This window comes from Dasypus novemcinctus, chromosome 3 (assembly GCF_030445035.2).
Source record: "Dasypus novemcinctus isolate mDasNov1 chromosome 3, mDasNov1.1.hap2, whole genome shotgun sequence".
In the NCBI taxonomy this organism is placed as follows: Eukaryota; Metazoa; Chordata; class Mammalia; order Cingulata; family Dasypodidae; genus Dasypus; species Dasypus novemcinctus.
The window spans coordinates 184374729-184518907 of NC_080675.1; the positions used below are offsets into that span (position 1 = coordinate 184374729).

The 144179-nt window shown below is 45.0% G+C and overlaps 3 protein-coding genes and 1 non-coding gene across 4 annotated transcripts in view; 3 read left to right on the forward strand and 1 right to left on the reverse strand.

Annotated features, from left to right (window-relative positions):
- Window positions 1-1925: 1925 nt before the first annotated feature.
- On the reverse strand, window positions 1926-21998 carry MPHOSPH10 (M-phase phosphoprotein 10). Its single transcript, XM_004482623.4, has 11 exons — window positions 21536-21998; window positions 19114-19786; window positions 18065-18216; window positions 17364-17541; window positions 16176-16317; window positions 14862-14929; window positions 13947-14084; window positions 9057-9167; window positions 6559-6666; window positions 2629-2859; window positions 1926-2162 (listed from the first exon to the last, which is right to left on the reverse strand). The coding sequence occupies exons 1-11, from the start codon at window positions 21622-21624 to the stop codon at window positions 2013-2015; spliced, it is 2040 nt and encodes a 679-aa protein (XP_004482680.2). The 5' UTR covers window positions 21625-21998; the 3' UTR covers window positions 1926-2012.
- Window positions 21999-22113: 115 nt separating this feature from the next.
- MCEE (methylmalonyl-CoA epimerase) lies at window positions 22114-62415 on the forward strand. The gene is made up of 3 exons (XM_004482622.3): window positions 22114-22237; window positions 31924-32261; window positions 61960-62415. The coding sequence occupies exons 1-3, from the start codon at window positions 22201-22203 to the stop codon at window positions 62110-62112; spliced, it is 528 nt and encodes a 175-aa protein (XP_004482679.1). The 5' UTR covers window positions 22114-22200; the 3' UTR covers window positions 62113-62415.
- LOC111761700 (small nucleolar RNA U13) lies at window positions 39740-39838 on the forward strand. Its single transcript, XR_002794981.1, has one exon. It is a non-coding gene; the product is annotated as a small nucleolar RNA U13 (small nucleolar RNA).
- Window positions 62416-129861: 67446 nt separating the features above from the next.
- APBA2 (amyloid beta precursor protein binding family A member 2) overlaps window positions 129862-144179 on the forward strand; it is a 211756-nt gene continuing 197438 nt past the window's right edge. Inside the window, exon 1 of the mRNA XM_058294834.2 lies at window positions 129862-129920. The gene's annotated coding sequence lies outside the window, so the exon portion shown is untranslated. The remainder of the gene's footprint in view (window positions 129921-144179) is intronic.

Genomic DNA, 144179 nt, shown 5'->3' on the forward strand with positions numbered 1-144179 from the left:
TGCTGACAGATACAATGGAGGGAGCAGATGTGTGACCCGCCTACCACGTGGGAAGCCCTGGGTTTGGTTTCTGGTGCCTCCTGAAAAAGCAGAAACAAACAAGCAAAAATAATAAATAATAAATAAGCTGATGTAGTTCAAGGTTGCGTGCTGCCCATATAAGGTCCTGGGTTCAATCCCTGGTTCTGGATACCTGATAGGTCAAAAAAAAAAGGAAGTGCTGATTTATACAATGCTTTAAAAACAATTTGCCATTCCCTTTTGGACTTGAATAGGTTACGGTGTTCTACCCAGCAATTCCATGCTGAAGTACATTAGTCTACAAACTGATTGCTAACACTGTGCAACAGGTCATTCAAAAATACCTTATGTATACTAGTGCTACACTGGTAACAAGCATCAAGAGAACAGGTGAATAACTATTACGTCATAGTGAACACGAGGGTCAGCTACAGACAGCTTTACAGATGATTTAAACAACATATTGCCTGGGGACATGCATATGTGAAAAAAATACAGATGCAAGGGAATAACAAACACATTTACCACGGCTACCTCTTTACCATGACCGGAAGGAGTATGCAGAGAATTGTTTTCAGGCAAATGGTGGTTTCACAGGAGTTTTATGCTTCTAATTGAAAAATTAAGTATTCTATTAGAATGGACACTTCATAAGGGTAAGAATGTATACGTTTTGTTCAGTTACAGAGCAAGTATTTGGAATAAATATAATCTTTAATATACAGCAAATATTACACTTTAAAAAGTGAATGGATTGATACAGCTAACCTAAATGGGAGAGAATTTTAAAAAAAGAAGTATGAAGAAAAAGTTGGAACATAGATAAAATGAATCATTACAGGATCAAACATCCTGATTCGGACAAATTAATGTGAAAGAGATAATCCAGGGGAAGAGAATTAAGCCAGCATTGAGTGGGGACTGGCAAACTGTCAGAACTTAAGAGGAGCAAAATGACCAGTGATAGGACCATATGCTTACTCAAACCACTAAGGAAAAATGTGCACTAAAGTTAAAGACCAGGAGGTTACTCAAACTCCTTTAAAAGAAAAAGGTACAATTGTAAAGAGAACTCCTATCTTGCATAAAACTTGAGACAGACGACAACTCAGTGCCGTTGGTGCCTTATCCAAGCCCCACACGCTGTTCTACCCTGAGCTCTGCCAGCTTCTGTGCTAACAAACAGAAATGCAGCTTGCAAACCTCCAGACTCTGCTTGGCCACCGTGACTGTCCCTTGAAGATGAAAAACCAATTGCTTCAGACGAATCATAGTAATAGTAAAGTAACACAATCAGTTCATATTCTTTGCTTGTCTGGTATAAGGCTCAAGGCATTTCCATCGAAGCAGCATTTGAAATCCTATCAGACAAGAGGCAATTTTCCCTGGATGGAGAAGTTACAACGAGCACCTAGCTGGGAAGCTTCTACACTGCCAGTCTCCACTTCCAGTCGTGGTTACCTCATCCCCTTCCAGATGACACCTTGTCCTCTGTGCACCTGACTGAGGATGATACGCTATACCCTCTACTACGCCTGTGCACAGGAGACATGAGATCATCCTCCGAAGAGAGAAGTCGTGAAGTACATGCAGGAAAATCCTACTGGCTTTGTGAAGAGATGTCAGGGCAACAGGAGCTCCCGCGTGAGGATCTCTGCTGCAGAAAGCTGGCTGTGACTGGGACGGCTGGAAGAGTGACTTGAAGCCGCAGGCCGCCGGCTCGTGGGCCGGGGTGCACCAGCTGGATGGAGGTGTCCTGGTGATCGGCACAGGCAGCTCCAGGGCAGGGAAGGGTCTCGGGGGCTGGGCCGGCATCTCACCCAGAGAAAGCAAGGCCTGGCTGTGCAACTAGTTTAGAACTTCTCTTTTCAAACCCTGGAAAATGCAAATATCTGCCACTGATGCACAGGAAAGTTCTCATTTTATTTTAAAACAGAACGACCAAAAAATATAAGATTATCCATTAATATTTATATTAGATATAAAATATATTACAGCTTTAATTTATGAATGGAAATATCCTGTTTTTTCTTCTTCTTCTTTTCTATTTTCTTTGCATCACTGATTTGCATTTTCACTTGATCTTGTAATTTAGAAAAGAATGCTTGAGATGACTTTAAAGCCTTGTCTTTACCTTCATCCTACAATTAAAAAGATATACATAACATGCTATCAATTATCAAATGGGTTAATAAGTGAAAAAAACCCAAAATGTAATAGCAAATACTGATTACAACAATGTATAAAAACACAAAAATTAGAAAGAACTAGAAAAAATTAACAAATCAGTTAGCATAGTGGTACTCCTTGGGGTATCTTTTCCCCACTGATGTTTCCCAAATATGCTCTAGCGCTCTGATGTTCTTATGACGTGAAGGGTCAGGACAAGGGATCTGCTGCCAGCACCAGGTGACTGTGCAGAGCCTGCAGGGAAAGCCTGAGCAGGTGTAAGGCTGCTCAGGGAGGATGAACTACTCCAGCCAGTCGACACCATGCCCACGCCCCGCGCCTCTTCAACCCGCAGGGGGGGCCCAGGCAGTCCAGGCACAGACAACCCGCTTCGTTCCCCATAAGTCCCCTTCCCCGGTTCTCTTCACCATTCCTTACCTTTAACAAGGAGGCTTTGCCTGCTTTGGTCAGTTGCTTTAATTTCTGTGATGCAACTGCTTTGCTGTATTTCCCTGCCTCATCAGGATTGCTCTTCTGCAGCAGTTTTCTCCGTTTTTCCTTCTCCTTTATTTTCATATGCTTTTGATATTTCTTTTTCCTTCGCTCTCGCTTCTTGTCGGTGGCTGTTTTCTCCCCAGCCGTTTTTATATCTCCAGCTTTATTTTTTTCCTATTAAAAAATAACCACCAGATATTACTACTGACCTTACAGGATAAAAAGGATTAAGAGGATACCATGAACAATTACATTCCAACAAATTAGATAACCTAGAAAAAACGGACAAATTCCTAGAAACACAAAATTACATAGACTCAAGAAGAAACAGAAGATCTCAACAGACCAATAACAAGGAAAGAAATTGAATCAATAATTAGAAATCTTCTAATAAGGGAAAGTCTAGGACCAGATAGCTTCACTGGTGAACTCCACCAAACATTCAAAGAATAATTAACACTAATACTTCTCAAACTCTCCCAAGAAAACACTTCCAAACTCATTCTTGGAGGCCAGCATCACCCTAATACTAAAGACAAATAAAAATACCACAAGTAAAGAAAATTTTACCAACATCCCTTAGGAATATAAATACAAAAATCCTCAACAAACTACTAGCAAGTTGAATCCAAAGGCAACTTAAAAGGATTCTACACCATGATCAAATGGAATTTATACCAGGAATGCAAAGGTTCAACATAAGAACATCATCATTGTATTATACCACCTTGATAGAACCAAGGAGAAAAACCACACGATCATCTCTGTTAATGCAGAAAAGGCAGTGGACAAAATACAGCACCCCTTCTTCATAAAAAAAACATTCAGAGGGGAAGCGGCTGTGGCTCCATCAGTTGGGTTCCTATTTACCATACAGGAGGTCCTGGGTTCACATCCCGGGACCTCCTTGTGAAGGCAGGCTCACCCACACGCTGCAGAGAGCTGACTCAGCAAGGTAATGCAACAAAAAGGGAAACAAGCAAAAAAGGCAGAAGAGCTCAGCAATAGACACAGAGAGCAGACAACAAGCAAGCCGCAAGGTGGGGGGGAATAAAATACAAACACAGAAGAACGCACACTGAATGGACACAGACAATAGACAGCACACAAAAAGTCGTGGAGAGGGGCGAGTTCAGGGGAGCGAATGTGGCTCAAGCGGTTGAGCTCCCACCTCCCACACGAGAGGGCCAAGGTTCAGTTTCCAGTGCCTCCGGAAAAAACAAAAACAAGCAACAAACAAAACAAACAAAAAAACAACTTAGGGAAGCTGATGTGGTTCAGTGGTTCAGCACTGGCATACCAGGTCCTGGGTTTAATCCCCTTGCCCAGGTACCTCAAAAAAACAACAAAACAAAAAAATTCAGAAAACTAGTATTACAAAGGAACTTTCTAAACATGATAAAGTGCATATATATAAAAAAAACCTACAGCTAATATCATACTCAATGGGGAAAGACTGCAAGCTTTTCTCCAAGACAAGCAGGCCCAATTTCACCATGGCTGTAGAACACTGTAAAGGAAGTTCTAGCCAGGGCAATTAGGCAATGACTTTTACGTAAATCTCCAACCTCACTAACAAAAATGTTTTAAATTAATTAAAGAAAAGGAATGAAGTACTAATATATGCTACTGTGTGGATGAAACTAGACAACATCATGCTGAGTGAAATAAGACCAAAAGGCAGACATTATATGATTCCACTTATATGAAACAACTAGAACTTGCACATTTGTAGACAGAAAGTAGAGCACAGGTTACTAGATGCAGGTAGGGACAGGATGAACAGGGCGTTAATACACAAAGGGTAAACAGAAATGTTTTGGTAATGGAAGATGGTGAGTGAAGTAGCGTAACACTGTGAATGTGATTTTTTCCATGGAGTTGTATTCTTAGGAGTGGCTGTATTTTACAGTTTCTGCAATGAACGAAAAAGGAGGTGTGGGAGACCAAAAAGACACTGACAATTAAACACAATACATGATCCTGGACTGGACCTCATAATGGAGGAGAAAGAGCCACTGCGCTCTAAAACCTGGGCTACTCTGAGGCCAGCCCCTGGTGCTGCGCAAATCACAGGTTTGTTGCCGCAATTACAAGGTCCTGCCCGAGCTGGGGAGGATGCCCGATCCAAGCCGGCAGTCTGGGCACACGCCATAAACTGTGATGCAAATGCAAGCTTGCTGTGTCACTGGACCTGACCCTCGAGGTTTGCAATCGGCCTGTGGAGAAACCCGGAAATGACCAGGGGCATGTCACTACCACGCTCTTCCTAGCAAGTCTATCCTCCCTCCATGTAACAACCTCGACCCAGGCTGGAATTCTGAAGTTCTTCCCAGCTTGGCCCAAGGAAATGGAGAAGGCAGAATATAGCTCCAGCTAGAGTTTGGGAGTTGGTTTGGGGTATGCAAAATACTGACTTTGAACAGGTGAAGCATCTTATCATTAAAATGATGGCTTTCCCTAGTTAATGGACTGTTGTATGGAAAAAGTTCAACCTAGACTTAGGCCATCTCCAGGTTACAAGATGCTGAGTGGGTAGGTTAGAGAAAATCTCTTTTTTGCTAGTTGGTTGTGGCACTGACCGTTCCAGTATTCATGCCCAGGACCATTCAGTCAAGTGTGTCTCTGTCGACTGGGAGTCAGTTGTCCTGCCTGTCTCAGAAATGGCTTTTCTTTGGCCTCCCGATGACTTTCTTGTGTGGTTCAGAATGAAGTCTTTTTCAGTAGCCTCACTGTCATACACATACCAGATGGTTTAACTATCAGAAGAATGTGTTTTCCCTATTTGGTCATAAATGCAGTTATATTCTTTAGATGGCACATTATTTTCCAGTATTTTAACATATACTTACATAAAATGACCATAGAGGGGAATGTATTTCAGTCCTTTAGATTTATTGCATTTTAAGAAACCAAAATACACCCTTAATTTTTTTTTATTACCAAAAGAAACTCAGTTATATAAGTTGTAGTTCTTCATTGTTGGGTTGATATCCTAAAATCTGGACAAACTGATTGATGTAATACAACTACATTTTAAAGGTTTAAAAAAAAAAAAAAAGACAGCTTTCAAAAACAAAACACAAGATCACACTAACTAACTTATAAAAGGGTATATGGACAGAGAGCCGGGTGTGAGTGCTCAGTACCGGAGCAGCAGCCCCCTGCAGAGCTCAGACTCCAGCACAGCCTCCAACCCTCCAGCTCCCAGCTGCCAATGACAGCCAGTGGGATGGACAGAGGGAAGTAGACAGCTACCCAGCGCACACATCTCCTTTCTCTTTTCTCCTCAGAGCTGCAGCCTGTCCTGCCAGGGCAGGTACCTGCACTGAGGTGGCAGAGGCCTGAAAGAGGGAGCAGAGGGGGGATAGCAAAGCAAAGCAGGAGGGAAAAGAAAGAGGCCCTGATAAGCTGGCAGGAAGATGAGGTCTGGCAGAGGCCATCATTACCACGAAGGCATGACCTCAGAGGCCCCCACACCAGGGACTGCCTGCGCCACATAGAGCCAATTACACTACTGTTATGTATTAAATGGAAAAAATAAGGAGAAATGCTGATAATAGAGTATTGCTAGTATATAAAATAATGTTTTAAGCCTCTAAGATCACTTCAATTATTCAAATAAGATAATTATAAGATGATGATTCTTATGATATTTATAACCCACTTTTTACAATAGTTCTCATACCTGCACATCATAATGCCTAAAAATAAGAGGCTGGTGTTGATTATTATATTAAAATGTTACCAAATTACTAGTTTGATGGCACTTAGAAACTGCTGATGTACTCAGTAATAAAAACTATGAAAGGAGATCTGGCTATACACAACTAATTTATAAAGAGATGTTTAGTTTTAACAATGGCCTCTTACCTTAATTTCCTCTGGAGCCAGGAGGGCCGCATCACTAACGCTTACTGGAGCCACTTCCTCCATGGTTATAGCCGGCAGATTCGACACAACTTTAATCTCTGGTACAGGCTAGAAAGGAGATAGCACGTTTAACAGGATGTCAGAAGTAGCTCTAAAATATTTGAATTGTGAACCTATAAAATAAATCTATGGAAAGGAAAAATGCAAGGATGCAAGGAAAAATGGTTATGGGATTAAGAGGTAAAATATAAACTTCTTGACAAACACATTTTCTCAATTCCCATCTACTGAAAACATCTTTGTAAACATAATTGTGAAATGATACTGAATTAAAATCAAAGAACTAAAACAGTTATCACACTAAATCTAACTTCTCAATTAAAGAGAAAAGAATGCAACTGCTAACTGAAGAGTCATTTGTTTTGATTTTTTATCATTTTCTCTTTCTGAAAGATGTAAGAAATTAAAAAATTGAAAGCTTTCTTTGAAACACAGAAGTGCCTGAGCCCGATGATGAAAGAGGCCCACTATTCCAAGGCCTTCACGCTTCCTTCTTGCATGCCTCATGGGGCACCAGGGAACAGGTAAGGCAGAAAGAAGGGCATCTGACCGCATGGTCAGCCAGTGCGGGGAGGCTCAGGTGAGTGGGGCAGGCCTGGAAAGGAGCCTCTGGCTCCTTCACACACTTCTCCTGAGCTCAGCCCTGAGCTCACATCAGTTAACTCAGTAGATGTCGGCCCCAGAGACCTTCAAGAAGAACAAAACCAGAAACACAAACACCTGCCAGCATCCTGGACCCAGAAATAAAGCGTGAGAGAAATCATTTCTTCCACTGGACCACTGGTTCAGTTGTTTGTTAGGAACACTGTGATCCAGGCTACAGTTTAAAGAGAAACATGGAGGACGTGGAGAAAGAGCAAAAAGCAAGAACAAAATGGCAGTCAAGTGTCTGCAGAGACAGTCACGAAATACCAAGCAAACACCCCAGAGTACAGTTAAGGGCCCTAGATTAGCAGTCCTGTGTTCAAGAGGGAAAAAATATAAGATGCTTTTCATGTGCACACAAAATATTCCGTGCTTGGGTTACAATCACAGTAGTGACACAGCAGTGAGCAAAACAGAGAGGGTCTGTGCCGGCTGAGGAGGTGAGCAGAGAAGAACAATCATAAACCACTGAAGACTACAAGAGTGCTCTGTGCTAGGAAGGAAGGTGCAGGAGGCTGGGTGGGTAGTGGAAGTCACCCAACAAGGCAGGTTAGCCTGTGACCGAGAGGCAAGAAGGAGCCAGCCACGGGGGGTTCTCAGAAGAGCAGCCTAATAAGCAGGAGGTGCACACAGGAGAAGGGCCGCAGTGAAGGGAGGAACTCAGCAAGTTTCAAAGCCCCAGGAGACAACTGGTGGCACGCGATGGGACCAGAGGGGTGGGACCAACCGCACAGGCGCTGAAAGCCATGGGTGGGGGCTGGGTCTTGTTCTGACGGTGATGAGATGCCACTGAAAGGTTCTCATCCTTCCCATCAAAGTTTCACAATGAGCGCTGCTCACTAAGAGGGGTTCGGGCACTGCACTCTTCTCCTGATCTTTTATTTTACATGGCCTCACCCTAGGCATTTTCAGAATCTAAAGATGGGTCCTGCCATTAAAACCTTACTGTCATGCAATTGTACCTCAATAAAACATCAAAAAAGCAAGAAAACAGGCCAAATACTCCCATAAGAAATACTCCCATAAGAAAAACTGCCTAACCAGAGTCAGAAAGGACCTTGGAGATGACTTCTACTGCCCACTCACCTGCCACTCTACTGTAGCAAAGAAATGGGAAGTGATTTGCCTAAACCACAAAGCGAGACAGTGGCAGAATTAGACTCAAGTTTTCTGACTCCTAGAGAGCCCTCGTTTCAAGACAGCTCTGTGCCAGACAATGTAAGAGGAAATACCAAAGACGGCACAACCCGTGTTTGGTGGGTTCACAGATGACAGTGAGCAGGAAAGGGAGCTGCAAGGGGCTGGCAGGACTGCGTCAAGTACAGGTGGAGTCAAAAAGGCAAAGAAGGAGAGCATTTGAGAGGTCTGGCCAGGGGGCATCATGTAGTGGAGAGGGCGGGGGTGAGAGTCAGTTCTGACCCTTCCCCCTCCCTAGCCTCAGTTTCTTCATCCAAGAAAAGGAAATAACAGCATCCGCCCCACTGTTTGTGAATTAGGAGGTAAAGTACTTAAAGGACCTAACGTACAGCGCCTGGCACAGAGCAGGCACTCGATGGCAGGTACCGACACCTACACAAAGCTTCACACCCATCGCCTTCAGAAAACGCAATCGAAGACGGAGCAAGGATAGGGGTGGGGAAAGAACGGGACCTGCTGGCTACAGCCACGGTCTGCGGGCCTCACTGCAGGTCAGTAGCTGCCAGTCAGAGCTACCAGGGGCCAAACACAATCCCCTCCTCTGGGAGGCCCTGCTCCAAGAGGAATTAATGTCACATCTTGACGTGAACACTTACAGGTTTAGGTATGAAATGGAAGTTTGAGAGGGCATCCAGCTTTAAGAAGAGAGAATCCATCATCTTCTGAATTTCTACGTGCTCTGGATTTTCTTCTTCTGCCGTCTTTTGCTTAGGAAGTAAGTTCAACAACATCAGGCTAAACAACATAAATACGTCACAGAACAAAACACCAAATACCACTAAGAGGATTCTAACTTCTTATGACTAAGGCTTAGCCTCAAAGAACTGCTCCACAAACAAAATTAGTTATCAATACCTGGTGATGTCAGCTCCTCTAACATCCAGCATTTACTATTTATTCGTTCCTCATTTACTTCTGTCAAGAACTAAGGCATCCAGGTCAGCGAACAAGGAAGTGAGGATGGTCAACCACCACACCAAGGAACCCAGAGAGTCTATAGCTGCAAGCAGGAGAATCCCATCCATCAGCCATGTGGGATCTAAGTCCCCCTCAATTACACGTGGAGTGGGTATCACCATCCCAGACTCCTCAGGATTGGGGAATAAAATATAGACCAGAGTGGACTTAACGGGTATTCTACTATAGAATTATTGTGACTCTAGCAATGGAAGAAATTAAATCACTGATATGGAGACAGTGGCCACTGGAGTTGCTGAGGACAGGGAGAGGGAAAAGATGTATAATACGGGGGCATTTTCAGGACTTGGAGTTGTCCTGAAAGATACTGCAAGGACAGATGCAGGACATTACATATCCTGCCATAACCCACTGAATGGACCAGGGGAGTGTGAGAACTACAATGTAAACTATAATCCATGCAGTGCAGCAGTGCTCCAAAATGTATTCATCAAATGCAATGAATGTGCCACAATGATGAAAGAAGTTGTTGATGTGGGAAAAGTGGGGGGTGTGGGAAGTGAAGCATATGGGAATCTCCTATATCTTTTAATGTAACATTTTCTATGCCCTATGTATCTTTTAAAAGTAAATTTAAAAAATACTAAAAAGACTTTACTAAGATTTAAAAAAAAGACAGGAAAAAATGTTTAAAAAAATTTTAACAAATGTTTACATGCACATTTATACATCGAAATGTATATGCTTTGGGACTATATAATAGTAAAACTTCATATGAAATATGATTATGGATAATATAGCATATATAGAATATTTTTACAAAATGTAAATACAAATAAATGAGAGGGAAACAGAATAGCAGCTATGTACAGTAGAGGAAACAGATTGAGGTAATGAGGTATTTTTTGTGTTTTTAAATTATTGTTATTGGAATAATGAAAGTGTTCTAATAATGATTGAAGTGATGAATGCATAACTATATGATTATACCAAATACAAGGGATTCTATACTTTGGGTGGATTTACGCTTTATTAATATGTATCAATTGGGAATTTGCTGACAGTGGCCATGGGAGTTGCTGAGGGCAGGCAGAGGGAAGAAGAGATGTGATATGGGGGCATTTTCAGGAGTTGGAGTTGTCCTGAATGATATTGCAGGGACGGATGCAGGACATCATATTTCCTGCCATAACCCACCACATGGACTGGGAGAGAGTACAAACTACCACGTAAACTATAATCCATGTTGTGCAGCAGTGCTCCAAAATGTACTCATCAAATGCAATGAATGTGCCACACCGATGAAAGAAGTTGGTAAAGTGGGAGGAGTGGGGGGTGGGGAGTGGGGGTAGATAGGATCCTCTTATAATTTTTAAGGTAACATTTTGTATGATCTATGTATCTGTAAAAAAAAATTTTTAAATAAAAAAATTAAAAAGTGGAATATGCAAAAAAAATCAATAAATTTGATTTGTTAAAAATACATGATTTATACTCCAAAGAAAATTTGATTTCTTTGAATGAAATATCATGCAGTTACCAAAAAAAAACAAAAAACAAAAAAACTAAGGCATTAATGCAGACTTGGTAAAATTACCCAAATATCCATTTGGATTGTGAGGGCTCCTTTCTCTTGTTTAAATGAAATTCATTTAAGGTCCATTCTGATTAAATCACACATCCCACTAAGAAGAGAAAAGGTGAATTTCATACTTGTGTTTCACCCCTCCCTAAAATGCCTATTCTAAAAACATGAGGCCTGTGGGAACAAGAGGCCACCAGCACCCTCGCCTCCCTTACCCCTAGGACACTGTCTCCAAGGTCAGCCACCGGTGTCCTGCTGTCCTGCCCTTCTCACTACTGCTTACTCACTATGGCAACTTAACTCACATTTTCTTACCCTAAACCTGTCTTTTGGCCTCACCCTAAGTAACAGTATTTGTGAAAGCATACGTTTCATGCGTAATGTTTTCCTAAAACATATTAAATATACAACTCTAAGTAAAGTTTATTAGTGTGTTGTCTAAAATCATTGTGCTGCTTAACTCTAGTATGGAAGAAACTTTGGGAAATACTAACCATCCATCCCCAGCCTATAAATCCTAGAGAAAATGGAATGGGTCGAGAATTAGCTAGGGAATTTAGACTGACTATATGACAGGCTTCTGATAGCCCAGGTTTTGGTTTTTTTTTTTAATATTTAGAAGTCTGTCCATTATCAAAAATCTCTGAACTGGCTATTGATACTTTTTTCAATTTTATTGATACATATTTATAAAGTATACAATCCATCCAAAGTGTACAATCAGTGGTATTTGGGTATAATCACAAAGTTGTGCACTCATCACTTCAATTATTAGAGCATTTGTTATTATTCTAATAAGAATAATAAAAAAAACAAAAAAGCTCTACCCTTTAATAATCCCCCCTCAATCTATGCTTCCCCTGCCGTACACAGCTGCTACCCTGTTTCCGTCTAATTTCCTAGTATTTATATTATGTATAGATGGAGTCAAACAATATGTAGTATCTTTTGTCTAGTTTCTTTCACTTAGTCTGGCTACTGAGTTCTAAGAAATACAGTAATATGTACATGGGTGGTATAAGCTGCCACACTACATACAGAATTTTTACATCTCATGGTTACCAAATACGTCTGTATCTATTGAACTGCCTCAAAGTAGCCAGATGATGTTTGATCAACATGGCGACTGCACACATTTCCTTCAACTACTGCCTTGGATTGCAAGGCAGGCAGAATGGATCTTAATTCAAGTCTCCCCAGTTCTTCAATTTCACAGTAGCCCCAGAGGACTGCCTGCTCTTGTTGCCAGAGTGGCATTAATTAACAAAATACAAAAGCTGATACATTTAAATGGTTTTTGCAGAATAAAAGTGTCGTCTCATCCCCAAGCAACTACTTTTTTTTTTTTTAAAGATTTATTTCTCTCCCCTTACCCCCCCACCCCAGTTGTCTGTTCTCTGTGTCTATTTACTGCGTCTTCTTTGTCCGCTTCTGTTGTTGTTAGCGGCACAGGAATCTGTGTTTCTTTTTGCTGCGTCATCTTGTTGTGTCATTTCTCTGTGTGTGCGGCGCCATTCTTGGGCAGGCTGCACTTTCTTTCGCGCTGGGCGGCTCTCCTTATGGGGCACGCTCCTTGCACGTGGGGCTCCCCTACGCGGGGACACCCCTGCACGGCATGGCACTCCTCGCGAGCATCAGCACTGTGAGTGGGCCAGCTCCACACAGGTCAAGGAGGCCCGGGGTTTGAACCACAAACCTCCCATGTGGTAGACGGACGCCCTAACCACTGGGCCAAGTCCGCCGCTCCCCAAGCAACTACTCATCACATTTCCAATAAATTAAATATCGAGAAATAATTCAGGGAAGTGGATTTGGCCCAATGGATAGGGCGTCTGCCTACCACATGGGAGGTCCAAGGTTCAAAACCCAGGGCCTCCTGACCCATGTGATGAGCTGGCCCACACAGTGCTGATGCGCGGGAGTGCCATGCCACACAGGGGTGTCTCCCGTGTAGGGGAGCCCCACACGCAAGGAGTATGCTCTGTAAGTAGACCCACCCAGCGTGAAAAAAGTGCAGCCTGCCCAGGAATGGCGCTGCATACACGGAGAGCTGATCCAGCAAGATGACATACACCAAAAAACCAAGACACAGATTCCCCATGCCACTGACAAGGATACAAGCGGACACAGAACACACAGTGAATGGACATAGAAAGCAGACTACTGTGGGGGTGGGTAAGGGGAGAGAAATTTAAAAAAAAAAAAAAGGCAGATTCCATGTGCCGCTGACAAGAATACATGCAGACACAGAACAACACACAATGAATGGACACAGCAAGCAGACAACCGGGAGGTGGGGCGGGGAAGGGGAGGAAATAAAAAATAAATCTTAAAAAAAAAAAAAGAAAGAAAGAATTCAATTATTACTTCTTGGCCACCTCCAGGGAATATGACCTTATCCTACAAATAGAATATCCTGATTTTTTTTTGAGGCACTGGGCCTGGGGAATGAACCTGGGACCTTATACATGGGAAGCCAGCGCTCAACCACTGAGCCACATCAGCTTCCCTGAGCTGGTTTGTCTGTTTTGCCCATTGTTTTTGTTTTGTTTTCAGGAGGCACGAAGAACCAAACGTGAGACCTCCCACGTGGGAGGTGGGTGCACAGCTGCTTGAGTCACATTTGCCCCCTGATATTTTTTAGAAGTAAAAGAAAAAAAACACCAAACATAAAATTCAGAATGATTCACAAATACTTTTACGAACATATCAAATCATCATGGAGAAATACTTTTTAAGTTGTGGTGTTAATATAATAATCACTGCAAAATTAGTAACTAGCTGTAGATTTATGACGTGACCAACAGCTAGCTGCAAAACCACCCCCAGGCCCTCAGATTCAGGGGGAATATTGCAACCCGTTCCTGGCACACTGGTCTCACACGTGCATGAGGAAGAGTCAAGAAGCCTAGGTTTCATGAATTTCAGTAGCCATGAAAAGGATTATTCTCTACTTCTCTTCCTTTAATAATGGCTTCCTTACCTGGTTGAGTTTGACATATTCCTGTTCGTATATTTCAGCAAGGCTCATTTTACTCTTCTCGTGATCTAACGTCAGACGCTTTTTATATTCATATGCATCCTCCTTAGGTTTTTCTTTACGGACGACATCATCCCAAGCCTGTAAAGGGTGGGCAGAACATTAACAAAATTTACAATTTATTTCTAGACTGACCTAAAAAACCTTCCTCTGGAATATTATCATTCCAGAGTAAGGGAATTAGAGTGAAAAGGTGGCAATTTTCAACCTTTGAAATGACTACTGAATTCACAAAGAATAAGCATTATGAAATGCAAACAGGCATTATTAAAATTTACTTTTTGTTATAAACTCATCTTTCTACCTGGTTATAAGCTTTAATTTCACATCTTCCCCTCATGGCTTATTTAAAAGGCAAGACTTGATTTGTCTTGTTTTACTTCAAATTTCAACAAACCCTGCATATAGTACCCACCCTACAAACACTTTCTATCAAATATCACTCAACTCTTACTGTACAAGTCACATACCTGTGTTTCATTCTAAGTTTACAAAATAAGATTATTTCTTAAAGCTTTTTAGTTTTTAAACATATTGAAAAAAAAAAGTACTTTATTTGCCAGACCAAACACTATGCCTAGACCAAGGTGAGACCATGTCAAGCCAACCAGCTGCCACGTCCTCCACCTCTTGGAAGATCAGTGAGAAGTGGGAAGAGAACGGCACTGGCTTCTCGCCAAGCAGAAGGGCACTGGTGGAGAAGAGCAGTGCCCTACAAGGAGTTGGGGATGCCCTCTGTTCAGACTTGAGGCTTTTAAATAAACTCATACAAACCAAGTTTTCTACTCTTCATGTGATCTCATTATTTCTAAAAATTTCCGTGCATTTTAAGCTAAGTTAAATTTAATTCTTACTGACCTGATCTCGTATCCTCTGCTTAATGATATCTTCTAGTTGAAGGGTAGTTTCCTCTGTGATCACAGGTGCTGTAGGAATTAAAACATGCATAGGTGGAGATGAACTAGAAGAGTGGCTCTCAAAGAGGCACCCTTGGACTAGCAGCATCATCAACAGCTGGCAATTTTTAGAAATGCAAATTCCCGGCCTCACCCCCAACCAATTGCATCGGAAAAGTGGGGAGGCGAAGGGCAGTAGTCTAGGTTTAACAAGACCTTCTGCTGCATGGACAAGTTTAAAAGCCACAAAATTCAGAACATCTATAGTAGCCAGTGTAACACTTTCAAACCATGCACCTGGGGACTCTCTGCCTCTATTCCAGTTTCTCTTCCACTGAAATAAAATGGACACCCATTTTGGCTTAGCAGATAAAAAGAAAAGAACTCAATTTAAAATCCAGGGTTTCTGGGAAGCAGATTTGGCTCAACTGATAGAGCGTCTGCCTACCACATGGGAGGTCCAAGGTTCAAAATCAGGGCCTCCTGACCCGTGTGATGAGCTGGACCACGCATAGTGCTGATGCACACAAGGAATGCCATGCCACACAGGGGTGTTAGGGGTGCCCCACACACAAGGAGTGCGCCTTGTAAGGAGAGCTGCTAAAAAAGAATGTGCAGCCTGCCCAGGAGTGGTGCTGCACACACGGAGAGCTGACACAGCAAGATGATGCAACAAAAAAGAGACACAGATTCCTGGTGCCACTGACAAGAATACAAGCAGACACAGAAGAACTCACAGTGAATGGACACAGAGAGCAGACTGGGGGGGAGAAGGGGAGAGAAATAAATAATCAATCTTTAAAAAATAAATAAAATCCAGGGTTTCACAATTTTACCAGGGGACACTGCCAGCAGGCAAGCCTTGTAAACAGACTGCTATATGAAAACTGATTCTGGACTATACATTACATATTAGTGTAGCAAGAGTAAATGACTGGAATGTATTAACGGTAGTACTGTTACAGACAAATAATATCTGGTTCCTAGAAGAGATATGTGAAAGTATTTAAACAATTCAGGGAAAAAATTTGTGCACACAAATATACACAGGCACAAAAAGAGAGAGAAGGCAAATAAGGCAAAATGTTAATTGGTGAATCCAGCTGAATGGCATATAGATTGTCACTGAACTTTTACTCCAATCTGCTGTCTATTAGCAACTTTTTAAGTTAAAAAGTATAAGACAAAGAAATAACACTTCAAATCTTTCTATGAAACAGAGCCAGAGGAGAAGCACAGAGACAAACAATTATAAAAGTTGAGGGCACACACATACCCATGCGGACGGCGTGATCAAAGTGCAGGGTCTCTTCTAGAAGGCTGTTTTCTGGTCTCTTTTGTGCTGTCACTTCACCTTGAAGCTGCCAAGGTTTTTTTTCCAACAATTCTTTTTCTAAGGATGCAATTTTTTCATTCATCTAAGAAAGAGACAAAAGGAATTATTACACAGCTAGGAAACAAAATCATATTTACAGCTGTGAAACAGCAGCCAACTGTCCGCCAGAGCACCTGAGATAGACATCTGGGAGGCTCACGCGATGGCCGATCAGGAGAGAAAGCAGGTGGCAAGACACCAGGGACAGAGAAAAGAGAGAGCTTTAAAAGATGGGCCATACACTAAAAGTCCCAAGCAGGGAAATGCAGGAACTGATTCTGGCAAGTTAGATGCTTTTCACACAGGCATCATTAAATAGGGTGCTTGAGAAAGAGAGGAAAGAGGAGGAAAGGATCTTTTGGTTTTTGTCTTTTAAAAAGAAGGATGGGGAAGTGGATTTGGCCCAGTGAATAGGGCGTCCGTCTACCACATGGGAGGTCCATGGTTCAAACCCCGGGCCTCCTTGACCTGGGTGGAGCTGGCCCACGTGCAGTCCTGATGCGTGCAAGGAGTGCCCTGCCACGCAGGGGTACCCCCCACATACAGGAGCCCCACGCTCAAGGAGTACGCCCAGTAAGGAGAGCCGCCCAGCACGAAAGAAAGAGCAGCCTGCCCAGGAACGGCGCCACACACATGGAGAGCTGACTCAGCAAGATGACGCAAAAAAGAAACACATATTCCCATGCTGCTGACAACAGAAGCAGACAAAGAACACGCAGCAAATGGACACAGAGAAAAGACAACTGGGAGGGGGGAAGGGAGAGAAATAAATTAAAATAAATCTTTAAAAATAAATAAATAAATAAAATAAAGTCCATTAAGTACCCTTGTATTACAATTAGCCCAGGGCTTCCTTGACAAAACAACTGGGCACCATTACCTAGCCAGGTTGACACATTAGCTTAACCATCACAGTCTACCCTTTAAAAAAAATAAATAAAAAGAAGGATGAATTAACAGTTCCACTAAGAAAAACAGTATAGATTAGTTAGTAATCTGTGAAAGTGGCGATTAGTTAGTAATTTATGAGTCTTTACCCACAGCCTTGTTAAGGATATAAAAAAATTTCCTTAAATGCTGAATAGTCACCTTTTCTTGTCTTTTTTCAAAAGATGATTTAACTTCATCAGAATCTCTCTTTACATTTAGGGTATTTCCATCTTTAGCTTCTCCATCTTCTTCATCATCTGGCAAAGCAAAGGTCACTCTCTTCAAACCTTCATGTTTTTTACTGCCTTCACTTTCTTCAAGGTCATCATCTTCATCTCTGTATCAAAGAAAAATTTACAAAAGGAAATAAATTCCCTTTCATTAAGATAACAAGCAAATAAAAAAACAAATTTTCCAATCTTTTGCATACTTAATGCAACCAAACACAAGTTTGAGAACTTCTAAAATCATTGAGTTATTACAGAATAACAGAATCATTTAAGTGAAATGCTATATAAGAAACAGAATGGAAAGTGTCTAATGGGTAGATAATGAATTGTTCCTCAATCTATTTAAAATACAAACTTATCTCAGAAAAATAATATCAGGGAATTTTAATAACAGAGACAACAAATCAAAGCTCCTTGTAAGAAAGTTTAATTGTTACTTTAAGGGAGATTTTTCTTCATTAGATGATTTCTAATGTTTCTTTAAATTTAGAGATTTTCTTCTGGCTATCTTGAGATTATTCAATTTTAGGGACTCTAACTTCTGAAGACAAACATATTTGACGACTATGAGGACAAAACAAGGCTGGGCTGCTCCAACTTACAATGGAAAGCATGATCCGAAATACTCACGATTCAGAAATGCCTTCTTCTTCTTCTTCTTCTTCTTCAGCAACCTCTTCTTCATTTGAACTCAGCTCATCACGGTCACCTGCTACATCTTCGTCACTTTCAATTGGATCAAAGAAATCTTTGTATTTCAAGTTTCTGGAACTTTTAACTAACTAAAATAAAAAGATTTTTAAAACTTAATTAAGGTTAGAAAAACACATTAAAATGTGCGTGTGTTATCTGTGTGTAGTAAACATTTAGGGCTCTCTGACTTTAACACAAGCCAAAAACAAGGAAAAACTGGCAACTAATAACACTACCATAAAACCCTAAGAATATGTGTTGCATAAGACAGAACATAATATTACCAATTTCTAAATCTAACTACAAATATTTCCAAAATAGCTCCAACCAAACTTAAGTATACAATCGCCTTCCTTTGTTTTGTGAAAACATGTTTGAGGGAAATTCTGAATATTGCTAACATGTGTAATTATGATTCTTAACCTACAATACAAGAGAAGTATTTTGTGGTTAAAAAAACAATAGTTTAGGGAAACGGACTTTGGCCCAGTGGTTAGGGCGTCCGTCTACCACATGGGAGGTCCGCGGTTCAAACCCTGGGCCTCCTTGACCCATGTGGAGCTGGCCCACGTGCAGTGCTGATGCGCGCAAGGAGTGCCCTGCCACGCAGGGGTGTCCGCCGCGTAGGGGAGCCCCACGCGCAAGGAGTGCACCCATAAGGAGAGCCGCCCAGCGCGAAGGAGGGAGCAGCCTGCCAAGGAATGGCGCCGCCCACACTTCCCGTGCTGCTGACGACAACAGAAGCGGACAAAGAAACAAGACGCAGCAAAAAGACACAGAAAAAAAAAACAAAAAAAAAACAATAGTTTCACTTTAATTATTCCAGTCAATTTTTCTTTTAATTGATCTAAATATTTCACTTATGCCCCAGTAAATGTCAAGGTGCTTTACACCTCTCCTTCTAGAGAAAATGAAAAAACCTAATTTGAGGAGGAAAACAATACACACACTCTCAATCTCCTCCTTCTGCCTTCCCAAGACTTTACCTTAAGTTGTTTATTTCCAAACAGTTCTTCCTCATCTTCATCTGAATCAACATCTTCAAAAAAATTAACGTCTTCCTCCTCATCATCTTCTTTTTGGTCCTCTTTTTCTACTTTTTCTAAAAAGGTCTCCATTTCAGATAGTTTGAAGAATTTATCATCTACTATGGACTTTTCTCTTGGTTTCCCGAGTACTTTGATTTGCATCTTGCTCTGCTGTTCCAGTTTGCTGATATCAAAGTCACGGTCAGAATCCTCATCGCTGCAAGCCGGGCTTATCCTCACATCGAATTTGCTTGAGTTTTTAGCTCTCTCATCTCCTTTAAGATCATCACCACCAAGCTCCAACACTTCTTCCTCCTCCAAGTCTTGTTCTAGGTCCTCTTGGCCATCAGCATCCATCTCTGAGCCATCCTCTTCACACTCCTCTTCATTTTCAGGGAGAAGACTGATATCTTTTTCTTTAACAGTTTCACTAACAGCACCCTGGAAGTACTGCAAAATTGGTTTGTTTTGCAGTTCCAGTTGTTGCCAAATCTGCTCATCATCAAAACTGTCTATCACTAATTTTTTTAAACAGCTTCCTTGGATCCCATCACTATTCTCTAGTATTTTATGAAAATCATAAAGTACTTTTGTTAAAGAAGTGAAATTTGATGCCAATCCATCTTGAATCCTATAAGGAGGGAAAAGTTTAATGAGATTTGAAATTATAATTTCACACTTTGAAAGAAGAAAAAAATTTTAAAGCCTGTTTTGCAAAGTAAAACATAAATAAAATGTCAATTTTAAGTATAGATTCTGACTCCCAATAGTGTATTATCTTACTGATGAGTCACAGTGATAAAACTATTTACTAAATATCCATGAAACTGCTGTGCAGATTTTAGGAGGAATACCATTACAGATCTACCCGTTTAGAGACATATAGTGACTCTTAGCCTTAAACTCTTAACTTTGCAACACTACATGCTGCTTTTTCACTCGATCAACGGTCAACACTTGCTTTAGCTGTAGTGGTTAGGGAAAACCTATCTGGGGATGTGACATCTGAATCAAAACTTATAGATGAGGAGGAAACAGCCTTGCAAAGATCTGGACATTTCCCGGCAGAAGAAACAACAAAAACAAAGTTCCTGAGAAGTGACTGGCTTGTAAGTTCTAGGAACAGAAAGGTCAGCATGGTTGGAGAGGTAAGTGAGAGCCAAATGATGAAGGACTCAGAGGCAAGAGTTTGCCATTTTATGTACAATGAGAAGCCACCAGAATTAAGCAAGGAGTAAAATGATATGATTCAGTTTTGGAATGGTAGTCTATCCAGGAAACAAAATGAAGGTAGGGAGATCAGCAGGTCCAAATGAGGGTGGCTTGTGTTGTAGTTAGAGCAGTGGAGATGGTGAGAAGTAACTGGATGCAAGATAAGAGTTTGGAGATAGAACTGACAGTTTCCTAATGACTTTGACATAGAATTGAGAAAAAGGAAGACATCAACTAAGGAGACTGGTTGTTTGCTAGAACTGTAAAGATAGAAGTGTCCTTTACAGAAAAAGAGAAGGCTGGAAGCTGGGGAAGAAATTTAAGGGCAGAGAGGGAAAAATGAAATTGAGATGCTGAGAGTATGTGACTGTAATTGCTGTGAGTCTGGAGCTCAAGGGATTAGTCAGCATTTGAAATACAAATCTGAGCATCCTAATTTCACAGATCACATTCGAAATTCTTCAACCAAATACATACAGAAAGCTTGTAGTGGGAAAAGAGATGAAAATCACAATTCTAGATCTCAAGGGCCCTGTCGTGGCGGTGGACAGACAACAGACAAGTTAACACTTTCAATAAAGTGTGATTGCCAAGCACTGGGCGCTTTGGGAGCACGTGGGAAGAAAAACAACCAACCTAGGCAGGTGTGAATGGAGGTGTGTGTGGGGGGGTAGATTTTAAGGGACTTTCATTTTGATAAATATAATAAAAAGTAGCTCCTGGGTTTTTTCAGAACACGAAAGTTAAATTCTCCAAACTAGCATAGATTTACGTAACAAACATCCTCTTCGGAAAGTCCATACCTGGACGTTCGACCCCAAAAAGTCAGTTAAACCTCTACTTAAACACATCTAGCCCAATTAAAAATAAAGTCCTGCTTACATTTGACCCACTTCTAGCTTTTCTTGCTGCTGCAGCACCCGGGGGTCCCGAATAAAATGCTATAAATTGCAACTACAATTTGTCTTTTGCCAGTTTGTTTTCAATAAGCCACCTGATATCTCACTTTATAGCTTTCGATGGCTTTAAATTTTTGAATAACTTAGGGGAGGGCTCGTTTTATCTGAAATCTGAAGAGGCGTGATCTACACTTGCCCCTTGACTTTCCCCGTACTCCAGAGTTTGGCGGGGAGAAGCTGCGGCCAGCGCCCGGGCTCCGCGCACTTACGTGAGAAACCTCTCGGGCTGGCGGGTGGCTTTCCCGACCTCCTTCAGACACCGCTCCAGGGTTCGTCGACGCCAGGCGCGAGGCGCCATCGCTTTCCGCAGCTCCCCGCTCTGCGCCGCACGCGAGGGGAGACAGCCGCCCGGAAAGCGCCGCAAAGATCCGCCGGGCGGAAGCCAGAGCCAGGAGACCGAGGTTCCGCGGTGAGCGGGTGGACCCACCCCCAGCCAGAGCCAATCGCAGGCCGGCGCTAGGGGACGGGGCAAAAGGGGAGGGGTCTAAAATAGCAGCTGGCAGCCCCAGCGCCTTTCGCCAAACTTCCAGTTTAATATTCTCTAGGGGCTCACAAGGCGGGACGAGATCTCGCTGCAGGCTTCCACTTCTCCGACGCAGGAGAGGGCTTTCCTGGAACACAGGACTGAAGAAAGACGAGCAGCCTTTATCACGCCCCCTGGACGCCTCTGTCTCCGCCCCTCGCCCGTCCCGCCCCCGGCCCCTGTCCCCGCCCCTCGCCGCGGCGCCCCGCCCCCTGGCACCTGCCCCGCCCCTCGCTGCGTCGCTGCGTCGCTGAGTCGCTGCGTCGCTCCGTCCCCCGCCGCGGCGCCCCGCCCCCTGGGCCTGCCTGGCCGTGCAGCGGCGTCAGGCTTTCGCGCATCCGGGCTCCCAAGATGGTTCGCGCGCTCAGGGTGGCGGCGGGCGCCCTCGGTGAGTGCGACCCCAGGGGGCGGGAGGCGCGGGCCGACGCGGCCGCGGACTGCACCCGGGGCTGCGGGTAACGCCGGGGCTTTGCCTCCTGCGCGGGCGGCGCGCCCGGCGGGGTCTCCAGGCCGAGGTAACCGCCCTGGGGGCTGGGAGACCCCGCGTCCCCGCGGGCGTTCAGCGTGCTTCGCCTTTCCTCACTCGTGGGCGTGCGTTGTAGTTTATTCGTGCGCAGAATAATCGCAGTGGCCCTTTACGGAGATGAAAACAGTGCGATTCTGCTGTCGCTTGCGAGGTGCACGCCAGGACGCTAACCTGGAGTGTTGAATGCCTCCCAGCGGAGGCAAGCCCAAATACAGACAGCGCGCGTCCGGGTGAAGGTCAGAGGAGTTTTAGCGAACTTCATTAAGTAGCTGTGAAGAATCATGTGTCACGAATACCTCTTTATTCCATGTTTCTCATCCCAGGTTGCTTACTCTGGAGGATTTCACCCACAGACTTTACTGCTGGGATCATCCTTTCTTTTCGTTTCCTTTTTTTTTTTTTTTTAAACCTTCATGTAAAATGGCCTGATTATTGAATCTCACGGATATCACTCTATTTATTTTTGTACTGTCTCTAGAACATACGCTTTAGTGACCAAATAAAGTCACTTGGAAGTGATGTTTCCTTTGCCATACCAATTTATATTTCTAAAGATGAGATAAACTTATATATAAAGATTTTTTTTCCAGTTTTTTGAAGCATAGAGGGGATTTTGTTTTCTACTGAAAAAAGAGAACTGGTCATTCTAGTAATCTGTGTCCTCTTCTCACAATCAGAACCAAATGGTAAGGAAATGACATTGACTTGAGGCTTCCAATAACATAAGTTGTTTGGGTTTCCTTTGAAGTGCTGAAAGTTTTAGAAATGTTCCTAAAGCAAACTGGCATAGAACATAAAACTTCACCGTCACTTGGATGTGCTCTCCTTTATTCCTTTGGCACATCTGTGATATGTTCCCTTGTGGATAATGGGACTCCTGCCAAGGAACCTTCAGCTCCCACATTTCTTGTAGAGGTGACACTGTTGAGTGGGTCCGAAACACCTAAAGTCAGTATTTGACATATCCTTAAAAGTTGACAATGCTAGCTAGCAACTTACCAATGTACACATTACCCTAAAGCCCATTGACCCTATCCAAAGTTTTTGTTTTATGTTTTAAATATAGATACACTAATTAAGCTTTCATGGCAAATTGCACATGCATTAGAAATTCAAGGGAAGAAGGGAAGAGCAGTTTGACTGATGACTTAGTCAGCATTTTTAAAATTCACTGTCATTATGCCCTTAATGAGGTAATTTCTTGTCCCGGCAGATACTTTGCATGCCATTCAACTAGTAAACAATCACTGCATGTCACTAACAATACATTGGCCATCTAATCTTCACAACAAACCAACATAGTAGATATTTAGTGGGTAGTACCAGTTTTGTGTAAAAGCTGAAATAAAATCCAACAGAACAGGAAATACCAGCACACATAACATTTGAATATGTAATAAGGATTAAGTGTTCTTTTTCTGAAATTTAGTTTAGTTGAACATGCATGTGGTGTGTACTTGGATTTCATGATAATACAGTGAGTCCACAGAACTGGGCTATCTCAATCTATTAATAATGAGATCCTTTGGGTATTTCAGTAATAAGTATAGACTGGGGCATAGCAGAAGACTGTCTTCAGCTGAATTTTGCCTTCTACTGATATATTTTCTGACTTAACGTTGTGTGACTTTGATTTCCACATTATCAAATGTTTCAATTAAGGGGAATTAATTTAGCTGAAACTTTGTGATACTAGGAACTCTTTAAACTGTTCTCATTAAGATCCAACAGCATCGTTTAAAATATTTTTCTTTCTCTATTACATAGATTTTTATTAAGTGATGGGGTTTCATAAGATTATGCTTAGACCTCAGACATGAGAGAAACTCTGATGAGGAAACAGTGATACACAGGACATCGTGTGGTCATGCCTTTAATTAACTTATTCACAGAATTTGAGGCAAAAAAAAATGCCCTTTGAGTGGGAAAGAAATTGCATGCTCTCAGGATTAAGTGTAGGAGGTTCTACTGTCACATACAAATGTGCCCTTTGCAAAAATGCAGAGGATAGCAGGTAATTCTTAATGATATGCAGCTATCCTGTAAGTATTGCCAGTAAATATAAACCTTAGTGATAAATGTCTTTCTTCTGAATCTAACTGAAGCTCAGAATTAGCTTATTTCCAAATGCTTCTTTAAATGGATGGAGCAAAGTGATCAACTTTGACATCCTTTTTTCCGTTTAGCTCCACTGATTTAATTTTTTAAAACTTTTTTGAAGTACATCATTGACACATGAACATATATAAACAATAAATGTATTTTAAAAGTTGTGAACTTACAAAACAAACATGTATTACATCATGCAGAGCTCTCATACATCACCCCACCACCACCACCTTGCATTGTGGTGAAATATTTGTTAAAAACTATGAAAGAGCTTCATCAAAATATTACTACCTATCTCACATTTGATATATTTTTCCCTCAACCCAGCCAGTTAATGATACCCTGTATTAGTATTATATATTTGTTATAGTTCATGAGAGAACATTCTTTTATTTGTCCTGTTAACCATAATCCCATCTTCTACCACTTGATTCCCTGTGTTATACAGTCCCATACCTTCTACAGTCCATTCACAGTACATACTCAGTGGCTCTCATTTCATCACTGAGTTGTGCTTGTCATCACCTCAGTCAATTTTAGAACATTTTCACTACAAAAGGAAGATCCCACACCCCCAATACCCTCTATAGTTGTCTCTTAGAATTGAGGTAATATTTTCTTTGCCACTGCTGTGAAAACATTACAGTATTACTCTTATCTGTGCTCATAGGTTACATTTATTTTACTTTTCCCGTGTATCACCATATTCTTAACACGCTGGGAAAAAAGAACATTCCCATATATATATATTTTTTAAGATTTTATTTATTTCTCTCCCCTTCCCCGCCCCTCCCCCCGCCCCAGTTGTTTCTTCTCTGTGTCTGTTTGCTGTGTGTTCTTTGTCCGCTTCTGTTGTTGTCAGCAGCACGGGAATCTGTGTTTCTTTTTGTTGTGTCATCTTGTGTCAGCTCTCCCTGTGTGCGGCACCATTCCTGAGCAGGCTGCACTTTCTTTCGCGCTGGGCGGCTCTCCTTACAGGGCGCACTCCTGCACGTGGGACTCCCCTATGCAGGGACACCACTGCGTGACAGGCACTCCTTGCGCGCATCAGCACTGCGCATGAGCCAGCTCCACATGGGTCAAGGAGACCCTGGTTTTTAACCGGGGACCTCCCATGTGGTAGGTGGACGCCCTAACCACTGGGCCAAGTCCGCTTACCCCTATACTTTTAACCACAATCTACATCCATCATTGAAATCACTGTTATACAGTCCCTAGATTATTCTCTAGCTTCCTTTCAATTGACATCTGTGTTCACAAACTACCCCTTTCAGCCACAACCTTATTTGTAAATCAGCAGTGTTGTACTCATTGTACCATTACATTAACTCTGTTCATTTCCACACTTTTACAATAAACCTTATTGAAAGTTCTGCATACATTAAGCATCAGCTCCCATTCTCAACCCACATTCTATCTCCTAGTAACCTATACTCAAGTTTACCGCCATGAGTTTACTTATTTTATTTAGTTCATATTAGTGAGATGATTCATTATTTGTCCTTTGGTGTCTGGCTTATTTCACTCAACATAATGTCCTCAAGGTTCATCCATGTTGTCATATGTGCCTGATTTCATTTCTTCTTATAAGTGAATAGTATCCTATTGTTTATGTATGCCACATTGTGTTTATCCATGCGTCAGTTGATGTACACTTGGGCTTGTTCCATCTTTTAGCAATTGTGAATAATGGAGTTATGAACATCAATGTGCAAATGTCAGTTCATGTCCCTGCTTTCAGTTCTTTAATATACTTCTAATAATGGGATTGCTGGATTCTACAGCAGTTCTATATTCAGCTTCTTGAGGAACTGCCAAACTGTCTTCCACAGAAGCTGCACTGTTCTACATTTCCACCAACAGTGAAGGAGTGCTTCTAGTCTCCACACCCTTTCCAGCACTTGTGGTTTTGTGTTATTGTTTTGTTTTTAATAATGGTCATTTTGTAAGGTGTGAAATGGTATCTCATTGTAGTTCTCATCTGCATTTCCTTAATAGCTAGTGATGTTGAATATTTTTTCATGTGTTTTTTGGCCGTTTGTATTTCCTTTGGAAAAGTGTTTGTTCAAGTTGTTTGCCTATGTTTTAATTGGTTGCTTGTCTTTTTATTGTTGAGTTGTGTGATCTCTTTATATAACATGGAGATCAATCCTTGTCAGATATTTTCTCCCATTGAGTAAGCTGCCTTTTTACTTTCTTGACAAAATCTTTTGAAGAACAATAGCATTGTAGCAGTTTGATATGGTTATGAATTCCAAAAATAAATGTTGGATTATGCTTGTAATCTGATTTGTGCCTGGGCATGATTGAGTTATGATTAGGGCATTGAGTCCCCACCCGTTGGTGGGTAGGGGCTCACAGATAAAAGACATGGCAAAGAACAGAGTTGAGGGTTTCTGATGTTGGAATTTTGAGGTTGGAGTTTGATGCTGAAGACTTAAGCTGGAGCCCGGGCACATCAGCGTGCAGAGGACAGAGAAGGCAGCCCCAGGAACAAAGGAACCTTGAACACAAAGAAAAGCAAGCCCCAGGAACATAGGAACCCAGGAAGCCTGAACCCTCACAGATGTCGGCAGCCATCTGGCTCCAAACAGACTTTGGTGAGGGAAGTAACTTATGCTTTATGGCCTGGTATCTGTAAGCTCCTACCCCAAGTAAATACCCTTAATAAAAACCAACCAATTTCTGCTATTTTGCATCAGCACCCCTTTGGCTGATTAATACAAGCATTTAATTTGGAGGATGTCCCATTTATCTATTTTTCTTTTGTTGCTTGTGCTTTGGGTATAAAGTTTAAGAAACTACCACCTACCACAAGATTTTGAAGATATTTCCCTACACTTTCTTTTTTTTTTTTTTTTTTTTAATTTATTTAATTCCCCTCCCCTCCCCCGGTTGTCTGTTTTCTGTGTCTTTTTGCTGCGTCTTGTTTCTTTGTCCGCTTCCGTTGTCGTCAGCTGCACGGGAAGTGTGGGCGGCGCCATTCCTGGGCGGGCTGCTCTGCTCCCTCCTTCGTGCTGGGCGGCTCTCCTTACTCCTTGGGGCTCCTCTACGCGGGGGACACCCCTGTAGCACGGCACTCCTTGCGCGCATCAGCACTGCGCATGGGCCAGCTCCACACGGGTCAAGGAGGCCTGGGGCTTGAACCGTGGACCTCCCATGTGGTAGACGGACGCCCTAACCACTGGGCCAAAGTCCGTTTCCCTCCCTACACTTTCTTCTAAGAGTTTTATGGTTTTAGCTTTTATGTTAAGGTCCTTGATCTACTTTTTTATAAATATACCTTTTTATTTTTTAAAAGAAAGGTTACTTAAAGGTTACATAAAAATTTAGGGGATTCACATATGCCCTGCTCCTTCGCCCTCCCATATTTTCCCACATTAGCAACATCTTCATTAGTATGGTACATTTGTCACAATTGATGAACACAATTGATGGAACACATTGCCTCTAAGCAATGATTATAGTTTACATTGTAGTTTACACTCTTCTCTCCCACACATTTTTGCAAGTTATTACATGACATATGTTGGCCTGTATCTGCCATTGAAATGTCATTCAGGATAATTCCCGAGTTCCCAAAAAGCCCCCAAATCACACCTATTTTTCCCTATCCCTCCCCTCAGATCCTCCAGTGGCCATTGCTTCCACATCCATGATGAAAATTCTTCCTTTGCTAGGAGGCCCTTGATCCATTTTGGGTTAATTTTTGTGTAAGGTATTAACTGGTATCCTATTTCTTTTTTTTTTTATTTATTTAAATTTTTTATTTTTTTGAACTTTATTTTGTGCATTTAATAATTGATAATATAAACAATAATGAAAAAATAAAAAGAAAACAGTTGAATAAAAATATACTTTTCTCCATCTTTTGTTTGGATATGGATTTCGAGTTCCCCCAGCACCAATTGTTGAATAGACTGCTCTGGCCCAGCTGGGTGAGCTTGACAGCTTTGTCCAAAAATCTCTTGACCAGAGATGTGAGAGTCTGTTTCTCAGTTCTCAGTTCAGTTCTATCACTCAGTATGTCTATCTTTATGCCAGTACCATGCTGTTTTTTTGTTTTTTCTTTTACCACTGTAGCTAAGTAATATACTTTAAAGTCAGGAAGTAAGAGTCCTCCAACTTCATCCTTCTTTTTAAAGATATTTTTGGCTATTCAAGGCCCCTTTCCCTTCCAGATACATTTGATAATTGGCTTTTCCATTTCTGTAAAAAAGACTTGGAAATTTTGTTTGGACTGCATTGAATCTGTAAACCAGTTTTAGTGGAATTGACATCGTAATGATATTTAGTCTTACAGTCCATGAACACAGAATGTCCTAATATTTATTTAGGTCTTTGTTGGTTTATTTTAGCAATGTTTTGTAGTTTTCTAAATACTAGTCCTTTATTTCCTTAGTTAAGCTTACTCCTAAAGATTTGATTCTTTTGCTTGCTATTATAAATGGATTTTTCTTTCGACTTCTTCCTCAGATTGTTCATCAGGAGTATATAGAAATGCTACTGTTTTTTGCATATTAATCTTGTATCCTGCCACTTTACTGAACTCAGTCTATTAGTTCTAGTAGCTTTGTTGTGGATTTTCTAGATATGGGGTCATGTCAGTGAATAGCAAAAGTGAAAGTTTTCCTTCTTCCTTTCTTATCTGGGTGACTTTTTTTTTCTTTGTCTTGCCTAATTACTCCATCCAGAACTTCTAACATAGTTTTGTAACATAGTATAACAGTGGAGACAGTGGGCACCCTCCTTCCTGATCTTAGCAAGAAAGCTTTCAGTGTTTCACCATTGAGTACAATGCTAGCTGTGGGTTTTTAATATATGCACTTCACCATATTGAGAAAGCTTCCTTCTTTTCCTATCTTTTAGACTTTTTTTTATCAAGAAAGGATGCTATATTTTGTCAGATGCCTTTTCTTCCATTGAGAGGATCATGTGGTTTTTCTTCTTCAATTTATTTATGTGGTTTAATGAACTAATTGATTTTCTTGTGTTGAACCACCCTTGTATACCTGGAATAAAACCCACTTCATTGTGGTGTATAATTCTTTTAATATGTTTTGGATTCAGTTTGCATGTATTTTGTTGAGGATTTTTCATCTATATTCATTAGAGAAATTGGTCTGTAATGTTCTTTTTTGGTAGTACTTTTATCTGGTTTTGGTATTAGGGTGCTGTTGGCTTCATAGAGTGAGTTTGGTAGCATTCCTTCCTGTTCAGTTTTTTTAAAGTGCCTGAGCAAGATCGGTATTAGATCTTCTTTGAGTGATTGGTAGAATTCACCTGTGAAGCTGTCTGGTCCTGGGCTTTTCCTCTTAGGGAGGATTTTGGTGACTTTTTCAGTCTCTTGAGTTGTGATTTGTTTGTTGAGGTCTTCTGTTTCTTCTAGGGTCAGTGTAGGTTGTTCATGTATTTCTAGGAATTTGTCCACTTTGTGTTTTCTCTAGTTTGTTGGTGTACGGTTGTTCATAGTGTCCTCTGCCTACAATCTAATTTATTGTAGGAATCCAATTCCTACAATAAACCTCACAATGTTTACATTGTATATATATATATTTGCACATATGTTTACTTGGTTCTGTTTCCCTGGAGAATACTGACTAATATACTTGCCAGTTTAGATTTTTTTTTTTCCAATTTAGAATCATGCCATTGTTCATAGTATCCTCTTATGATGTCTCTTATTTTTGTGAAGTCAGTGGTAATGTTCCCCTCTCATTTCTGATTTTATTTTCATCTTCTGTTTTTTTCTTTGTTAGTCTAGATAAGTATTTTTCAATTTGTTGATCTTTTCAATTTCATTTATTTTTGCTCTGATCTTTGTTTTTTCTTTCCTTTGGTTTGGTTTGGGAATAATCTGCTGTTCTTTTTCTAGTTCTCCAGGTGTGCAGTTAGGGCTTTAGTTTTAGCTCTTTTTTCAATGTTATCATTGAGGAATATAAATTTCCCTCTCATCACTGCCTTTGCTGTATCCCATAGGTTTTGATATGTTGGGCTCTCTTTTTCATTCATCTCAAGATATTTACTGATTTCTTTTGAAATTTCTACTTTGACCCTCTCGTAATTTAAGAGTGTGTGGTTTAATCTCCATATATTTGTGAATTTCCCTTTTTCCATCTGTTACTGATTTCCAGCTTCATTCCATTATGATCAGGGAAAGGGCTATTTATAATTTCAGTCTTTTTAAAATTTATTGAGACCTTTCTTGTGACTCAACATATGGTCTATCCTGGAGAAGGATCCATGAGCACTTGAGAAGAATATATCCTGCTGTTTTGAAGTGAAATACTCTGTAAATGTCTATTAGGTCTAGTTCATTTATCATATAATTCAGGCTCTCTTTCCTTATTTATCCTCTGTCCAGATGTTCTATCCAATGCTGAGAGTTGTGTATTAATGTCTCCAACTATTATTGTAGAGATGCCTGTTTCTCCCTTCAGGTTTGCCAGTGTGTGCCTCATGTATCCTGGGGCACTCAGGTTAGGAGGATAAATAATTCATTATAGTTATTCCTTGGTGAATTGCTACTTTTATTAATATATTATGATCTTCTTCATCTCTTATAACAGTTTTGCATTTAAAATCTATTTTGTCCGATATTATTATTGCTACTCCAGATACCTTCTGATTACTGTTTACATGGAATATCTTTTTCCAACCTTACAATCTGATTGTATCCTTAATGTCTGAGGTGAGTCTCTTGTAGACAGCATATAGATGACTCATTTTTTCAATCCGTTTTGTCTATTGGGGAATTCAGTCCATTAACATCCAGTGTTATTACTGTAAATGCATTACTTCATCCATTTTGTCCTTTGTTTTTCTGTTGTCATATCTTACTATTGTCTGCCTTTTTACCCTTTAAGTTACCCTTCTGATAATCTTCATTTCTACACTCTTCTCCAAGTCTCTTACCCTTGTCTTTTCCTTTCAGACTGCAGCACTCCCTTTAGTATCTCTCCGCCCTCGGCCGCACCCGCCTGTTCCCAGGGAGGAAGACGTTTGCTGCCCTCCCGGTTGGCTGCAGGGAGCTGGGGTTTCACCCAGGCTGCCCGCCCTGAGGGGGGCGGGTAACTCACGGTTTTCATTTCAGCCTCTTGGTTTCTCTGTGCCTCGCCCCCCTGAGGGATAAACAGCTCTCTCCTGGTCCCCAGACCCCCAGAGCAGCTCCCTCGGGCAGCTTTTCCCCTTCCTCCTTGTTTTTGTGAGAGAGTTGAGCCCTGCCTACCTTCTCAGATGCCATCTTTCAGAAGTCTGTCTCCCCTGACTGAATTTTGAAAATGAGAAAGAATAGGTGTGTTAGTAATTAAGGAAAGAGTGCTCTTTTCTACAAAACAGTGATAAAACCTAATTTTTACATGTATTATTTGTTTAAGGATTTTGTTGTTATAAGTACAGCAGTTTTCAGAAGAATGATGTCAGTGCTGTTTCTTTTTCAGGGTTTTTTTCCGGACTCCTAACTCCAGTTCTGACAGTACGGCCATTTTCTGTGTCACTGCCGTCGCAGGAGGTGGCCGGCCCTGCGTGGAACCTGGGCCGGCTCAATCATGTGGCCATAGCCGTGCCTGACCTGGAAAGGGCCATGGCATTTTACAGGGACATGCTGGGGGCGCAGGTGAGCCACACGGTGCCCGTTCCTGAGCACGGAGTGTCTGTTGCTTTTGTCAACCTGGGAAATACCAAGATGGAGCTGCTTCATCCCTTGGGAGATAACAGTCCAATTACAGGCTTTCTGCAGAAAAACAAGTTTGGAGGAATGCATCACGTCTGCATTGAGGTATTTTAATGCTTCATGTTTTAAATCTATCTTTAGAAGAATATCTTCTACACAATGTATTGTCACTCTCACTGGGAACTTTTATTATGTTCTCTAAGGGGAATTATTATATTGGTCCTGCTCAAAGATGGATCTATAGATATGTTCTCTTTCCCTCTAGAAAACTAAATCTTAATATTAATTTTAAAAAATTGAAGTCTGAGTTCAACAGCCACTATCGAGGCCACTCAACTTGGCAGAAATATAGATTGTCTTTCCTCTAGTGTTTGTTGATCATATTATCACCTTCCATATAATAGGAGTGCAACTGCTTTCATTACCACATGGTAATTAGGAGACTCAGATGAGGAAAGAATTTATAAAGTAAAAATTTTTATATATCTGTATCACTGCTTTTTTTCCTTAAAACTTTAATAACTTTTTCCTTATTATAAAAGCAATACATTTTTATTTAGTGACTTTTTTTCAAGGTCTGAATTGTATCTGCTAACAATCCTGGGGAAAAAGACATTAGATAAGGCTCTCATTAGAGAGCTTTTGTCTGTAGGTGGGTATGTTCAGATAACTGCCTTCTGGAACATCAGCAATACCAATTATACTGCAACTTAATTTAATTTGATAGAAGGAAGGACATAATTCATAGTTAGGCCTCAGTCCTAATCCAAGAGAGCTGGTTGATGCTGGAGCAGTTGGCTCAGTTATTATTGCAGGCATGTATTGGTACCTACAAAGCGTACTCCACTGAGTACTGGGATTAAGGAGTGAGCAGGCATGGACTGTGCCCACCGTGAGGAGGAGCAGATGTTGAATGGGCACATGGAGTGTACTGCGATAAGGAGAAGTGATAAGGTGTGTTCTTGGAGCACGAAGGACGGAGAGGGTGCTTGCTCCATGCGGGTGGAGGGCGTGGGAAAGCATCACAGGGTGGGAGTCGTAAGACTGGGAAGGGGCCCAGAGGACAAGAGGTGAAAGGTATTCCAGACAGAGGAATAGCGTGTGGAAAGGCCTAGAGTTACAACTGCCATTTTATTTATTTATTTATCCCCATCCCCCTCTACTGCCACCTTGTTGTTTGCACTTGCTGTGTCTGTTCGTCTTCCTTGTTTCTTTAGGAGGCAACTGAACCCGGGACCTCCAGTGTGGGAGGGCGGTGCCTAATTGCTCGAGCCACCTCTGTTCCCTACTTTTGTCTCTCATTATGGTTTTCTTCTTGTATCTCTTGTTGCATCATCTTGTATCAGCTGGCCGCACCTGCCCATCGTGTCAGCTTGCTGTCTTTAGGAGGCACCAGGAACCGAACCACGGACTTCCCATGTGGTAGGCAGGAGTGCAGTCACTTGAGCCACATCCGCTTCCCTATAACTAACATTTTTTGAATCCTCTGGTAGTATACTAAGTACTCTATGGGTGTTATTTTCTTGGATTCTCATAGCTACTTTTAAGGTGCTATTAGCCCCATTTCATAGGTGAGGAAACGGAGACCAAACATAATTAACGTGCCCATTACCACATGAATAGTTAAGTGGCAGGGCCAAGGTTCAAACTCAGAGTTCTGGTTCCAGGGTCCGCACGCTAAGCCACGGGCTGGATTGCTGTCATTGCTTTGACTGAGTTAGAATTTTTTTTTTTGTCTTTATTTATTTTTTAATGTTACATTAAAAAAATATGAGGTCCCCATATACCCCCCACCCCCCTCACCCCACTCCTCCCCCCATAACAACCTCCTCCATCATCATGAGACATTTATTGCACTTGGTGACTACATCTCTGAGCACTGCTGCACCTTATAGTCAATGGTCCACACCATAGTCCACACTCTCCCACAGTCCACCCAGTAGACCATGGGAGGACATACAATGTCCGGTAACTGTCCCTGCAGCACCACCCAGGACAACTGAGTTAGAATTTTAGGTAAGAGAGCTACTGGATGTTAGGCCAACTAGCTAAACAGGGCTGGATATTTAGCCTTTTTCCTTTAGATTACGGAGAATGCCTAGGTATATAGATAGTCCTAGGAGGTTACTTCTGTCTGCAAGTCTTTCATCAGTGGACTTGGGGGTTTTTCTAAGACCACCCCCCCAGGATGGGAAGTGGAATTATCTGTCTTTGAATCCACTCCTCTCTCCCACACTGCACTGTCCGTGTTCTACTTCAAGAGAGTCCATGCCTTCAAAGGAAGCCAGCTATGTGGGATTGAAGTTCAGTTAAGTAAAGAACTATAAGTTCAGGGATGTTACAGCTAATTCAAATGTAGAGATTAAAAGGGGAAAATGAAATTGTTTATGGATATAACTGTAAATTGAAAATATGTGGTAGCTGAAGGTATGCAGAGAGGTTAGTATGGCAACCCCATGTCCATCCTCCACCAAAAAATATGGTGGCTTAATTGTGATAGGTGATAGACAGATAGGTAGCCATATGATAGATGGACAGATGGATGAATAGACAGATGATAGATGGATAGATAGGTAGGTAGGTAGATGATAGACAGACGGACAGGTAGTTTTCCCTCTTCTCAGTCTAGACATGAGCTGTCCCTGGCTGATGGGGCAGCCCTGTTACCCATAACCCATGGCTTACAGGGTTGCTCCAGGCATTACTGTTTGTTGACCAGAAGGATGGGAAGTGAGAGAGAAATTGCAGGGCATATAAGAGAGTTGATAAACATCACCTATACCAAAACCTGCTTCTTTAGCGTTTTCCACTTGTTTTAGGGATAGGCATATGCAGAAATGTATTTTCTAAAAATGCTTACAATTCTTCTGTTGCTCTATGATTCATTGCCATTTATTTTTAAATGCCATTCCTTCTTTTAAAATGCTAACTCTACCCGTCAAAGAATTGGTGAGCTTAGTAAATTGCATTTGTTCATAAAAGTCTTTCCCCTCTGAAACTGTCACAAGGTTGCTTTATATATTTATGCATGCAGGGAATTGGAGCCTAAGCAGGCTGAGGACAGCGTCCACATTTGGGGTGCTAGGGGACAGTATGGAGTGTAAGAGCCTCGGTGTCGTGAGGAGAGGGCCTCATCAGTGCTGTCGTGTGTGTAGGGGGTACCCAGCAAAAACACCTGCAGTGAAGGTACCTGTTTGGGTAACTGTAAATGCCAGTATTGTTGTAGTGTATTGTGTGCTGTGTAACTCCACTGCTTACTTCCTACAGGTGCTAAAATGCAAATGCATAAAAAGTAATGATAAATCTGTGGTTTTGGACATTGAATGTAAAGATATAAGCGGTAACAAGTACAAATAAAAAAGGGGGGAGGTGGCGGACTTGGCCCAGTGGTTAGTCTGCCACATGGGAGGTCTGCGGTTCAAATCCCGGGCCTCCTTGACCCGTTTGGAGCTGGCCCACGCATAGTGCTGATGCGCACAAGGAGTGCCGTGCCACGCAGGGGTGTCCCCGCGTATGGGAGCCCCATGCGCAAGGAGCACACCCCATAAGGAGAGCCGCCCAGCGTGAAAGAAAGTGCAGCCTGCCCAGGAATGGTGCCGCACACATGGAGAGCTGACACAGCAAGATGCTGCAGCGAAAAGAAACACAGATTCCCGTGCCGCTGACAACAACAGAAGCAGACAAAGAAGACGCAGCAAATAGACACAGAGAACAGACAACCAGGGTGGGGGAGAGGGGAGAGAAATAAATAAATCTTTAAAAAAAAAAAAAAAGATGCTATCCTCAGCTTTAAAAAAAAAAGAAAAAAGGAGGGAGGCAGAGGGTTATAGGGAAAGTCTCTGTGTATGCTAGTGAAGTTAAGTCACTAAATTGATCCAAATCAATTGTTAAATTTTAACACCATGGTAACTTCAAGGAAAAGAGATGAAAAATACATCAAGATATAAAAGAGAAGGGTTGCAATATGGCACAGAACAAAAAGTAAAAAATATGAAAGTAGTAATTAACAGAAGAATTGAGGGACAAAAAAGGAATGACTTACAAAAACTAAACAGGAAAATGGCAGAAAAAAGTCATGGATTGTCAGTAGTGACTTTACATGTTAGCAGATTACACTCCACCCAAAGGCAGATGGGCAGAATGAATAAGAGCGAATGACCCAACTACTGCACGAGGCCTTGCATTCAGAGATATAAACAGGTTGATAGTGAAAGCATAGCAAAAATACACGGTGCAAGCCAGACCGAAAGAGAGCTGGGGTAGCTATACTAATATCAGATAAAACAGACTAAATCAAAACAGTTATGGAGACAAAGATGGTTATTATATTCTGATAAAGGAGACAACTCAACAAAAATATGTAACAATTAAAAATATATATGCACCTAATAGCAGAGCCCCAAATATATGAACAATACTGACTGACTTGAAGGGAGACACTGACGATTCCACATTAATGCTTGGGGACTATAATACCCACTATCCGTAATGAATAGAAGATCCAGTCAGACAATCAAGAAGGAAATACAAGACTTGAACAACTCTCTACACTAACAAGACCTGACAGACATGCATGGGACAATTCACCCAACAAAGGCAGAATACACATTCTTTATGGGTACACATGGCTCATTCTCAGGAAAGACCATGTATTAGGTCACAATGCAACTTTCAGTAAATTCAAAAATATTGGAAGCATACGATCCAAGTCTCCAAGCACAACAGAACTAACCACACAAGCTAAATGTGGAACTACACTACACAAACATGCATGCAAAGGGAAAGGTAAACCATGGGCTGGAGTTAGCCGTTCAAGTATGAAAATTTGCTGTCATCAATTATAGCATGTTCCACACCAATGCAAGTTGGTAATCATAGGTGGTATGTGGGACTCCTGGATTTTATGCATGATCCTTCTATAAACCTACAACTTCTCTAATAAAGAGGGGGTGGAAATCTTTGGCAAGCACTGATTCTACTTTTTCTAGAATGCCACATAAGTGGAATCATGTAACGTGATAGAATGTAGCTTTTTCTTTATTGTTCTTCAGATTTTTCTATCTTAAATTGGTTTTTTTTTCTTCTTTTTTTTCTTTCACACCATTTACTTGTAAGAAAACAGGTTAGTCACCCTGCGGAATGTTACACAATCCGGATTTTACTGATTTTTATCTCCATGTTGCTGTTTAACCTATTCCTGCTATAAAGGCTGTATTAGATTCAGGTTAAGCTTTTTTTTTTTTTTTTTAACAAAAATCTCTCTTCAGGGTTATTGATCAGAAATTCGGGAGCTCTCACAGTCATGGGAAATGTTGGGATATGGGTCCCACGGGAGTGGAGAGACCTTGGTGAACACCCGAGGCATTCCGTTGCTAGCCCAGGAAAGGCTGGGCCCTGCAGGTAAAGTCGTCGCTCGGAATTAGGACAAACCTCATGTAAATCTGTCTTGATAAAAGTTCAGGCCAGTCATCCGGATCACCATCAGTTTTAACAGTCTGCCCTTTAAAACTCTTGAGCACATAATACTATCCAGAACCTTGTTATTCACAATGTTTAGCATACAGTAAATTGCTAAATATGCAAGAAGCAGGGAGAAATATGACCAGTAAACAAGAGATAAACCAGTCAATGGGATAATCCAGATATCAGAAATAATCCAGGTATTGTGGTCAGCAAACTGAGACTTTGAAATAATTATGATTTATGTGGTGAAGAAAATAGGACTTGGGGGTGGGAGGATGGACAGCACAGGTGAAGTAGTAATATTTCAGCTAAGAATCTATGAAAAGAAATTGAATTAACATTGTAGAATGGTAAAATAGGGTATCTGTAATAATTTTGGGGGGAATGTGACAGCAGACTGGACACAAGAAAAAAGAGGATTATTAAACTCAAAGACAGAACAATAGAAAATATGCCAACTAAAGCAGAGTAAGAAGAAAAAATATGGAAGAAAATAAACCAGAATCGAGCATGAGAGAGATGTAGTCCATGGTCAGAAGTTCTAGCACAGAATAGTTGGCATCCAAGAAAGAGAGGATTGAGGAAATAGAACAGAAGAGCAATAATTGAAGAAATAGTAGATGGCCACATTACAAATGCAATGTGAAATATTTAAGATGCTCAGCAAACCAAGCGGAGCAAATGCAAATAAAACCACATCTGAAAACCAAAGATGAAGAGAAAACCTTAAAAGTAATTAGACACAGGTTAGTCCAGGTTATGGTGTCCATTTGTTTGGTTAAACAAGCTCTGGCCTGACTGTTACTCTGAGGATGTTTTGTGGATTTAAATAATCAGTAGTTGATTGCAGGTAAGGCTGATTACATCCACAGTCAGCGAAGATTGCTTTTAACAACAGAGAAGTCTTGTCCCGTCAAGTGAAGCCCTTACAAGGAGAACAGATGGTGTCGGCAGTCGGAAGGAAGCGTTTCCGTGTCTGCGTCAGCCAGAGTTGATCAGAAACCTTCCTTGGAGCCCCCAGCTTGCGGCCTGCCCTGTGGAATTTCAACTGCCCCACCCCCCCAGTCACAAGAGCCAATTCCTAGAATAAAGCCGTATTTGCAGTATTATACTCCATCGCCAGAACCCTGATGGATTTGGTACTGGGATTGATTCTAGAGGAACCGAATCTTAAGGGTGAGATTTCTCAGTTCTGGGGTTTTGGGATTATTTCCCTATTCTGATAAGATTCAAAGGTAGTAATGACTATTTCCAGTGATCAAGATGGCACTGATAGCCGATGGTATGAATTGGCAATAGAGATAAACAAAATATCACCTTGGATACTTTGGAAATGAGTAGAAAAGGTGAAAGCACAACGTAGTGTTTGTAACTAGTAGAGCTATTATATGGGTGTGACAGTGGCTGAAAGGGAAAGTCTGAGGTCATGTATGTTACTAAACAGTAAGCTAAAAAAATATAACTAGACTGTATAGCATAGCAAAACCTCATGAAATATGAATGTGGGTAATATTGCATATATAAGACTTTTTCTTTGAAACTGAACAAATATTATATATGTCAATGTTACAAGATGTTAATATCAGGCAAAAAACACATTAGCTAAGTGAAAGAAACCAGATACAAAGTACAACATATTATTCGAATATACATTTATATGAGGTGTAAATATAAATCAGTTTATAAAGATGGAATTAAATTAGTGGTTATGCAGGGCAGGGGAAGGATAGAAGGATTGAGGGATGACTGTGAAGGGGTGTGGAGTTTTTCTTTTTTGAGGAGTGAAATTGTTCTAAATATTTTTGTGGAAATGAATGCACAACACTGATTATACTAAAAGCCATTGATTGTTCACTTTGGATAGATTGTATGGTATGTGAATATATCGCAATAAAACTGCTTTCTTTAAAAAAAAGAGCCATTGATTGTACACATTCAGTGGATTGTATGACTATCAATAAAACTGCTTTTTAGAAGAAGATGGCACTGATAGCCCATGGCATGAGTAGAGATAAAATATCACCTTTGGATACTGCTGCTCAAATGCTTGTAAGAGGCAAGGCTCTAGGTGAGAGTGTTTCTAACACCTTCACAGTTTGGTGCAGTTAAAAGGCATAATGATCCTTTCGTGGGTCATCACGTGACAGATGGGCGTGGGCACATTTGTGTGAGACATGCCTCTCAAACCTTTACGACATCTGCACATTTCCTGTCTGACATGGAAAACAGAAAAGGTATGATGATGTTGCTGGTTGTTCTGAAGTATGCTGAATGCAGTTGGCAAAGAAGGGGATGCGCTCAAGGCTTCAAATTCCCAGCTTAAGTGCTGCGGTAAGGACGTGACAGTTTCAGTATATGACCTGAAAGAAACTTATTTTGTGTAGCTGCAGAATTTCTGAAAACCAGAATAGAAGACATTTATTTAGATCTTCTTTAGTTTCTTTTAGTAATGTTTTGTTTTCTGAATACAGGTCTTTATTTCCTTAGTTAAGTTTGTTCCTAAATATTTCATTGCTTTAGTTGCTTTATAAATGGAATTTTTTTTCTGAATTCCTCCTTAGATTGCTCATTGGTAGTGTTTAGAAACGTTACTGATTTTTGCATACTAGCCTTCTATTCCACCACTTTGCTGAGCTTATCTTTTAGTTCTAGTAGCTTTGTTGTGGATTTTTCAGGATTTTCTAGATAGGATCATATCAGTGAATAGTGACAGTTTTACTTCTTTCCTATTTGGATGCCTTTTATTTCTTTGTATAGCTTAATTGCTCTAGTTAGAACTCTGGCACGATATTGAGTAACAGTGGTGACAGTGGGCATCCTTGTCTTGTTCCTGATCTCAGTGGGAAATCTTTCTTTGACCATTGAGTACAATGCTAGCTGTAAGTTTTTCATATATGTGCTTTACCATATTGAGAAAACTTCCTTCTATTCCTATCCTTTCGAGTGTTTTTATCAAGAAAGGATGCTGTATTTTGTCAAATGCTTTTTCTGCATCAGTCAGGAGGCTCATGTGATTTTTCTTCTTCAATTTATTAATGTGGTTTAATGAACTAATTGTGTTCAACCACCCTTGCATACCTGGAATAAAACCCATTTGATTGTGGCATATGATTCTTCTAATGTGCTTTGGATTCAGTTTACATGTATTTTGTTGAGGATTTTTCATCTATATTCATTAGAGAAATTGGTCTGTAATGTTCTTTTTTGGTAGTATTTTTATCTGGTTTTGGTATTAGGGTGCTGTTGGCTTCATAGAGTGAGTTTGGTAGCATTCCTTCCTGTTCAGTTTTTTTAAAGTGCCTGAGCAAGATCGGTATTAGATCTTTGAATGATTGGTAGAATTCACCTGTGAAGCTGTCTGATCCTGGGCTTTTCCTCTTAAGGAGGATTTTGATGACTGTTTCAATCTCTTGACTTGTGATTTGTTTGTTGAGGTCTTCTGTTTCTTCTAGGGTCAGTGTAGGTTGTTCATTTATTTCTAGGAATTTGTCCATTTTGTCTACATTGCCTAGTTGGTGTACAGTTGTTCATAGTATCCTCTGCCTACAATCCATTCCTACAGTAAATCTCATAATGATTGCGTACTCTCTATATATACACACACACACACATTATCTCCTGTTGGTTCTGTTTCCCTGGAGAACCCTAATAAACTTGCCTATTTGTTTATTTCGCCCCACCCCCTTGTTGTTTTTCACTTGCTGTGTCTGTTCATTTTCCTTGTTTTCCTTTGAGGCACTGGGAGCCAAACCCGGGACCTCCAATGTGGGAGGGAGGTGCCTAATCACTTGAGCCACATCTGCTCCCTGTTTTGTTGTGTCTCTCATTATGTTTTTCCTCCCCATGTCTCTTGTTCATCATCTTGTTGTGTCAGCAGTCATCTTAAGTGCAGGGTTCAAGTTCAAGAAATTCTAACGTGGCACAGTATGGGTCTATTTGAGTTTATCCTGTTTAGACTTCATTGAGCACCTTGGATGTATACATGCATGTTTTTTTTGTTGTTGTTGTTAAATTTGGGAAGTTCTATCATCATTTCTTTGAATGTTCTCTCGCTCCCTTTCTCTCCCTTCTCTTTCTGGTACCCCCACAAGACATGTATTTGTACACTTGGTGGAGCCCCACAGATTCTTCATGGTCTGTTCACTCTTTTCCAGTCTTTACTCTCTCTGCTCCTCAGACTGGATTATTTCAATTTTCTAATCTTCAAGTTCACTAATTCTTCTGCTAGCTCAAATTTGCTGGTTGAAACTCTGTAGAGAATTTTTAACTTCTGTTAATGTGATCTTCTGCTGTTTGGTGATTGCATAAGCAGATATCCTTGTTTGCAGGAAACGTACCTGGAATGTATATGTTCAAGGAATATAAAATGTTCTGAAATTTTCAGAAGATGGATGGATGGAGGGTGGGAGGGAAAAAATAGCAAAATGTTAAAATTGGTTGATGTGGCAGTTTGAGATTACTTATGAATCCTAAAAAGAGAAAGACTATGTTTGTAAACTAATCTATTCAGGGTATGATGTGATTATACTGGATTCAGTTGAGGGGCTCTTGATGAAGGTACCTGTTAAGATTAGGGCTCTGATTCGACCACAGTAGGGTGTGCCTCAGGTTGAGTCCCTGCCCGCTTGGTGGGCTGATATAAACGGGCACTCACTCAAGAAGGCACACAGAAGAGGAAAGACCCTTGTCATTTTTTATCCCAAAGGTTCGGGGAGAGATGAGTCATTTGCCTGACTTTGGGAAGAGAGGCAAGACTGATATATAAAATCCAAAAAAAACACGTGAGCCCTATGCCAGGAGAGAGAAGAAGCCCTGAGAGGCGAGCCCTCACCAGGAGAGAGAGGACCGGAAGCCTAGAGGAAAGGCGAGGCCAGGCAGAGGCCAGCGGCCAGCTCATTGCAACACAGGGAGCTGACTTGGTGAGAAAGCAATCTAATGTACCCAGAGGAACAGAGCAATTACAAACACAATCCAGTATCTAATTTTGGAATTCATAAATGATATTGCTACACAGAGCTGCAGTAATCTAAACTGTGTGGTAGCAGCACAGATGTTCAGAACAATGAGATTGACTGGGAATTTAGAAACAAATCCTCACAGTTATGACCAACCAGTTTTTGACAAGAGTGCCAAATCTCCTTAGGGGAAAAGAGTGGTCTCTTCAGCAAGTGGCGCTTCAAGAGCTGAGAGCCATGTGCAAAAGAGTGAAAGTGGACCTACATCATATGCCACAGTTACCTCAAAAGAACTCAAAGACCTAAATATTAAAACCAAAACTAAAAAAACTCCTGGAAGAAAACATAGGGAAGCATCTTCAGGCCCTTGTGTTGGGCAGTGATTTCTTAGATGTTACACAAAAACAAAAGCAAGTGAAGGAAAAAAAAGTTTTCAAGGTTGTTGAAAAAAGTTTCATCCACGTTGTCACAAGAACAGAACTTCCTTTTTAATGCAGAATAATATTCCACTGCACATATATGCCACATTTTATTTATCCATTCATCAGTTGATGAACACTTGGATTGCTTCCATCCTTTAGCTATTGTGAATAATGCTGCTAAGAACGTCAGTGTGTAAATATCTGTTCAAGTCCCTGCTTTTAATTCTTTTGGATGTGTAACAGAAATGGAATTGCTGGGTGTGGTAGTTTGGTATTTATGAATCCCAATAGTAGATATTGAATTGTGTTTGTAAACTGGCCTGTTCCTCCGGGTATATTAGATTGTATTAGTTTCAGAGGTTTCACTTTTCCTTTATTAAATCAAGATTAGGCCTTTTATTGATGACATCGTTAGGGCGGCTCGGTTTGAGTCCCTGCTCCCTGCCCCCATGTATAAACGGATGCTCAATCAAAGAAAAGGAAGAAAATACAGGGAGAAGGAGAACACAGAGTTTTATTTTGACTCTGGAGCCCTGGGGAGAGAGACGAGCTGTTCACCTGATAGTTCACAGCTTGCCTTGTGGAGAGAGAAGAGCAGCTGAGCCTGGAAAGAGGTGAGCCCCCGGAAGAGAGACGAGCCTCATGCCAGCCTACAGCCGAGGTGGGAAGGAGCTGACCGCGGAGCCCGGCAGCCATCTTGCTCCAACACGGGCAACAGGCTTGGATGAGGGAAGTAACTTAAGCTCTGTGGCCTTGTGAGGGTAAGTTTCTACCCCAAATAAACACCCTTTACAAAAGTCAACAGATTTCTGGGACTTTGTGTCAGCACCCCTTTGGCTGACTGATAGACTGGGTCACATGCTAATTCTTTACTTAACATTTTGAGGAACTGCCGAACTCTTCCACAGTGGCTGCTCCATTTTACATTCCCACCAAAAATATACGAGTGTTCCTATTTCTCCAAATTCTCATTCACTCTAACACTCACCCCCCATTTTAATAATAAACAGCTGTTCTAGGTAATAGGTGTGAAATGGTATCTCACTGTGGCTTTGATGTGCATTTCCCTGACGGCTAATGACCTGCATCCTTTCACATGTTATTGGCTATTTGTGTATCTGTCCTCTTTTGAGAAATGACTAGTCAAGTCTTTTGCCCATTTTTAATTGGTTTCTTTGTCGTTTTATTATTGAGTTTTAAATTTTGATGAGGTCCTATCTAGTGTTTGATTTTGATGTCAAGGGTCTGCTAGAGTTGAGGAGTGCTTTCATTTCCTGCCTGCTAGAAGAAATGCCATACAATGGATTGGTTTAACAGGACTCTGCTGGCTCAGGGTTTCAGAGCCAGAAGGCCCTTCCTCCTGGGGTTGGTGTCTGGCTGGCTGAAGTACTTGGGCTCGGCTCTTTGGTCAAGTGCATTGTACAAGGTGGCACCTTCTATGTCTTCTCTCCACATTCCGTTGACTTCCAGCTCCTGGCTCCTCCCCATGCTTTCTCTTTCTGCTTTTCTTATAAGGACTTGAACCTTATTGGATTAAGGCCCCCCATTCAGTTTGAGCACCCATTAACTAATAACGTCTTCAAAGGTTCTATTTACGAATGGGCTCACACCCACAGGACCAGGGATGGGACCTGAACATGCCTCCTGGGGGACATGATTCAGTACTCAACAAGGAGTGTTCCCACTTTTTCTCTGTATAATTGGGAGTACTTGTTCCTAGACTGTTTAATAGATCTTGGTATTGAAGCTTTCTCTCCTGCGGGTTTTGTTAGGAAGACTTCAAACTACTGATTCATTTTCCTTAAAATTTAGAGTTTTCAATATATTTTTTTCTGTTTGAGTTCATTTTAAGAAGTTATATTTTCTCTAGGAATTTGTTCATGTCACATACTTTCAAATCCTTTGATAGAATATTGTTTTATAATATCTTTATCATTTTTTGTTTGTAGCATCTGTAATGATGTGCCTTTTCTCATTCGACATAATATATCTGTCCTTTCTTCTTGTTCCATCTTACCATATATTTGTCAATTTTATTAGCCTTTTTTGAAAGGATCATCTTTTACATTATTACTGTATTTCTCTATTTCATTAGTTTCTATCTTTATTCTTTTCTTTCTACCTTTTTGGGATTTTATTGTTTTTTTCTTAGAATGGAGATGGATGCTTAACTCACTGGTTTTTTGGATTTCTTCTTTTCTAACAAACGTGTATTATTACATATTCTCCCTAAGTCTTCCTTTAGCTACACCTCCAACATTTTCCTATTTAGAATTTTCACTGTGGTTCAATTAAAAATATTTTCGTGACTGCTGTTATTTTTTTCCTTGGCCTATGGATAATTTTGAAGTATAGTTCTCTTTTTTTAGTTTTTATTTTTTCCAAGATGCTTAGATTACATAAATGTTACTTAAAAAGTGTAGTGGGCTTAGATTCTATGTGGATGCTGGATGCAATCCTCCTGCTTTCAGCTGTAGGCACTCTTGGCTCCATGGTGTGGTGGTTGACCTTCTTCACCTCCATGTTAGCTGAGTGGGTTAAGTCCAATAAACCAGAGTGTAGGAGTTGCAAGTCTGTTAAGGCTCAGGGCCTGGCTATCACATGGTCAGTCCAGAGATTCAGGTCCCCTGGGTATACATTAAACCCCAGCACCAACTACAGTTCCGATAAAAGTAACAGGAGAGGCTTGTGAACAAAGATCGCATCTGAGTCCAGCTCTATCACACAGAAACACAAACTCCAAAGTAGGGCCAACTGACATGGCACTGAACTCCATCTGCCATGACCATAGAACCTGTGGGTCTCTGTAGCCTCAGAAGAACCAATACCCGGGGTTGTATCTACTTTATCTGTCTCTGGGTCTCTGCTGAGGTGTGCATAAGGGCAACCCCTCTGATAACCTCCCGGCTCTTTTTGGAGACTCATAGCCATATAAACTCATTTGTCCTTTCCATTTCCCCCTTGATTCAGGACATAACCATTCCAAGGTCCACAGGATGGAGGAATAGAGTATGGATTAGAGTGGACTTACTGATAATCTAGTCATGAACTATTGTGATTAGTAATCAAAGAAAATGTGGCATTGGTGTGGAGAAAGTGGCCATGGTGGCTGCTGGGGGTAGGGATTGGGAGGAAGAGATGAGATATGGAGGTGTTTTCGGGACTTGGAGTTGTCCTGGGTGGTGCTGCAGGGACAGTTACCAGACATTGTATATGTCCTCCCATGGCCCACTGGGTGGAACATGGGAGAGTGTGGGCTGTGATGTGTACCATTGACCATAAGGTGCAGTGGTGTTCAGAGATGTATTCACCAAATGCAATGAATGTCTCATGATGATGGAGGAGATTGTTGTTATGGGGGGAGTAGTGGGGTGAGGGGGGTGGGGGGTATATGGAGACCTCATATTTTTTTAATGTAATATTAAAAAAATAAAGAAAAAAAATTTTAAAAAGTATAGGCGATTCCCACATGCTCCACTCCATGTTTCTCCCACACTTTTCCACATTAGCAATATCCCTCATTAGTGTGGTACATTCATTGCAATTGATAAACACATTTTGGAACATTGTCGTGGATAACAGTTTTTAATGCAATTTACACTCTCTCCCACCCAATTCTGTAGGTTATGGTGAGATATATAATGGCCTCTCTCTGTCTTTGCAATCATTCAGGACAATTCCCAAGTCCTGAGAATGCCCCTGTATCACATCTCTTTTTCCCTCTCCCTGCCCTAGAACCTCCAGTGGCTACTGCCTCCACATCCAGACGTAATTTCTTCCATTGATAGACTCACAGTAAGTCAGTAGTTGAATGTCCCCCAATCCTGAGGATTCTGGAATGGTAATGTCCATTCCACCTCTAATTGAGAGGGGGCTTCGATCCCGTATGGTCAATGGATGGGACTCTTGCTTGTACTTGTAGACTCTCTTGGTTCCTTGGTATGGTGGTTGTCCATCATCACCTCCTTGTTAGTTGTCCTGGGTGAGACCAATGAACTAAAGAATAGGTGTTGCAAGTCCGTTGAGATTCAGGGCCCGGAGGTACTGGACAGCCAAAAGATTTAAGTCTCTTGGATGTACACCTTCCAACTCTAGTACTAATTATAGATTCAGATAGAAGGACAGAAGAATCATGTCTAGGAAACCACAACTGAGTCCAACTCTGTCACACTGGGGGGTGTAAATTCCAAAGTAGGACCCACTGGCAAGGCACCTAACTCCTGAGCTATTGCCTTGACTATAGTGACTGGATGTCTCCAGAGCCCTCAGGAGCCCTGCTATTTGGGGTGGTATCTACTTTGGCAGTCAGTGAGATTCTGCTGAGATGTGCATAAGCTCTGAAATGACCTCCCAACTCACTCTGAAGTCTCTTAGCCATATAAACCCATTTATCTTTACCTTTTCCCCCTTTTGGTCAGGGTCTTTTTGCAGTTGCATTGCTTGTTGGTGCTTGGTAGTAATCCCTTGGAGACTCATCCCTGGGAGTCATGTCCCACACTGGGGGAAAGGTAATGTATTTATATGCTGAGTTTGGCTTAGAGAGAGGCCACATTTGAGCAACAAGGAGGCTCTCAGGTAAGTCTTAGGCACCCTAAAATACTAGTCTATTTCAGTTTCAGGAGTAAAGATTCATAAGCACAGTCATCAATATCAAGGGTCTGTCATTCGTACTCGGAATCCTTGCTGTCCCATTGGAGAATGTGGCAGAGCTCCCCAGGATGGGAATTCGATATTCTTTTGGTTATTCTGTGCATCTCCACCCACCGAGACAATGTAAACCATTGACCATGGTTAGTAGCTATGTTTCAATATTTGTACATTGGTTGTAACAAACGTACCATCCACATATACAATGTTATTAATAGCAGAAGGGGGAAGGGAGGGAAGATGTTGAGTATATGGGGTCTCCTGTATTCAGTATATGACTTTTCTGTAACCTAAAACTTCTTTGGAGAGAAAATGAAAAAAGTAAGACACTGGCAGAATAAATGGAAGAAAATATCACTGGTTAGCACTATATATGCAGGACAACAGATCTTACAGTGATGAAAGGAAAAATGTCAAAAAAACTTTGTATATATTTTTTCATTCTTTTGTATCGCAAATATTTATTTGTCTTTTCAAGTTATTTTTGAATTTTATTTCTTATTTTTAAAACTATTGTTATTTCATTTTCTTATTAATTGTATTTGGCTGTTTTATTGACTTCATTTTTTAAAAGGTTGTGGATCACAGAAGGGTTACATCTATGGTGGGGGAGGATCATTGGTGTGGGGGATACATGGGGGATACATGGGAGGAGGTTCACCTGGGCACACATATGAGGTGTATAAATGTGTTCAAATTTTCATGAAGTATAGTTCTTGTTTTCTAAACATTTGGGGGTTTCTAAATATCCATTTGTTGTTGCTTTCTAGCTTAAAGGCATTGTGATAAAAGAATATAATCTGTATGATGTTAGTCCTTTGGAATTTTCAGGAATTGTTTTATGGCCAATATATAATCAGTTTTTGTAAATGTGTGTCTGAAAGTAATTCTGTAGATATTATATATTGTCTATATATCCATAAAATAGACTAGTTAATGTGTTTTTCACAGGTTATCTATTATTTCTAATTTTTTTGTGTTCCTTTCTATCAGTTACTGAAAAAGGCTATTAAAATAGCCTATTGTGTAAGAGGATTTGTCTTCTTTTTCCATGTACCTCTCTAAATTTTTGCTGGATATACTTTGATACTTGTTTATTAACATCATGTGACTTTAGAATTGTTGTATCATCCTAGTGAATTGGTCTTTTTATCCTTTTATAAAAACATCTCTGGTAACCTTATGACTTTTAAAGCATTTTATTAAACAAATCTATTTTATTGATAAATAATCAAGCATGCAATTTATCCAAAGTTGTACAAATCAGTGGTATTTGGTAAATCATGTAATAATGCACATAGCTGTACATTCATCACTTCAGGCATTATTACAGCATTTTCATTATTTCAATAATTAAAAAACAAACAGAAGAACAAACAAAATTCTTCACCTCTTAATCTCGGTACGCTTCCCCGGCCATGCATAGTTGCTATTTCTGGCTTTTTTTGCACATTTATTTATTTTTAAGCAGTTTTATTAAGATATGTTCATAAACCATATGATCTATCCAAAGAATGTCATCAATGGCTTTTCATATAATCACCATGTTATGCATTCATCACCACAGAAGATTTTAGAACAATTTCTTTAAAAAGAAAAACTCCACACCCCTTAGCATACGTGGTGATTACATAACCACGAATCTAGTTTTATGTTTATAAACTGATTTATATTTACATTTTATATGAGTGGAATCATACAATATGTAGTACTTTGTGTCTGGTTTCTTTCACTTGACATCGTGGGTTTTCCTCTGATAGTGACCTCTTGTAGTATTAACATACATTAGTTTGGTTTCTAAGGAAAATGGTGCATTTCCATACTTTTACATTAAACCTAATTAAAACTTCTACATACATTAAACTTCAGTAGTCTATCTCAGTCCTCCTCTTATCTCCTTTAAGAATCCACCACCTACCACCAGGGCTTGAAGGTATTTTCCTACAATTTTTTCTAGAAGCTTTATGGTTCTTGCTTTTATATTTTGGTTTTTGATCCATTTTGAGTTAATTTTTGGATATCTTTTGGCTGTGGATATCCAGTTCTTTCAGCACCATTTGTTGAATGGACTGTTCTGCCTGAGCTCTGTGGGTTTGACAGACTTGTCAAAAATCACTTGATCATACATGTGAGGGTATGTATCTGAACCATGAATTTGGTTCCATTGGTCTATGTGTCTGTCTTTATGCCAGTTCCATGCTGTTTTTACTACTATAGCTAGGTAATATAATTTAAAGTCTGGAGATGAGGGTTAGCTCTTCCTTTTTAAGATATTTCTGGCTATTCAAGACCCCTTACCCTTTCAAATAAATTTTATAATCGTGTTTTCAATGACAAAAAAAAACGCTGGTAGAATTTTTATCAGGATTGCATCAAATCTATATCAGTTGGAGTGGAATTGACGTCTTTATTTTTTTTTAAGATTTTTTATTTTTTTTATTTATTTCTCTCCCCTTCCCCCCCACCTGTTGTCTGCTCTCTGTGTCCATTCGCTGTATGTTCTTCTGTGTCCACTTGGATTCTTGTCAGCGGCACCAGGAATCTGTATCTCTTTTTGTTCGTCATCTTGCTGCGTCAGCTCTCTGTGTGTGCGGTGACACTCCTGGGCAGGCTGTGCTTTTTTCACGCTGGGTGGCTCTCCTTACGGGGTGTGCTCCTTGCACGTAGGGCTCCCCTACAAAGGAGACACCCCTGCGTGGCATGGCACTCCTTGCATGCATCAGCACTGTGTGTGGGCCAGCTCATCACATGGGTCAGGAGGCTCTGGGTTTAAACCCTGGACCTCCCATGTGGTAGGTGGATACTCTATCTGTTGAACCAAATTTGCTTCCCAATACCATGCTGTTTTGACCACTGTAGCTTTGTAATATGTTTCACAGTCAGGCAGAGAAATTCCTCCCATATCACTCTACTTTTTTAGAGTGCTTTTGGCTATTTGGGTGTACTTTCCCTTCAAAATGAATTTGGTAAGTTGTCTTTGCTATTTCTGTAAAGTAGACTATTTTTGACTGGTATTGCATTGAATTTATACATCAGTTTGGGTAGGATCGACATCTTCACAGTGTTTGCTCTTCCAGTGCAGGAACACGAAATGTCTTCCCTCTGTTCAGGTCTGCACTGATTTCTTTAGTGTTGTTTTATAGTTTTCTGCATATAGGTCCTGTAATTTTTTTTTTTTTTTTTTTTTACTTTTCATGCATTTGCATTTTATTTTATTTTATTTTATTTTTTGCATATGTATGTGTGCCTTTTTTTTATTCATTTTTTAAAAAAATATTACATTAAAAAAATACGTGGGAAACGGACTTTGGCCCAGTGGTTAGGGCGTCCGTCTACCATATGGGAGGTCCGCGGTTCAAACCCCGGGCCTCCTTGACCCGTGTGGAGCTGGCCATGCACAGCTCTGATGCACGCAAGGAGTGCCGTGCCACGCAAGGGTGTCCCCCGCGTGGGAGAGCCCCATGCGCAAGGAGTGCGCCCGTGAAGAAAGCCGCCCAGCGTGAAAAGAAAGAGCAGCCTGCCCAGGAATGGCGCCGCCCACACTTCCCGTGCCGCTGACGACAACAGAAACGGACAAAGAAACAAGACACAGCAAATAGACACCAAGAACAGACAACCAGGGGAGGGGGGGGAATTAAATAAATAAATAAATCTTTAAAAAAAAAAAAAGACGAGGTCCCATTCAACCCCACCACCCCCACCCCCCACTCCCCCCACTGCAACACTCTCTCCCATCATCATGACATATCCATTGCACCTAGTAAGTACATCTCTGGGCATTGCTGCACCCCATAGTCAATGGTCCACATCATAGCCCACACTCTCCCACCACGTTCCATCCAGTGGGCCCCGGGGGGGTCTACAATGTCCCGTAGTTGTCCGTGAAGCACCACCCAGGACAACTCCAAGTCCCGAAAACGCCTCCCCATCTCATCTCTTCCTCCCATTCCCCGCACCCAGCAGCCACCATGGCCACCCTTCCCACACTAATGCCACATTTTCTCTGTGGACATTGGATTGGTTGTGTCCATTGCACATCTATGTCAAGTGGGGGCTTAGATTCCACATGGATACTGGATGCAATCCTCCTGCTTTCAGTTGTAGGCACTCTAGGCTCCATGGTGTGGTGGTTGACCTTCGTCAACTCCATGTTAACTGAGTAGGGTAAGTCCAATAAATCAGAGTGTAGGAGCTGAAGTCTGTTGAGGCTCAGGGCCTGGCTATCATATTGTCAGTCCAGAGATTCAAATCCCCTAAATATATCTTAAACCCCAGCACAACTACAATTCCAGTAAAGTAGCATGAAAGTCTTGTGAAGAGAGATCCTATCTGAGTCCAGTTCCATCACGCAGAAACACCAGCTCCAAAGAAGGGCCATCTGATATGGCAGTGAACCCCATCTGCCATGACCATAGAACCCGTGGGTCTCTTTATCCCTCAAAAGAACCAATACCTGGGGTTGTATCTACTTTATCTGTCTCTTAGACTCTGCTCAGTTGTGCATAAGGGCAATCCTTCTGACAACCTCCAGACTCTTTTTTTAGAGACTCGTAGCCATATAAACTCATTTCTCCTTTCCATTTCCCCCTTACATTAGGTCAAACAGCATTTTAAAGTCATATTATTATGGGTAGACAGGGATATTCTGCTGATCCACATTGAACCTTTAATTCAAGGTCATTTTCTAGTTGCATCTTCAGCTGGTATTTGGTAGTGATCCCTCGGTGCCAGGGAGGCAAATCCCCGGGTGTCATGTCCCACGCTGGGGGGAATGCACTGCATCTACATGCTGAGTTTGGCTGTGAGAGTGGCCACATTTGAGTAACATGAAGGCTGTCAGGAGGAAACTCCCAGGCACAATGCTGCTCTAGGCCTTGTTCTTATTGCAGGTGTATAGGCTCACAAGCATAGCCATTAGTATCAGGAGCCCACTGTTGGACCCTCTTTCCTTCCTGGTTCTTACCGTTGCACCTGGGGGATTGCCGCTTCTCCCCTAGGGTCCTGTAATTCTTTGGTTAAATTGGTTCCTAGGTGTTTGAGTCTTTTTGCTGCCATTGTAAATGGAATTTTTTCCCCTGATTTCCTCCTCAGATTGTTCAGTATTAGTGTACAGAAACATTACTGAGTTTTTGCATGTTGATCTTATAGCCTGCCACTTTGCTGAACTCATTTATTAGCTAAAGTAGCTTTGCGTAGACATTTCAGAGTTTTCTAAATATAGGATCCTATCATCAACAAATAGTTTTCATTCCTCTTTTCCAATTAGGATGTCTTTTTTTTTTTTTCTTATTGCTCTAGCTAAAACTTCTAGCACAATGTCGAATAACAGTGGTAGCAGTTAGAACACATCCTTACGTTCTAGTTATTAGGGGGAAAACTGTCAACCTTTCCCCATAGAGTATGATGTTGGCTGTGGTTCTCTCATACATGCCCTTTATCATATTGAGAGATTGTTTTTTATTACTATCTTTTGAAGTATTTTTATCAAGCAAGGATGCTGGATTTTGTGGAATGCCTTTTCCACATCAATAGAGATGATCATGTGGGGTTTTTTTCTTAAATTTGTTAATGTGTTGTAGTACATTAATTGATTTTCTTGTGTTGAACTACCCCTGCATACCAAGAATAAATTCCTCTTGGGCATGATGTATAAATCTTTTGATATGCTGTTGGATTCGATTTACAAGAATTTTGTTGCGAATTTTTGCATCTACGTTCATTAGAGAGATAGGTCTGTAATTTTCTTTTCTTGTAGTGTCTTTATCTCTTTGGTATTAGGGTAATGTTGGCATCATAAAATCTGTTGGGTAATTTTCCCTCCTCTTCAGTTTTTTGCAAGAGTTTAGGCAGGATTGGTGTTAATTCTTCTTGAAATGCTTGGTAAAATTCACCTGTGGAGCCATCTGATTCTAGACTTTTCTTTGCTGGAAGATTTTTGAAGACAGATTCAATCCCTTTAAATGTGATTGGTTTGTTAAGTTCTTGCATTTCTTGTAGCATCAGTTGTTTGTGCCTTTCTAGGAATTTGCCCATTTCATATAGGTTGTCTAGTTTGTTGGCATACAGTTTTTCATAATATCCTCTTATGATCCATTTTATTTCTTTGAGGTCAGTCATGCCCCTGTTATTTTTTATTTACTGGATTTGCATCTTCTCTCTTTCTTTTTTAATTTAGCTAAGGGTCTGTCAATTTTATGGATCTTCTCAAACAGCTTTTAGTTTTGTTGATTTTCTCTATTTTTTTTTAAGTCTCAATTTCTTTTATTTCTGCTCTAATCTTTATTATGTCTTTCCTGCTGTTTGCTTTGATCTTTGATTTTAGCTCTTTTTTCTTTTTTAATATAAGCATTTAGGGCTATGAATTTCCTCTCAGGACTGCAAGTTGTATTCTCGTTTTCATTCTCAATATATTCACTAATTTCATTACAATTTCTTCTTTGACCCACTGATTATTTAGGAATGTGTTGCTCAACCTCCGCTCATTTGTGAATTTACCTGTTTCCTGTCTATTATAATTTTTTAAAGATTTGTTTTTACCAGGTGTAATGGATGTATCACGATGATGGGAGAGAGTGTTGCTGTGGGGGGAGTGGGGGGCGGGGGCGGTGGGGTTGAATGGGACCTCATATATTTTTTTTAATGTAATTAAAAAATAATAATAATAAATAAATATTTAAAAAAAAAAAAGATTTGTTTTATTTATTTATTTCAGCCTCACACCCTACCACCCCATTGTTTGCTCTCACTGTCTGCTCTTTCATTCCATTCATTGTGTGCTCGTCTTCTTTTTAGGTGGCACCAGAACCAAACCTGGGACCTAACGTGGGAGGGAGTCACCCATTGGCTTGAGCCACCACTGCTACCCTCTTGTTGTGTCTCTCATTGTGTTTTCTCATATCTCTTTGTTGCGTCACCTAGTTTTGTCATCTCGTTGTATCATCTTATTGTGTCAGTGCGCTGTCGCCTACATTGTGACATGTGGTCTATCTTGGGGAAGGATCCATGGGCATTTGAGAAAAATGTATAACCTGGGTTTGGGTTCAGTGTTCTGTATATGCCTGTTAGGTCTAACTTTTTTATCATATTGTTCAAGTTCTCTCTTTCCTTGTTGATCTTCAGTCTATTTCTATCTAACGATGTGAGTGATGTGTTAAAGTCTCCAGTAATTATTGTAGAGATGTCTATTTCTACCTTCACTTTTGCCAGAGTTTTCCTCAAGTATTTAGGGGTACCTTGGTTAGGTGCATAGATATTTGTGACTATTATATCTTCCTGGTGGATTGTTCCTTTTATTAATATATAATATCCTGTATCTCTTATAACCTGTTTGCCTTTAAAGTCTGTTTTTTCCGATATTAGTATAGCTACCCCTGCTCTATTTCAGTTACTGTTTGTGTGGAATATCTTTTTCCAACCTTTCACTTTCAGCTGGTTTGTATCCCTGAATCTAATGTGAGTTTCTTGTAGGCAGCATATGGATGGCTTATGTTTTTAACCCATTCTGTCAGCCTTTAACTTTTGATTGGTGAATTTAATCCATTCACACTCAGCAATATTACTGTAAATGCCTTATTTATTTCTATCATGGTATTCTTTGGTTTTTTTCCTATGTCATATCTTATTTTTGTCCATCTCTTTACTCTTCTGGCTGTTCTTTCTGCTATTCTTTCTTCTGTTATCCCCTCCACCCTTCTCTCTCCTGTCTTTTTCTTTCAAGCTGTAAGACTTCCTTGAATATTTCCTCCAAAGGTGGATTCTTTTTTGCAAACTCTCTTAGTTTCTGTTTGTTTGTGAATATTTTATATTCACCTTCATATTTGAAGAACAGTTTTACTGGATAAAGAATTCTCAGTTGGCAATTTTTTCTTTCAGTATCCTAATTTTTACCATGCCCCTGTCTTCTCGCCTCCATGATCTCTGACGAGAAATTCACACTAAGTCTTACTGGGTATCCCTCATATGTGATGGTTTGCTTCTCCCTTGCTGCTCTCAGAATTTTCTCTTTATTTTTGACATTCTGAGTAGTATGTGTCTTGGAGTAAATCTGTTTGGATTTATTCTGATTGGGGTATGCTGCACTTCTTGGCCATGTAAGTTCTTTTGTGAGAGTTGGGAAGTTTCCAGCTATTAATTCCTTAAATACTCTTTCTGCCCCTTTTCCCTTCTCTTCTCCTTATGGAACTCCCATGACATGTGTGTTGTTGCATTTCATTTTATTCAGTTACCTGAGCCCCTGCTCATTTTTTTCCATTTTTTTCTCTTTCTGTTCTTTCCTCTCTTCAATTTCAGCTCTTTTGTCGTCTGCATCACTTGTTCTTTTCTTCTGTCATTTCAGGTCTGCTGTTGTATGCCTCTAATGTGTCTTTCATTCCCATGAGCTCTGTTACTTTTCTATTCAGGTTTTCAAATTCTTTGTGTTCACTCAGTGTCTGCTTGATGTTCTTTATCTCTTTATCCATTTCGTCCTTCAATTCATTGATTCAACTTAGGAGATTTGTATAAACCTTGTTGATTAGTTTTCTCAAATCCTATGTCTCCTCTGGGGCTTTGATATTTTCCTTTTCTTGGGTCATTTAAAAAATTTTCTTAGTATGGCTTATAATTTTTTGCTGATGTCTAGGCATCTGATTAGGATGGTAGTTTACTCAGATGCTCAATTTTTTCCCCACATAGTGGCAGGAGGCAGTGTGTTACTGCTGCTCTTTGATTCTTTGTTCAACCTGTTCTGGGTCTTTAGGATTATCCTTGTTAGTTGCTCAAATCTTGGCTCTGGACCCAGGAATGGGTGGCAGGCCCTCTTCCTAGGGCCTTGGGTAGGGAGAGTGTAAAGGCTGCAAAACCTCTTACTTTAAATTTCCTCACATGCACTTCCTTGGACTGCCAGCAGACAGCGCTCTCTGGCAGCTCGCAGCTCAGTGTCCAGTTGGGGCGTGTTTGCTGCACACAGACTGGATCAGGGTGATGGAGATCCTGCCTAGAGGCCAAGAGCCCGTAATTCAAACTTTCTCAGGAACAGTTCTCCAGCCTTTGTTGGCATCTCCCTCCCTTTTCCCCTGTAGGAAGTAATTCCACTCCCCTCTGTGTCCTCAACAACTAGTCCCGGTTAGAAGAGAGGGAGATGAGAGGTTCAGATCTCTTCGTCCACTTGCCATCTTCCAAGGCACACAAAGACATAGCCCCAGCCTGGAAGGGCTCACGGGACACGGCAAACCAAATGTGTGGGTCAGAAGCTGAGTCACCCTTAGGCTGCATCTCTCTCTCTCCCTTTCCTGGGAACGTGGAGCCCTGGGGCCCCCTTTGTCTGTAGCCACTGGTCCCCAAGGCTTGAGAATTCAAAAGTGTCTATAGGGTTAGGGAGGATGCCGGCACCTGCCACTTGTAACTCACAATTTTGCTATCATGATTCTTTTCTTTTAGACTCTCTCTTCTGTGCAGTGTGCAGCTGATTTTTTTTTCCACGCTGTTTCTTCCTGTTCTGTACCTGTTTTCCTGGAAGAGAAGAGTCCCGTGTCTTTCTCTAAAGCAATTTTATAAGTTGTTAATATAGCTGTCCTATAGTTAGTATTTGAATGCTATCCTTAAAAAATTTTTTTATTTAAGCAATTGTAATTTTACAGAAAAAATCATGCAAAAAGTATCATGTTCCCTACACCAACACCCCTACACAGTTTTCCCGATGATTAACATTTTGCATTTGTGCAGTAGCTTTGTTAAAATTGAAGAAACAATATTACTATAATTATACTATTAGCTGTAGCCCATAATTTTCAGAAGGGTTCACTCTTTGTTTTGTTCGGTTCTGTGTGTTTTGGTTTATTTTGGTTACAAATGGATAGCCTAAAATTTACCATTTAATTCTCTTTCAAATGTATAATTCAGTGTAATTATATCCACAGTGTTGTATTCTCATCACCACCATCTTATTATGAACTTTTCACATCACCCCAAACACAAGCTCTGTAACCAGTTAAGCATTATGGCCCCATTCCCAACCCCTGCCCAGCCCTGGTAACCTGCATTCTAATTTCTGGCTATTAATTTGCATATTCCAATTATTTCATATACATGAGCTCATGCAATATTTGTCCTGAATGCTGTCTTTTTATTTTCAACCTTTCTGTATCCTTGTTTTAGATATGTTAGCTATGGTTAGATGTTGTCTTTTTATCTAGTCTGACAACCTTATTTTAACTGAGTATATAATCCTTGCATTTACTAATTGCTGATGTATTTGAGTTTCTTTCTACCCTTCCTCTTTCCTGCTTTCACCTTCCTATTTTTATTTTTGCCTGTGTGCTGGATCCTGTAATCTGCACTATCTTTTAATACCCTTTTCTGTCCTTTGTTGGGTGCAGTGCATTATCTTCATATCTATACCTGCTTACAAATGTATTTTATTTTATGGTTTAAATATTCTTTATCCTTCATAATCTCTTGTCTGCTTGATCTGTTTCAGATACTGAGAGCTATGCGTGTTCGATCTGCTTGTTTTACAGGGCATTACTATTCGTATATTCAAATGCAAGGGTTTTTTATCAGCTTGGTGGATTGTTCATTTTATTCTTAGGTTGTCTCTGTTTTTATCCCTGTTAATGTATTTCATAAGAAAATCTGTTCTTTCTGATATTGTTAGGTATGACAGTTTGAATTTTGTGAACCCCAGGAAAAGATTATGTTCTAAAACTAGTCCATGCTTGTGGGTGTGGGTTCCTTTGATTGCGGGTGTGGGTTCCTTTGATTGCACTGGATTCAGTTAAGGGGCCTTTGATTAGATTACTTGATAAGACCGATTTAGCGCTTTTGATTGCACGGGTCAGTGAGACCGGAGCCAGCTTGGGTCTCCACCCTCTTGTTGAGTCTGTTATAAACAGACACAGAGACATGCAGAGAAAGAAGCCACTGTTTCTCACCCTGCCATGTGAGAAAGCACTCGAGGATCATTAGCAGTTGAAGCTTAAGCACAAAGCCCCCAAAAGGCTGGGCCCGTGGAGCAGCTCAGTGCTGAAGAGACCAGCCCTGTGCCTGACAGCTCACAGCTGAGCTCAGGAAGAAGGCAGAGCAGCCAGACGGAGAGGGGAGGCTGGAAGGAGACAAACCCTGTGCCTGGCTGTCCACAGCGAGCTCCGGGAGATAGTAGATTCTAGAAAGGAAGGCAGAGATCTCAGCAGAGATCAGTGGCCACCTTGCTTCACCACGTGGCAGCTCACTTTGGTGAGAAAGCACCTCTGATGGTGCCTTGATGTGGACATTTCATGGCCTCAGAACTGTAAGATTTTACCCTAAATAAAATCTCCTTTATAAAAGCCAACCCATTTCTGGTACCTTGCATCAGTAGCCCTGTGGCAGACTAAGACACCATGTCAACTTTATTTTGGTTTATATTTGCCTATATACCTGTTTCCATCTTCTACTTTTACTCCTTCTGTGTGGGTGTATCTCCTTCAAGGAACATATAGTTCATTTTTGTTGTTGCTGTTTAGATATGTCCCTTCCAAGTAGCAAATAGTTTTTATAAATTATTTTCAGCCTGGTAATTTTATTTTTCATTCATAAATTTAATATATTTCCATTTACGATGACTATTAATGTACTTAAATGTATTTTCTATCATATTATAAAGTATCTTCTTTTTATCATTTGTTTCTTTGCTTTTTTCCCTGTCTTAGCCTTCTATTAGATTGAGAAAATTTTTTATATTCCTTCTTCCCCTGGTATTTTTCAGTCCATATGTCTTATTTCTATTTGCTTATTAATTAGCCTTAACTTTTTTCAGCTTGCAGAAAATTCTAAGCAAAAGCAAAAATAGACAGAATAATACAATGAACTTAATGTATCTAAACCAACTTCAGTAATTACCAATTCATGGATAATCTTGTTTCATGTATACTTCCTCTACCACCTTTCCCTCTTCTTGAATTCAATTTGAAGCCATTCCCAGACATCATGTAATTTCATCTATAAATATTTCAGTACGTGTGTATATATATTTTACATATTTACACAATGCTGTAATACACCTAACACAAAACAGGAATCTCCTCATATCAACTATTTAGAAGATATCCACATTTCTGATTGTCCCATATTTATCATAACTTTCCTTTTTATGCTTTGTTTGAATTAAAATCCCAATTATGTGCACACATTGCAATTGGATATTATCTTTTAAGACTGTTGTTACTTAGGCATTTGTTTTATATAAGCAAGAGTTTTAGATGACAGTTGAGCTAGTTTAAAATTCTAGATGGAGGTAATTTTACTTCACCTTGATGACATTACTCCATCATCTTCTGGTCTGTTGCTACTACTGAAAATTTGCTGTTGGTTCCGTTGCAGGCAATCCATTGTTTCTCTCTGAGAGCTCTTAACATTTTCTCAGTCTCTTTGATGATATTCTGACGATATTCAGTTTCACTGTCACATCTAAAGGTGTCACTTTCTCTTTATCTGTCCTTCTTGGCTGTCAGGTAGACTTTGTCTTCTTCACCCTTGGAGAATTATAAGTTAACCTCTTTAAATACTGCTGCTGACCCTCCATCTTGTCTCTTCTTTCACTCCCATTTTGTTGGCGCATTGTGATCTGTGTGTCATGTCTTTTGATTTTGCGTTCATAGTTTTCACCTGCACTGGTCCCTGTGTTCATGTGCCCTCAAGCTCCAGTGGAAACTTGTCCATGAACCCTGTTAGCATGCTCTCCTTTGGCACTGAAGCCAGGGGAGGCCGCGTAGCGCTCCCAGGTAGGAGAGCCGGTTCCCTTCCTAGAGGCTAATGGTGTCGCTGGGGTGAGTGGGTCAGCTTTGTGCGTCTTCAGTGCTTACTTGGGACACTCTGGAGAAGGTTAAAAGGAGTGAATCTATACATCCTGAGTGAAAAATTGCAAAGACATAGTGAAAAAGCAAATACACATAATGCATAGAAGACTTCATATTTAGAACTTTTATTCTAGGTTCATATGTAATGATCAGAAATATATTTTTGAGAGGCTTGGAAGAGCAGACATCAGTGGTTACCTCTGGAGAGGGAAGTGGGTTTTGAACTTTATGTTTGAATTTTCATGCACTGTATGGTATTAGAACTATTTTAAAATGGAAAGACAGAATTTAGAGCAACATTGGGGAAAATAGAAAAAGGTCAAATTCAATAGAATGAAACCCATTCTATTCAGATACAAAACCATAAACCTTCAGGAAGAGAGTCCTGCTATTCTCAGGACAATGAGACTGGACAGCCACAGGCTTAGATGAGAGACACGAGCGGGGCCGCAGCCTGGGCCTGGCTCCTGATGCAGTGGTGGTTTAAACTCACACACACCGAGAGTTCCACCAAGGAGAGGGCACAGTGAGTGAAGAAGCAGCATGTTCTTGTAATATTTCGTATCCTCGTCAGTTGTTGGACCACTTTTACAATGCTTGGCTCTCTTAAATAAGGGTGTATAAATATTAAAGTTTATTAAATCTATATGTTGGTCACATGGGTGTTGTTATTCTCGGCTTTTTACAGTGTTTGGAATACCATCAGCCCATGCACTCCAGGATGTTTTATAGCTGCCTTAGAATGTGGTCGTTCATATCACGGTTTTTTGTCCATTTTCTGGGTTGTCAGTCTAAGCAGGTGACGTTCCAAATAGAGGAAGATCAGTTTCTCCATTAGGTACATAGAGACGTATTTGCTCCTTTCCTAGACTGCCAAAAAGTATGAAGAATACAGAAAAGATTTAGAAGAGGGTTGCAAAATTATACAAATTTGGATTTTGGGGGACTGAGAAAAACATTTTTGCGCCAGGTTAACAGTGATTTTCACTTATATGAAGTTCCAGTCTTAGCGATGATAATTTGAGGGCTGAGGGGGCGGTCTGGAAATCAGAGGAGCTCGCCCTCATATGTGTCGAACACATACTGTGTGCCATGAACTGTGCCAAGGCCTTCTCACCTGTTACTTCATTTCAGTCTTCAGCCAGTTTATACAGTAGGCCTCATGAGGAATTCAGTGCTCTCAGCAAGAGCCAATTTGCCCAGTATCTCCAACTAATGCTGCTAGAAGAAAATGTAAAGCATAGCATGAATAATTTACATTATAATGGGGAGCATTTAATAACGGTGAAAATTCTTAAACTTTGCAGTTGCTCACCTAGGAAATTTCAACAACTTTTCATTCTCTGAAGGTTTAGGCTTATTTTTTGTGATGGTTCAATGGTCCTGCCCAGAGGTAGAGGAGCTAGACTATAGGAGCCCTCACCGTTTCTTCTAAGACTCAAAATCCTGTAACTCAGTGTGTTCAAGATCTGACTTGTGTTTTTCTTTATTTCCTTTTCTCAAGGTGGATGATATAAATGCAGCCATGATGGATTTGAAAAAAAAGAAGATTCGTGTTCTAAGCGAAGAGGTCAGAATAGGGGCACATGGGAAACCAGTCATCTTCCTCCACCCTAAGGACTGCGGTGGGGTCCTCGTGGAGATGGAGCAAGCCTGACTTCCGTTCAGCAGCAGCTGAATTCACTGAGCTGAAGAATCCTCTCAAAGTACCATCAACACTTACTATGGCATTGAGTCTTGGGCTGCTGCCATCACTTCAGAGTTCAAAGTTAAGAAGTGAATGACAGAAGAGATTAAAATATTAATGAATAATAAGTGTATGTATGTATGTGTCTAACACACACAAACATTTGTTGATTACTATGGATTTTTCCTCTGATTTGGAGAAACCTTGATTACTAAATACTTAGCATTATTTTAAAAATTACATTCATAGAAATAAATTATTCCTGTTCTGAAATGTGGTGATTGAATACAATATGTCTCCTGTGTGAAAGGAGGTGTGTGTGTGTGTGTGTGTGTGTGTCCGCATGTGATGGGATAGGTACACAAATTATATAAGGACAGCCAACAATAAAATATTTGGGGCAAAGCTGTTTTTCAGGTTGCTTGGGCCAAGTTTTCTAGACCAAACTGTTTAATGTTAAGGAGTTTGACCTCAAAAGGTTTGCTCTTCTAGAAAACTGATTTTTATAACATGTACTTTAGGGACAGGGCGTTTGGGGGCTACTGCTGGATGTATGAATAGAACGTGCTGTGGAACACTTGCTGCATGTTCTAACAGGCACATAAATACACAAATTATTATTATTTTAAAATAATATATAATTTTAATAAGTAGACAGGGAGAAGGCAGTCATTTTATAGAGTTATTTATCACTTAGGTGCCCAACATCACAGCAAATCCTAGGGGAGGATTCAAACTGAAGCCAACTGCTGAGAAGCTGATAGTCTAGTTGGAAAAAGTGCAGTGTGACGTAAATGTAAATACTTACAAAACAGTACATGAGTGAGTGAAAAAGAAGGAGGCATGTCGGGTTTTTGGTCAGACTCTAGAATAGACTAGAATGGAATAGGAGCAGAACGGATAGAGTCAGATGATGGTCACACAGGGCTGGGTGCCTGGGATGCATAGTACATGAGGAGTTGTTTGCTGGGTAAATCTGTGGGCATCTTAAATGTGTGGATGATTGGGTGTTGAGGAGACAGGAGTCGGTTTCTAGACATGGAGTTTGTTTTTGTGGAAGACGAGTATAACATCCTGTTATCCTTGTCATTTAGAAGTTAAAGGCAAAAAGTGTACTGCTGATGTGATTCTCAGTGTGTATAGAGGTAATGTGTAGGACAGTTGTATCATGAAGAAAAGTCTCATGGTTAGATGGCTGCTTCCACCTGACCACTTGAAGTGGTAAAATGTTGATAATAGTGGACGCTGAGTAACGACTAAAAAAATTATGCAAAGAGAGCTACTCAAAATCATAGATGAATAAAAACAGAACACTCAAGAATGTTTAACTCACAGGAAGACAGGAAAGTGGAAACAGGAAAAACAACAAAAGTGATAGACATACACCTTGACATATCCTTATCTATTACAATTAAATGTGAGCTTTTGGAAGGATGCTATCTACAGGAAACGCACTTCAAGTATAATGATATTCTTGCCAGTACTGAAAGGAGAAATAGACAGAGTGACAGTAACTGGAGACTTAACACTTATATCAGTGATGGACGGACCCACTAGACCAGAAGTCAACAGACCAGTGCAGAGGACACAGTCTTTTTAAACGCGTGGGCTCTTCAGCAGCTACAGCACATCATGGGTCACAGAGCATGTTTGAAATGGAATCAAATTAGAAATCCATTCCAGAAAGATAGAGGAAAATCTCCAAATACTCAGGAAGTATACAACACTCTTCTAAATAATCCATGATGAAAGAGAAAGTTGCAATGGAAATAAAATATATTGAGCAGGATGAAAATAAAAATAATTTTTCATAAAATTCACCAATTTAGAAATTAATATATAATTTTTATAAATTTCTGCTTTCATAAGAATAAAATTTAGCAACAACACATGCAGAAGAGTGTGTAATCGGTATAATTTGGCACATAGCACCCATCCCCCATCCCCTACACTAGGTTTCTGTTTTCTTATTGCCCACGCAGGTAAGCCCAGATAAAGGCCCAGTGTTGGGCCTAAATTTCCCCTCCTTTGCCAGCCCTGGGTTCCCAGGCCTGTAATCCTGTCTAGACAATGGACATGGAGAAAGGTTTCCCGGAGTGTTCTGTAAATGTCCTTTCCCACGCGGGAGCAGATGTGAACACAGAGACAGTAGTAAGGCGGGCACTGGTGGAAGAGCAGAGAGGAGAAGCCCCGTGTTTTCAATGGCATTTTGAACTACTGGAGTATTTACTTCTGAAATTGCCTTTTGTCTGAACTGCCTCTTCTATCAGCTAATGGATTTCCTTATTACTTAAGCCAGTTTGCATCGGATTTTCTGTGATTTGAAGCTGAAAGCATCCTAACAAAGTAAAATCGACCTGACAGATGAAACAACCTCCCACAACTACATAAACCAATTCTTGTTAGTATAAAGTATAGGAAAAAAACAATGTTCACAGCTGCCTTCAAGAATGATTCAATAGCGCACCCATGAGGAGAAACACTACTGAAGTCGTGGATTTGTTAAGATAGGTTTGTTTTTTATTTTTTATTTTTTTAATGTTTTTATTTATGTATTTTTTTGTTTTTGTTTTTTATTTCCCTCCCCTTCCCTCCCCAATCCCCCCGTTGTCTGCTCTCTGTGTCCATTTGCTGCATGCATGTTCTTCTTTGTCCACTTCTGTTGTCAGCAGCACAGGAATCTGTGTTTCTTTTTGTTGTGTCATCTTGTGTGTCATCTCTCCATGTGTACAGCGCCATTCTTGCACATGGGTGGCTCTCCTTATGGGGCGCACTCCTTGCACTTGGGGCTCCCCTATGCAGGGGACACCCCTGCGTGGCAGGGCACTCCTTGCGCTCATCAGCACTGTGTGTGGGCCAGCTCCACATGGGTCAAGGAGGCCCAGGATTTGAACCATGGACCTCCCATGTGGTAGACGGATGCCCTATCCACTGGGCCAAGTCCTCTTCCCAAGACAGGTTTTTAACGTCTGATATTTTATTTTTTAAATTTTATTTTAAAGCTCATTAATGGGCTTCCTGTGTACAAGGTCCCAGGTTCAATCCCCGGTACTGCCTAAAAAAAATAAACACTCAATAAAATGTAAGATTGTGTCTTCTCGGTTTTAAGTGTCCTTACAGCAAGCAGAGGACCTTGACCATTTCTTGGCGTGTCTGAGCTTCTATTACAGTAGCAGTCCATGTCTTTGCTGTTGAAAATGAAGATGATGACATCTCAGTGTGTTTTCAGTTGCTCAATTCAGACCAAATAAGGTGCCCCAGAAACAGCAAGTATTTGTAAGCTGTTCCCCTTGACGCTTGGCAGCTCTCATATGCTTCACTCTCTAGTGGGAATTCTAAGGGCATCAGGTTTTTGTAACAGATTTTTCAAGAGAGTCAAAATATCCTGTTCCAGATTACAAAAACAATTTTCATGTCTTTCTTGCCTTTCTGTTTTGAGACTTTAGAGAAAGCTAGCTGGATTAAAGATTAGTAACTCCCACGTACAAGAAATAATAAACGAAATCCTGTAAGTGGCCAGGGCTAGCGGCCTGTGAGGAAGCACGGTGAGCTCTGCCTTAGGTCTTGGGTTCACCTGGTCAGTAAAACCAGACACGTTGGTTTTGCCAACTCTGGACTCTCTAATATTCTAGTTTTAAATTTTGCAAAGTTTAGGTCACCAAAATCTAAAGGTGTGGTGAAGTAGGAGAGGCATTTCAAAGACATGGTAAAATGGTTCTTTGAAGAAAGATACTGACTTGAATTTCAAAGCCCGCTTCAGGTTTCCCGAAAGTCTACAGAAGGCGAACTCTCGAACCTGCGCTCTTCAGGGAGGGTCCCCAGAGGGTCTTCAAAGACTTCTCGTTTATGGTCGTAATGTACATGACAATGTCACACACGTGAGAATGAATGCACTGCTGGGGAGGTGTGCCCCGCGGTCTTCACTGAGAGGGGGCGTGGTTACGGAGACCTGTCCAGACGTGCTCCCCGGCCCTGGAGGGGGCGAGTGGAGCAGGAGGGTTTGGAGGTGGCCTCCCGAGCGCGGGAGGCCAGGCAGCTCCGTGCCCCTGCGCAGGGCAGCAGAGTAGAGGGCTTTTCTGACTGGACTGAGGAGAAAACCGCCCTCGAATCTGCTCCGTCTTGCAATAGCTCACCTGAGAGCCTCCTCCACAGTTTCTGCCTCCACAGAAGAAATAACTGTGTCACAGGGGAGCTACATACTTGTTTGGAAGCAGAATCTGGACGTGCTTGTCTCTAAGACATGGTCTGAGTCCTCGGCGCCTTGCCCCATTTACTCTGACTGAGGGCCAAGAAGTGCCAGCTGCAAGCTGGAGACGAGGAGCCGGGCTGCGTTCCGCCAGGTGACAAAACCCACGAGAGGCGGCTGTTGTCCGCCGGCTTTTTCAAGGAATGAAACGAGGTTGATTTCAGATGTCTCCTGTCGAGGTGATGAGCATGGAGATTGAGGCCGAGAGCAGGAAACAGGCATGTGAATCTAATTCACTAAGTAAAAATGTAGTTGTGGGGACCAAGGCTGTGGTTGCCCCTCGTCACAGAGACCTAGAGGTCAGACCGCGATGCCAGCAGCTTTGTGTACTCCTGTCCTCGAGGATAAAATCCGCTCCCTTTGTCACAGCTTCATGCTCAAACACGTCAGTGCTGGCATTCCGGTCTCCTGGATGGGTTTTTCATCCTACGTAGACGAGCCCGGCTTGTGTCGCTGTCTCTCTGAGTTTGGTTCGTGTGAGTCTGCCTCTGAAGGTAGGCTCACCCGAGTCGGTCTTTGGAGCTGTCAGGTGGGAGGCACCGTCACCGCCACGCCTCGAGGCCTGCAGAGCTGCCTTCTTAGGCTTCATTGTTGCGAGGCAGCTGGAGGTGAACTTCAGCAGAAGAGACTGTAAAATGAAGGCCAGCATTTCGTTTGTTTTTGGCACTGGAATGAACATATACAACATTGCCTGCTTTAAGGGCATGAATATATGAATATATGTGAGTATACATGTAAGTATATTACAAAGATTCATATAAGGCAACAGAACTAAATTGATGTAAAAAGACACAGGGAGGGGCTACATAATTGCCCATTGCCCTTCCCCTCCGGCCTGTGTGGGGGGGAAGGCCTGGGGGGGGGAAGGCCCGCAGCCCCGACCTTGAGCTCCAGACCGAGGCTGGGGGCAGGGCTGCTCTGGGAACTGCAGGCACGAGCTCGCCCTGCAGCACTGCTGCAGCTGTTCTGGGCACTGTCCCCTGCCCCCTGTAGTGCCTTTAGAAGCCCCCACCCCGAGGGCCGTGCCGCACCTCGGGCCAGCCACCACCAGGTCCTGTGAGCGCTAGCGGCCTCCCGTGTGGTTTCTGGAGTATGGGAGCGTCTGGTCCGCCTTCCTGGGCTTGGCCTGCTGCCTTACGAGAGTCGGCAGGCTGTTCCCGAGGCTCCTCGCGGGGGCAGCACCGCAGGGAGCGTGCCCGTTGCAGGGAATTCCGCAGGGCAATTGCGAATCCCACAGGGGAGTCCCGGGGTGGCCTCGCTCCTCTATGTGGTGTGAGCTGGCTCATCTCAGATGACTGGAGCTCTGTTAGAGACTTGGGGGACGCCCCTATACACCCCAAGGACAAGTTCAGCTGGAAAAGAACATGGAAAAATCCTATATAAAGAAAAAGGGGCGACACGCCCTGCCCCTGCCGCTGTGTGGCCCCTCCCTGCAGCTTTGTGAGAAAGCCGGATAAACAGCCACTGCAGTGGAAGAGCGGCACTTAGAGGAGGAATTGAGATTGGAAGCGGATCTTTGTTTCGTACAGGGAGACCAAAAAAATTCCTTACCTGGAAACGTGGAGGAAGCTCAGGATGAGACGCGACCTCGGCCTGCCGGGCGCTGAGCCTGGGAAGAGACCGCGCCGGGCCCAGGCGCAGGTGCAGAGCGCGAAGCTGCGGCCCCAGAGGCGGTGCTCCTGCCACTAGACTCTGCCGACAGCGACAGGGACCTCCTAATCCGGGCGAGGGGCACGTTGGGCCGGTGGTCACCCCAAAGTGAAACGCCCAACCCAAGCATCGGGCCGGGCCGAATCCCCCTGTGCTGCCCCCGCCGAGGACACGCCTCCCCCAGCCCGGCCCCACACCGGCTGAGCTGACGGAGCTGGCAGGAAAGTGAGGAGACCCTAAGTGCGGGCCGCTGCGGGGTCTCCTGAGCGGGAGACGAGGCGCTGGAGCTCGGATCACCGCCCACCTGCCTCCGGCGGCGAGCGCGTGCTGCTGCTGCTGCACGCAGGAAAGCGGTCTGGGATCAGCGGGACACGGCTGCTCACGGAATGCGTGGCCTGAAGCTGGTGATGCACCTGCTCCCGGGGTGAAAGGGTCTGCCCTGTTTGGACTGCAGAACGCCGTCCAGGAAAGGGGCATGAGAACGGCCGTAGGTGAGGACGCTCCTCGGGGACCTGGCTCAGAACCTGTCACTGCCGGGATGAGAGAGCAAGCTGGGCAAACCGCCCCCACGAGGTACTACCCGACTTGAATTCCTCAGCAAGGGTGGGGCTCGCGCTACCGATGGTGGCTCAGGCTGCTGCAGACTCGGGGGTAGAGGCAGGGGGAGAGGGAGCCGCCGAGGAGCACTGATGGGAGATGGCGAAGGCCGCGACGGCAACCCCAAAGCAGATGTGGAACGACTTGACTGCGGCTGGCCTTGGAGAGAAAAGATTAATAACCAGGCAAATAAAACCCTGCTAATGTTGTGCAGACCGTCCCAACCCGACCAGCGGCACCGCCCCCTCCCTCTCGGCACACGTGCCTTCAAAGCGGCGTCCCGCTCCAAACGCTTCAGTGTTCCAAGATTACGATCTGAAAACGCAGAAGAGCGCCTGCTGTGAGGTGGACCCCTGGGGACGTCGTGCAGGTGCCTGGGCCTGGAGGCCCGTGTCGAGCTCGCTCGTCGTGGGTCTCTTACTAACACACAGCCTTGGCTTTGATCGGCACTGGTGCCGAATGCTCAACGGCCCCCAGCGATCTGATAAATTCAGGGCCCCTGGTGGCTCTTGACCGTTACAGGGAAGCCACCGTTAGAGTAAGGAGAGTGAGGCTTGTGTTGGGTGTCGGCGGCTCACCTCCCCACCTTACCATGTACAAATCTCTCCCACGAAGGAATATATTTTGGGGGTTCACATCCTATTGGGCCTCACACTGCCAACAACTGCCGGTGAGTTTCACTTGCGCATCAGAGTGTTCAGAGCTGTGCAAACACAACGTGTTAAACACCCCCTCTGACTCTTCAGGTTCCACGAAGAATGGTGGCTGTTCAGCAGAACTGTTTGCCGGGTGGACACAATGAAATCAGTCAAACTATGTCAGGATTGGCAAATGTTGTAATGACACGGCCCTGCCGTAGCCCTTTTAATTCCCCAGTGTGGCCAGAGGGGACACCTGATAGTTTGGGGAGGATGGCTGTTGATTACAAGGAATCAGGGACAGTCACAGCCCCGCTGTTTGCTGCTGTCCCCAGTATAGCACATCTGCTTGACCAAATTAGTCTGAACTTAGGAACATAACGTTTTATTTAGACTTAGCTAATGCTTTCTTTTCTATTGCCTTTGATAAAGTGTCCAGACCAACTTGCTTTCACTTGGGAAGGCCGGCAGTGGACATTCCAGGTGCTGCCACAAGGCTCTCCACGTAGTCCCACCTTATGTCACGGCTTGTGGCAACAGATCTGGGAAAATGGAATAAGCCAAGCGCTGTGGCCATGTTTCGTTGCGTTGACGAGGTCATGTTAACATCTACTGATCCCTTGCGCTTACGGAAGCCTCGGAATCTTTGGTGACCCATCTTCACGTGGCAGGAGGGGCTGTAAACCGTTCCCAGCTCCAAGGACCTGGGTTGTCTGTCAAATTCTTGGGGGTCGTCTGGTCGGGTGAGACAAAACAAATACCTCCTGCTGTGATAGATAAAAGACGAGCTTTTCTAACATCCATTAACGCTGCACTTTCAAGAATTTTTAGGCCTGTGGGATACTGGCGTGCCTTTATACCCGCTTAGCCCAATTAGCTAGCCCGTTACACACTTTAATAAGAAAGGGGGCCGTCGGGGATTGGGGGGCCAGCCAGCAAAAGCTTTCGAGGCAATGAAACGAGCTGCGAAGGCTGTTGGGTCAGCTGACAGTCAGGGCACCCTAGCCGAGCGATGCGTCTCATAGGGGCCTGGCAAGCTTCAAGCTCGGCCCGCTGTGTGGAGCTGAGCTTCCTAGCAGCCAGAACCACCCAGGAGCGCGTCAGCCTCAACAGCCACAGGTCGGGGACAGCGTGAGCCAGCGTCTCCTGGTGGCGAGACTGGAGAGGGAACTTTCCTTGGGCTCCCATTAAAAAAGACACTCAGAGCTTCTAGAGGGTGTCCAGGTGGCACGTCTAGCCCGTCAGGAGCACATTTCCAGCAGCTCCGTCCTGTCATGGCTCTCCGTCTGGCCGATGGCGTAATGCCAGGATGCCCCCAGGACAAGCAGCCACAGGGGTACCGGGAGCCTTGGCCCCCCGGGGAGGAGCGGGCAGAGGGCAGAGCCCGGGCAGCCTGGCGGGGGGCAGCGTCATGGGAAGCCGGGCATAGGGGCGGAAGGAGAGAGAAAGAGGCGCTGCGGGACGGGGCGGCCGGGAAGCCCGCAGAGGGGCGATGCGGGAACAGCCATGCGGCTCGCGGGCAGGGAACGGCCTGGGAGTCAGTCCTCAGGCCAGACCTCGGGAAAACCTGCCACAGAGGCCAGAGCAGTGCTCGGACAGGGACGCTTGCATCACTCATAAAATTATTATTTTTGTAAAGATTTATTTACTTCTCCCCCCACCCCGGCTCCCCGTTGTCTGCTCTCTGTGTCCATCCACCATCTGTTCTTCTGTGTCCACTTGTATTCTCATCAGACAGCTCTGGGAATCTGTCTCTTTTTGTTGCATCATCTTGCTGTGTCAGCTCTCCGTGTGTGTGGCGCCACTCCTGGGCAGGCTGTGGTTTCGCGTGGGCCAGCACGTGGGCCGGCTCACCACACGAGCCAGGAGGCCCTGGGTATCGAACCCTAGGACCTCCTATATCGTAGGCAGACGCTCTACCTGTTGAGCCACATCCGCTTCCCACTCATAAAATTAATATGAAAACTTAGGTACTTCTGTGCATTTTCGGTTGACAACTAAGATTTTTTCAACACGAGTTTAAGTAATTGCAAAGAATATCATTCCTGGGGTACTATAAACACCGATATTGCAAAACAGAGAGCCTTTACACGTGGGGATGGAACAGTCACACCACGGTGATAGGAAACCCACGTCATCTATTTACAAAATACCATCAGCAGGCTCCTCCTAACAGCCCCAGGGCGTGCCTTGTGTGCTTCCCCTTCTTGAAATTGAACTTCTGTTTTCTCGCACAGACTTCCACTAATGTGACATCTATAGGTTTTATTCTGGAAAGGCCTGTACTGATCTTCCAATGGGCTGAATATGTAAAAGGGACAGGAGGCTCCTTGAGGTTGGGGTACAGAGCCCGGGGCTCCCCGTGGGGCTCCTCTTGCTCCCACCTGCTCCCTCACTCTCGCCGCCTGCTGGTCACGAGCTGCCCACGTGTCAAGGAACTGGGGGGCTCAGCTGACAGCCCCTGAGCTCCCCGCACCCTGGAGAGTCCACCAGGGCGAGCCGAGCAGCGGAGCCTTGCGCCGAGCCTGGCTCCAGGCGTAGGTTTGGATTCTGGCCTGCGGGAACCCCGAGAGCACAAGTTTGTTGAAAGTCATTGTTTGGGGGTAATTCATAACAGCCATCGGTTTTGAGACAGCAACGAATGGAAATTTCAGATGTAGCCATTCTTTGGCTGATATAAGGAATTCTACAACGAAGACTGTGCTATAAGTAATTGCATACTTGTGCAAGGTGTCTGAGGATTAACTCCGGGCACTGAAATCAAAGTATCAAAGAATGTATGGATTAAAAGGTTAAACAAAACCAATCAAACCTTGTTGTGATTATGAAGGTGATGCGAAGTTAAAATGCAGTTATGATGGCAAAGTATCACATGTACAGTCAGGGTCCTATTCCCTCCCACCGGATAAATATTCAATCATTTGTTGTATGTGCCTCCAACTATTTTTTCTACACATATGTTAAGATATTTTATGGGCTATACATATGTTAAGATATTTTTATGGGCTAATATTAGCACTAACTGCTAAACAAATACCATACCATGTGATGGCTTGGAAAACAAGAATTTATTGGCTCATGGTGCTGAGGCTAGAAGTCCAAAATCAAGGCGGAAATGGGTTGCCTTTTATATGGGAATTTTATTTCATTCTGAGCACTGAAATGTCCAAGTCAGGGCATCAGCAGAGATGATTTCTCAGCAACATCAGCCACAGCTGATCCTGGGGTCCTGCCATGTGGCGAAGATGGTGGCTGATCTCCACCGAGGCCCCCACCGCCCACTCCGGATTCTCCCACCTCCCGAGCTCGGCTGTGGGCGGCCAGCCCGGGCCCGTCTCCTCCGCCTCCCGGCTCCTCTCAGCTGCTCTTCTCCAAGCTCGGCTGTGAGCCGTGGGCGTCCGGCAGGGCTGTCGCCTCAGCCGGAGCTGCTCGTGGCCCAGCCTGGGGGCCTCTCGTGCCTCTGCCCTGCGGGTGCAGGCCCCGGCCCCAGCCTCGGGCTCCTCTGTCCCCTCGCAGTGCTCTCGCTCAGGTGGAGTCACCACGCGGCCTCCCTGCGCTGCGCCTCCGCTTATAGCAGACCCAGCCGGAGGGCGGGACCCACGCTGAGTCAGGCCTCGCTGATGGGGTCCAGTCAGAATCAATCTAATCAAGTGATCTAAAGTGAATCTGATCTAATCCACGGGAATGGATTAGTTCAAAAACATGATCACTTTCTGGGATTTACCAAACTCAAACTGTCACAATATGCAAGCTCATGCGGGTGGAAAGCAGAGCCGCCAGGGCAGGGGCAGCGGGATGGGGAGCTGGTGCAGAACAGGTTTCTGTCTGGAGAGCTGGGGTTCTAGTTCAGAAGGTGGTGAGGGTCTCACAGCACGGCGGATGTTGTTAATGCCCCTGAGTGGTGCTCTTGGGAGTGGCTGGGATGGGAAAGCTTACGTTGTATATATTTTCCCACAATAAAATAAAGAGCAACTAAAGAGAATGACAATTAAATGCAATACATGATCTGGAGTTCATCTAACAAGGGAGGAGAAAGGCCCAAAAAGACATTTTTGGGACATATGAAAAATTAGTATACAGACTATAAACTTTATATCAATGTTAAATTTCTTAATCTGGATAACTCTACTTAAGGAGTGTATGTAAGGGAATATCCTTGATCCTGAAAAATGCACATGGCAGTGTTAGGTGTTCAAGGAGTGTAGCAGTTTGATATTATTGATGAACTCCAAAAAGAAATATTGGATTATGTTTATAAACTGGTCTTTTCCTCTGGGTGTGATTAAATTATGATTAGGGCTTTGATTGGGCCACATCAGAAGGACGTGGGGGGCCAAGGAGGCAGGGACTCACAGAAAAAAATTTTGTGGCAGAAGAGTTAGTTGGACTCTTGAGCTGGATCCCTGGGAAGGAAGCACACAAAGGAGCTTGGTTGTGAAGGAAGAGAGAAGGCCCCAGAAGAGAAACGAGCTGTTTGCCTAATCATCTACAGCTGGCCATGTGGAGAAAACAGAGGAGCTGAGCCCGGAGAGAAATGAGCCCCAGGAAGAGAGGAGCCCAGGAAGCCTGAACCCTGGCAGACGTCGGCAGCCGTCTTGCTCCAACACGTGGGAATAGACTTTGGTGAGGGAAGTAACTTATGCCTTATGGCCTGGGATCTGTAAGGTCCTACCCCAAATAAATGCCCTTTATAAAAGCCAGCAGGCTTCTGGTACTTTGCCTCAGTGCCCCTTGGGCTGACTACCCAAGGAGCATGATGTATACAACCCACTCAAGTGCTCAGAAAACGGATGGCAGATAGACCGACACAGAGAGGTAGAGTGATAGACTGACATGCAGAGTGAAGAGCAATGGGTCAATAGGAAGAATGGCAAATGTGGCAAAATGTTAAAATTGGTGGATCTGGGTGTCAGGGCTGTAGGAATATACTGAGCATTCTGTATGCATGAGGATGCAGAGAAGCAGGAATCCGTGTACACGTGGGGGGATGTAAAACGGTGCAGCCACTGTGGGTGCCAGTTTGGTGGTTCCTCCAAAAGTTAAACATAGAATTATTATATGACCTGCAATTCCACTCCTAGGCATATACCCAAAAGAACTGAAAGCAAGACGTCAAACAGCTACTTGTCCACCAACGTTCATTGCAGCATTATTCAAAATAGCCAGAAGGTGGAAGTAACACAAGTGTCCGTCAACAGGTGACGGATAAACAAAATGTGCTATAGGCACACTGTCTTAGTTTGCCAAAGGGCTGCTGATGCAAAGTATCAGAAATGTGTGGGCTTTTATAATGGCGATGTAATTGGGCTAAAAGCTTACAGATATGAAGTTGTGACATGTCCAAATCAAGGCACCAGCAGAGAAGCTTCTTCACCAAAGTCAGCCGCCACGTGGCAGAGACAGCAGCTGATCTCTGCCGAGGTCCAGGCTGTCCCCTCCGGAACCTGCCATCTCCCGGAGCTCAGCTGAGAGCTGACACAGGGCTTGTGTCTTTCCAGCCTCCTCCCTCAGTCTCAGCTGCTCCGCTTTCTTCCCGAGGTCAGCTGCGAGCTCTCGGGTATGTGGCTCAGCCTCCCCTGGGCTCAGCTCTATGAGCCTCTCAGAGGCTTCTCTCGGTGCAGCTCAGCTGTGGGCAAAACTGGAGTCCTTTCTGTCCCATGGCAGGACCGAATATAGCGGCCCCTTTTTCCTGTTTTCATCAGACCCAGCAAGAGGGCGGAGACTCACTGACATAGTCCAATTGAAAGGGCCTCACACCCACAGGAGTGGATTAGCTCAGAAGCACAATCTTTCCCTTTTTGAGATTCATAAATTAATTTCAAACTGCCACACACACAATGGAGTATTTGCAGCTGTAAAACAGTGAAGTGCTGGGGCCCACTGCTGCACAGATGAACCGAGAAGACGTCCTGTTGAGCGCAGTAAATCAGACAAAAAGACAAATATGGTATCATTTATCTCACAGGAAATACTTAATATAAGTAAATTTTTAGAGACAAAAAGAAGAGTGGTTACTAGGGGTGGGGGAGGGGGACTAATGAGCTCTTGCTAGATGCGTGTGAGCTTGGTTTGGGATAAGGAAAATAGTCTGGAAATAGTAGTGAAAGGTACATAGTATTGTCGATATGCTTAATGTCAAAGTATTGTCTACATAAAATACTTAAAATAATTTTTATGTTAGTATATTTTAGGACTATTAAAATTAAATAAAATAAAAATTTAAAAATGCAATAGGAAAAGAATGACTGCAAGCCAGAGAACTACAAAAGGTTCTCAGCATCCCGTAGTGTTTGCTAGCTTGGTAGCTCTCAACACGGCGTAGATTTTCGTAGGACTGCCGTAGCGGAGGGCCACCCTCTGGATGGCTTCCACCAACACAGACGCATTGTCTCCAGGGCTGGACACCAGAAGTCTGAGATCTGTGGGGCACAGCCTTCCTCCTTTCCTGCCCTCTGGGGGTCTGCTGGAAATCCTTGGCCTGTCACCTCTGCCTCGGTTGTCTCCTGGCATTCTCCCAGGGTCTGCCTGCACCCAGTACTCCTTCCTTGAAGGACACCAGAGCTATTGACCGGGACCACCCTAACCCGGGGTGGCTTCCACTGAAATAATCTCATCTCCAAACACCCCATTTTCCAACTAAGGTCATGTCCTCGAGGCTCAGGGTTGGGCCTTGAGCATGTCTCCTGGGGGGACACATTCAACCCGCAGGTACGTTCAAGCAGATTCTTTAGACTATTTCATCCACCTTCCCTGGTGGGAGGATTGCTTGGAAGTGCCGAGCCTGCCACGGGACGGGAGACCAGGGGGACGCAGTGAAGGGTTTACCAGTTGGACAGTGAACTAAATCACCTCTCCAAAAGAGTAATAGTAAACCATGTCTCGTCACGTTTCAGAACATAAACTGGCAATGGCAGGCACCCCCCAACCAAAATGGGTTTATGCTAATAAAACTACAAGTATTCACTCGTGGCTGCTGTCTACTCACTTATAATTCTCCAAAATTTCATTTAGTTTGTGTCTGTGCTGTTTCAGGGTTTTTATTAATGATTTTTTGAGGCTGATGAGGATTCTAGATACAAGTCCCTACTGGCCCATGGTTCCTACATTCATTTTTTGTGTGTGAAAATTCACAAAACAAATACACATTTTCCCAAAGTTCTCAGAGTTCTCTCCCATGCAGTTAAATCACTCGGTGCTCACCAGGCCAGAAGGTGGACTGGGAATAAGAACCAGCACCCCACGAACGCGTTTCTCCAAAGCCCTCTGTGCCCTGAATTGTTAAGACCCCAACACTCTGATCATGAGGGTTGAATTATAGTATGTTGCACAATTTTATCCCTCTAGAAACTGCACATCTTCTTTATTGTTAGAGTTAGCTGGTTCTACTTTAGCATGAAGTGTCAAAAATATTTGTCCCCAAATGAAGCAATGGACAAACTGCCCACTCTCCTACTTTGCTGGCAGCAGGCGCCTCCGCTGCAGCTTCCTGGGGCGGTGCCCCGGCCATCTGCTTCCCTGGCAGCTGGGCCACTGGGCACCGCGTAGCGGTGGGGGAGGGCGGCCCTCACTCGATGTCTCCTTGTCGTTTGTCCTTTCTCTCTTAAATGCATTTACAAGAATTTCTGGGTGATAGCTGCTTCAGCTGGCGCCGTGGGCTTCTTGCTCAGATGTCCCCTCTCAGGACTGTTCCTCTGACCGTGTGAAGCGAAACTGCATCGAGCACCTGGCAGCTCACCTACGCCAGCCGTGCATGTGATTGGTTAGGGATGTAGTGTATAAAACTTGTCATTTTTGTATGTTTGGTGGTGTATCTGATCATCTTACTGAATTCTCTTGGTTTTAATAGTTTCCCAGCCGGCTTTCCTGGGATTTCTCGGGAGGGAATCACATAGTCTGTGAATAATCGTTGTTATGTGTCTTCCTTCCCGTGCTTCTGTCTGATCCTTTCCCAGGTCTGGTTGGCTTGGACAGGTAGGACTTCACTGGCGGTCAGCTGCTGTGAGGAGAGGCCTCTGGTGTGGCTCCTGATTTTAATGCCCTGATATTTCTTCATTCAGCATGATGCTTGCTGGACTGCCCTCGGCTCCATAAAAAAAGAAACCCAGTTCAATGACTTCAGGAAATTTCGATTTTGTTTTTGTCATTTAAAATGTGCTCTTTCCAGCTTCCTGTACTTCTGTCGACAGATGGCTTCTCACGGTTTTGGTGGCTGCAGCTCCTTCAGGGCTTGGTTCCCATTCTAGGTGGGAAGGAGGAAAAAGCAAAAAAGCGGAGCTTGTTTCCTTCTATCTGAGAAACGTTAAGTTTCTCCAAAGTTTCAGGATTAGGGTTCTGTTTTCATCCGTTTGGCAGCAACTTGGTTGCGTCACTATCCTCAGCTGCAAGAGAGTGAGAATTTTTGAACTGGGCATGTTGCCACCTCTTCTGTTGTTGGGGAAGGAAGAAATCATGGTTATCACATAAGCAAGTAGAATTGGCCCCAACGCCCTCACCAGGTTATCAGTTTCCTCTTTATTCTTAGCGGTTAACAGGTATGAAAGTCAACAGATTTTATTTCGGGGCATCAACAAAAATGATCATTTTGTTTTTTGGGATTTTTTTTTAAACATTTATTTATTTATGTATTTCTCTCCCCCCCCACCCCTAATTGTCTGCTCTCTGTGTCCATTCACTGTATATTCTGTGTCCGCTTGTATTCTTGTCAGTGGCAGTGGGAATCTGTGTTTCTTTTTGTTGTGTCATCTTGCTGTGTCAGCTCTCTGTGTATGTGGCACCACTCCTGGGCAGCTGCACTTTTTTCACACTGGGCGGCTCTCCTTATGGGGCGCACTCCTTGCGCGTGGGGCTCCCCTACACGGGGGACACCCCTGCGTGGCACAGCACTCCTTGCGCACATCAGCACTGTGCGTGGGCCAGCTCACCACATGGGTCAGGAGGCCCTGGGTTTGAACCCTGGACCTCCCATGTGGTAGGCGGATGCTCTATCTGTTGAGCCAAATCTGCTTCCCGATCATTTGGTTTTTATTTTTCATTTTCGATAGATTTTATAATGTCAAATTATGCTTACATTTCTGGAATACAACCTGCTTGGTCATCTTATATGATTTTATTCTTAAGAAATATTTTATTGAAATATAACATGCATAAAGAAACATGCATTAATTATAAGTTTGCACTTTGAGGAATTTGATTGAACAAAGTGAATGTACCTTGTAACCACCATCCAGATTTTAAAAATAGAAATGTGTCAGCACCTGGAATTCACCCTCGTGCTCTCTCCCAGTCCTTTTTCCCTCTCTCCTCTCCAGAGGTAACCAGTACCTTGACTTCTAACAACATAGACAAGTTGTGCCAAACCTATTTTGAACCTTATATAAATGGAATTATACAGGATGTGTTATTTTGTGTCCAAATTTTTTTGGTCATAATTTTATGTATGAGACTCATCCCTACTATAGTGTGTGAAGCTATACTTTGTTTATTTTCATTGTTATGTAGAGGGACAGTGTGAGATTATTTATGAATCCCCAAAAAAGAGAGTATGCTGGTAAACGGTTCCATTTCTCTGGGTGTGATGCTCTTTGATCGTATTAGATCCAGCTGACATATCCTGATTAAATTCCCTGTTAAGATGAGGGCTTTCGTTCAACCATGTCAGTACGGCATGACTCAGGTCGAGCCCCGCCCCTTGATGGGCTGATATAAACAGACACTCAAGAAGACACATGGAAGAGGAGAGAACGTGGTCATTTTTATCCTTTTGTGACAGAGAGGAGAAGGCTCAAACCAAACAGCTAAAGCCCGTGGAGAGACGAGCCATTTGCCTGAGAGTTTGCAGCCAGAGAGAACAGAGCAGCTGATGAGGCCTGGAAAGAAATGAACCCTGTGCCAGACTGCTGTAGGAAGCCCTTACAGATGCCCCCTATGCTGGTGCACGGCTGAGACTGGGAGAAGCCGGGCCCACGGAGCCTTGAGAGGAAGAAGGATGGAGAGACCAGGCAGGGACCGCCCGCCATCTCGCTTCAATACGTGGCAACACTTTGGTGAGAAAACGACCTTAGGTTGGAGTCTTTAGGACCTTGTAACTAAGCTTTTACCCCAAATAAATACTCTTTATAAAAGCCGACAGGTTTCTGTTTCTTTTTTTTTTTTTTTTAAGATTTATTTATTTATCGCCCCCCCCCCCCGTTGTGTGTTCTCTGTGTCTATTTGTTGCATCTTGTTTTGTTGTCTGCTTCTGTTGTTGTCAGCGGCATGGGAATCTGTATCTCTTTTTGCTGCGTCATCTTGTTGTGTCAGCTCTCCATGTGGGCGGCGCCATTCCTGGGCAGGCTGCACTTTCTTTCGCGCCGGGCAACTCTCCTTATGGGTGCACTCCTTGCGCGTGGGGCTCCCCCACGTGGGGGACACCCTTGCGTGGCACAACACTCCTTGTGCGCATCAGCACTGCGCATGGGCCAGCTCCACCCGGGTCAAGGAGGCCAGGGGTTTGAACTGCGGACCTCCCATGTGGTAGATGGACGCCCTAACCGCTGGGCCAAGTCCGTTTCCCTAGGTTTCTGTTACTTTGCAACAGCAACCCTTTGGCTGACTAATACTTATAGCATCTCATTGTTTGAATATATCAAAATTTATTTATTCTAACCTGCTGCTGCTGGGCTTCTAGGTTGCCAGTTTTCAAAAATGGTTGTTCAAGTTTATTCTCCCACCAACAATGTATGAGCGTTCCATTTGATTCACATCCTCACCAACACTCGGTATTGTTTATCTTTTTCATTTTAGCTATTCGATGAGTGGTATCTTAGAGCTGCAGTTTGTACTTTGTTGATTAGTAATGAGGTTGAACACCTTTATAGATACATTTTTGGTCATTTGGATATTCTTTAGTGTGTGTGTGAGATGTGTTCATTCAAGTCTTTTGCTTGACTTTTCTACTGGGTGAATGTCTTTTTCATCTTGAGTTTTAGGAGTTTTTGGTCAGATATATATATGAGAAATATTTTCTTCCACTCTATGGCTTCCCTTTTCACTCTTGTGATTTTTTTGAATGAACAGATGTTATTAATTTTCAAATTATCATATTAATCTTTCCCTTAATTTAAAGCATTTTTGTATCCTCCTTAAGAATTCTTGCCTCTTATGATCATGAAGGTGATTTCTGATTTTTAAAATAATATTTATTTTTTACCTTTCATATTTAGAGCTATAATATAAATGGTATACATTTTTGCATATGGTATGAAGTAGGAATAAAACATCATCTTTTCTCATGTGGATTCCAGTTGTCCAAGGAATACTTATTGAAAAGTATGACTTTTCACTATTATGCTCCAAGGTTGCCTTTTTAAAAAATCAAATGATGTATGCATGTGGGTCTGCTTCTGGACTCTGAATTCTGTTCCATTGATCTATTTGTTTATCTTTGCGTTATTAACACGCTGACTAAATTACAGATTATTTTGGCTATTCTTGGCCATTCGCATTTCCATAGAATTAACATTTCAATTTACACACACACACACACACATGCTTGGATTTTTATTAGGATTGTATTGAATCTATAAATCACTTTGGGGAGAATTATCATCTTTCCAAATTGAGTGGTGCAATTCATGAACATGGTATTTTCTCCATTTAGTTAGGTCTTCTTTAATGTATTTGAAGTAATATTGCATAGCTTTGTGTGCCACAATCGTACATATATTATATTAGATTTATTCCTAGGTATCAGATGGTTATTGTAAGTGGATTTAGTCTAAATTTTTAAATAGAATTTTTCTTTGCTATATAAAGAGGTGTAATTTATTTTTGCAGATTGTCGTCCTTCCAGTGATATTGCTAAATTCACATACTTACCCTAGTAGTTTATGTTAGGTTCATTTGGGTTCTACATACCATCAGCAAATAATTACAGTTTCATTTGTTTCATTTCCAATTCTTATAACATTTCCTTTCTTTTCTTGTCCTATTCTACTGGCTAGCACTTCCCATACAAAGTTGAATCACAGTAGTGTGGATATTCTTGTCTCATTCCAAATCTCAGGAGGAAAGCTTTAAAATTTTGCTAATAAATACAATGCTAATTGTGGCTTTTATTTACTTTCACTGCCCGTTATTAGAATAAAACCTTTTCTATTTCCAGTTTGCTAGGTTATTAAATTAATATCATATTTTAAACAGCTTTATTGAGATGTAATTAACATATCATACAATCCACTCAAAGTATACATTCTAATTTTTTTTTAGTATATTCACAGATATGTGCAACCATAACCAGCCAATTTTAGAACATTTTTATCACTTCAAAAAGAAACACTAAACCCTTTAGCTATCCTTAGTGGTTTTTAAAATGAGTGGGTATTGAATTTTATCCATTGCTCATTTTCCACATCAATTGAGGCAACTTTTGTTTCTGCTTTTTCTACTTTTTTCTGTTAATGAAGTAAGCTACTGATTGAGTTTTGAATGTTAGACTAACCTTTCATTTCTGGAATTAATTCAATTTGGTTTTAATATATTATCATTTTATATATAGTTGGATTTGGTTTGCTCATATTTCATTTGGTAATTTTGTATCTATGTTCAAAAGAGGTTTGAAATCCAAGTTTCCTCTTCTGTAATGTCTTGTCAAATTTTAACATCAAGTATTAAGGTAATGTTGGTTAAATAATTGAGAAGTGTTTCTTCTTTTAATATTTTCAGCAGAGTTTGATAAGGTCAGTATTATTTCTTCCGTAAGTATTTGGAAAGAACTCACTCTTTAAGTCATCTGAGACTATAGTTTTCTTTCTTTCTTTTTTTTCCCTTTCTTGCTATTCTGATTTTATATTTTATTTTGTATCAGTATTGGTAAATTGTGTTTTTCTTTTCTTTTTTTTTTTTTTAAATTTATTTATTTATTTAACTCCGGGCCCCCCCCCCCCCCCCGTTGTCTGTTCTCTGTGTCTATTTGCTGCGTCTTGTTTCTTTGTCCGCTTCTGTTGTCGTCAGCAGCACGGGAAGTGTAGGCAGCGCCATTCCTGGGCAGGCTGCTCCCTCCTTCGCGCTGGGTGGCTCTCCTTACGGGCGCACTCCTTGCGCGTGGGGCTCCCCTATGCGGGGGACACCCCTGCGTGGCAGGGCACTCCTTGCGCGTGGCAGGGCACTCCTTGTGCGCATCAGCACTGCGCATGGGCCAGCTCCACACGGGGCAAGGAGGCCTGGGATTTGAACCGCGGACCTCCCATGTGGTAGATGGATGCCCTAATCACTGGGCCAAGTCCGTTTCCCGGTAAATTGTGTTTTTCAAGGAATTTTTCAGTTTTATCTATGTTGTCAAATTTATTTGCATATGTTATGTGCTTTACAACTTCATTTCTCCTTATGTAATATTCCTTTGTGTGAATATACCACAGTTTGTTTATACATTCATCTGTTGATGGACTCCTGGGTTATTTCCAAATTTTGGCAATTGTGAATAATGTTGCTATGAACATTGGTGTGCAGATGTTTGTTTGTGTCACTGTTCTTAGTTCTTCTGGGTAGATACCCAGTAGTAGTATGGCAGGGTCATGTGGCAAGTCTATATTCAACTTCTTTAGGAACAGCCAAACAGTCCTCCACAGTGGCTGTACCATTCAGCATTCCCACCAACAGCAAATAAGTGTTCCTATCTCTCCACAGCCTCTCCAACACTTGTAGCTCTCTGTCTTTTTGAATAGTGGCCATTCTGATAGGTGTGAAATGATATCTCACTGTAGTTTTGATTTGCATTTCCCTAATCATTAGTCACGTTGAACATTTCTTCATGTGTTTTTTGCCATTTGTAATTCTTCTTTGGACAAATGTCTATTCAAGTCTTTTGCCCATTTTTAAATTGGATCATTTGTCCTTTTATTGTTGAGTTATAACATCTCTTTACATATCCTGGATATTCAACCCTTATTGGAAATGTGATTTTCCAAATATTTTTCTCCCATTGAGTTGGCTGCCTTTTCACCCTTTTGACAAAGTCCTGTGAGTTGCAAAAGTGTTTAATTATGAGGAAGTCCCAATTATCTATTTTTTTCTTTTGTTGCACATGGTTTGGGTTTAAGATCCAAGAAACCACCGCCTACCACAAGGTCTTGATGATGTTTCCCTACATTTTCTTCTAGTATTTTATGGTCCTGGTTTTTATATTTAGGTCTTTAATCCATTTTGAGTTGATTCTTATTTTGGGAATGAGATAGGGGTCCTCTTTTCATTCTTTTGGTTATAGATATCCAGTTGTCCCAAAACCATTTGTTGAAGAGACTGTTTTGTCCCATTAACATTAACTTGGTAGGATTGTCAAAAATCCGGTTGACTATATAGGTGAGGGTTTATTTCTGGATTCTCAATTCTATTCCACTGAATGATGTGTCTTTCTGTATGCCAGTACCATGCTGTTTCAACCATTGTAGCTTTGTAATATGTTTCAAGGTCAGGCAGTGAAATTCCTCCCACATTGCTCTTCTTTTTTAGAATGATTTTGGCTATTTGGGTGCACTTTCCCTTCCAAATGAATTTGATAATTGCCTTTTCTACTTCTTTAAGGTAAGCTGTTGGGATTTTGATGGTACTGCATTGAATCTACAAATCAGTTTGGGTAAGATTGACATCTTCACAATATTTATTCATCCAATCCATGAGCACGGAATGTCTTTCCATTTGTTTAGTCTTTTTAAAATTTCTTTTAGCATTGTTTTGTAGTTTTCTGCATATAATCCTATACTTCTTTGGTTAAATTAATTCCTAGGTATTTGAGTCTTTTTGTTGCTATATTAATGGAATTTCCCCCCTGATTTCCTCCTCAGATTGTTCAGTACTAGTACCAAAATATTACTGATTTTGCATATTGATCTTGAAGCCTCCCACTTTGCTGAGCTCATTTATTTGATCAAGAAGCTTTGTCGAGGATACTTCAGAATTTTCTAAGTAATGGATCATGTCATCCACAAAAACTGAGAGTTTTACTTCTGCTTTTCCTATTTGGACGCCTTTAATTTTTTTTTTCTCGTCTAATTGCCCTAGCTAGAACTTCCAGTATAATAATGAATAACATTGGTGACACAGGGCATTATTGTCTTGTTCCTGATCTTAGAGGGAAAGCTTCCAACCTTTCCCCATTGATTATGTTGGCCGTGGGGTTTTCATCTATGTCTTTTATCAGATTGAGGAATTTTCCTTGTATTCCTATTTTTTAAATTTTTAAATTTTTTTTATTAAAGTTAATAGATCACAAGGAATGTTATATTAAAAAACATAAAAAACAAGAAACATAAGAGTTTCCCATATAACCCACTCCCACCCCCACCACATCATTTATGTAAATTATATATTTTTGAAGATATATACATCACACAAAAAAATATTACACTAAAAATATAAGAGGTTCCTGTATTCCTCCCACCCACCCCCAACCCACTCCTCCCACACCAACAACCTCCCTCATCATTGCAGCACACTCATCGCACTCGGTGAACACATTTTGGGTCACTGCTGCACTACACAGATAATAGTTTACCCTGTGGTTCGCACTCTCCCCCAGTACATTCAGTGGGTTATGGCAGGATGTATAAGTTCCAGCATCTGACCCTGCACTATCATTAAGGACAACTCAAAATCCCAAAAATTCCCCCACATCACATCTCTTCTACCCTCTCCCTGCCCTCAGCAACTACTGTGGCCACTTTCTCCACCTCAGTGCTAAAATTTCTTCTATTACTCACAATACTTTTATAGTAGAATATCAGTAAGTCCACTCTAGTCCATATTTTATTCCTCCATTCTGTGGACCCTGGGATGGTGATGTCGACTCCACCTCTAGATCAAGAGGGGGCTTAGACTCCACATGGATAATGGATGCAATTCCTCTGCTTACAGTTGTAGGCACTCTTTTTTTTTTTTAAGATTTATTTTTATTTATTTTTCTCCCCTTCCCCGCGCCCCTCCAGTTGTCCGCTCTCTGTGTCCATTCACTGTGTGTTCTTCTGTGACCATTTCTATCCTTATCAGTGGCACCAGGAGTCTGTTTTTCTTTTTGTTGTGTCATCTTGCTGTGTCAGCTCTCCGTGTGTGCGGCGCCATTTCTGGGCAGGCTGCACTTTCTTTTGTGCTGAGCAGCTCTCCATATGGGGCGCACTCCTTGCGCGTGGGGCTCCCCTATGTGGGGGACACCCCTGTGTGGCATGGCACTCCTTGTGAGCATCAGCACTGCACATGGGCCAGCTCCACATGGGTCAAGGAGGCCGGGGGTTTGAACCACGGACCTCCCATGTGGTGGCAGATGCCCTAACCACTGGACCAAGTCCTCTTCCCAGTTGCAGGCACTCTTGATTCCCTGGTGTGGTGGATGACCATCTTCACATCCCTGTTAGCTGACCTGGGTAAGACCAATAAACCAGAGAGTAGGAGTTACCACTCTGCTGAGGCTCAGGATCCAGTGGCATATTGGCAGTCCAGAGATTCAAGTCTCCTGAGTATGGACCATCCCTAGCGCCAACCATGGGTTCAGTAAAAGTGACAGAAGAGGCATGTGTAGAAAAGTGACAACTGAGTCCAGTTCCGTCACACTCAGGAGCACAAATTCCAAAGTAGGGCCCTCTGACCTGGCACAGAGCTCCAAATCCATCTGCTGTGACTATATACCCTGTGGATCGCCATAGTCTTCAGGACAACCAGTACCTAGGGTTGTATCTCCTTTGGCTTTTTCTGAGGTCCTGCTGAGGCATGCATAAGCACAACCCCTCTGATGACCTCCCAACTCTTTTTGGAAGACTCTTAGCCATAACAACTCATTTATCTTTGCCATTTCCCCCTTTTATTCAAGGTCAAAGAGCATTTTTTAACACTTAATCAAACATGTAGGCTGAGATATTCTGCTGGTCTGAGTTGACCCTTTTATTCGAGGTCTCTTTCTAAATGCATCACCAGTTAGTGATTGGTAGTAATCCCTCGGCGCCAGGGAGGCTCATCCCCAGGAGTCATGTCCCACACTGGGGGGAAGGTAATGCATTTACATGCTGAGTTTGGCTTAGAGAGTGGCCACATTTGAGCAACATGGAGGCTCTCAGGAGGTAACTCTTAGGCACCCTGCCACTGTAGGCCTAGTTAATATTTCAGGCACCCAGGCTCCTAAGCATAGTCATCAGTATCAAGGGCTCATTGTTGGACCATCCTTTCTTGTTGATCTTTGCCGTTGTACTTGGGGGATTTTTGTTGTTCTATTGGGAAATGTGATAGAGCTCCCCTGGGTGGGAACTCAGCACTCCCTCAGTTGACGTTTGTAACTGTAACTACTATAAAAATACCCCACATATATCCTAACATGTTTATGTTCCCTATATACATGCCCTGGAGAACTCCCCTCACCCATGTGCCCCCCATCAATAACACCCCACACCAGAGTTCCTCCGCTGCCATAGCTGAACCTCTCCATGGTCCAAAACTTCTTCAACAATGAATCCTAATATATTGCCAAATTCAATTAATAGGAAATTAAAATACAGGGAAAGGTTCAAGGTTTAGAAATAGAATATATAGTAATTTAGAAGTACTAAAATAAAGTACAAATAAATTGGTGTATTAATAAAATGAAAAATATTATGAAGCTTTGTTTCTAGCATTTTGCCTTTCATCACTGTAGTAGGTGTTGCCCTGTATATACAATGCCAAGACCCTTTCATTTCTTCCTCAGTGTCTACATCCTTCCTTTTTTCTTTTTTTTCTAATTTTTCATTTTGTCTTCAAAAAAGTTTTGGATCACAGTAATTCACGTACACAATATAGGGGACTCCCAGATATCCAACATCAAACCCTTTTCCCCCTTCCCCAGCAATGATTTCTTTACATGTTCATGTTATATTTGCTAATGTACACATTTTGAAACAAAGCTATCAAACATGGTTCCATTTTGGTTTACATTATTGTTTATATTTTAGACTGTACAAATTTCTAAATTTTTAGTTTCCTTATGTTTTACACTATAGTATACATTTTAGTTTATAGGCTTTTATACACTTTTGATGTAAGTTGACATGTCCATCATTGCATGATCTTGTGGAGCATTTCCATTGCCCCCCAGTTCCCTGCTTCCATCCATGCTGTACCTCTCTCCCCCTCCCCTCAGAGCATACTGTGACACTCAATCTTCACTACTTGAGGAATCAGATTTAGGATACTGCAACAAAGCTGAGGGCTTGACATACCAGACTGTCCTAACTAATTGGGAGCCAGCGATCCTCTTGAGACACAATTTTCTCTCTTTGGGAACATCAGGTCTCCCCAGGATGTGGGTACACCTTCACACTCATTGTGTGGGTCTCCACCCAATGATATAACACACTATGAAAAAATGAGCACTCACACACTCCCTAGAAGCTTGCCCCTATATCAGATGCCCCCCCTTAAGCACCTTAAACATGTGATCCTTCCTTATTATATTTTCTAAATAATTTTCTCAACAGTATAATTTCAAACATATACCTGACATTCTCCTATATTCAACGGTTCCCCCAGCCCTCCCCCCAATTCCTTTGGTCATCTGACCCATCCTCCCAACCCTAGCCCCGCTCAAGCCCACAAAGCCCCATCCAAAGGTATCCCTATGCCCCCATCTTATCCCTTCCCTGTACAAATACTTACTGCAGCTTATCATAGACTTCACCCACGTAAGTGTCAGCTCACAACCTTCCTCTCCCCCCACATTCCTTTAAGCCTATCTTCCAGTCTTTAATTCTCTGAAACAGCTTGGTTTGCTTGTTTCATATCAGAGAGGTCATGTAGTATTTGTTCTTCAATGCCTGGCTTACTTCACTCAACATAAGGTCCTTAAGATTCATCCATGTTATCACATGTGTTTGTATTGTATTCCTTCTTATAGCTGAGTAGTATTCCATTGTATGTATGTACCACATTTTATTTATCCATTCATCCATTGATGGGCATTTGGGTTGATTCCAGCTTTTGGCAATAGTGTATAATGCTGCTATGAACATTGGTGTACATATATCGGTTTGTGTCCTTATTTTCAGATCTTCTGGGTATATACCCAGCAGTGGAATTGCTGGGTCATATGGCAAACCTCTAATTAACTTTTTGAGAAACAGCCAAACTGTCCTCCAGAATGGCTGGATCCTTCTGCATTCCCACCAGCAGGGGATGAGTGTTCCCATTCCTCCACATCCTCTCCAGCACTTGTAGCCTTCTGTTTTTTTGATAGCTGCCAGTCTTTTGGGAGTAAGATGGTATCTCATTGTAGTTTTGATTTGCATTTTCCTAATAGCTAGTGATTTTGAGCATTTTTTCATGTTTTTTAGCCATTTGTATTTCTTCTTTGGAGAAGCGTCTGTTCAAATCTTTTTCCCATTTTTTAAATGAGTTGTTTATCTTTTTATTTTCAGGATATAGTAGTTCTTTATATATGCAGGATATAAGTCTCCTGTCAGATATATGGTTACCAAATATTTTCTCCCATTGTGTGGGCTCTGTTTTCACTTTCGTGACAAATTCCTTTGAGGTGCAAAAGGATTTAATTTTGAGGAAGTCCCATTTATCTATTTGTTCTTTTGCTGCTCATGCTTTAGGTGTGATGTTTATGAAGCCATTTCCTGTTACAAGGTCCTGTAAATGCTTCCCTACATTGTTTTCCAAGGTCTTTATGGTCTTAGCTCTTACATTTAGGTCTTTGATCCATCTTGAGTTGATTTTTGTATAAGGTGTGAGATGGTAATCCTCTTTCCTTCTTTTGCATATTGATATCCAATTCATTAGACACCATTTGTTGGAAAGGTCATTCTCTCCCAGTTGAGTGGGCTTGGTGGCCTTGTCGAATATCAGATGACTGTATATATAAGGATCTATATCAGAACTCTCAATTTGGTTCCATTGGTCAGTGCATCTATCCTTGTGCCAATATCATGCCATTTTCACTACTGTAGCTTTGTAGTATGTTTTAAAGTCTGGTAGTGTGATTCCTCCAGTTTCATTTTTCTTTTTCAATATGGCTTTGGCTATTCGGAGCCTCTTTCCTTTCCAAATAAATTTCATAGTTAGTTTTTCTAGTTCATTAAAAAATGCTGTGTTGATTTTTATTGGGATTGCATTGAATGTGTAGATCAGTTTTGGTAGGATAGACATCTTAATAATATTTAGTCTTCCTATCCATGAAAAGGGAATATTCTTCCATTTGTTCAGGTCTTCTTTGATTTCCTTGAACAGTTTTGTGTAGTTTTCTGTGTATAAGTCTTTTACATCTTTGGTTAAATTTATTCCTAGGTATTTGATTTTTTAATTTACTATTGTAAATGGTATTTGTTTCTTGCTTTCCTCCTCAGATTGCTCATCATCGGTGTGCAGAAATGCTACTGATTTTTGTGCATTGATCTTATACTCTGCGACTTTACTGAACTCATTTATAAGTTCTAGAAGCTTTGTTGTGGACTTCTCAGGGCTTTCTATGTATAGGATCATGTCATCTGCAAATAGTGATATTTAGACTTCTTTCTTTCTTATTTGGATTCCTTTTATATCTGGGTCTTGCCTCAGTGCTTGAGTTAGTACTTCTAACACAATGTTAAATAGAAGGGGTGGTAGTGGGCATCCTTGTCTTGTTCCTGATCTTAGAGGGAAAGATTTTAGGATTTCACCATTGTAAACGATGTTGGCTGTGGGTTTTTCATATATACCCTTTATTATGTTCAAAAAGTTTCCTTCTATTCCTATCTTTTACAGTGTTTTTATCAAGAAAGGGTGCTGTATTTTGTCAAATGCTTTTTCTGCATCTATAGATATGATCATGTGATTTTTTTCCTTCAGTCTCTTTATGTGGTGTATCATATTAATTGATTTTCTTATTTGAACTATTCTTGCATACCAGGAATGAAGCCCACTTAGTCGTGGCATAATTTGTTTCATGTGTTGTTGAATACAATTAGCAAGTATTTTGTTGAGGATTTTTGCATCTAGGTTCATTAGAGAGATTGGTCTATAATTTTCCATTCTTGTGGTGTCTTTTTTTGGCTTTGGTATTAGGGTAATGTTGGCATCATAAAATGAATTAGGTAATGTTCCTTCTATTTCAATTTTTTGGAAGAGTTTAAGCAAAATTGGTGCTATTTCTTTCCAGAATGTTTGGTAGAATTCACCTGTGAAGCCATCTGGCCCAGGGCTCTTCTTAGTCAGGAGGTTTTTAATGACTGATTCTATCTCTTTACTTGTGATTGGTTTGTTGAGATCATCGATTTCTTCTTTTGTCAATGTAGGCTGCTTATATGTTTCTATGAATTTGTCCATTTCCTCTAAATTGTCTTTCTTGTTCGAATACAGTTTTTCAAAGTATCCTCTTATGATAGTATTTATTTCAGTGGGGTCAGTGGTGATATCACCCTTCTCATTTCTTATTTTGTGTATTTGTATCTTCTCTCTTTTTTTCTTTGTTAGTCTAGCTAAGGGTTTGTCAATTTTATTGATCTTCTCAAAGAACCAGCTCTTTGTTTTGTTTATTTTTTCTAGTGCTTTCCTATTTTCTATTTCATTCAGTTCTACTCTGATCTTTGTTCTTTCTTTCTTCTTTCTTTGGGGTTAGTTTGTTGTTGTTGTTGTTTTTTTTACTAATTCCTCCAAATGTGCAGGTAGTTCTTCAATTTTAGCTCTTTCTTCTTTTTTGATGTATGAATTTATGGCTATGAATTTCCCTCTCATTACAGCTTTTGTTGCATCCCATAAGTTTTGATATGTTATGTTATCATTTTCATTAGTTTCAAAGTAGTTATTGATTTCTGTTGAGATTTCCTCCTAGACCCTCTTTTTCTAAGAGTGTGTTGCTTAACTTCCATATCTTGGAGCCAAATCTGGGCCTCTGGCTCTTGCAGATTTCCAACTTCACTTTACTGTGGTCAGAGAAATTATATTGTATGATTTCAATCTTTCTGAATTCATAGAGACTTTCTTTGTGGCCTAGCATGTAGTCTATCTTGGAGAATGATCCATGTGCACTTGAGAAAAATGTATATCCTGCTGTATTTCGGTGTAATGTTCTGCATATGTCTATTAGGTCCAGATCCTCTAATAAATTGTTCAAGGTCTTTGTTACTTTGTTGATTCTCTTTTGAGATATTCTGTCCAATGGTGATAGTGGTGTGTTAAAGTTCCCCACTATAATTGTAGAGGCATCTATTCCTTCACTTAGTTTTTCCAGTGTTTGCCTCACGTATTTGGAGGCACCCTTGTTAGGGGCATAAATATTTATGATTGTTCTTTCTTATTGAAAGATTGTCCCTTTCACTAATATGTAGTGTCTGTCTTTGTCTCTCACAACAGTTTTGCATTAAAGTCTATTTTGTCTGATATTTATATAGCAACACCTGCCCTTTTATGTTGATTGTTTGCCTGTAAGATTGTTTTCCAGCCATTCACTTTCAATCTCCTGGAATCCCTGGGTCTAAGATGAGTTTCTTGTAGACAACATATACGTGGGTCATATTTCCTTATCCAATTTTCCAATCTGTGTCTCTTAACAGGTGAGTTTAATCCATTGACATTTAGTGTTATTACTTTCAAGGAATTACTTATATTAGCCATATTTTCTTTGAATTTGTGCTTGTCTTATGTTGTTTGTTTGTTTTTTCTCTTTTTATAGTTTTAGTTGTTCTTACACTCTCCTCCAACTCTGTCTCTCCTGTTTTTTTCTTTCCTCCTGAAGAACTCCCTTTAGTATTTCTTGAAGGTGAGGTTTCTTGTTGGCATACTATCTTAGTTTCTGTTTATCTGTGAATATTTTGAACTCTCCATCTTTTTTTTCTTTAAAAATACTGTATTTTCCTATATCATCTACTTAAGAGAAACACAAACCAGTTCACTTCATTAATAATATCAGAGAGTTTTGTCTAGAAACTTAAGAAAACATAAAACACATGTCTCAGCTATCATAGGATCAAAGGTGCCATTTACTTGTCATATGTAAAATAGCTACAATATAGCCTACAATGACAAAAAGGACATCTAACACATAAATACTACTTCATCATCTAGTCAAAAGTCAGAAGGAATTAGATGAATTGCAAGGTACTTTAACTTATATATGATCGTTAAAACCAAATAAGTAATTCAAGTATGGTGATATAAAGACAGGCAATTAAAGACTCAAAAACTCTAAAATTGAAGACTGAAAATAAAGAAAATAAAGGCTGAAACCTGTATGTTTCTCCAACTTTCATTTTCATGGTTAGATATCCAGACCTTATAATAGGAAATATGCAGTTACTATATATAGTTTTTTTTTTTGTTTTTTTTTTTTAAAGATTTATTTTTTTTTTATTTAATTCCCCTCCCCTTCCCCGGTTGTCTGTTTTCTGTGTCTTTTTGCTACGTCTTGTTTCTTCGTCCACTTCTGTTGTCGTCAGCGGCACGGGAAGTGTGGGCGGCGCCATTCCTCGGCAGGCTGCTCCCTCCTTCGCGCTGGGCGGCTCTCCTTATGGGTGCACTCCTTGCGCGTGGGGCTCCCCTACGCGGGGGACACCCCTGTGTAGCACAGCACTCCTTGCATGCATCAGCTCTGCGCATGGGCCAGCTCCACACGGGTCAAGGAGGCCCGGGGCTTGAACCGTGGACCTCCCATGTGGTAGACGGACGCCCTAACCACTGGGCCAAAGTCCGTTTCCCACTATATATAGTTGACCCAGAAGATAAGGAAGCTTCAAGAAGTACGAAAAGGATCAAGATCCATAGTTTGCTTCATCAAATGCTTTTCTAGCTTGTTTCAATTCTTCATTCATAGTAAGTCAGTCTTTAACCCTAACAAACTTCCTTGGGTCCTTTCAAATCAAGAAGATGATATCTTCAACTTGTATTCGACCTTGTCTTCCAATTGACATTGCCTTGTGAGTCATTTCAGTGATGAACTCTATGACAAGGTCTTCAAGAATACCCACTGACTCAGTATAAGGAGTCTGGTCATCCCCAAATCCATACATCATACACTGTAGTTCTTTAGAAAAAAAGTCTCTTTCTTTTACCCTGTCCACCTTCTGCACCTCATCCAATTTCTTCATTTTCTTCCTCAAATGTGGGGTCTTCCTCTTCATCTCCATCATTTTTTAATGCTAGCTTTGCTGGATAGAGTATTCTTGGTTGGAAATTCTTCTCTTTTAGTACCTTGTCTATGTCATACCACTGCCTTCTTGTCTCCATGGTTTCAGGTGAAAGATCAGCACTTAATCTTATGGAGCCTCCCTTGTATGTGATGGTTCTCTTTTCTCTTGCTGCTTTTAGTATTTTCTCTTTGTCTTGTGCATTGGATAATTTGACATGTATATGCCTTGGGGTATGCCTGTTGGGATTTATGCTGTTCAGGGTGCATTGTGCTTCCTGGACATGTACATTCATCTCCCTCAATAGGTTTGGGAAGTTTTCAGCCATTATTTCCTCCAACACCCCTTCTGTCCCCTTTCCCTTCTCTTCTCCTTCTGGGATGCCTATAATGCATATGTTTGTGCATTTTGCATTGTCATTCAGGTCCCTAAGTCCCTGCTGGATTTTTTCTATCTTTTTATTGATTAATTCTACTATGTTTGATTTCAGATGCCCTGTCTTCCACATCATTAATTCTTTCCTCTGCCTCTTCAAATCTGCTGTTATTTGCTGAGAGTGTATTTTTCATTTCTTGGATTGTGCTATTGATCCCCATCATCTCCATGATCTTTTTGAGCATGATCACAATTTCTTCTGTATGTTCTCCAAGTGTTTTCTTAATATGCTTAATCTCCTCCTTCACTTCATTGAATTGGTCCATGATACATGTTTTGAGAGCTTTAATTACTTGTTTGATGTTGCACTTCTGTTCCTGGTTTTCAGTTTGTTCAATGTATTGGGCCATGTTTTCCTGATTATTGGTATGGTCTGCAGTTTTTTGTTGTTCTCTGATCATCATTTTATCTTGTTGGGTTTATTCTGTTGCTTATCTTCTTATTCTAGCCTTGGGGTTTAATTAGTTGTTGTTTTTGTGTGCATATTAAGTCTTCTCTTTGTCACTTTTTTCTTCTTATTCTATTTCCTTGTTGTTGACTAAGATCCCTTGAAGGAAAATATTAGGTCCAGAGAAAGCAAAAGGAGTAAGAAAAGAAAAATATAATAGTAGTATTGATAGTGAATGTTAGCAGAAGAACCATTTCAGATTTAGGAGAATGGCTATAGAACTCATGAAAGTTGTGTATAGTTATAACTGTGAAAAAGCGGAGTACCTATAATGAGATATTAAACTGAATATGGGGAGGAATATACTATGAATTAGAAGGTCAGTGTGGTCAGGAGAGAGGGAAAAAGAAAAGAGAGGACAATAATATAAAGAGTGAATAAATGTGGAATTGTAGTTGGTGCTGGGTTTAAGATATATGTAGGGGATTTGAATCTCTGGACTGATAATATGACACCCAGGCCCAGAGCCTCAACAGACTTCAGCTCCTACACTTTGACTTATTGGACTTACTCCACTCAGCTAACATGGAGTTGAAGAAGGTCAACCACCACAACATGGAGCCTAGAGTGTCTACAACTAGAAGCGGGAAGAGTGCATCCAGTACCCATGTGGAATCTAAGCCCTCACTTGACATAGGTGTGCAATGGACACAACCAATCCAATGTCCACAGAGAAAATGTGGAATGGGTGTGAGAACGGTAGCCATGGGGGCTGCTGGGTGTGGGGAACGGGAGGAAGAGATGAGATGTGGAGGCGTTTTCGGGACGTGGAGTTGTCCTGGATAGTGCTTCACAGACAATTACGGGACACTGTAGATCCCCCCAGGGCCCACTGGATGGAACGTGAGAGAGTCTGGGCTATGATGTGGACCATTGACTATGGGGTGCAGTGATGCTCAGAGATGAACTTACCAGGTGCAATGGATGTATCACGATGATGGGAGAGAGTGTTGCTGTGGGGGGAGTGGGGGGCGGGGGCGGTGGGGTTGAATGGGACCTCATATATTTTTTTTAATGTAATTAAAAAATAATAATAATAAATAAATATTAAAAAAAAGAGTGAATAAATGATAGAAAACAGATTAGAGATATTAGCGATAAAAAGTCAGAAATATTGGGGGCTAAACAGAGAGAGGTGGAATGTAAGAGAAACATTAAGTGATGGAGGAGAGAATGATGTAAAGGAAAGGGGATAGCACTGGTAGCCAAAATCAGTACACACAGAAAAGAGAAAATTGAGGATGAGGAAGCACAGCAAATAAGGAATGTTGCTTGCAGCACTAATATAGGAAAGAAAAAAGAAAAAAAAAAAGGAGAAAGAAAGAAAGGAGAAAAAAAAGCAAAGCAGGAACAAGAGAAGGGAGAAAAAAGGAAAGAAAAAAAAAAAGGGCAGTGGGAGGATAAAGAGGAAGCAAAAACAAGAAAACAAAACAACAAAAAAGACCAGACAAGGCCTCAGGCAGAGAATCCTCTTTGCAATTGAACAAACTGCTTAGGAGTCTGACCTTCCCCCTTTCTCCCTTCCTCACTTCCCTCTCTCCCAAGGCAGCAGGAAGGCTGCATGAGGGCTCCTGTAGGAAATTCAAATGAGTCCCTGGTGAACCAACTCACCTGAGAAAATGACAACTCTTAATTTCTTGAGAGAACATCCACCCCTTGCCAGGACCCTAAATATGTATTGGAAGCCTGTAAAGCATGTCCTACTGTCCCTCTCCCTTAGGTGTGCTACAAGGGGGCTGGTTAATTTTCTGACTTCACCTTCTCCCAGAACAAGTTTCCTATCCCAGGGCATTTAGGTAAATTGGGCTGTCTCACCAGATTCGCCTCTTCTCTATTCCGAGGCTCTCTCCACGTCAGCTGATATGCTCCTCCAAACTCAATAAAAGGCAGGGACAGAAAATTGAACCTGCTCTCCTTGGCCCCTCTGCACCTCCTGCCTAAACTCTCCCACTCCCGGAGTTAGTCCATGACTGGAGGGGTAGGGCAATGCTGGATTTTTTGGAAGAGTTAAACATGATTGGTGTTACTTCCTTTCAAATGTTTGGTAGAATTCACCTGTGAAGCCATCTGGTCTTGGATTTTTCATTGCTGGGAGATTTTCGATGATGGAGTCAATCCCTTTAAACATGATTGGTTTGTTAATCTTTTGTATTTTACCATCAGTGTAGGTTGTTTGTGCATCTATAGGAGTTTGTCCATTTCATCTATGTTGTCTAATTTGTTGATATACAGTTTCTCATAACATCCTCTTATGATTCTTTTTATTTCTGTGATGTCAGTTGTATTCCCCCCCCTCTTTTGTTTTTTATTGTATTTATATTCATCTTCTCTCTTTTTTTCTTTGTTAGTCTAGCTAGGGGTTTGTCAATTTTATTGATCTTCTCAAAGAACCAGCTTTTGGTTTTGTTGATTTTCTCTATTTTTTTTTTTTTTTTTTGTTCTCAATTTCATTTATTTCTGCTCTAATCTTTATTATTTCTTTCCTTCTGCTTGCTTTGAGATTGGTTTGCTGTTCTTTTTCTAGATTCCCTAGTTGTTCAGTTAAGTCTTTGAGTTTAGCTCTTCCTTCTTTTTTAATATAGGCATTTAGGGCTATAAATTTCCCTGTCAAGACTGCCTTTGCTGTATCCCATAAGTTTTGATATAGTGTGTTCTCATTTTCATTTGTCTCAATATATTTACTGATTTCACTTGCAATTTCTTCTTTGACCCACTGATTATTTAGGAGTGTGTTGTTCAGCCTCGACACCTTTGCAAATTTACTTTTTTTCCTGTCTATTATTGATTTTCAGTTTCAATCCTTTATAATCTGAGAAGGTGCTTTGTATAATTTCAATCTTCTTATATTTATTGAGAGCTACATTGTATCCTAACATGTGGTCTATCCTGGAGAAAGATCCATGGGCACACGAGAAAGATGTATAACCTGCTGAGTTTGGATGCAGCACTCTGAATATGTCTGTTATGTCTAGCTCATTTATCATATTGTTCAAGTTCTCTGTTTCCTTGTTGATCTTCTGTCTAGTTTTTCTAGCTTATGATGTGAGTTGTGTGTTTTTTGTTTTTTGTTTTTTTAATTTTTTTATTCAGTTTTTTAAAATATTACATTCAAAAAATATGAGGTCCCATTCAACCCCACCGCCCCCACCCCACCACTCCCCCCACAGCAACACTCTCTCCCATCACCATGACACATCCATTGCATTTGGTAAGAATATCTCTGGGCATCGCTGCACCTCATGGTCAATGGTCCACATCATAGCCCATACTCTCCCACGTTTCATCCAGTGGGCCCTGGGAGGATCTACAATGTCCGGTAATTGTCCCTGAAGCACCACCCAGGACAACTCCAAGTCCCAAAAATGCCTCCACATCTCATCTCTTCCTCCCATTCCCCACACCCAGCAGCCACCATGGCCACTTTTCCCACACCAATGCCACATTTTCTCTGTGGACCTTGGATTGGTTGTGTCCATTGCACAACTATGTCAAGAGGAGGCTTAGATTCCACATGGATACTGGATGCAATCCTCCTGCTTTCAGTTGTAGGCACTCTAGGCTTCATGGTGTGGTGGTTAACATTCTTCAACTCCATCTTAGCTGAGTGGGGTAAGTCCAATAAACTAGAGTGTAGGAGCTGAAGTCTGTTGAGGCTCAGGGCCTGGCTATCATATTGTCAGTCCAGAGATTCAAATCCCCTAAATATATCTTAAACCCCAGCACCAACTACAATTCCAGTAAAGTAGCATGAAAGCCTTGTGAAAAGAGATCCCATCTGTGTCCAGCTCCATCACGCAGAAACACCAGCTCCAAAGAAGGGCCAACTGACATGGCAGTGAACCCCATCTGCCATGACCATAGAACCTGTGGGTCTCTTTATCCCTCAAAAGAACCAATACCTGGGGTTGTGTCTACTTTATCTGTCTCTGAGACTCTGCTCAGGTGTGCAAAAGGGCAATCCCTCTGACAACCTCCAGACTCTTTTTTAAAGACTCATAGCCATATAAACTCATTTCTCCTTTCCATTTCCCCCTTACATTAGGTCAAACAGCATTTTAAACTCCTTTTATTATATGTAGACAGGGATATTCTGCTGGTCTGCATTGAACCTTTAATTCAAGGTCATTTTCTAGTTGCATCATCAGCTGGTACTTGGTAGTAATCCCTCGGTGCCAGGGAGGCTCATCCCCGGGTGTCATGTCCCATGCTGTGGGGAATGCATTGCATTTACATGCTGAGTTTGGCTTTGAGACTGGTCACATTTGAGTAACACGAAGGCTGTCAGGAGGAAACTCCCAGGCACATTGCTGCTCTAGGCCTTGTTCTTATTTCAGGCGTATAGGCTCACAAGCATAGTCATTAGTATCAGGGGCTCACTGTTGGACCCTCCTTCCTTCCTGGTCCTTACCGTTGCACCTGGGGGACTGCTGCTGCTCCCCTAGGGACCATGACAGAGGACCCCTGGCCAGGAACCCAGTACCCCCCCCCCCCAGCTGTTGTTTTTAATTGTTGCCACTATGAGTATTTTCAAACATTACCATGCACCCTGGACATATGCCCTGTATAACTCCCTGTCAACCATTTATCACCTGTCAATAACATCCTATACCAGTATTCCTCCGCTGCCATTGTTGAACCACTCTGTGATATAAAACTTCCTGAAAAGTGAAGCCCAATATAATGTCAGGATCCCTTACTAGTAAAATGGAATATAGCGATGGGTTTAAAGGTTAGATACAGAATACGTATTGATTTGGAAAAATTCTACATCCTATCTTTTTCTTTTCTTTTTTCCTAATTATTGAGCTTCTCTTCACAAGAGCCTTAGATCACAGTAATTCATATATACAATATATAGTACTCCCACACATCCACCATAAAACCTTTTCCCTTCCACAGCGATATTCTTATAACTTATTCATATCATATTTACTTAAACTGATGTACAGACTCTGAGACAATAGCTTTCAAACAAGGTGACATCTATGCTTACATGCAACAGTGTTCAGGGCCTGACTTGCTCAACTGCCCTAATGCCCTGGGAGCCACCCTTTCTCTCGAGAGATACAGTCCCTCTTTTTTGATGGCATTAGTCCTCCCCAGGATGTGGGTCCACCCCCACTCTCACAACTTGGGTCTCTATCCAATGGTACAACCCACCCTGGCAAAATGAGCATTCAGACATTCCCCAGGAGTCCGTCCCGTGTCAGACCATCCCCTCTGAGCATCCTAAACAGGTAACCCTCTTAATTATATTTTGATATGGTTTTCTCAGCATTTTACTCTCAACCAACACCTGATACTCTCCTATGTTCGTATGTTGCCCCTCCCTCCCCCCAATTTTTGGGCACTATTACCCATCCACCCATCCCCAGCCCCCCTCAAACCTGCAAAGCCCCACCCAAAGGCAACCCCTTGCCCCCATTTTATCTCTTCTTTGTGCTCATACTTACTGCCAGCTCATCATAGATTCCACCCCTGCAGACATCGGCTCACATCCTTCCTCCACCCCCCGATTTCCTGTAAGCCTATCTTCCAGTCTCTAGCTCTCTGAGGCAGCTTGCTTATTTCATATTATTGAGGTCATGTAGTATTTGTCCTTCAATGCCTGGGTTGCTTCACTCAACATAAGGTTCTCAAGACTCATCCATGTTATCACATGTGTTTGTAGTGTGTTTGTTCTTAAAGCCGAGTAGTATTCCATTGTATGTATATACCACATTTTATTGATCCACTCATCTGTTGATGGGCATTTGGGTCGATTCCAACTTTTGGCGATAGTGAACAATGCTGCTATGAACATTGGTGTACATATATTGGTTTGTGTCCTTGTTTTCAGTTCTGCTGGGTATATACCAAGCAGTGGTATTGCTGGGTCATATGGCAAATCTATGGTTAGTTTTTTGAGACCACCAAACTGTCCTCCAGAATGGTTGTATCCTTCTGCATTCCCATCAGCAGTGGATGAATGTTCCCCTTTCTTCACATCCTCTCCAGCATTTGTAGTCTTCTGTTTTTTTCATAGCTGCCAATCTTATGGGAGTAAGATGGTATCTCATTGTAGTTTTGATTTGCATTTCCCTGATTGCTAGAGATTTGGAGCATTTTTTCATGTGCTTTTTAGCCATTTGTATTTCTTCTTTGGAGAAGTGTCTGTTTAAATCTTTTTCCCATTTTTTAAATGGGTTGTTTATCTTTTTGTTTTCAAGATATATGAGTTCTTTATATATGCAAGTTATAAGTCTCTTATCAGACATATGGTTGCCAAATATTTTCTCCCATTGTGTGGGTTCCCTTTTTACTTTCTTGACAAACTCCTTTGAGGTGCAGAAGGCTTTAATTTTGAGGAAGTCCCATTTATCTATTAGTTCTTTTGCTGCTCGTGCTTTTGGTGTGATATTCATGAAGCCATTTCCTATTACAAGGTCCTGTAGATGTTTCCCTACACTGCTTTCCAAGGTCTTTATGGTCTTGGCTCTTATATTTAGTCTTTGATCCATCTTGAGTTGATCTTTGTATAAGGTGTGAGATGGTAATCCTCTTTCATTCTTCTACATATGGATATCCAGTTCTCCAGGCACCATTTGTTGAATAGGCCATTCTCTTCCAGTTGAGAGGGTTTGGTGGTTTTATCGAATATTATATGGCTATATATGTGAGGTTCTATATCAGAACTTTCAATTCGATTCCATTGGTCTGTGTGTCTCTCCTTATGCCAATACCATGCTGTTTTCACTACTGTAGCTCTGTAGTATGTTTTGAAGTCAGGTAGTGTGATTCCTCCAATTTTGTTTTCTTTTTCAATATGGCTTTGGCTATTCGGAGCCTCTTTCCTTTCCAAATAAATTTCATAGTTAGTTTTTCTAGTTCCTTAAAGAAGGCTGTGTTGATTTTTATTGGTATTGCATTGAATGTGTAGATCAGTTTTGGTAGGATAGACATCTTAATAATGTTTAGTCTTCCTATCCATGAACAAAGAATATTCTTCCATTTATTTAGATCTTCTTTGATTTCCTTGAACAGTCTTGTATAGTTCTCAGTGTATAAGTTTTTTACATCTTTAGTTAAATTTATTCCTAAATGTTTGATTTTTTTATTTAGTATTGTAAATGGTATTTGTTTCTTGATTTCCTCCTGATCTTGCTCATTACTGGTGTACAGAAATGCTACTAATTTTTGTGCATTGATCTTATAACCTGTGACTTTACTAACCTCATTTATGAGTTCTAGAAGCTTTGTTGTAGATCTCTCAGGGTTTTCTATGTATAGGATCATGTCATCTGCAAATAATGAAATTTTGACTTCTTCCTTTCCAATTTGAATGCCTTTTATATCTGGTTCTTGCCTCAGTGCTCGAGCAAGTACTTCTAAGACAATTTTAAATAGAAGGGGAGACAATGGGCATCCTTGTCTTGTTCCTGACTTTAGAGGGAACGATTTTAGGATTTCTCCATTGTAAACAATGTTGGCTATAGGTTTTTCATATATACTTTTTATCATGTTCAGAAAATTTCCTTGTATTCCAATCTTTTGGAGTGTTTTTATCAAGAAAGGGTGCTGTATTTTGTCAATGCTTTTTCTGCATCTATAGATATAATCATGTGATTTTTTTCCCTTCAATCTGTTTATATGGTGTATCACATTGATTGATTTTCTTATGTTGAACCATCCTTGCATACCTGGAATGAATCCCACTTGGTCGTGGTGTATAATTCATTTAATGTGTTGTTGAATACGATTAGCAAATATTTTGTTAAGTATTTTTGCATCTAGGTTCATTAGCGAAATTGGTCTGTAATTTTCCTTTCTTGTGGTGTCTTTGTTTGGCTTTGGTACTAGGGTAATGTTGGCATCATAGAAGGAGTTAGGCAATGTTTCTTCTGTTTTGATTTTTTGGAATAGTTTCAACAGGGTTGGTGTTAGTTCTTTCCAGAATGTTTTGTAGAATTCACCTGTGAAGCCAGCTGGCCCTGGGCTCTTCTTAGTTGGGAGGTTTTTAATGACGGATTCTATCTCTTTACTTGTGATTGGTTTGTTGAGATCATCAATTTCTTCTTTCATTAATATGGGCTGCTTATGTGTTTCTAGGAATTTGTCCATTTCCTCTGAATTGTCACTTTTGTTGGAATATAGTTTTTCAAAGTATCCTCTTATGATAGTCTTTATTTCTGTGGGGTCAGTGGTGATATCTCCTTTCTCATTTCTTATTTTGTGTATTTGCATCTTCTCTCTTTTTTTCTTTGTGAGTCTTGCTAAAGGTTTGTCAATTTTGTTGATCTTCTCAAAAAACCAGCTCTTGGTCTTGTTTATCTTTTCAAGTGCTTTCTTATTTTCTATTTCATTTAGTTCTGCTCTTATCTTTGTTATTTTCTTCCTTCTTCTTCCTGTTGGATTACTTTGTTGTTTTGTTTTGTTTTTTTCTAATTCCTACAAATGTGCAGTTAGTTCTTCAATTTTTGCTCTTTCTTCTTTTTTGATATATGAATTTATGGCTATAGATTTCCCTCTCAGTACTGCTTTTGCTGCATCCCATAAATTTTGGTATGTTGTGTTATCATTTGTTTCAAGGTAGTTGTTGATTTCTTTTGAGATTTCCTCTTTGGCCCACTGTTTTTCTAAGAGTGTGCTGTTTAATTTCCAAATCATGTTGTGAAATCTGGGCCTCTGACCCTTGCAAATTTCCAGCTTCACTCCACTGCAGTCAGAGATATTATTTTGTATGATTTCGATCTTGTTGAATTCATTAAGCCTTTCTTTGTGGCCTAGCATATGGTCTATCTTGGTGAATGAGCCATGTGCACTTGAGAAAAATGTATATCCTGCTGTGTTTGGGTGTAAAGATCTATATATGTCTATTAGATCCAGCTCCTCTAATATACTGTTCAAATGTTTTGTTTCTTTAGTGATTCTCTTTTGAGATGTTCTATCCAGAGTTGATAGTGGCGTATTAAAATCCCCCACTATAATTGTAGATGCATTTATTCTTTCACTTAGTTTTTCCAGCGTTTGCCTCATGTATTTAGAGGCGCCCTTGTTAGGAGCATAAACATTTATGATTGTTTGATCTTCTTGACAGATTGTCCCTTTCACTAAAATGTAGTATCCTTCTTTGTCTCTCACAATTGTTTCGCATTTAAAGCCTATTTTGTCTGATATTAATATAGCTACTCCTGCCTTTTTTTGGTTATTGTTTGCTTGTATGATTGTTTTCCAACCATTCACTTTCAACCTCCATGAGTCTCTGGATCTAAGATGTGTCTCTTGTAGACAGCATATAGATAGGTCATATTTCCTTATCCAATGTCCCAGTCTGAATCTTTTGATAGGTGAGTTTAATCCGTTGACATTCAGTGTTATTACTTTCAAGGAATTATTTGTGTTAGCCATATTTTGATTGGACTTGTGTTTGTCATATTTTGTTTCCTTTTTTTTTCCTTTCTCTTTTTGTCTTTTTTGTTGCTCTTACACTCTCCTCCAACTCTGCCTGTGTTGTTTTTTTCCTTTCTTCCTGCAGAACTCCCTTCAGAATTTTTTGAAGGGGAGGTTTCTTGTTGGCATACTCTTTCAGTTTCTGTTTATCTGTGAATATTTTGAACTCTCCATCATTTTTGAATGCTAGTTTAGCTGGATAGAATATTCTTGGTTGGAAATTTTTTTTCTTTAGTACGTTGACTATATCATACCACTGCCTTCTTGCCTCCATGGTTTCAGATGAGAAATCTGCACTTAATCTTATGGAGCTTCCCTAGTATGTGATGGTTTTCTTTTCTCTTGCTGCTTTTAGTATTTTCTCTTTGTCTTGAGCGTTGGATAATTTGACAAGTATATGTCTTGAGGTGGGCCTGTTGGGGTTTATGATGATTGGGGTGCACTGTGCTTCTTGGATATGTACTTCTGTCTCTTTCAGTAGATTTGGGAAGTTTAAAGCCATTGTTTCCTGCAACACTCCTTCTGACCCTTTCCCTTCTCTTCTCCTTCTGGAATACCTATAATATGTATATTTGAGCATTTTACATTATCATTCAGGTCCCTAAGTTCTAGCTGGATTTTTTCTATCTTTTTATCGACCAATTCTACTATCTGTTTGATTTCTGATGTACTGTCTTCCACATCACTAATTCTCTGCTCTGCCTCTTCTAGTCTGCTGATATTTGCTGCAAGTGTATTTTTGATTTCTTGAACTGTGGTGTTCATTCCCATCATATCTGTTATCTTTTTGCATATGCCTGCAATTTCCCCTCCAAGTGTTGTCTTCATGTTGTTAACCTCTTCCTTTACTTCATTAAATTTGTCGGTGATAAATGTTCTGAGATCTTTCATTACTTGTGTGAAGTTCTGCTCCCCTTCCTGATTTTTAGTTTGTTCATTGGATTCAGCTGTGTTTTCCTGATTACTGGTTTGGTTTGTAGATTTTTGTTTCTGTCTGGTCATCATTTTATCTTGATGGGTTTAATCAGTTCCTTAGCTTCTTTTTCTAGTCTTGGGGATTAATTAGCTGTTGTTTTCTCTTAAGTGTAATATCTTCTCTTTGTCACTTTGTTCTTCTTATTCTAATTTCTTATTGCTGGTTGAGTTCACTTTAAAGGAAATTATTAGGGCCAGGGAAAGGCAATTGTGTAAGCAAGGAAAAAGTGTAAAGTAGTATTGGTGATAAATGTTAACAGAGCAACAATATGAGATCTGGGAGGATGGATATTAGATTCATGTAAGTTGTGTAGAGTTATAGCAGTAGGTATAGTACCTATAATGAGGTAGTTGACTGAATATGGGAGGAATATGGTATGAATTAAAAAGCTAGTATTTTGTTGAGAGAGGGAAAGAGAAATGAAAGGTAATAGTTTCAAGAGTGGATAACAGACAGAAAACAAAACAAAGGTATTAGAAATTAAGAGTTAGACACTTTGTGGATCAAAGAAAGGAAGGTGGAATATAGGAGAGACAGTAGATGATGGAGGACTATGAAGATATAGGGGAAAGGGGATAGTGTAGGTAGCCAAAATCAATTCACACAGAAATGAGGCAGTGGAGGATGAGGAAACCCAGCAAATGTGAGGTGTTCCCTGCAGCACCTATTGTATAATTAAGATAAAATAAAATAAGAAGAATATGAGGGAGAAGAGAGAGAGGGAAAACAGAAAAAAAAAAGAGAGAAGAAAGGAAGAAAGAAAAAGGGTGGGTAAAGGGCGGGGAACAGGTAGGGAAAAGAAAAAAAAGATATACACCAACCACAACAGCAACAACAACAACAACAACAAAAAACCCTAAATAACTGAAAAAAAAAAAAAGACTTTGGGGGATACGCTGGGAGAAAAGACTAGGGGATAATGTAATGTTAGCAATCAGGACATTAAAAAAAAAGATAAAATGAAAATAAAAACAAAACAAAACAAAACAAAAAAGAAAAAACGCAAACGTTGAGGGCTAGGACATTCAAGGACCTCAGATGGACCTCAGGGCGTGATAGATTCAGGGATGGAAAGTCTGAGATATTGGAGACTCAAGAGGTGTGAGTCTCTGGGGTGTGGGCCACCAGGGTTTAGGGGACTCAGACCTGGCAACCTCAAATCTGGTCAACAGGGAGCCTGGGAGCACCACAGTGCAACACAGCCTTCAGGGATCCCCGCAGCTGGGTGCCAAACCTATGGGGGAAGTCAGAGCCGCAAACTCTATCTTATGTGTCTGAACCCCTCAATTCACTCACTCACTGGGGTCTATTCTGTGGATGTATCATCAATTCGGCTTCAGGACACCTCCCACCCTGTAATCCCCCGTAATGGCCACCTGGGGGCGCCTCTACAGTGCAGCCAATTTAATGACACAGATCAGAAGCCAGGCCCGGGGGTGGGGCTCCAGCCGGAAATGCGGACAACATAGTCCAAAACCGAAATTTCCAAGCTTCGCAAAATATTCCCCCAATTGTCTTCCAGACGTGTGTCCCCCCCCACACACACCCTGTATCAGCCTCCCGGTTATGTCCCTTTATTGCCAGCAATCTAAGTCTGCTACAGATTGGCAGCCGGGCTTGGGGGGGCGGGGCTCCAGGCGGAAGCGCTATTAATTATTAATTAGTGTCTGCAATCAAAAATTCCCCGCTTCGCAACAAAACCCCCGTTTGTCTCCCCAAATCAGTCTGCAAAGGCGTCCCGTCCTGTCAACCCCCTAACAGCCCGCCCAGGGCTCGCGAATTCCCCAGTACTGCAGAGCCTCCAAAAAGTGCCGCCACAGCACCTTCCTCCTCCACCCACCCCAGGAGGGAGCATCCTGCGCGCAGCTCTCACCTCTGTGCAATAGAGTTTCAATTATGTCTTATAGACTAATCCTCTCCATTACCTTCCCACCAAATCGATGTCCAGATACCTCCTGCCCTGCAAAAATCCCGAAACAGCCTGATCCCGGAGAACTTCCAACGCTGCCCAGCCGTTTCTTTGCAGGAGAGACCATCAGGTAAGCTCACTTAGCCACCATCTTGCCCCGCCCTCCCTCGTGAGTTGTGTGTTGAAGTCTCCAATGATTATTGTAGAGCCGTCTTTTTCTCCTTCAGTTTTACCAAAGTTTGTCTCATGTATTTTGGGGCACCATGGTTAGGTGTATAGATATTTATGACTGTTATATCTTCCTAGTGGATTGTCCCTTAAATTAACATATAGTGGCCTTCTGTATCTCTTATAACATTTTGGCATTTAAAGTCTGTATAGCTACCCCTGCTCTTCTTTGGTTACTATTTGCAGCCGTTTTGCATCCCTGGGCCTAAGGTGAGTTTCTTGTAAGCAGCATATGAATGGCTAATTTTTTTAAATCCATTTTGTCAACATATATCTTTTCATTGGGGAGTTTAATCATTCACATTCAATGATATGATTATAAATGCACTATTTATTTCCACTGCTTTTTTTCTTTGCTTTTCACATCATATATTTGTCTATATTTTTACTCTTTTGGTTATCCTTTCTGCTATTCTTTCATTTATACTCTCCTCCAAGCCTCTCTCTCCTGTCTTTTTGTTTCAGGTTCTAAGTCTTCGTTTATTATTTCCTGCAAAGTTGGATTCTTTTTGCAAACTCTCTTAGTTTCTGTTTGTTTGTGAATATTTTTTTACTCACCTTCATATTTGAAGGACAGTTTTGCTGGATAAAAATTCTTGGCTAGCAGTGTTTCTCTTTCAGTATCCTAATTGTATCATGCCACTGTCTTCTTGCCTCCATGGTTTCTGTATAGAAATCCATGCTAAGTCTTACTGGGTGTCCCTTGTATGTAACGTTTTTCTTCTCCCTCATTACTCTCAGAATTTTCTCTTTATTTTTGCTGTTTGACATTCTGAGTAGTATTTGTCTCAGACTATGACTATTTGGACTTATTCTGGTTGGGGTACGGTGCATTTCTTGGATATGTAAATTCATTTTTTTCATGAGAGTTGGGAAATTTTCAGCTATTATTTTCTCAAATACTCTTTCTACTCTATTTCTCTTGTTTTCTCCTTCTGGAACTCCCATGACATATATGTTGTTGTATTTCATGTTATCATTCAGTTCCCTGGGCCTCTGCCCATTTTTTACCATTCTTTCCTCTCTTCAATTTCAGCTGTTCTGTCTTCTGTATCCCTTATTCTTTCTTCTATCGTTTCACATCTGCTGTTGTATGCTTCGTGTTTTTTATCTCACCTATTGTGTCTTTCCTTCTTATGAGCTCTGTTACTTTTCTGTTCAGGATTTCAAATTCTTCTTTGCACTCATTCAATGTCTTCTTGATGTCATTTATGTCTCTAACCATATAATCTTTCAACTCATTAATTTGATTTTGGAAATTTGTGTGCATTTCATTGATTAGTTCTCTCAAATCCTGGTCTCTTCTATATATGCTTTGATATGTTCCCTTTCTTTGGCCATTTTCTTTGTATGGCTCATAATTTTTTCCTGATGTCTAGATATCTGATTACGATGTAGTTTACTCAGATGCTCAATTTCTTTCAGTTTCTCAATTTCATACAACAGACACTCGCCACGTAGGTATTGGCTCACTGTGCAGGCACTGGATCACCATGCTTTCTTTTCTTTTTCACCAGGAGGACCAAGGGATTGAACCCAGATCCTCCCATAGAGTAGGTGGTAGCCCTGCACTTAAGCCACATCTGCTTCCCAAGTTTTAAAAATTATTTGCTTCATTTCTAAACATTTGATTCCTTTGTGGGCAGATAAATAGTTTGTGTGACTTAAACTCTTTGGGATTTGTTGTGACTTGTTTTATAGCCCAGAATATGGTCAATTTTTGTAAATGTTTCATGTGTGTTTGAAAAGAGTGTTCTATGTGTTCAGTATAGTGTACCAAATATTTCACTTGTGTCATACCCAATATTTCACTTGGGTTAAATGTATTGTTGAAATACTTTTTTTCCTTACTGATGATTTTGTCTGTTTTACCAGACACTGAGATATAAGCAGAAAATTCCTGCAATGATGGTCAATTTGTTATTTCTCCTTTTGGCTCTGTTTATTTGAAGGTTATACTATTAGGTATAAACACATTTAGAACTGTTTTTCTTCCTGGTGGTCCCACCATTTTATTATTATGAAGTGCCTTCTTTATCTCTGACACTGCTCTGTCATTAAAGTTATTTTAATATCATTATAATTTCACCAGTTTTCACTTGGTTTGCCTTTACTTGGTGTATCTTTTCTTACCCATTACTGTCACTCTTTCTGTATCCTTACTTTTAATGTGTGCCATCTGTCACAGATTATAGGTAGATTTTTTTCCTTTAAATTCTCACAGTCATTTTTCAATGGGAAAATTGATTATATATTGGCATCCCACACTGTAGTTGGGCATCAGAGATGTCTCCTTTAGAAGAAATAAATTTCATTTTTCTGTTTCCTGATGTTTTACTGTTTCAGGGTGATTAACAATAGAAGACAGAGAACTCTTAACTCCATCCTCTTCAAATTAGCAGTATGTCTCTTTTTTTTTTATTGTTTAAATATTTTATTAACTATTTAATAGGGTTTGGAGAGTAAGGATAGAAGGTTTTGCTGGGTAATTACCAAGTAATGCTGGAGATTAAATGTGAGGAAAAGCTTGCAGCTCTCAGTGGGGTTCACATTTTCATGGGGAAATAATTTTATTATTTATGCTATGATTGCTTTCTTTTTAAAACATGGAGTAATTTCCTTTAATTTTTCTGGGGATGGTATTGCATAAAAGGATTAAGAAAAATAATTTGATAGCATAAACCTTTCAGTTGAGGTTGTTATCATTGCTTTAATAACAGTTAATGTAAATGATCCCAAATATCTTAACTGCTCTGAATTATCCCCATTTGTGCATTTTATTTTATTTTATTTTTTATTGATTTTGTAAAAATATTACATTAAAAAAACAATATGAGGTCCCATTCAACCCCACCACCCCCACCCCACCACTCCCCCCCCAGCAACACTCACTCCCATCATCATGATACATCCATTGCATTTGGTAAGTACATCTCTGGGCATCTCTGTACCTCATGGTCAATGGTCCACATCATGGCCCATACTCTCCCACATTCCATCCAGTGGGCCCTGGAAGGATTTACAATGCCCGGTGATTGCCCCTGCAGCACCATCCAGGGCAACTCTAAGTCCCAAAGGTGCCTCCACATCTCATCTCTTCCTGGCATTCCCCATACCCATATCAGCCAAGATGTCCACTTTTCCCACTCCACTCCAATGCCACCTTTTCTCTGTGGACCTTGGATTGGTTATGTCCGTGGCATCTCTATGTCAAGAGGAGACTCAGATTCCACATGGATACTGGATGCAATCCTCCTGCTTTCAGTTGTAGGCACTCTAGTCTCCATGGTGTGGTGGTTGTCCTTCTTCAACTCCATCTTAGCTGAGTGAGGTGAGTCCAATAAATCAGATTGTAGGAGCTGAAGTCAGCAGTATGTCTCTTATGATTTAAAAATATCTGTCTAGATATAGTTGTAGTCTCTATCTCTCCTTTTGCCCCAAATTTTGTCTTTTCTTGATCATGTTTACAAAAGGTTTATTTTATTCTTCCTCTTCAGTAATTAGCTTTACAGCCCTCTTCAAATTACCCAGATTGAGTGGGCCATTGGCTTCCTGCCAGGTATACCAAAAGTATTCAGTTGTATTTTATTTGTAAATTAGAATATATATATTTAAATATGTAATATGAGTGACTCTTTCTTGTAAGGGATGAATTTAACCCAGTCATATTTATTGTGATTATGGATATGTTCGAACTCTCTTTTCCTCTCTTATTTTGCGTTTTCTACTTATTATATTTTCTGTCTCTTTCTTCCTTTCCTGTCTACAGTAGAATCTGACTGTGCTTTTTTTCTGGGTACCTTGCATCTTCTGAATACATTTCCTAAGTCCCTAACTTTGGGGGAACATCTTATCTTTTCAGTCCCTGTTGCCCCAAGGCAGAAACCACAAAATCACGTTCTTAGGCTCTTTGTACGCAGGGAGCAAGCATGTGAATATGCTATACCTCCACCAGGTTTGACGCAGAGGAGAAATACTGAGACGCAGGCAGCCTGCAGAATCCGTTCTGGCCTCAGTGGTAGCAGATACCCAGTCCCCCCAGGCTTTAATGGCAGCAGCCTATAACCTGCGGGAGCTGATGTGCCTCTGCCCGGTGGGGCAGCAGCAGCGAGTCTCCGCGTGGGGTCCTGCCGCTCGCTCTGCACCCTGTTTCCACCACCGACCCCGAGTCAGCACTGGCCCTGCCGCAGAATCTGTGATTTATCCAGTGCCGGTTGTACGATTCCTTTCCTACCTAAACCAGTCGGAATAAGTTCTGTTGTTAACAGATAGGAACACTTACTGATACTCTCACTTGTTCCCTGACAGATCAAGATTGCACTTTGCTGTTTACCCTCCTCCTGGCCTGAAAGCTAAACATGCTATTTCTGTTCTGAGTGATAGCCTTTATTTTTAAATAAAAAAAAAACAATAGAAATATAACATACCCTAAAGTGGTAGACATGTACGGTTAAAATTATATTCTTCTGATACATTTATCACGAATCAGTATACATAACTTCCCTTTAAGTAGGAAAACAACAACCTCACTTCCACTTCCTTATTTTCACCCTCCCTCCCTACTCTCCCCTTCCAGAGACTTTCACTTCCACCTCGCTGTTCAAACACACGCACCCTGCCCGCAATCAAACTGTATTTGAATTTACTGAAATCTTTCACTGATTTACCTGCTCAGCAAGGTTTTTGGCATTCTCTTCCTTCCTTCTGGAGTCAACCTTCTTGCTTTATCTTTCAGTGGTTCTTCCTTCAAGGATGTCTGGGTGGTAAATTTTCTAAGCAAGCCTGAAAATGTCTTTGTTTCATTCTCACTCTTGAAAGATTATTTTCCTGGCTATGGAATTCTGGCCTTACAGTTGTAAAGGTATTTCTCATAAGTTCTTTGAAGCTCTTACTTCATTATCTCTGTGTATAGAAAGTTGTTAATAAGAAATCTTCTCTCTCTCCCCGCCCCTCCCTCCCTCCCTCCTGGATGTTCTGAAGTTACACTCTTCATGTACTTACGACGTTTTGGAAGAGTTAATTCAGCCCACCATATCATACTTGCTATTTCAATTCTGTTATCAGTCCACGTATTGGATTTTTAACTTCAGCAATTATACTTTTTTATTTCCAAGGATTCACATTGATTCTTTTTAAAAGCACTTTTATTGAGATATTCACATACCATACAATCCATCCAAAGGGCAATCAATGGCTTTTAGTATAATCACAGTGTTGTACATTAATCACTACAAAACATTTTAGAACAATTTAATTACTCCAAAATGAAAAGCTCCATAACTCTTAGCAGTCACATCTCAATCCCCCTATCCTTCCCCAGCCCTACATAACCACAATCGAATTCCAACTTTATAAATGGATTTATATTTACATTTTATACAAATAGAATCATACAATATGTAGTGCTTTGTGTCTGGTTTCTTTCACTTAGCATAATGGTTGTTTGTTTGTTTTTTGCCTGATATTAACATCTTGTACCATTAACACATAAAACATTAGTTCAGTTTCAAAGAAAAGCAGTCTTATATATGCACTATTACCACATTCATATTTAAGATGAGGTTTCACTATGCTATACAGTGCCTTGTTGCATTCTTTAGCTTACCTTCTAGTAATATTCATGACCTTAGACTTTCCCTTTAAACCACTGTCAAACAGATATAATAGCTCTGCTAGTTACAAACACTACGATGAGCGTTCACCCTCTCTGTTCATTTCCAAGATTATCAAACAATCTCTTTACTAAGTATGCACAGGATAACCATCAGCTTTGCATTCTCTAACCTCACTCTCCTTTCTGGTGACCTATATTCTCATAATTAACAACATGAGTTTATACAATATATTTAGTTCATAATAGCACAATCACACAGTATTTGTCCTTTTATATCTGACTTGCTTCACTCAATATAATGTCCTCCAGGTCCATCCATGTTGCTGTATGCTTCACAACTTCATTTCTCCTTACAATGGCATAATATCTCGCCGTGTGTGCACACCACGGTTTGTTTATCCATTCATCAAATGACGGACACCTGGGTGGTTTCCGTCTCTTGGCGATGGTGAATGACGCCGCCATGAGCACCGGTGTGCAGGTGTCTGTGCGTGTCACTGCTCTCCGTTCTTCTGAGTAGACCAAACAGTTCTCCGCAGTGGCTGTGCCATTCTACATTCCCATCAGCAGTGAATAAGCATTCTTATCTCTCCACATCCTCTCCAACTTGTAGCTTTCTGTCTTTTTAAAAGTGGCCATTCTAGTAGGTGTGAAATGATACCTCATTGTACCTTTGATTTGCATTTCCTTCATTGATAGTGATGTTGAACATTTTTAAAAATGTGTTTTTTGCCATTTGTATTTCTTCTTGGGACAAATGTCTGTTTAAACCTTTTGTCCATTTTTAAAAATTGGTCATTTGTCTTTTCATTGTTTAGTTGTAGCATCTCCTTATATATCATGGATATTAAATCATTATTGGATATGTGATTTCCAAATATTTTCTCCCGATGAGTAAGCTGCCTTTTCACCCTTTTGACAAAGTCCTTTGAAGTACAAAAGTATTTAATTTTGAGGAGGTTCCATTTATCTATTTTTTTTTTTTCCTTTTGCTTTGTGTGCTTTGGGCATAAGATCCAAGAAATCATTACTTATCATGAGATCTTGGAAATGTTTCCCTACATTTTCTTCTGGTAGTTTTATGGTCCTGGCTTTTATGTTTAGGCCTTTGATGCATTTTGAGTTGATTCTTGTCTATGAGGTCATCTTTCATTCTTTTGGTTGTGGATATCCAGTTCTCCAGCACCATTTGTTGAAGAGACTGCCTTGTCTGGTAGTGTAGATTTGGTAGGTTTGCAAAAACCTACTGGCCGGAGAGGTGAGGGGTGTATTTCTGGACTTTCAATTCTGTTCCACTGATCAATGTATCTATCTTTATGCTAATACCATGCTGTTTTCATCACTATAACTTTGTATTAATAGTATGTTCAAGGTCAGGCAATGAAAGTGCTCTCACATTGTTATTCTTTTTCAGGATGCTTTTGGTTATTCAGGTGTACTTTCCCTTCCAAATAAATTTGGTAATTGCTTTTTCTATTTCTATAAAGTAGGCTGTTGGAATTTTTATTGGTATTGCATTGAATCTATACATCAGTTTGGATAGGATTGACATCTTCATATTTAGTCTTCCAATCCATGAACACAGAATGTCTTTCCATTTGTTTAGGTCTTCTTTGATTTCTTTTAGCATTGTTTTGTAGTTTCCTGTGCTTCTTTGGTTAAATTGATTCTTTTCATTAGCTGGAGTCTTTTTGTTGCTATTGTAAATGGATTCCCTGCCCCCACTCCGACTTCCAACTCAGATTGTTCAATAGTAGTGTACAGAAGAACTACTGATTTTTGCCTGTTGATCTTGTACCTTGCCACTTTGCAGAACTTATTTATTAGCTCAAGTAGCTTTGTCATAGATATTTTGTCAGAACTTCCTAAATACACGATCATGTCATCTGCAAATAGTGAGAGTTTTACTTCCTCTTTTCCTATTTGGATGCCTTTTATTTATTTTTTTCTTGTCTAATTGCTCTAGCTAGAACTTCTAGCACAATACTGAGAAACAATAGTGACATTGGGATCCTTGTGTTCCTGATCTAGGAAGGAAAGCTTTCAACCTTTCCCCATTGAGTATGATGTTGGCTGTGGATTGGGTTTTTCATATATACCCTTTATCATATTGAGGAATTTTCCTTCTATTTCTATCGAAGTGTTTTTATCAAGAAAGGATGCTGGATTTTATTGAATGCCTTTTCTGCATTGATTGAGATGATCATGTGTTTTTTCCCTTCAATTTGTTAATGGGGTGTATTACATTAATTGATTTTCTTGTGTTGAACTACCCTTGCATACCAGGAATAAATCCCACTTGGTCATGGTACGTAATTCTTTTGTTATGCTGTTGGATTCAATTTGCAGGCATTTTTGTTGAGAATTTTTGAATCTATGTTCATTAGAGAGATTGGTCTGTAATTTTCTTTTTTCATCTTTTTCTGGTTTTGGTATTAGGGTGATGTTGATTTCACAAAATGAATTGGGTAAATTTTCTTCCTCTTCAATCTTTGGGAAGAGTTTAAACAGGATTGGTGTTAATTCTTCTCATAAAGCTTGGTAGAATTCATCTGTGAAGCCATCTGGTCCCAGACTTTTCTTTTTTGGGAAATATTTGATGATTGTTTCAATCTCTTTAAATGTGATTGGTTTGTTGAATGCTTGTACTTCTTGTAGTGTCAGTGTAGGTTGTTTGTGTGTTTCTAGGAATTTGTCCATTTCATCTAGGTTGTCCAGTTTGTTGGCATAGTTTCTCTTAATATCCTCTTATGATCCTTTTTTTCTGTGGGACCATTTGTAACTTCCCCCCTTTCATTTCTGATTTTATTGTATTTGCATTTTCTGTTCTTTTTGTTAGTCTAGCTAAGGGATTGTCCATTTTATTAATCTCAAAGAAACAAGTTTGTTTTTGAAAATTTCTCTATTTTTGTTCTCAATTTCATTTGTTTCTGCTCCAATCTTTATTATTCTTTCCTTCTTTGCTTTTAGCTCTTCCTTCTTTTTCTTCTTCTTTTATTTTTATTTTTATTTTTTGGGATACCGGGGCTGGGGATCAAACCCAGGACCTTGTATGTGGGAAGTCGTCACTCAACCCCTGAGCAGCATTGGCTCCCCTGAGTTGGTTACTGTTTTTCCCTTGTTGTGTGTGTGGGTTTTTTTCATTTTTAGGAGGCACTGGGGACTACACCCAGGACCTCCCACGTGAGAAGCAGGTGCTCAACCACTTGAGCCATATCCACTCCCCTCTTCTTATTTAATATAGGCATTTAGGAGTATAAATTTCCCTTGTAGCACTGTCTTTGCTGTGTCCCGAAAGTTCTGATAAGATGTGTTCTCATTTTCATTCATCTCAATATATTTACTAATTTCTCTTAAAATTTCTTCTTTGACCCACTGATTGTTTAGGCACGTGTTTTTAGGCTCCACACATCTGTGATATTTCCCCTCTCCCATCTATTATTGATTTCCAGTTTCATTCTATTATGATCTGAGAAAGTGCTTTGTATTATTTCAATCTTTTTATACTTATTGAGATCTGCCTTGTGACCTAATATGTGGCCTATCTTGGAGACAAAGCCATGGGTACTTGAGAAGAATGTATATCCCATTGATTTGGGATGCAACATTCTCTATATTATGTCTGCCAGGTCTACTTGTTTGTCATATTGTTCAAGTTTTCTGTTTCCTTGATCTTCTGTCTGGTTGTTCTACCTAATGATATGAGTGGTGTGTGGATGTTGCCAATGATTATTGTAGAGATGTCCATTTCTCCCTTCAGTTTTCCCAGAGTTTGCCTCATGTATTCGGGGCACCCTGTTAGGTGCATAGGCATTTATGACTGTTACCTCGCATTGACTCTTGTGCCACAGTTTTCTGGTGTAATTTCATCTAATTTTTCCTGCCTGGCACGTCCTCCTTTGTCCTGTGAGGAGCTTGGCCATCAGCATTTTCAAGTCCTTCCCCGATGCTCTGCTATCACGACTCCTTTGGTTCTTCTATTGATGGCACTGTCTGGCATTTATGGTAACTTCCTCGGATATTTGTAAATTTCTGGGTCCTCATTCATCTTCTGCAAGAGTGCTCTCCCCACTGCATTCTGTGTTGCAGGCTGCTTCCTCCGGGCAGCCTCCTGCGGTGTCTTCTGGGGGCAGGTTGAGCCCTGGCCTCCAGTCCTCAGCCTCTACTTGCCTCTTGGGTTTCCCACGTGCACCTGTTTATTTAAGACAAGCTTAATCATTTCAAGACCATGGAGAGTTCCCTCAGTCGTGCTCAGCCTTAGCCGTGGGTTTTTGACTTTGCTTTAGCAGCATTTTTCGCCTGCTCTCAGGACGCCGTGTGGAAGGGAGCTGTTCTGGCCCGTGACCAAGCTGCTCTCCTGACCGTAGAGTGCTGGCCCGGTGGCCCCAGTAAGGAGCGGGACTCCCGAGGCTGGGGGCTCAGGCCGGCTGCGGACAGGAGTGGGAGGCGGTGGCCGAGTGGTGCCGGGCCTTGGTGGCCACGCTGAGAGGGACCCCCCTCTGAGCTGCGCCCTCCATGCTGGCTTCCGCTGGTCTCCGCCCAGGTCCCGGGTCTAAGCATCAACTTGTCCGGTCTGGTGTCTAGCTGGCGTGTCCATCTGCAGCCCAGATGTCCTGGGGAAGAATGGGGGGCTTCTCAGGGGGTCCCACACGGAGGCACTTAGGTCATCCGCTCGGGCGCCCGGGCGTCTGTGCCCCGTGCACTGCCCTGCGTTGGGGGCCAGCCCCTGGCCCTCAGCCCTTCCTGGGCATCAGAACCACCGGGAGGGCTCGCAAAGGACGAGTTCTGGGCACCCCCCGGGGCACGGCCGGAGCATCTCCTCTGCTCAGCAAGTGCCGGCTAACGCCAGTCCTGCTGGCCTGGGGATCCCAGCCGCCCGAGGCAGACAGCCGGGGCTGCCCTCTGCTCTGTTTTATGCCTTTAAAAAATCTTATTGAAGGAGATCATTCATACATGCACATACAAGAACAGTAAGTGACAGTAAAAGCTGTGAACTTACAAAACAAACACGGATGACATCACGCAGGGCTCCCACGCATCTCCCCACCACCACCACCTCGCATTCGGTGGAACATTTGTTAACAAATTATGAAAGAACATCATCAGAATCTCACTATTAACTAGAATCCTCATCTTTCATTTGCTGTATTTTTCTCCCAACCCATTTTATTATTATTTTTTTAAAGATTTATTTTTTATTTATTTCTCTCCCCCTCCCCCACAGCTGTCTGCTCTCTGTGTCCGTTTGCTGTGTGTTCTTCTGTGTCTGCTTGTATCCTTATCAGCGGCACCAGGAATCTGTGTTTCTTTTTGTTGCGTCATCTTGCTGTGTCACTCTCCATGTGGGCGGCGCCATTCCTGGGCAGGCTGCACTTTCCTTCGCGCTGGGCGGCTCTCCTTACGGGGCGCACTCCTTGCACGTGGGGCTCCCCTATGCGGGGGACACCCTGCGTGGTGCGGCACTCCTTGCGCGCATCAGCACTGCGCATGGGCCAGCTCCACACGGGTCAAGGAGGCCTGGGGTTTGAACCACGGACCTCCCATGTGGTCGGCATTCGCCCTACCAGTTGAGCCAAATCTGCTTCCCCCTATTATTATTTTTTAAAATATATTTTTACGACAGAGGTTGTGGACTTAGAAAGCAATCATGCACACGTGCAGAAAGCCCAGCCCCCACCCCCCTTACACACGCGCTTACGACGATGGACGCTGTCCTCAGACGGCTCCCAGCGGCCGTGGGTGCTGGACGATCCGAGTGTCACGTCAGGAACGTGACCCCTTGTTCTCTGGCTTCGCGGGGCTGGGGACAGCACAACCAACACTGTGAGTGGGAAGGCTGGGGCCAGTGGAGGGGCAGGGGACGGCCAAGCCCCCGCCCGGCGCGGCAGCACCCCCAGTTGAGGGGGTGCCAAGGGGGGGTCTTCTCCCCCAAGAAGCTCTACGATGTCTACATTTAAAACTCACGCTCTCAGCTGCCCCCTCCTCCACCTGGAGTAAGAGGCTCCGAGGACTGGGCCTAAAGCCGCCCCGGGGAGACCCCGACCTCACACCCCCGGGGTCAAAGATCCCTCCCCGGGGAGACCCCAACCTCCCACACGCGGGTCAAAGGTCCCTCAGCAGGTGGAGAACTCGGCGCTCCGCTGCTTTTACGGAGGTGGAGGCCCACCGTGGGGCCCCGTCCCCGCAGCCTTCGTGCAGGAACTCGAGCCTCCGTCAGGCCTGGCGGCCTCCAGGCGCGGCCCCGCCGGCGCCTCCACCAGCCCCTCAGACCCGGCCCTCGGCGTGGCGGGAGGGCAGGGAGGGGAGTTGGTCCGCCCCTGGCCCCTGTGCCTGGCTGGCTGGGGACTTCAGATACGTTAAATTCAAGATGTGTTAAAATTCAAAACCCGCCTTGGGTGGAGGAACGAGGCACAGTGTGGAGTAAACGCAAGACGTCACCGGGTCTCATAGCAACAGCCGGGAGCAAACTGACTCTTCACCCAGAGACCCCCAGGGGGCCCGTGTCAGCCCCGCCCTGAGCCACACAGCCAGGCTGAGGACACTGCATTCACCGCTCTCGTCCCCAGCTCGCCCGCCCGGCGCTCACAACAGCCTCTTTATGTCGCCTGGTCGAGCTCTCAGGCCATCTGCCACACTCCGCCTCCCCCGTCCTACATCTGGGTCCCGGCCCCCGTTCTCCCACATCCCAGGCTGCACTGGACAGCGCGTGGCGCCGGCTGCCTCCCTCCCTCTCTTCCCCGCCCCCCCTGAAATCATGCCCTCGGTGCTTAAACACAGAAAAGGTTCTAGACCTCGCACATAAGAAGGAAGGAGCACTTCCGGTCTCCCTGCATGCCGTTTCTCACTGATCAGATTCGCAAAGCTCAAAACGAGAGCAGCGTTAACCACTGTGGGAGAAGCCGGCCCTGTCCTCCGGGCTGAGCCACGTAAATTAGGAAGCCTCTGTGCAGGAGTTGGCAATATTTATCAAAGATGTGCATTTACCTAACTTTGGACCCAGTAATTCCACTTCTAGGAATTTGCCCCAAAACCTATAGCGGCCACTGAAAGTGTCCTGTGATGGCAATAATTCTGTGCACCATTGTTTGCTGTGGCAAAAGATTGGAAGAACATTTAGATGCTCATCAACAGAGGATGGGTTAAAACGTGTAAGAGTTCATTCACATTAAGGGATTACATACGGCTGTGAAAACGAATGAGAAAGTCTCTTTTTAGAGATGTAGAATGTTCTTTAAGGTATGTTTACATGAAGAAAGCAAATTGCAGAATGGTGTTGTGTATCATTTGCTACCAATGTGCAGCTGATAACACTGACATTGGTCAAAGAAGGGGGCGGCTGGGGAAGGAGCCTGTTCCATTGTCACTTTGGCATTTCAAACCATGGTACTCTGTCACCCACCAAAAAAAAATGGCTCCCTAGAAATTTATAAAATGGCCCATGGCAGCACCTACCATGCCTGGCTCCTCCGAATTTATCGAATGAATGTTCTTTGCCAGCTCCGTACGGAATTGGCCACATAACAAATCCATCTGCAGCTGGGCGGCTTAAAGCATCGCGTTTACTGCCGCCGCCTCTGGGGGCTGAGCCTCGCTGAAGCTGGAGTCCAGCTACCGGCCAGCTGCGGTCACCAAAGCCCGCCCGAGCTGGAGCGCCCACCTCCGCCCTCGACCCCAGTCACTCGGGCCTCGGTCCCTCATCAAGGGACTTCCCAGGCGGCCGGTGTCCTCACCACGTGGCCGGTGGTGTGCCGAGAGAGAACGAGAGGACTCCACGACGGCAGCCTCCGCCTTGTCTTTGCCCCCGCAGTTCAGACGTGCCACGGCCTCGCTCCCGCTGTGTTCTGCTCCCTGGACGCGAGTCAGTGAACCCAGCCCACGCGCCCCGGGAGGGGCCCTAAAGGCTTGTCTCGGTTTTCTCACCGCTAAGGCGAGTACCACGCAGCGGGGCGGCTGGAACAGGGGACTGCGATGGCTCACGGGTTTGAGGCTGCAAGCGCAGGTCGGGGCGTCGGGGCGGGCCTGCTTCCGGAAGCCTCGCTGGCCTGCTGGCTGGGGAGCCCCCGGCCTGGCTCCCCGTCCCACGGCCAGGCCCGGGGTGGCCCTCCCGCTGCCCCTCCCCTTTGGGGTTCCCCTGACTTCCGGCTCTGGCCGCTCCCCTGTGTCTTTCTCTCCTTCTCGGAGTTTCATCCTCTAGGATGTCCAGAGGGGGCTCTGCCGCCCCTCGTCGGAAGTAGCTTCATCCAGAGGCCCTCCGTCCCGCGGGCTCCCACCCCAGGAGCGGGTTGACTTTAAGAACGTGTGTTCCTGGGGTGCACAGCTTCACACCACCACAGGTGTGAGATCCCGGGGGCATGGACCGCCGGGGGCTACCTCTGGGCTCCTGTCACGTGCCTCGTGGCTCGCCTGGTCCTTCCTGGGATAAGGCCTCTGACAAGGCCCGCAGGCCTGGCTGCTCGCCCGTGCCCTCCTGCTCCTCCAGCCTCCTCTGCACGGGTCTGCCTTAACTTCCTCCAACGTGCTGAGTCCTCAGGCCCCGAGGCCTTGGTAGATCCCGTCCCCACTGCCCGGAGTGCCAGCTCGAAGGGAAGGGAGAGAAGCCCACCCCGTGGGTCCCCGTGGCACCGGACACCCCCTGTCCTGTGCTTGCCTCATTTCCAGCTTCCCTCTACTCCGGTGCCTGTTCTGAGAGTCCTGACACGCCTGGTTTTTCTCCCAGTGGTGCCCCCCAATGTCTAGTATTAACTGCATGGGAACTGCTTGAGGCAGACTGAGGTATATACCCCAGAAAGAAACCCTGTCCTTAACCTTAACCCGTTTCCTGTGGGCGTGAACCCATCGTAGCCAGGACCTTTTGAAGGACCTTTTGAAGATGCTGGTGCAGGCAAGGCATGGCCAAGGACGGCTGGCCCCGAGCCCCAGGACGCTGCCAGCCCCGGGAGGAAGCACGCCTTCCAGGCTCTGAAACCGCCAGTCGACAACCTTCCATCATTTAAGCCCCCTTGTTTGTCCTGGCAGCCTGCAGACAAAGATACGAGTCAATAAAATTAATTGCCTGAGTTAATTTATTCACGTTGAATTAGTCAGGGTTCCAGCAGGAAAAAAAAGACGGTACTTTTAAATAGGGTAAATGAGGACCATATAATAAAAGGACTATTTGCAGAGGTAGGCTTAAGAGAAATCTACTTTGTTAGAAAAACAGGGCCAATTCACAGTGCTGGTTAGGAGCGGGAGAAGCTCTGAACTTCTGAGACGATAGAGGACTAGAGAATTACAGGGCTCACTTTTCTCCCAGAAAATTAGCGAGAAGACAAGAGAAACTGTCCAGCACAGCTGCTCTTGGGCTCTGGAGACCAGGAGAGAGCTCGGCAGGGCCCACAAGAGCCAGGTGCCCGAGCAGACAACTGCGGCTGCCCTGTTCCTGCTGAGTCGCTTTGGAGTGAGAGCCACAGGGCCACTTCCCCAGAAAAGGGGAAAGAGAGGGATACCGCCCACAGCTGAGCCAGCTCTCCACCGGCGAATGGGTCTGCGGGTCCCACGGTTTCCACCTGTCCCAGCCAGGTGAGCCACCATCGCTTCCACGCGGGCAGGGGCAGGGAGCCAGAGCGCCTGCCTTCTCAAACACCTCCCGACTCACTCCAGCAGAGACTTGGGTCCTCCTTGGGAAGAGGGAGGGTGCAGCCAACGGAGAGTGACTTGCAGTCAGCAGGTCTGAACTTGGCCCTAATAGCCTGCCTGGAGGGGGAACTTCCCAGGACGTTGCTTTGGCACCACAGCCCAGACATGGTTTCAGTGAACGCATCCCCCCAGGGTTGGAGAAGAGACATTTGCTGAAGATCGCCATCTGCTGGCAGCCCAGGAAAGTGCACTCCGAGGTGAAAATAAAAGGCCTTGGGGTGTCCTTACGTCCCCTGCCTTGAGGCCCTTGGAAACAGGCCCGTACCCCATTAGTGGGCCCCTGGCTCTGTTTTGATCAAACAAGGGCAATTTTAAAGACCTTGAGTAAGTTGAACCAAGAATCAAGGAAGAGCTATAACACAAATATTGGAAACAACAATAAAATCTTAGGCAAGATGGGAGTGGTTGTGGCTCAAGCAGTTGGGTGCCCACCTCTCCCATGGGAGGTCTGGGTTTCAGTTCCAGTGCCTCCTGAATAAATAAAAACAATCAACAAGCAAAACAAATGAAAAAAACCAAATTAGAGAAGCCGATGTGGCTCAGTGGTTGAGCACCGGCTTCCCACATACAAGGTCCTGGGTTCAATCTCCTGTAATTGGTACTTAAAAAAAAAAAACTTAGGCAAGAGAGAGAAAGTGACCATTAGAGTACACTCACCATCATAATAAAATTCCTAGACATCTGCAAAAATTACAAGCAATACTAAGAAACAGAAAGATATGGTCCAGTCAAAGGAACAAATCAAAGTTCCAGACAAGACACAGGATTTGAAACATCTATTAAATGATGTTCAGACAACTTTCCTGAATCAATTCAAGGATATGAAGGATGATATGGCTAAAGAGATAAAGGACATTAAGAAGACACTGGGTATGCTCAGTGAAGAATCTGAAAGCCTGAACAGAAAAATAACAGAGCTTATGGGAATGAAAGACACAATGGGTAAGATTCAAAATACATTAGAGGCATACAACAACAGATTTTAAATGACAGAAGAAAGAATCAGCAAATTGGAAGACAGAACAGCTGAAATTGGAAAGACAAATGAACAGAGAGAAAAGAATGGAAAAATTGAGCAGGGATTCAGGGAATTGAATGATAACACAAAGTACCAACATACTTGTCATGGAGTTCCAGAAGGAGAAAAGAAGGGAAAAGGGGCAGAAAGACTATTTCAGGAAATAATGGATGAAAATTTCTCAACTCTTATGAAAGGCATAAATAAACATATCCAAGAAATGCAACATACTCTAAACAGAATAAATCCAAGTAGAACTACTCTGAGACCCATACTATTCCAAAGGTCAAATGCCAAAGATACAGAATTCTGAAAGCAGCACAACAAAAGCAATCATCACATACAAGGGACACTCAATAAGGCTTAGTGCAGATTTCTCATCAAAAACCATGGAGGCAAGACAACAGTGGTATGATACATTTAAGATACCGAAAGAGAAAAACTGCTGGCCAAGATTTCTTTATCTGGCAAAAATGTCCTTCAGTAATGAGAATGAGTTTAAAATATTCACAGATAAATAGACACTAAGAGAGTTCATAAACAAGAGACCAGCTCTACAAGAAATACTAAAGGGAGTTCTGCAGCTTGAAAAGAAAAGAAAGTAGAGAGAGACTTGTAGGAGAGTATAGAAATGAAGATAATCAGAAAGGGTAACCAACAGGATAAAAAGATGGACAAAAATAAGATATGACATATGAAAGTCAAAGGATAAAATGGTCAAAGTAAGTAATGCCTTTACAGTACTAACACTGAATGTTAATGGATTAAACTCCCCAATCAAAAGGCACCAGCGACAGAATGTATGAAAATACATGAGCCATCCATATGCTGTCTACAAGAGACTCATCACAGACCAAAGGATACAAATAGGCTGAAAGTGAAAGGTTGGAAACAGATATTTTATGCAAACAGTAACCAAAAAAAGAGGATATTAGCTATACTAACATTGGACAAAACAGAATTTAAATGTAAAAATGTTGGAAGCACTGCAAAAGGCCTTTACATGTTAGTAAAAGGAGCAATCTACTATGAAGAAGGAGCAATCATAAGTATTTAAGCCCCTAATCGGGGTGCCCCAAAATACATGAGGCAAGCACTGACAAAACTGAAGGGAGAAATAGATGTCTCCTCAGTAAGAGTTGGAAACATCAACACCCCATTCACAGATTAGATGGAACAACTAGAAATAAGATCTACAAGGAAACAGAACTTGAACAATGTGCTAAATGAGCTGGACCTGGCAGACACCTACAGAATTTTCTGTACCCCAAATCAGCGTGTTATACATTCATAAGGGCTCTGGATCTTTCTCCAGGATAGACCATATGTTGGGTCACAAAACAGGTCTCAATGAATTTTAAAAGATTGAAATTGTACAAAGCACCTTCTCTGACCATAACAGAATGAAGCTGGAAATCAGTAATGGCAGGAAAGGGGGAAATCTGCCACTATTTGGAGGCTAAACAACAGACTCTTAAAGAAAGAGTGGGTGAAAGAAGAAATTGCAAGAGAATGAAGTAAATACCTTGAGATGAAGGAAAACAAGAACAAAACTTATCAAAACTTAGGGGATGCAGCAAAGCAGTGCTGAGAGGGAAATTTATATCCTTAAACACTGATATTAAAAAGAAAGAAAGCTAAAATCAAAGATCTAACCGAACACCCGGAGGAACTAGAAAAAGAACAGCAAACCGGTCTCAAAGCAAGAGGAAGGAAAGAAATAACAAAGATCAGAGTAGAAACAAATGAAATTGAGAACCAAAAAAACAATAGAATCAACAAAACGAACATCTGGTTCTTTGAGATCAATAAAATTGACAAACCCTTGGTCTAGACTAAAAAAGAAAAATAGAGACAAGATAGTAATAAATGAAATCAGGAACGAAAGGGAAGACATTACTATGGATCCCACAGAGGAAAAAAAGGATCATAAAAGGATATTATGAGAAACTGTATGCCAAAAATTAGACAATCTCGATGAAATGGACAAATTCCTAGAAATGCACGAACAACGTACACTGGCTCTAGAATAATTCCAAGACCTCAACAAACCCATCACAAGTAAAGAGTTGAATCAGTCAACAAAAATCTCCCAACAAAGCAGAGCCCAGGACTGGATGGCTTCACAGGTGGATCCCGCCAAGCATTCTGAGAAGAGTTAACACCAAGAGGACTCTGGCCACAGCAAGATCACTTCCCCTGCTCTTCTGGACCCTTTGTGCTGGGTAAGTGGCCAGGCGGTCACTTGCTGAAAGTTACTGTTGTGCCTGAGCCTGAAGTCCCTGCAGTGACTCGCTCCACACTTCTCTTTTCCAACCCTTTGCTGAATTCCCAGGGCCCCCCGGGGGTACTCTCACCCACCTGATGACAGGTCCTTGCTAGGGACAAGACTTTTATCTAAAGGGGTGGCCTCCAAAAAGAGGCCTGCCCTTTGTCCCTGCTCCTGGAAAGTAACTTCTGGAATTTCCCGCGGGACCTCCCTCCCCCTGCCACACCTGCTGGTTTATGCAAAGGAGATGACTCAGGGTGGGGGTCTGCCTGGCTAGAAGGACCACCCACGTGATGAGAGGGGTGGGGCTTTGGGTTTGGGGGACTGCAGATTACGTTCAACTGCCTTGATTCACTCAGTTATGCCCGGCCTCAGGTGGGCTCCCCTGCTGGGTGACACGGATTGCATGGGATGACGCATCCTGATCCCATGGGGAGAGGACACCCGAGACGCCCCCAGACCCTGCCTTTGTGTCTCTTCTTTCGGCTCCTTATTTGTATTTTTTTAGCAATAATAAAACTGTTATTTGTAAGTACAGTGTTTCCCTGAGTTTTGTCTGTCACTCTGGTGAATAACAGAGCTGCAGGGGAGGGGGTGGGCGCCCCTGAATTTGCAGCCAGTTGGTCAAAGTTGTGGCAGGCCCAGGAACCCGCAAACCCGTGGCCGGTGTCGGCAGAGGCAGACTGGAGCTAGAACTGCACTGCGCGGGGCCACGGGTGGACATTGACGGCACCTCCCGAGGCCGATGACACAGGTGTGTGGGGCACAGGAGGGCCCTGAAGGCGGCGTAAATACAGCCTGTCACCTTTCCATTCATTCCCTCAACTCGGGGTTATCGAGGTCGAGGCCACGGGAGGCCCCCACCAGGGCCTGGGAACGCACGGGGGGGTGGTTAGGCAGGTACGGCCCCCTCCTCAGGGCCCGGGGGAGCGGAGAGCCAGAGTGCCGGCTCTTTGGCCCAGCGCCGGAGGCCACCAGGACAGGTGAAGGCCTCCACGCCCGAGGAAAGCGCCGCCCGCAGGGGCCTGGCTCCAAGGGGCGGGCGAGGAGGGGGCACCTGCAGGCCGAGGGAGCCCCCGAGGGGAGCCCCCAGGGCTAAGTCGGGTGGGAGAGGGCCGGGCCGCAGGAGCCCTGGAAGGAGCAGGCAACGGGTGGGCGGCCACAGGAGCGCCTTTGGCAAGGCAGGCCCCGGGGCAGGCGGCAGCGCCCACCCTAGAGAGAGACCCCCGTGGCAAAGGAGCGAGCCGCCGGCCGCAGGGTGCGTCCTCCTGGGCCACCAGCACTGCCGAGAGGCTCCCAGGGGTGGGCCTGGAGAGGTGACTGCTGGGCAGGGTGGGGTGCGGGCATCTGCACCCGCGAGGCAGCCTGGAGGGGCCCCGCCTGCCTGTGACCCCGCAGACCCGGCCTGCGCACGGGCAAGCAGGTGGGGGGCCCGGCCCAGCAGGCCTTGGCTTCCGGGTCTGGGATGAGCCCCACTCCCCATGTGAGGGTCTGGACAAGGGAGCCAGGGGGAGGCCGGGCTGGGCGGACCCCCTCGGGGGCGCAGGCCCTGGTGCACCCCTGGGGTCCCAGCCTCCGCGCCCCCGCCTCCCGTCAGCTTGGGTCAGAGCAGTGGCTTTTCCTTGTTTCCAGTCATTCCTGCCTTGATGAACTTTCCTACAAGATCCCCTTCCTAAATAAATGGGCTCTTTAGAGGAAATCCCGGCAGGGGTCCTCCGTCCTGGCACTGGGGGCCTCGTGCAGGGCCTGCTTTGCTCGGGGCCGCCCCTGCACTGGATGCGTTGACCAGCATTCCTGGGCTGCACCCCCGGGGGCCAGGACACCCCAGCTGTGACCACCAGGGTGTTTCCAGACCCCAGTGTCCCGGCAGGCAAAACCGCCCCTGCTGAGAATCACCGACGGGTCGGCTCCAGGTGGCCGCCTTGTATAAGCAGGTGCAGCGGGCCGGAGAAGATGAGAAACCCTCTCCCCATACTCGCCCCTAACAAAGGACCCTCGTGAGAGGGTAAGACCCACCCTGGGCCACGCCTTACCAGAGCGACCTCCTCGAAAGGCCCCACCCACAATGGGTGCACACCCACAGGAGGGGACTAGCTCTCAGGGCGTGCGTTTCTGGGGTCCGTCCAGCCTTGCGTTAGCGGTGGCAGAGACCCGTCTGCCCCCTCCTCCTCCCAGAGCACCGTCCCCGTCCTCCTAGTTAGACGTGCTCAAGGCCTGCCAGCCCGTCCCTCTCCTCCGTTCCCTCCCTCTCCTACGGGATCTCTAGCTCCTGCCATCTCCACGCCGGGTCCTGTCACGTCCATGCCGCCCGGTCTCCGCTGTCCCCCTCCCAGCCTCTGGTCTGCCTTTGTCTCCATGACTCTGCCTCCTCTTGGAATTCCCATCAGTGCGATCACATGGTGTTTGCCTCTGAGCGTCTGGCTTGTTGCCCCCAACGGGGGCCTGCGAGGCGCATCCCGGTGTCGCACGCACCTGCACGCCGTCCTCTGGGCTGAAGAAAACCCACTGCAAGGGCAGACCGCCCCTCGTTTAGCCTTTCCCCTGTGGGTGGGCGTTTGGTGGTTTCTACCTCTCCTCGCTCCTCCACCTCAAAGGCTCTGACGTTGTTTCTTCCAGGCCGTCGAGATCCAGCTGGGCATTTGGAGAGAAGCGTGGGCCCACACTGACCTGCCCAATGGCCGGCGGCCAGGACGGAAGGGGGAGGCGGACAACCAGCTGGTGAACAGCGCCTCCAGGCAGGGGTGCGGGAGCTGCCCCCAGGCTGCCCTTGCTTGCCCTTGGGGCTATGGTTTGGGGGCACCTTGGTTGCCCCCCAGAGCAGCCCCCGACGGTGGGCTCTAGCCTCAGGGTCAGTGTGATGCTGGAGCCAGAGAGGACAGCCACGCTGAGCCACACAAAGCGTGCTGCAGCCCCGCGGGCTCAGCTGCCCCCAGCCCCTTCTCAGCATCTCCGTTTCGAGCCCTGGGGGCTGCAGGAGGGACCCCTCACCCCACCTGCACCGCCTCCTGTTTCCTTGTCGCCCCTCTTCCAGCCCCTGGCGTACCAGAGCCCCCACCCCCAGCTGACAGCGTGAAGCTTCACCTGAGCCCCTGATCCTCCGGAACAAAGAAGCGTAAGGACCCCGCCTGCCCGTTTAGGGAAGAGGCTGGCTGCAAAGAAGCACTGCCCCCGTGACTCAGGTGAGCCTCGGGGCTGCCGCTTGCTTACCGACTGCAAGGCCAGGCGCAGAGCCTCCACGTTTCCAGTTTTTATGGCATAAACGATTAGCTGAGCTGCTTGTCCCACCGATCAGCCCTAACAAAACGCTTGTTAGCCAAACGCTGGTTCGGCCTTCTCTTTCCTCCAGACCCTTGATCTTGGAGGACGCCTCTGAGGAGAGGTCGCTTGGGCACAAAGCCTCTCCCATGTGCCACCCTTTCCTGCCACTTCCCATACCCAGCTTTTTCCTTCCTAGAAAAGAAGGACCCTCCTTGCTTAACTCTTGGGGCGCTTGGAGACCTTAGGGTCGGTGTGGCCTCCCTACTGCAACGCTGCCTGCCTGGGCGGCAACAGCTGCCCCCCTCTGCGTGGCACCCCTCCTCACCAGCCTGGGGCTGTGGTCTTATTCGACTCCTCCAAAAGAAGACAAGGAAGCAGAAGGCACAGGGTTGGGGTCTGGGGAGGGAGGGACCTGAGCCCAGCTGTGGCCCCAGGCACCCTGGGTGCTTCCAGAAGGGTCATTCCAGGGGCGGGGTGCGTGTGACCCTCAGCTGGGAGGTGTGTGGGTGCTGGGTCCCCCCTCCCCAGGACGCACGGAGTCCCTGGAGCCGATGCCCTCAGGGTCCTCTCGTATCCCGACACCAGGAGGGACAGGCCCTGGGGCCTCGGGGCAGGGGAGGCAGGCGGGCTTAGAAACCAGCGGGGCGGGGGCGGCCGCCGGGGTCCGGGGCGTTTGCGCCGGGGCAGCTAGCGGGGACGCCCCCCGGCCCGCCCCCCCACGCCTGCCGCCTGGGGCTGTCGGAGGCCGCGATCCCGGGGCGCTGCTCGCCCGGCGCCCGCACCCCGCCGCGCGGGACCGAGGAGGGCGCGGTCCCCAGGGTCCCCCGCGCCGCACGCGCTCCCGAGCCCGCCAGAGGGCAGCGCGGCGCGGGGCAGGGCGCGGGCCCCGCGGAGCCTCCACCTGTTCCACGCGCGCGCGGAGCGGACCCGGCGGGCCCCCGAGCGCGGCGCCGCGGGCCCGGCCCCCAGGTGCGCCCCCCGCCTCGCCCCCGGCCCGCGCGGCGGCCGCGGCGAAGCCCCCCGCCCAGGCCCGGCCGGCGCGCCTTTGTTCCCGCCTCCCCGCGCGCTGCGTGGCCCGGGCGGCCGGGGAAGGCCCGCGCGGGGTCGGCGGGTCGGCGGGCCCCGCGGGCCCCGGGCGCCGGGCTGCGTGCGCCGGGCGAGGCGGCCCTGCGTGCCGTACGCGCGTCCGGGGCGCGCCCGCGCCGCCAGCCGCCCGGGCTCAGTCGCAGGCGCGCGGCGCACAAAGGGCTGCGGCGGGGCGGGGGCGGCCGGCACCCGCGCACCCCGCGGCCGAGCCAGGTAAGGGGCGTCCGGCGCGCCGACTCGCCCGTGGGGGCAGCCCCGGGGCCGGCGCGGGACACGGAGCGCGGCGGGGCCGGGGGACGCGGTGGGGGGGGCGCGGATGCTGCGGCGCGAGCGGAGCCCGCGGACTGCGGGGCCCGGCGCCGCGGAGGTCCGGGGTGCGGCCCGCCCCCCCCACGCGTCTCTGACCCTGCGGCCCCGGGGGGCGCTGGCAGGCGGGGGGGATGCGCCGCGGCCAGGCGCGACCCCGCTGCGGGCCGGGGGCGCGGGCAGCGGGGTGCTCCCCGCCGGGGTCTCGCCGGGCGCCTGGTGCCTTCTGCGGCCCCGCACGGCACTGGCACGGAGTCCCCAGGCCGGGCGGCAACTCCCGAGTTTGGGGTCACTGGTGGGCTCCCTCCGCCCTGGGAAGCCGAGCTGCCTTCACGGCCCCCTCCCCTTTCCGTTCTCGTGAGGCCCAGAGGGCAGGAACCCGCAATTAAAAATGGACACCCCGTGTCCCCTGGGCCATCCGCGCGGGCCGGGGGCGCAGCGCGGACCAGCCCTCGGCCCACGGCGGGCACAGCCCGGCAGGGGTGCCGGGGGAGATTTGGCCAGGAGGGGCCAGCGGACCCGGAGCCCTGCGCCCTCCCAAGCAGGGCTTGGCGCGGGTGGGGACGGTCGTGGGCGCCCGGCCTCCGTGGGCCACGGCGCCCAAGGAACTTCTCCCGGCCCGCGAGCGGTGAGGGGTCCCAGGTGGGCGCCGCGGGGGGGCGAGCCTCACCTGCGTGGGGAAACCCGGTTCACTGGCTTTTAATGGAGTGAGCCTGCTCGTCTGGACCTGGCATTTCCTCGTGGAAAGAAGACTTTTTTTTTTTCTGGTCTGTTCAAATACAACCTGGCAGGGGCCGGACTCCAACCTGCTTGAAGTGTAGACTCAACTCACCTGTGGCTTCGGGGACAGAGTACCTGGAGGACCTAGAGCGCGCTGCTCAGCTGGGGCCCCGCCTGCCCCTGACCTCTTGAGCCCCCTCCCCTCTTGGAGGAAGGGCAGTGGTTTAGAGCTTTGACCGTGGAAGGGAAACAGGTTTCCGGGGAGACGCTGGAGAGGTCCCTTCAGGAGCGTAGGTGGCCCGTTTCCCAGGCCTTGGGGGAGTGGCCCTCTGGCCAGGCGAGGCAGGGGTCTCTCCTCCACTGCGGTGGGCACCGGCCACCACACAGCAGCCCTGTGGAGTCTCCCAGCCCACAGGTGCCGGGAGGCCTGCGCAGGGCCCTCGCTCCTGGGTGCCCCGGGCGGCGTTTGCATCAGTCCAGCTGTGCCTGCAGGGGTCAGCCTGGCAGGGGGCCGGGCAGAAGGGCCCAGAGGCCCAGGGGCCTGGAGCCTGTGGGGCTGTGGGCGCTGGTGGGCGTCTGCCTTGGCCTCTGGGCCTGGCAGCCCTCCCCAGGCAGGCCCCGCCGGAGGCCCTTGGGTGGCCAGGCCGTGGCACTAGCAGAGGGGTGGCCCGGGGGTCTTACTGGGAGCCTAGGGGCTCAGCCCTGCTCAGCTGAAGGTGCAACTTGCCGGCTTGTTTGCGTAACTGTCCCTGGAGTAGCTCGAGCCCTTCCTTTCTTCATCAGAGATTAGTTTCACAGGAATAATTGGTGGGGACGGACTGTGAAATGGAGGAACATAAATATCCAATTTGCCAACCAAGCTCAGAAATGCTAGATAAAAATAAAAGATAATTGTAAGAGGCACCGGTCGCACCCCGGGAAGCCGAGAGAGAGTGCTGAAACACCTTGACTTTTCCTAGACACAACTGAGGAACTCAGAGGAAAACACAGTTGCTGGGGGAGTTGGCATTGGGCTGGGCACGGGGCGACAGGCCTGCCCGGGCGCAGTGGGAGGCAGGGCCCGGGCGCTCAGGCCCCTGCCGGCCTCCCCTGCCTGCTGGTGCCGTCTCTCTGCCCTGCTCACCTGCCTGCCACCTGGAGACTGGGAGACACTCACGGTGGGGCGTCAGTGAGGGGTGGGCACGGGAGCCCCGCATGTGTCCCTGGCCGGCCTCGGGGGCCTTCCGGAACCAGGGGCGGAATTAAATCAGGAGGCCCTGCCTGGGCGCCTGGGCCCTGGGGACATGGGAGTGCGGCCGAGAGCCCCGGGCGCGGGCGGCTTTACCCCTCGGGCTGAGCCCCCTTGCTCCCCAGCTGTGACAGGTGATGGGGCTGGGGCGTGTCGGTGCAGGCGGCCCCCCCGGGTGCGGGCCACGGGGGGGTGGCGCTGACAGGGGCAGCCCGGGCACGGCCGGGGACGCCCCCCCCTCGCTGAGCCCCCTTGCCCACCAGCCTGGCCCGGGTTCCACGGTCCCTGGCGCCGCCTCCTCTCTGCCTCTCCGGCTGCCAGGGGGAGCCTAGGGGTGGACCGTGGCCTTGAGGTCACCCAGACTCTCCCTGGGGGCCAGTGATGCTGTCCGCTTCAGGACCCTCCCTGCGGGGCGGGGGCGGTGTCTGGGCTGCTGCGTTCCTCGGCCTCATTTCCTCAAGCTCTCCCTCTCGTTCCCAAGCACAGCCCCTCGTCCTCTCTGGACTTCCAGACCCACAGGCTCACTGCCCGGGCTCACCTGCCCCCACCTGCCACCTGGGCCCTCGGCACCCCATCCGCCCTCGACGGGCCCAGGTGTGTGCGGTCCTCTCCCTTTGACCACGGGCTTCGGCGTGCTGCTGCCTCAGGGCCTTTGCACGGCTCGCCCCGCCTGCCAGCCTCTGCTTTCCCGGATGACGTCCTCCCTCGTTGACTCGGTTCTCTTTCTGTGGCGGCTCCCTGACCACCTGCGTGGGTCAGCACCCCTCCCTCTTTCCTGCTGACCCCGCTTTGTGTTTCTTCTTGGTGGGCGCGCGGGCGTTGCATTTTCACGCGTGTTCATCTGCTGATTGTCAGTTATCCCTCAAGTGTGGCGGCCTCGTTGAGGGCCGTGTTCCCAGCCGAGTGGGCCTGGGTCGTGGGCCTTCAGTGCTCCTTGGTGAGGAGGGAATGGATGAAGCCCCAGCAGCGTCGCTCTTCCTCGGCACGCGCCCCCACTGCGCTCCTCCCGCGCTCCTCTCCCGCCGTCTTCCGCCCAGGGCCTCCTCGGCTCAGCCAGGCGCGCACCCGGGCAGTGCCCGGCTGTGGAATCGGGCCGTGTGTCGGCGGTAACGATGGCCGGGAGGGAGCACGGGTGGGGTGGTGGCCCGGGCTAAAGGGGGCGTCCCGGTGCCAGCAGACGTCCCCTTCTGGGTTTTTGGGGGGGTGGGCCTCGCCCTGCTTCCTCTCCAGCCCGGGTCCCTTGCTCCTCCATCTGGGCGTTTCTAAACTTGTCTCACCCCGTATGGCAGAGCCGGCCTCCCCGGGCTCCCGGCCGCCTGCCCGCCTGGCTGCTCGCCACCGCCCCGGCCTCTGCCCGCTGGCCTTGCCAGGGGAGGTTCCGGGTTTCCAGGGAACAGAGGCAGCAGGCGGGAGGAGAGGGGGCCCTGGAGACCCGGGACCCGCAATGCACCGGGCCTCGGCCGGGCAGCGGCGCCTGCGACACGCAGCGCTGAAGATCCCGCGGGTGACGGCGTTGGCTAGTGAGGGCTTTGGCCGGGTGCGGGGCGGCCAGGCCTGCTGGGGCGGCCGTTGTCCTGGGAGGTCTCGGGGTCGACCTGGTGAGGGGACAGGTGGGCACGTCGTGGGCCGACCCGCGCTGCACCTGCTGCTTCAGGCTCGAGGGATGGAACAGAAGAAAGTAGAGACACGGGTTCGGATTCCGGAGCACCGGTGGCAGGAGTGGTTTCCCTCGTGGTTTTCTGAAGGAGGAAGCAGCCAGCGTGTGAGGGTGGATTTTGCGGGAGAAACCGCCGAGGCCGGCGCACGTGGCCGGGCTCTTCTGCGCGTTGAGGTGTGGCCCCTTGCCGTCCCCAGAGCAGGGCTAGTTGCCGCTGCGCAGTGGCACGGCTGAGGCCGGGCGCTGTGAGTTTGTGCAAGAGCGCGCTGCGCTGCTGGGCGGGGCGGGTTTGGGGTGTCGGCCAGTGCTGCGGGACCCCGTCTGCGTTAGCTTTGCCTTTAGGCTGCGTGGCCCTGGGTAGGACTGGAGTTTTGGGTGCCCTAGTTTTCGGCCGACACCTGGGGGCGTGCTGGCTGCGACTGGCAGGCTGGCTGTGGGCGCAGGCCGGGGGCTGGTGGCGGTCGGAGGGGGCCCTGCACCGGGAGACTGGTGGAGCTCGGGGGCTCGCCGTCCAGAAAGAGCCAAGATTTTCGTTCATCCGTAAGACTTGTTTTCCTTTTTGCATTTGAAGCTAACGGGGATTCTTTGCATTTCCTGTCCCTAAAGTCAGGGCCAGGAGAGGCTCAGCTCTGAAACACAAGGTGCTTGTTCTGAGCAAACCGGTGAATAGTGAGGAGAAGAGTGTTGGCATTTACAGTTTTCAGTTGAGATGTATGTGTGTGAGCGTATATGTATATATGATATTTGCTGTGGTGTGATTCGTTTCTTTTTAAGATTTTAAAAAATTTATTTACTTTTATATTTCTTCCCTTCCCCTACCCTGCTGTTTTTGCTGTGTCCATGCACTGTGTGATCTCCCATATCTAATTTTTCTTTTTGTCTTCTTTTCTTGCCTTTCTTCTCTAGGATTAGCCAGGATTCGATCCTGGGAACCTCTGATGTGGAGTGAGGTTCCCTGTCAATTTTGCCACCTCAGTTCCTGGTCTCTGCTGCGTTTCACCTTCACTCTCCCCTTAGTCTCTCTTTTGTTGCTTCATCATCTTGCTGCGTGATTCACTTGTGTGGGCACCCGGCTTGCCACGCAGGCACTCGGCTTGCCACGCAGGCACCCGGCTCACCACGTGGGCACTGGCTCGCCACGCAGGCACACTTTCTCTTCTTCTTTTTCACCAAGAGGCCCCAGGGATTGAACCTTGGTCCTCCTGTCTGGCAGGTGGGAGGCCCTATCACTTGAGCCACATCCGCTTCCCGGTGTGATTGGTGTTATACTCCTGGAATTGATTCTCCGGCTAGGCAGCTCTAACGATGAATTCCTCAGAACCGTTGTATGCAGTGTTCATTTAACAGAGATAGATGGCTTGTGGTTTTCCCCAGTTGGTGTAATTAAAAATTGTTTTGGAAAAATTCATTGTTTCAAAATCGGAAAATCGTTAATGATTTAGGAATGCATTTAGGAATGATGGATCTCCCAGGTCTGCCTGTGCCGTTCAGATAAAACAGTTTATGTCTTGGTCGTTCAGTGTAGTAAGCGAGCCATGTGCTCTGACATCTGTCCCTGTTACCCAGAGCTGGTGACAGCTGTCATGGGTGGGATGGAGCGTGGAGCTCTAGAGCGCCGGCTCTGCCTCCACGGGTGGGCAGCTCGGAGGCGCCCGCGCTCCTGGTTTGACTTCGCCCCTCGTGAGCGGGGCACGGGGTCGCGAGCACTTCCTTCCCTGCCCGTCCCCGGGTTCCTGTGGGTGTGAGATGAGATTGAACGTGTGCTTCAGTGCTGGGCCAGCGCCAGTCACTGGGGCAGTGTGTGCCTCTGCATGTGTGCGCACACGCGTGTAAGGTACATGTGTGCATGCGTGCACATGTGCCGTGTCTGCACACACATGCGTGCGCTTGTGGAGCTATGTTTTTGTGTGTGCATAAATGTATATGCACGCACGTGGGTGTGCACATGTGTATAAGCATGTGGTGGTGTGAGCACACGCGTGTGTTTGTCTGCGTGGCATGTGCACGTGTGCGTTCTCCCCAGCTGGCCTGCCTGATCCGAGACCCCAGGCACTCCTTGGTCCCTCCGGGGCCTCTGGCCGCTCCCCCCGATGGCTACTTCTGGCCAGGGTCCTGGCGTCAAGACGGGCAGGTGGGGCCAGGGTGGCCGCGGCTGGGCCTGGAATTGCTGGCCTGGCCGGGTCGCACCTGCCTCTCTTGGTTTACAGGTACCCCAGGGCCCAGGGCCTTTCGCTGCCCGTAGGGTGCCAGGGCCGGGGCAGCTGGAGAGGAGGGTGCCCTGCCAGGACGTGTGACTGCGCGTGCAACACATGGGGGCTTAATTCTCAGCGTGCCCAGAGAACCTGGGAGCCGGCGGCCGGCGCTGGGCGGGTGGTACTGTGGGCCGTGGCAGGGGCCGGCGGGAACTGTGGCTGTGGGCATACGGCTGCCTTGGCTCTCGGGGGCACCTCTGAGCTGCTTTTTGGGTTGGAAGCTGAGAGCAGAAGCCCCTGCAGACTTAGAGCTCCTGATTCTCTCTCTCCCGGGGGGACTGGGCTTCCACAGATTTTGGCTTCTAAATTAATTGCATTTTATTAAGTAACGGTTTTCTTCTTGCTCACAGGCAGGTCGTGTTTAATCAGCACAGCTCAGTGGTGCTGCTCAGTCAGGGGACACCACATCACGTCCCACGGGGCTCTGCCTCAGTGGGCCCTGGACCTGGCAGCCCCCCGCCCCCCGCTGCTCTGGGAGCCCCCGCCTTCTCTCTGTACGTGTTGCTCTTTCACCCCAGGCAGAACTGTGTGTCGTCTGGTCACGGTGGCGACGTGCTCGGAGCCTCACTCCCTGGCCTTCGGCTCTCAGTGCTTTGACCTGCAAGGACCCCGCGGTGCTTGGGCTGGGCTGGGTGTGGATGGCCGGCCCCCCCGTTACCCGGGAGCCCCTTTGCTGGGTGTTTCCTTCCATAGATCCACTACCGACCCTACCCACCATCCACCCACCCACCCTGTCCACCACCCACCTACCCTACCCACCCACTCACCCACTCACCCATCCACTCAAGTACCTATCCACCCATCTCTCCACACCTTCATCCACCTACCCCTCCCTCCCTCTCCCCTCCCTCCGCCCCTCCACCCCTCACCCATCGACCCACTCAACTGCTCTTTCCTGAGCACCTGCCACGTCCACCTTTCCTACCTGTTTAGAGCTGGGTGGGGTCAGGAGAGCGTGAGGGGGCTGCTGGAGAACATGGGCACCCCAGAGCCTGATGCTGGCTGTGGACTGTGGTCCCTCCGAAAGAACCCCGGGTCTGAGGACCCCAAGGCGGGACTGGGGGTTGGGAGCACGAGGCCCGCCCGCAGTAGGGTGGGGGCAGGAAAGGGGCGCCCCGGGCATGGCGGGGGCTGGTCCTGAGCAGGATGCGAGGTTGGCGCGGCTCGGGGCTGGCGACGGGCTGGCGGGTCGGGGCGCCCCGTGGGGCTCGGCCTGTGGCCTTGGGGCCGCTGTGGCTGGGGGCGGGTAACGGCGCCCTACGTGCCTCCAGAGGGTGGGCCCACGTCCGAGGGGTGGGTGAGCCTGGCGCGCTCTGAGCGAGGAGGCCGCCGCGCCAGCGAGGGCGTCGTCTCGCCCTCGGAGGCTACAGGTTTTCTAAGGGGAACGGCCACTGTCCTTCTGGAACGGCAAACCTGCGGCGCACCGGCTGTCACGGTGTTACCTGCTCACGGAGCGCCGACCCCTGCGGTCCTGCTGGACCCTGGGACGGCCGGACGGAGCCCGCAGGAGCCTGGCCTGCGCCTGGCGGTGGAGGGGGCGGCCCTGCATGAAGGACCTCTCGAAGGCGCGTGGCGGGGCCCGTGGCCGCTCTGCACGTTCGTTCCCCGCCCCGGGCCCAGGAGGCTGTGCGTGGCCCTGGGGGCTCCCTGCGCCCAGGCCCCCATGCGCTTGCTCTGGGGGCAAGGGCGCTGCAGCCCCCTGAGGCCTAAGACCCTGCCGAGGGGATGGGGGCTCACGCAGCTGCATGGGCCGCGGTGCGGCCAGGCCACACCGCTGGACCCCTCGGCCGCCCCGCCCGCCCCGGCTGGACCCCCACGACCGCTCAGGCACCGCCAGTCGCGGGTTAGGGGTCGGGGGCTCGGCCTTTCGGGGTGGCCGTTAGCCCCGTCTCTTGCTCCGGCCCGGGGTGGTGCTGTCCTCTCCCACGAGACCCTTGGGGCCTCCCTGCTGCCTGCGGGGACCCCGGACGCTCCGTCGGGTGGGGGCACGTCCTGGGTGCTCGCATGCATCACAGGAAACGCTAGTGATGATTTAGGGGGCCGCCTTCCCGGCCGGGGGCGCGCTGGCCCCAGGTCATTGGGGGGCCCCGGCCTGCGCTCCGATGGTCTCTCAACCCTGCGCCCCGATGTCACAGGCAGGCCGTCCCAGTGGTGTGCGGGGCCCTTCCTCTCGGATACAGAGGAGCCACGCCCTGGGGCGTTTAGCAGCAAAAAGCAGGTGGCTTTTGAAAAATTCTTGCTTTATTAACCGATAGAGCTAAGAGGACGCAAAGGTTTGACTTTGAAAAAAGAAAACTTGGGACAAAAACGGGAGCCCACACACGCTGGCACAGCCACGGGCTGGCGAGGGTGGCCTCGGCTGGGTCGTGAAGGCGTGGCCACCTCGGTGCTAACGCGGGGCCGACGCCTGCCTGGGGACAGGAGGGGCTGACAGAGCCGGCCACGAAATCCACACGTCCCTGCGGCGGTTGCTGTCCCAGTGGCCACCCGTTAGGGGAGAGTAGCTGTGACCCCCAGGACGTCAGCGGGGACGTGACGAGCGGGCTGGGGCCCGCTGTTGCCCCCCACTCCCCAGCGACTCCACGGCCTTCAGACGCCGCTCAGGTTTCTAACTGCTCTCAGCCCGGCGTCCACTACGTGCCGCGCTGTCCAGAGGCCACGCCGGCAGACGTCACGGACACCTGGGCTGGACGCCACGGGCCTCGGCTCCAGTCCCTCCCTCCCACCTCTTGTGTCTCTAGGGGCGTACGTTTGAACACGCTACTCATTTTTAAGTGATGCGCTGTGACCCCAAAGAGAAAGGCAGACAGCCTCAGAGAAAGGCGCAAAAGGGGCGCGCAGACACTTCAAAGAAGGGGTAACAAGTGCCTGACGAAGACAGGAAAAGCTGCCTGGTCCACGAGGCTTCGGAGGATGCAAACACAGTCTTAAAATTTATTTTTTCAAGGTAAATCTTAAAGGTGGTACCTGCCAGTGCCTAAAGCCCAAAGGTGGGAAAGGGCAGGCGCTGGAGAGGCGTTCCCAGCGTGTGCCGAGGGGGATGGGCGCTCGGCGGTGCTTGGGGCAGCCCCTGGGCAGGCCCCACGGCGCTGACCTGCAGCTCCCGGGCCTGCGCGTGACGGGCGCTGTGGCCGCTGCGTCGCGCCCGATTCCTGGAAGCTGGGGCTGTTTGTTGGGTGAAGTTTGTACAGATATGATTAGATGAAGGATCTTGAGATGGGATTATCCTGGATTATCTGGGTTGGCTTTAAATGCAAGTGTCCTTATGAGAGAGACAGAGACGGAGAGAGACAGAGACAGAGAGAGACATGGAGGAGGGGCGGGGGGGGCGGGGGAGGACGGGGCAGGAATGGGAAGGAGTTGCTATGAGCCAAGGTAGGACCAGGACTCTCTGTAGCACTCCACGGAGGCTCCGCCCAGCACACACCTTGCCCTCTGACCTCCCGTCTCCTGCCCACACCTTGACCTCTGAGCTGCAGCCCACACCTTGACCTCTGACCTCCAGCCTGAACCCCCGCCTTGACTTCTGGCCTCCGGCTTCCTGCCCACACTGTGACCTCCAGTCTGCAGTCCAACCCTTGACCCCTGACTTCCAGCCTACAACCTGCTCCTTGACCTCTGGCCCACACCTCGACCTGTGGCCCATACCTTGACCTCTGACCTTGAGTCTCCGGCCTCTTGCTCACACCGTGATCTCCGGCCTTCAGCCCACACCGTGTCCTCTGACCTCCAACCCCCAGCCAGCAGCCCACAGCATGACCTCTGACCTCCAGTTTCTGGTCTCCAGAACTGTGAGAACAGTTGATTCAAGCTGCCCAGTGTGTGGACGTTTGTCTTGGCAGCGGAGGGGACTGGTCAGCTGTGCAGCAGCACCGCGGTGTCCGCGGCCACACGGCTGACCGCCAGGCTGCCACCCAGACCCGCTGGCACCGGGCCCCAGCCGCTCGCAGGCTCTCCACACGGGGATGCCCCACGGCCACGCGTCCCCTCTGCGAGCGCAACAAGATAAGGGCACTTCGCAGCCCAGCGTTGAGGGAAAATCGCCTCTCGAGACCACGCCGCTCGCATTTACATGGCGTTCAGCGGCCCCTCCAGCCCTTGGGGACGGGCCAGAGGAGGTGCCGTCGGCAGGGGAGGTCTTCCGGGGTGCCAGGGACGCCCCGTTTCCTGACCTGGGAGGTGGCCTGTGCAGGAAGCGCCGCTTACCACGCAGAACCCAGTGCATGTCAGTGAAGGTTAAAGGAAAGAAAGCAGTGCTGCTTCTTGGAACTTTCAAGGGACGTTTTCGGACCGGGTGGCCTCCGCGCCTGCTGTCTCTCTCGATGTCCTTCCTGCGCCTGCGGTGCTGCGCCCTGAGCATCCCTGCCGGCCCCTCCCGGGCTTTGGCCGCTTCTTTGTAATGTGCAGTGTGAATCGCATCTTTTCTTGTTGGTTGATTTCTTTTTTTGTCTTTATTTATTTATTTTTAATGTTACATTCAAAAAACATGAGGTCCCCATATACCCCCCACCCCCCTCACCCCACTCCTCTCCCCATTACAATAACCTCCATCATCATGAGACATTCACTGCGCTTGGTGAACACGTCTCTGAGCACCGCTGCACCTCATGGTCAATGGTCCACCTCATAGCCCACACTCTCCCCCAGTCCACCCAGTGGGCCATGGGAGGACATGCAGTGTCTAGTAACTGTCCCCGCAGCACAACCCAGAACAACTCCAAGTCCTGAAAACGCCCCACATCTCATCTCTTCTTCCCTCTCCCTACCCTCAGCAGCCACCATGGCCACTGTCTCCACCTCAATGCTACAATTACTTCCATTACTGATCATGGGAGTTCTAGAATAGTTTCTCACCAGCCCCACCCTCCCCGCCCGTGGCCGCTGATCTGCGCCTGGCTTTGCGCTGCCCCTTCTCGTCGCTCCTTTAAGGCCCCGAGGCCGCTCGCTGCAGCGCGCAGTGTGCTCAGGCTCTCGGCGCCGCCTGTCCGGCCTCGCGCCCAGGGCCCGCCATGTTTGTGCAGCCCCCGTGTGTGGACAGGTTCCCGGGCTGTGTATGCGGGCAGTGGCTCCCGCCGCCCGCTCTTGCTCTCCTGGGTGTGGCCTCGGGCGGGCTTGCCGGGTGGGGGTGATTTGCTGCCTCTGTCCTGCGGCCGTGGTCATCCGTGGCCCCTGCGATCCGTGGCCCCTGCGATCCGTGGCCCAGGCTCCACTGTGCGTGGCGAGGACAGGACAGGGCGCTGAGGGCGCTGGAGCTGCGCGGGCTGGGGTGCCGCCCAGCGGCCGGGTGGGGGCACGTTCTCCAGCTGGCTCCCCTGGCCCCGTGCTGCTCGCCTGGGCCCCGAGGGCTGTCGCTGCCGTGCGGGCGGGAACCAGCCCTGCTCCTGAGGGCGCGTCGGCTCTGAGCGCCGCCGGGATGCGAGGAGCAGGTTCCGTGCCTGCGGCATCGGGGTCGGGTCTGGCAGCCTGAATCCCCCCAGGTGGGGCATCCCCTGCGCCTCGGGGGGCTCACGAATGGCAGCGGGGTCCCAAGCAGCCCCACCTGCCCAGCCCCGCTCCCCGACCTCCAATCGCGCTGGGAGCGCGGCCCCTCCCCGCGCACCTCTGCCCGTCCGTCAGTCTCCTCCTGAGCACACGGGGAGCCCCCGGGGCAGGCAGTGCAGGTGGGGTGGGCCTGCAGCTCCCGGGAGGGGCCTGGGGCAGCGCGGCGCAGGCAGGCCAGGGGTCGCTGCGCGTCGCGTTAGAGGGCCTCCCGCCCTCGGGAGCTTTTGGGGTGTGTGTGCGTGTGCGCATATGTGAATGCATGTGTGTGAATGCACATGTGTGTTTGTACGTGCATCCATGGATGTGCGTGCGTATGAACGCGTGTGTCGGGAGGACAGCAGGGCCACAGCAGCTGGAGATGGTGGTTGATGGTGGCCCCTTAACGTGGGGGCCGGTGGAGGGCACGTCCACCCCTTAACGTGGAGGGTGGTGGGGGGCACGTCCAGCCCTTAACGTGGGGGGCGGTGGGGGGGCATGTCCAGCCCTGAGGCGCAGGAGGCGGTGGGGGGCACGGCCACCCCTTAATTTGGGGGGCGGTGGGGGGCACACCCACCCCTTAGGCATGGGCTGTGTGCAGTGGCCCCTTCCAGAGGAACAGCAGTGGGGGGTGAAGGGCGGGCCCCTGCGGGCACCTGCTCAGCTGCGACACGTCTGTTGTCCTCGACGTGGTGACGAGACGGGCGAAGCGCACAGCCACCGTCTAACCACGAGGAGAGGTCGGCGCAGTCCCTGCTGAGGGCAGCACGGCCAGGACGGCGCCCAGACAGACCCCGGGAAGGGACGTGCCCTGTGAAAACCAGGGACCCCTGCAGAGCCGACTCGCCTCCAGGTAACGAGCGGGTGGCGTCGGCCGGTCAGCCTGACCCGGCGTCCTCTGAGCTCGGGGACGGTGGCGGGAAGCGCCCCTGTGGACCCAGAGCTGTTCCGAAGAGAAAGACACATCGAGTGCCCTGACCCTGCGAGGTCCCCGGTGTGACCGCCGTCCCCCTCACTGCGCCATCCCCCCCGCTGCGCTGTCCTCTCCGCGCTGTGCTCCCCTGCCGCGCTGTCCCCCTGCTGCGCTGTCCTCTCCGTGCTGTGCTCCCCTGCCGCGCTGTCCCCCCGCTGCGCTGTCCTCTCCGCGCTGTGCTCCCCTGCCGCGCTGTCCCCCTGCTGCGTCGTCCCCCCCGGCCAGGCACGGTCTCCTGTAGCTCGTGGCCGGTGGCTGCCAGTTGGGGGACGGCGGGGGTGAGCTTGGCCTGGGCGCTCGGTGGACGTTCCCGCTGGGAGCCGAGGGCCGAGTCGCTGGCCTGGGGCCCAGGCCTGAACCGCGGCCGCTCTGGTCATCCTCTGTAGCGGGAGGCCGGGCGGGGGTCTCGGCCGTCGCCTGGGGGTGTGGGTCGGGGGCTGTGGGGCAGTGGCGACCTAACGGCCTGGCAGAGCGCGGACAGGGCGGGGGGGGCGGGCGGGGGCGCCCCTGGCCTGGGGAGCGCTGGGCGGGGGCCCGAGAACGAAGGCCCCCCGCCCTGGCCTGGGGTGCCCCTCGCCTGCTCCCGCGCCCGTGGGGAGTGGGGGGAGTCCCGGGTGTGGCTGTTTCCTTGGGGCTCTGGGACGAGAGCAGGTGGATGGTGCGAAACGCGCGGTTCTGCCGTGGAAGGCGATCAAGCGCCGTGGGGCTGAGCGTGGGGCAGGCGCTGGCCGGGGAATGGCCCTTAAAAGCTTGGTTTTCAGTTACGCTGGGAGCCAGCTTCTTTGTGTTAGGAGATAGAGGCGCCAGCGAACGGTGCCACTCCCAGCCGGGGACCGGCGCTCACGCGTGTCCCTTCCGTGTCCTGGCACACGGGCGCCCGCGCGGGGCCCCCGCAGGTCCTCCCGCCTTCCTCCCGGGGTGCCTAGAGCCTCCGTCCGCGCCGCAGGCGGTTTCCTCCCTGCCTGGGGGGCCGTTGGTTTGCACTGTCCTTGGACAGTCCCTGGATGGGACACTGAGCTCGCTTAGAATTTTTCCTGCTTTGAAAGAGGCTGTAAATTTATATCCTTGTGGTGATTTTTTTTTTTTTCACCTATCCATTATTATTTCTTTATAATAGATTTCCAGAAGTGGAATTGCTGGGCCAAATGTCAAGGCTTCCGTTTGCTTGGCAAAATTATGTTTGGGGACCTCATATTTTTCATAATGTAATTAAAAAAAAAAAAAATTAAAAAAAAAAAAGATATATTAGTAGGTAAATTACAATGTAACAGTATTAGGTATTCTAACAGAGTTTTGAGGTAAGTATTATGAGAGCACAAAGGATAAAGGAACTAATTCTAAGGTTGTTAGATAAGGCCTCACAAAGGAGATGGTGCCTGGTTATGCTTTGAATAGTCAAAGTTCCCAAGCAAAGAGCACTGACCTAGCATTAGTCATTCATACAATGAGGAACTGGGTGCTTTCTAAGAGTACAGTCTGTTTGTAACTTTATTCATTCATACAACATTTACTATGTACATACTTTATTTCAGACATTGTTCTTACCAGTAAAATTTCTTTTTTTGTTTTTTTAAAAAAAAATTATGTTTGGTATAAAAATATGTTTATTTAACATCTATAGGTTTCATCTTTACATTATTACAAACACTTTACAATAAAAATTTAGTTTTTGTAAAAGAAGAAACATTTCTTGGGTTTGTCACTGTATAGTTGCACCAATGAAATAGAATGTATCAAAATGATGGTCACGCTCCAAGTATTAGAACAGAACTCTGAAGGCGTCACTTCAGCAAAATTTTGTAAACGTTTGCACAGTTCC

Bases quoted from the DNA above. Each gene is read 5' to 3' on its own strand.
- MPHOSPH10 (XM_004482623.4), bottom strand. From the start codon at position 21,624: ATGGCGCCTCGCGCCTGGCGTCGACGAACCCTGGAGCGGTGTCTGAAG. The intron at 17,542-18,064 runs GTGAGTATTTCG...TCTTTGATACAG, and splicing joins GAAGAAGGCATTTCTGAATC to AGATGAAGATGATGACCTTG. The intron at 6,667-9,056 runs GTAAGTGTTCAC...TCTCCTTTCTAG, and splicing joins TCCATTTCATACCTAAACCT to CCTGTACCAGAGATTAAAGT.
- MCEE (XM_004482622.3), top strand. From the start codon at position 22,201: ATGGTTCGCGCGCTCAGGGTGGCGGCGGGCGCCCTCG. The intron at 22,238-31,923 runs GTGAGTGCGACC...TTTCTTTTTCAG, and splicing joins GGTGGCGGCGGGCGCCCTCG to GGTTTTTTTCCGGACTCCTA. The intron at 32,262-61,959 runs GTATTTTAATGC...CCTTTTCTCAAG, and splicing joins TGCATCACGTCTGCATTGAG to GTGGATGATATAAATGCAGC.